Below are 144,179 nucleotides of genomic sequence, written 5' to 3'. Positions count from 1 at the left end.
TATCACACCTGCACGCACAACTCTGATTGTTTAAAATAAAAAATCCTACTGTAGGCTTTGGAGCAGCCTAGTTAAATTCAACTGAGAAGCAGTGCCTTAACTTTAAACAGGCGATCCATTTTCAAAATCCTTCCAGCTTGACTGTATTAAAACAAAGAAGACTGGGCCAAAATTTCTCCGTAACGATGCAAAAAACTCAGTGCCAGTCATCATAAATGCTTGCTGGCATTTGTTGTCATAAGAGTTGCACAACCAGTAAATTTAGATTCCATCTTAATTTAGACGACATTTTCTCATTAGTAACTGAAATTGTCATTGGAATGATAATAAAATGGATTTGATGATCTGATGGTGCAATGTGTATCTTTATAAGAAGACACCAAAATTTAGCTAAGCTGTAAACCTGTCACAATGAAAACACAGCTCACCACATAAGATTACTTAACAAAACAATTCACTGCAAGTTCGGTAATTTCTTAGCGCAAGTTGCAAACAGCGGCAGAAAAAACAAGCTGATAGCAGCTGGTTAACAAGTAGAGGCTTCTGAATGGATGGCTGGTCTGCAACGTCGGTCATAGCATGCCAAATGTCTTATCTTAATAAAAGTGTCGACAAGTGTTTCTGGCAGTTTTTCTTTTTAATATTCAGGGACTTTCACTGTTGTGAGTAAACGTTTTATTTCTGCTGAGGGAAACCAGGGTAGTCAAACAAAGACGTAGACAGACTCCATGAGAATGAACAAACTCCCATATTGTCTATCAGTTTTGATCCGTTTCCAGTGGTGACTGTTGTGTTTGGCAGCCATGTGTGAATATCAGTGTAATTCGGTGGAAATGCTCTTTTGCATGTGGCCACCTCCTGCATGTCAATGTGCATCAAAAGCTTTCCGAGTTCTGCTGTAAAATGGGAACCATTACGTGACGTAGCCTTCATCATTTGTCTCCCTTCTTTTGCGAGACATTCCTCTTCCTCTAGTTGTCTGTCTTCTGTCCGTCTCCCTGTCTTTCTGTCTCAGTGTGAGCATTCACAGACAGCTCTCAGAGGAAGTGATGTAGTCCATCTGGGGTGGTCGTTAGCATGCTCAGTGGAGAGAAAGCATTTGGCAGGGGACACATGAAAACATCAAGCATACTGAATCCTCAGCACAACCCAGGGGTGCATTATAACGGGGGGAATCATTTTGGGGGGAAAACGTCTGGAAAGACAACAAAGCAGTGGCAACTGTTACCGAGACAACCACAAGACCGCTCTATTTTCTTTTGGTTAGTTTTAGCACTCTTAGAGGGAAAATCAAATCATTCATGAAGTTGAATTTCTCAAATATCTTCCCATTGTCTGTGAAAATAAGTGGCTGAGATGCCTACATGCCTCTTTCTGTCCGTCACTCCCTTTGATCAACTCCAAGACAGATGCACTCAGCATGGCTCTTTGGCACCAGGCCACAATAAAATGCCCCACAAACTTTTAACACTGTACCACTGGAGTGTGGAAGATCAGATGGCATTCCATAGTGAACTTTTCTAAACTGACATTATAGAAGCACACATAATGGTATTCATCTGCTTTTCCTTTCTTGGAAAAGTGATCTATGCTGAGGTCATAAGAGTTTAAACTATCTTTAATTCACATGTACGTTTATCCATATCAGACAGCAGTACATCTCCATAGTGAGCTCAACACTGGTGAGGCTGTCTTTAATCGCAAATCCAGAATAGATCAAGAATGAAAAAAAGCATTTATGTGTTAGACTTTTCAGAGGTAATCTAATGGAAATTGTGCAGCTTTAGAGGGATGTTTGCTTTTTAGGTCACCCTTTGGGTGATTGTAGACCTACTCATGTCTGAACAGTGAATGAGTATTTCAGTCTGGAGGTCATTTTGCCAAAAACAATCACTAGGTTGTCGTATTAAGGCTCTGCTTCATACTCGACAGAGCAATAATTTTAATGACAAATCAGACAGATTGTCGATGGGCTCTGCAGAGATTAGTCTTTGAGGAACTTGTAGACGTTATTTTGATGATATACCAGAACAGCCTCATCTCAAACCAAATTGGGCCACCAAATCTTCATTTCTCTTCATGTCTCAAATCTTAAAGCTCCTTAACGCCTTTGCTACTGCAGCTGTGTTATGTGTTGTATCTGATCTCTACTCTGGCTTCAATTACAAGGGTCATGCTGTGCTGCTTAAAAGGAACAATCCATGATTTCTGTAAGTCTGAACCCAACCTTTTATTTAAAGAGTCCTTTTATCTTGCATCCTGGTGGAATAGGACGTTTAGCTGGCGAGGAGCGCTGACATCTCCAAACTGAGCATACTCTAGTTGACCAAAGGAAATTTAAAGGCAAAATGTACATCTCATGCTGTCAAGAAAAAAATCCAGGAATGGCATTTAACTATGGGAAAAGAGGAAGAAAGAAAAGAAAGAGACTGAGCAGTAGTTGAAAGTCTCATGATGCAGTTATACAGCTTAACCCTATAGAGTCCCTGTGTAATCAGCTCCCAACAATCAGTAAAAAACAGATTTTATATGCTGTGTGCAATATTCCTCCTAAGTACACTTGCCAGTTTAAATTAATAAGCTGTTGTGCCACTATAAGTCAGTAAAGCTGGAACTGGCAGGAAAAAAAACAAACTAATAATGGTCGGCTTTGTTTATCTGCACAACTGGGAAAGCTAACATGCAACGCGTCTCTAGGGTTACTTAATATTATAATATTGAGATTATGGATTTATTTTGCTCATTCCCTTGATCCCAATTTGGATTATTTCATGATAATGAGCTGCAAATGCAAATAACAAAGTAGCATTTGCAGTTAACTGGTAACCTTGGAGAGGCGAAAACAAACAGGACAAATGAATGAGAAGGTGAGGAGGCTGAATGAGGTAAAGATGAAGGAGAAGGGATGAGTGATAAGGATGAAGAGATGAACGGCTTAGGGTGAGAGAGGATGAGATTGAAAGAATGTGATGAAGAGTTATGAGCAGATCAGTAATTAGAGGTAAGGTCAGGTAAGATAGCACATTAACTCCTTTCTAAATGTCTCCCAACGTAGAAGAAGAAAAATATTCTATAAGAACACGAGGGGACTCTGATACAGGCCCTGTAGAAACCAGGATGTTTTACCTTCACAAGAAAAGGTTCTAAATATAATCCTAGTCAAGCTGGATCATCAATTTAAATTTAAATACCGCAGAGAAATGAAGGTCCTTATATCCCTTCACATCAGAGCTAGATTAAAACAGTAAATGACATTAATTTAGTGGTAAAACAAACTGATGGAGCTGCTAATAAGGTACAAAACAGCTCTGAAAATTAAGTGATTCATTAATAGATTTGTAGTGGGAAAACTTTTCCGGGAAAACAGAAGCAGCTGTGTGTGTATGGAAACATACACACAGGAGACACATTCGGAGGTGTGCAAAATTAACCTCAAACTGTCATTAATCACAAACAGCACATTAGTATGGACCTACAGAGAGCACTCGCTGATTAATTAGGTCCTTCTGCACAGTAAAATATACAGGTAAACACTAAAGAGCGAGGCTGTGGGCAGCAAACTGGTGGAATAAGAAGAATCATCCTACACACTGTTCTCCCCAAGGAACCTGGTCAAGGCTAATGTTAATGGGACAAATTATCAGTGTCTACTCACGGCAAACTGCAGCAAAGCCGAGGTTGTTAAGAGCTACACAATATAAATAAGTACATCAATCGATTTTTAGTTTGCAGATACCAAACTCTGGCAACACAAAGTGGAAGGTTAGTTTCCCGTTTTGTGAACATACTGAAGAAGCATGGCTGCTTGGAATCCCTGGATCAGGTGCAGCCATCAAAAGAGGCCTAAGGGCAAGAATGAGGAATGGGCTACTTTGGTATTCTCTTGCTAACCTCTTTGCCCCTCACTGACCCCAATAAAGCTCAAAGAATACTTTTGATTGTAGTGATTAAGCTGTACTGAAAGGGAAGGAATTTACTCATCCTTTTCATATTGTTTGCTGGGAAAGCTAAGATAGCCATACATGTCATTTAGTAATGTGACACAACGAAACCAGGAACAAGTCTGCACCCGGAACGTTTGGAGTTATTTACAGATTCTAAGTAATTGTGGATTCTAAGCTTGTATGTGTTTGTTAATAATATCATATGTATATATAATATAATATGTATATAACACATATAAATAAAAAAATGAAGAAGATGTGATCATTTGAATGTTGACACTTTGTAAACAAGATAAGGGAGAAAACAAAGTTTCAAAAGCATTGTCGTCAAAGCTGACCAGTTAACAAAGGCGGTTCATTTATCTTATTTTGCAATAACTCCAACCGCAGCACTGACTGTCAACAGGTATGACTGAGAAAATGTGCAGACAACAGGGAGATTTTGTCTGGCTTATCAAGCTTTCGGCTTTTGTTCCATTTTCCAGTACGGTTGTGAGCTTCTGTCTTGTGAGCCTTTGCCATGGAATCATCTGTAAACCCTGAACTTTAGCGGAATTAAACGATGCCTAAATACACAATGGAGGGACTATGTTTCTATGGTGACCTGAAAATGCCTTGGGATTCCCCATGAGGAGTGGTCCACGTGTCTGGGGAGAGGGAAGTCTGAGTCGCTCTGCTTAGGCTGCTGCCCTTACGATTTTCCCTCAGACAAGTGGAAGACAATAAATATAACATGTTCGACAATATTTCCTTTCAACCAAAAGAAAGCCTGATGTAAATAATTATTTTATTTTAGGTGTTGCGGCTGTTAGATGCATGTACGTAGACACCACTGCTCACCTGCTTGGTCACCATCATATCGCACTCGTTACAGTCGCAGCTGTGCAGCGTCAGGCTGAGCTAGCTCAGATCTGCATGCCGGTGGCATGCTTTGTTTCATAATAGCGTTCCAAAAACAATAGTTCTGAATCTCAATATGTAAGAAACTGATAATTATGACATTATTTTATTTTCAGTGGTATCTTTCTCCTGGATGTTGTCATCTCCAAAGCAAGGATGTGCTTGGCTTCAAGATGTATTCCAATGTCCTGCTCCTTTCTTTCTGTCTTTCTGTGTGTTGTACTTTGGAGAAAGTCTGTGACTGTGCGACGGTGTGGAAAATTCTCTTTTCTTCTCTTGTAACATTAATCCTTACATCACAAGTTATCTGCGTGGCTCTGGTGTTTTTTGCCTCTGATCTGTTCCTGGTATGGGTTAGGGCAGTGAAAAATGACAAAGGTGTGATATGGCAAACAGATGACATGACCAGCAGCCTTTCTGGATAGCATACTCAGGAAAAAGAAACCGTGATGGAGATTAATAGGATTGATTTGCAAGAAATATTGCAACTGGCTTACAATTAGCCTTTAACTGATTCCAACCTAAGAGGGTTTTGCTAAAACACTGCTTGAGATTTATGAAGCATTTCACTTTACATTTTCAATGTTTTTTGGTCTTACAACATGGCACTTTTAATGGATTGCTTGTCAAACCTAAACTAAGTTACTCTACAATCCTTACAGATTCTTTGTGAAACTTTTATTCTATGTACAAAAGAGGGAGTTCTTAGTTAGTTTTCCTCAAAATATTGCTAAAATTTTGTCTCATTCTCATAAACCCAATAATGACTATTGTTGATTCTCTTGAGTTATACTCTCATTAAGGTCATTGTCAAATTTTCCTGTTGTATCCAAACTTTTTTATGACGTTTTTAAATGTTGATACAAAAAACACCAACCAAAAAGTTTTGTAGAGCACTTTTAATACCCATGGATGAACAAACTGAAGGAGAAAATTTCCCTTCACCCTCGTTCTTTGGTCTGTCCTGTCCAGTTTTCTTTCTTATTTTTCTTCATCAGCATCAGGCTCAGCATTTCTGTGCTACACCGGATTTAAAGGTAGAAACTGAGACGAAAAAGCTTCAACCTTAATTTTCCACTTAGCCCATGTCACAACATATCCTCGGCCAAATCCTTGAGCCTCAACTTTCTTTCCCCTCCCCGCCAGCATCCACTTCCTCCGTCCTCCCAAAATGGCTGGTATCATTTCATAAATCCACACTGAAGCTAGAATTAGTTGGTCTCAGTTTCAAGCAGGGACATGACAATTTCAATTAAATCAATGCTACACCTCCTCCCCTTCTCTCAGTCTTTTCCAAGTTCCTGTGAGGCTTTCTTTTCCTCTCTGTGCTTATGAGTTTCTGTGCACGCACCCCAGCCCCCACCAGCTTTTCTGCGAGTTCCATAATCTGCTTAAAAACCTCTGGGCTGTGCCGTCTATGGGGTGCGACCAGGCATGGCCAAATGCGCCGAGACAAGGAAGAAGAGGGAGAGGAGAGCCTGACGGGGTTGTCTGAAATGAATCTGGATTTGTGCAGAAGTGGTGGTTGTGGGGCGGGAGGGGGTTAGATAGATTTCCATTTAAATACGTCTCACTCTCTGGATTTGGCAGGTTGTTCCCATGGCAACAGTGGCCCATCTTCACATTGTGAATGTCTTATTCCATGCGGGTGAGAGTCGTGACCTCTTAGCTTGACAACTTTAGCCAGTTAGTTTCGCTGCAGAGGCCGGGGCCAGCCAGTCACTGGCAATTCAGGGGAGATTTTGCTGTTGCCGTCTTCTTCCAGATCAAACGCTGCTTTTATTCTGCTGAGCTGTGAGGTTCACACTGGAATACTTTGCAGCCATAGCAAGTACTTATTGCTGCTATGACTGCACTGCTCTGGTTTCTGTTTAGGTCAAAACAGTAACATATCACGCCAGTTATAATAGGCTTTAATAAACTTGTTACACCCTTTGTCTAATTAGAACTAAATGTATTTGATTATACCTTTTGCTTTACACTTAGATGCTTTTCAGGCTATCATAAGGTTGTCTGTTTATTTTTTAACCTCAATGAACTTTAATAAATGTCCTATCTTAATTAACATCAAGATATTTCCCTCTTGAAAATGAGATCCAGATCTCAATGAGGTTTACCTGGTTAAATAAAGGAAAATAAAATATAAAGTATCTTATTAATTTGTGATGGTCATTGTTGCTCAATTCCATTCAACACAAGTATTAGCTCCTTGAGATAGATTCAAAAAATAATTTCTAGTTTACTGTTTAAAACAAAGACAGTTCTTTATGCTTAAAATACTAAGATGCATAAAAAATGTTTTAAGCTTCAACTAATTTTGAAAATACTTGTTTAACTAATTAAATTAAATTCTAGCCATTTTAAGGTCATTCTTTTCATGTTATAGAAAAGCAGCAATAAAAATTGGCTTGAGATTCAGGGATAAAACATTTCTTAAATAGCTTCTATTGTTTTTTCTAAACCTTTTTCCTGACAACCACAGCTGAACTCATCAAAAGCGACTGAGTCAGATTCAAAACGTTCAGCCTTCTAGCAATATTAACTTTAGCATTGGCATTAGTTTTAGATCGACTGTATGTAGTATTCATATGGCATGGTTTTGTTTTTATTTACATTTGTTTGTTTTTATTTTCTTTAATTGATTTTTTTTTTGTTTAGGACTGCATGCCCTGAAAAGTAGCCCTTTAAGATTATATTTTTAATAGTGATTACTTCCACAGCCCTACAGCTTCTCCCTTATGTTCTTTGAAGACACAATTTTCCTTGGTAAATTTAAATTAAAGCTAATTTAATGCAGCCACTTTTTTTCAAAGTGGCTGCATGGCCTACATGTATTCACAACCAGGAACAGCCACAACCGCAGCTTCACGTTTAATGGTTAAGTCATGTGCCTTTTGTCTGTAAAGTTATGTTTAAATGAGGGGGAAAGGCGCATATTGGTTTAACAATAACAGGTCCTCAGGATAGAGAGCCTGGGACAATGAGTCATGCAGATCAGAACAAAACAGAAGGAATCAGATCCTCCACTAAACTCTTCTACAAGAAGTTTTTTTTTAAACGTGTTGCTCTGTGCAGGAGTTAAATTCTGTAACTTTTATAGAAACACATTTGGGTCTATATGCTTCACTAAAGTCTTAATCAATTCAGAAAAACTGGATGCATTCAACCATAAATTTGAACATTTCCAAAAAGTTCATTTATTTCAGAAACTCAATTTACTAAGCTAAACACATTATAAAGATTAATGACACATATATTGACATTTTCAACACTTTATTTCTTTTAATTGGACTATTTTCTACTTACAGCTAATGAAAACATTTCTGATTGCAATATTACGTTAGTCTAACAAAAAAAAACTGGTTTTACACAGAAGTGTGGGATTAATGGAAAATATGTTTAACATCTGCTTAACAGCTGACATTTTCAAAACCTACCTTTATCTGACAAACAAGCCTCAACAGAATGCATATTCTAATTTATTGAATGTGACAAGCTGGTAATCTTTGGCTTTTAATCTAATGCGATAATTTTTATTTATCAATATTTTTGAGCTAAAGTTTATTTTTTTATTTTTAATTTACTGCTTTGGAGAAGTGAGAATAGTTCAAACTATTCATAGTTCATGATGCTACTGGGAGAAAGATTATTTACAAGTGGAAAACACTAGAGGCTTGCTAATCTTTCCAGGAGTGGACCTCCCACTAAGTCCCCTCCAAGACTGAGTGTGCACAGAGAAACAAAAAATAATCATAAAACATTGGAACTCCTTTTCACACTGAATAAGCCCAAGTTACAGGTTTAATGTAAATTTGAACAAACCAGAAAAATCCTGAAACTCTAACCTTTCACATAGATTACCAAAGTTAAGGCTGTAATGCTCCACAGAATCGCTACTGACACCAAGTTGTTATTTGGGTTTGTTTTACAGCCGGAGAACCAAACGTAAGCCTGTCTGTCAGAAAACTATCTGAGGAGAGCAGGCACTCCAAGCACAGCAAGATGTTGCATTTTCCTAGTCTAGTAAAGATTTTAAACTAACACAAAACCTATTATAAAACTGCATGAGCTAGCTAAAAACAAATCCTGCAAACCTCACTGAATTGAGGCAACGTTGTGAAGAGAGAATTTTCTAAAATTACTCCTGAACTATGTGAGTGACTTTTAACCTAACTTTAGGAGTTTGTAAAGGGATAGTGCAAAGAAAGTGTACTTTAATTTTATCACTCCAGTCAATCATTTTTGTGATTGTAATCAATCAAACATAGCAGCAGATTCTTAGCAAGCAATCCTACATGACCTGAATTGTTTGAAATATTCAGTCTTTTCTGTGATGATGCTGCAACTCTTTCTGGAGAACAAAAATCAGGGAGGAACACACCCTGAAGCAGATGGTGTAGTAGGTGATAAAAAATAACCAGCTGCATTCTGAAGTCTGAAAAAAAAAACCCAGCAAACTAATTGCACACCAATCAGTTCAGCCCTAACAGCTTTTAAACCCTGGGCTGAAACATCATGAGGGGGGGCTGGGCAGGTGAGGCGGTTTGGGGTGATAAAGGCATCAAGACTGGATGCTGTGTGCATACGCTAACTGGATTACTTCCAGTTAGATTGAGAGATCATTGCGTGTCAGGAAACCGAGACCCCCCGCTGGTTTTTCTTACCAGGGGGTGCATTGCGGCATTGAGGTGTCAGTGAGTGGTTCGATTCACTCATTTGCAGACATAGCAGTTAGACAGTCTGAGCCTGATCTGACAGGCTGCAGGAAGGTAGAGCTGGGAGCGAACTCTGAAAAAATGTCATACAGAGGAGGCGGAGGAGGGCGCTGATTGAAAAATTCACAACCCACGCCACCTCTCTCTCCCACACCCTCCTGCTGCGAGGGTGCAGCTGTGTCTGTGAATGCTAAAGGGCTGCCGATGAATTGGGGTGAGATGGGGTGAGTTTAGGTGGCACAGGGAATGTGAGACGAAATCGAGTGTAAATGAATATGTTTCTGCCTGCCTGAGCTCAAAGCTCCAAATCTTGATAGTATTTCTGTGAAGTATCATCAGTGCGTTCACCAGGCAAAAGACACATTGTTTGCATTCATTTCAGTATTTGGTTTAATTTAGATCTAAAGAATGAGTTTACACTTGTGAAAACTACTTTATTCTTTCACCAACTGCAGTGTCATTCCCAGTGCCTTGCAAACATATTAATAACATAGACTTTCCCCCATTTTGTCAAATCAGAACCTGAAATGTTTATGTATTTCTTTAAGATTTTCTGGGATTGACTAACACAAAATACAGCATGATTGTGAAATAGCTGTTTTAATTTATATAGGATAGCCCTATGTTAAGCACCGTCCATCAACCCAGCTTCCCTGCTCCACTTGAAGAAAAGTATACCCTACGCATGATGGTGCCACCACCATGTTCCATAGTGGGGATGGTATCAAGGTTATTGCAGTGGCAGCATCATGCTAGGGGACACTTATTTATTGTGAATAGTTGAGATCAATTTGGAATGGTGAGGAAATAATAAATCCAACTGAAACGCTTTCTAACTTAATTGAGCGTAACCTGCTTTGCCAAGAATGGATGGCAATTTTGTGCAGGTTATAAAAACTGTAAATCTTTTACCTTTTAATTTCACAGTTATGTGCAGTTTTGTCTCGGTGTAACAGATAAATGGCAACAAAATTCACTGAGGTCAAAGGTTATAGCATCCAAATATATAGCTATCAAAGGGTGTAATACCCATGCAAAGCACTGGATATGGCCCAACCTTCACTCGCTACTTACACAAGACACAAGCCGAATATTCCTTGTCTGCAGGAACTTGAATTATTGGAATCTGAATCTTTGGTTTCCATTTAGCACTTTAGTAAGTTATTGTTTCAATGATTAGTCTAAGTTTACAATTAGACTCCATACAAATCTTAGAAAATTGGTATATAAAAAAAAGAAACCTCAGAAAAACAATGTAGAAGTAAATTTGGTTACTCTATGTGCAAAGAGAGCGAGTGAAAAGAGTCTCAATATTAAGACAAATTTAAGATGAAGCTTTCATAAATGTTTTTGTATGTATAGAGTGAAAAACATGCAAGAAGAATAGCACATTTTTGACCACTTCCTTCCTCCCTATCTAACAAATCCTGACCTGACAGCAGATCTCTGCTCCTTAACCCACCTCCTCTCCTCCTCTCCTTCTCGTGTGATTACCTGGGGGCGGGTACGCTGGGACACAATGACGGTCCAGATAAACTGTGCATGTCCTCTGAGGTCTCGGGGTCACACAGAGAACCACCTGTGCAGTCCTGTTAAGACTTAGCACTGACACACCAACACACACGCTGCAGTGCTGAAATGACATGGTTCTCTTCCTCCATGGAATGGCAGCAGACAGCGGTAAATTAAAAAGCTCTTTTCCTAATAATTAGCCTCTCGGCGGAGGCAACCTTTGTGCCTCCCACAGCAGGAGCAGCACACAGGTAATTAATGCCCCACAGCCGCACCCTCTCCTCTTTATCACGACAAGCAGACTCAAACACACACATATCCTGCCTAGTGGGCTGACACGGGCCAGTGGGCCACCTCTGAAAATGATACCTTGTCTTCGGTGCCCCCTTAAGGGTATCTTGCCTGGGCATCCATGGGCAGTGGCAAGGAAACATGGTCTGTTTTCTGCCTTTTAAATACAAAAATCACTTGCATGAGGGGGTTACAGAGTGAATGAGTGTGGTTTTGAATAGAAAACAGTGTGTCTGCTGTTATATTGTGTGTTTGCCTCACACTGTATGTACACTTCCTTTAAACCTTTTCTCATTTTGTCAGAATCAGAATTTTCTTATTGTCATTTTACAAGAAAGCACAATGAAATGTAACATAAAAATTCCACTGGGATTTTGTTGTGTATAGACCAACACAAAGTAGCACATTGATATGTAGTGGAAAGAAAACAACACATGGTCTTATAGTTTTTACTTGAACAAGTCTGAAAAGTTGTAATTTATATGAATATGTTTCTGCCTGCCTGAGCAAGCAAATGTATGCCAACCTTAGGCTAAAAAGCTCATTTTTATTCTTAAAGGTCAGATTTATGAAGTGCATGACCGATGGGTTTCCTCCCCCCAGATTTCCTTACTTGAGCCACAGCTCTATAATCTGGGGGTGCAACTTTTCCAGTGTAAAACCTTATGCATGGCAGAAAACTAACACCCACATTGCTCCATCTTAATGGTGAAACATGGCAGAGGATCATTCTATGGGGATGCTTTTCTTCAGATGGGACACGAATACTGGTCAGAGTTAAAGTCTCCATAGGACTCAAAATTGGGGCAGGACAAAGCGACTGTGGAATGTTTTAGATGAAATCCTATTCCTGTATTAGAGTGGTCCAGTCAAAGTCCAGATTCCAAATGAAACATGGAAACGAATGTTTGAATACACTCTCCAGCCAATTTGACTGAACCTGAGCAATTTTGGAAAGAGATATGACCAAAAATGTAAATCTCTGGATCAAACTGATAGAGTTGTAACCTAAAAGTGTGACAGGTTGTTCCACAAAGTACCGACTCAGAAAGGTACTTGTAAGAAATGTTAAATCTGCATGCTATTCCTTTTCTTGTGCTCATCTTCTACATAAAAAAACCCTACAACATGTGAGGCCTGTGGTTAATACATTGTCCTTTATTTGCTAAATTACATGTGGATGCTTTGGTCTGCTATGGAACATAAATTGTGAGAGTTTTTACAGTAAAAGAAATCCTTTATAGTATCTGTCCATATGGTTTTTAAGTGAGTCTGGATGTCTTTGTGTGTGTGATGGCTGGTGTGGGGGCCGGTCAAAATAGCTGTGTAATGGTGCGTGGGCCCTTTTGATAAGTCTTACAGTTGAGACCTCGGCCCAGTCCTCTTATCTACAGAGGACAAAGTTGCACTCAGAGCAGCTGCCACAAGCACAACACACACGAGTTTGCACGCTCCTGCAGCTTCACGGCTTCCCATTCATCTCCACACGCTCAACTTCACACACACATATACACAAACAGATGCGGATTCCTAAAGCAAAGGCCACTGAGCGCATATTCAACACAGGAAATTGCTCTGCACATGTGCCCTGCACCACACTCTATCGTCAACAGTCTAAACAACTTACTGCTTATCGCTAAAACTCTTTCTGACTTCAAATTACTGCGTCATTATCCGCCACTCACCTCCTCAAAATGTAATAATTGATAAAATGAGATTGATTAAGCATGTTATTAGTGCAGGATAATTGGCTTGATAATGAGCAGATTGCCTGCTAATTGCTGAACAGATAATAAAGCTCACGTTTGCCTCAGGCAAGAGCAGAGCAAGGCTCCAGCAGTTCCACTGGCTGCAAAATGTCACGCTGCACAGACAACATGATCATGTATTTAATACAGATCTCCCTTATGTCTGATGATCACCAAATGCAGCATGGCTGCTGGTTTGACTCCTGTTAAACCTTGACCAGAGTTATAATTTAGTAAACCCAAGCTCTTCTTTAATATAGTTATGAGGAGGGTGGCCAACAAACCTTGCTTCTGTCAACAAAAACTAAAATTACCCAACACAAATCTTTATGTCAGAACAACTGAGTAACGGAACACATCCTTTTGGTTCCCTGATCTCAGCAGCATTCTCTGAAAGCACCACCCCTCGATTTTTTTTAATTATTTGAAAGAGAAAGTGGAGTTTATAGTGAAACTGTGATCTTAAGTCACTATTGGCCTGGTCTATGATGGCCTGTCCAGAGCTGGACAGGCCATCATAGACCAGGCTAAGAGTGCCCAAACATCCAATATCATCAATAGCCAATGGGAGGACTGGCTAAAGACAAAGCCTTTATTCAAGACAGGTTATCCACTGGTAATCACAAACAATACCTCTTGTCCAGCAGGATGCCTACTGTTAACATTCCTGATTGATTATTTTGTAACTTGGTAGCTTTATTTGTTACTACCTTGCTATTGACTTTACCAAAGGTAAGATGATTTACCAAAGGAAATTCACTAACCAACAATACCATCATTTATTAGATTATCACTGAAAACTTTTCACATGAAATGTTCATAGTGGAAGTTAAATATTTCAGTCTCTTGAAGGAGTAACCTTTCAGTGTGTCCACCCTTAAAAAACTTACCCAGACTATCTTGGTAGTTTAACTTTATGAGTCAGAAGTGACTCCTTAGTCAGTGCTGTAGCATCTCCTCAGACTACTTAAAGCGATCCACCCCCACCCAGCCAGTTAGTCCTCTGAGTTTTTAGTTTACACCTACACTCTTTAATTTACAGCAGCAGTTATTCCCAAGAATCGTATATTTAAAGATGTGGGAAGTCATTATATAGTTCATCCAGTCTACCAGCAATTCTCAGCAGATTGGTTTGGTACCATTTGCTGTTCTCAGTCTTTTTCTCTTGAATGACGCACTAATATCTTGAGGAGGATGACGACTTTGGAGGTTTAGTCTGGCTTTGCAAGGCTAAATTTAACCCTAATGTTCCTTCTAAACTGATTATTTCTTTGCTTCCAGAAACTTAATCTTTATGTAAATATGTTGGGAGGTTTTGGTGGGATGGAATTAATCACTGAAGCCCCTTTGCCTTAACTTGGGGTTTACCGATTTAGCACCTTTGCATCTCATCTTCTTCCCCACCAGTTTCCCTTTTGCTCCATTCTTTTTCATATTCGTCTATTGGAGGTGTCTTTCAGCATCCCCGTCAATACGATGGCCATCAATGGCCTTCTGTCCTCCTGCCTGGGCCCCTGTTTGGCTTAGGGCTTCCCTCTTGCTCCGGCCAGCCACCCTTTGTGTGGGAGAATCACAGGAAAGAAAAGCAAAGATGATGGAAAGGAGAGAACAGAGGGAGAGCTTTAGTAAACAGTAGCCTGTCACAGCTCAGCGGGAGGTGTTACAGCCACTGCCTCCACCATCACCGCTGGGATTTCTTTTTAATCACAGGGGCATTTAAAAGAGCCATTTGACAAAGGAGGGTTTTGTGTTCTCCCAGAGAGTGAGCCTGGACATTAACAAACAACTTTGGAAGAATTAAGACATGTCTTAGTGGTGGTGGTGTTATGGTCTTGTTATGGTCAAGAGCTGGCTGATTAATTCCTTCATGCATACAGTACTGACAAAAGGGGAGATTGGTTTTGACACCATACAGAAATATGGTTAGAAGTCCCTTTCAGAAAATGCATGGTTGTATACTTGGGAATCTAACAATTTTTGTTTTCATGAGTATACTCTAACAAACATGAAAAGTTTAGCAAGGAATGGTATTCATCCCATTATTTCTGCGTTTCTCAGTTCGGGTCCTCGGGGACCATTGTCCTGCATATTTTCGAAGTTGCATTTGTCTTAGTTGCAGACCAAACTATTGCATGACCTCTACAGCATGCCACCAAGTGCTGCAAAGGCAATGTGTGGTGGAAATATTAGCATTTCACATCAACTTGAAGGGATGGGATCATGATCTGGTGGAAACACCATCAGGCTGAGGCGCTTTTCTTCAGGAGTTATCAGAAAAGCTGGTGAAAGTTTATATGAAGATAGCCTGGCCACTGCCTTCCTGTGTGACTCTGCTTGAAAAAAGTCTCGCTTTAAAGGACAGTCTGAGCTTTCTGTCATTGACCTGAATTTCTCTGGTAGATTTTCTAAAAGGCTGATGATGTCAATTTTCTGCACTGTTTTAGAATTATTATCTGCCTGTAGTTTAAAAATGGCAGCAGAGGAAATGAACGAAGCTATTTGGTCCATGTTGGTCAAGCTTTCAAATATTTAATGAACATTAACAGCCTCCTGGTTTGGGTTGGTATTTCTCTCTTCACAGTGGAGGATGTTTATTTGCAGCGCAAGCAATTTCAATAAGCTGCATAGCACCATATTGGCACATTATATATGTCACAGGCAAACGTTAATGATTGGGTAAAATTTAAAATTGCAACATAGGCCACACCTCCAGGAAGCAATTGTTTATCAATTAACCAATTAGCATACAGCTATAAATGCAACTAAATAAGGTTAAAAACTCAGAATATATACCGTATATAAAAAACAGACTAAATTTCAGTTTTTTATTTGGGAAAAAACAATAACATTGACGCTTATGGTTGAAAATGTGTAAGAGATGTGAATAGCTTTCTAAAGTCACTGTATATCCAGTTTAAATCCAGATTATACAGGCCATTTGAAGCTCATCTGAAGATAGCACAGGAGAAATAGGATGTCAGATGTCCCAGTCTGGTATGCTCTTAGCCACCAAGCAACAGCGGCTCGTACAACTCTCTGCTGTCATTAACCTACATCACTCTAAATTACCTCCTATTCCCAGTGAGAGGAGCTGGAGAAATCTGCGGTGAAAAAAAAGGAAAAGGAAGACGAAAGCTGAGGACAAAGAAAGAGAAAAAGTAGTAGAAATTGTAACGCTGGTGAGAAAATTCAGGAGGTGCAGGCAGAAGAATAGAACAGATGAGGACAGTGATACGAGCTGACAAGAAAGAAAAAACTAGAATAAATGGGAGAAGCAAGGCCTGAACCATTAGGAAATGAAAAGCAAGCATAAAACTTTGTCATATTTTGTCGCCAGACCCTGCATAAAATGCGAAAAGTATGATTTATTGGTGGTAGGGTTTCAGCCTGAAAACATAATTCAGTGGCCTATAAATGTTAGCGCTGCCCGCGTGTGTCCGTTTAACATTTCAGGAGCTCCGGCTCTTAATTAAAATGCTACAACCAGAGACAGACTGCATCCTTGTGTGTTTCACCCCACAGTGTCTGCATGTGTATCCATTTATTAGTGCAGGGACTCTTGTGGATTTAGCTTTTTAAGTGTAAATAATGTGGTACCCTATTGGCTCCCAGTGCTCAAGCTGTGCACAGTTTCACCACTACGGTCGCAGAATGCTGTCACAAATTTGAACAATGCAAAAGACCAGCCAAAGACTGCGTGATAGAGCTGACCAGACTGAAAAGAAACACACATTCACACACTCCATTGCCTCAATTACCAAGCAGAAAGGAACAAAAATGATTATTGAATTCTACAATGATTTCAGCTCAGGCTGCAATAAGTAATGGGCATGTTGTGCGAATTGATTATGGGGGAGAACTGGCCATGAAATTGAAAAACAACAGTAATCATGTAACGAAAAGCTAAAACAAACGGAGGCTTGTTCAAAAGTAAAGAAAAGAGAAAAAGTGCAGGCAGCTGAGATGGAGCAGAGTGACTGACAGCTATAGGCAGGTTGCAGTGATAGGCAGGTGATGAATGGCTCCATACACCTGATGCCTCGGGGTGAGGAGGCCCGGCAGGAAAATCTCAAATGACGCCACAAAGTGGTGGAGGATTCCAACCATGACGCAGGTCGCTCAGATTCTGACCACACATGACGGGTCACAACTGCTCTCCTGTCTTCTCATGCATGCAACCTTACCAACCAGTTTGCCCCCCCAACCCCATCCCCCAGCTCCAATCTGCACACAATTTTCAGATTGCTGCAATTAAGCCTTTTACAGACTGAATTTTGCATTTAATTAGATCTATTTTAACTAGGAGCTCATTTTTCATTTAGTTCCAAACAATTCTGGCAATCCCTTAAAGAGGCAGTTTGGGATTTTTCAAGTCAGGTTCTGGTTAAAGGTTATAAGCACTTAATATCTTAACCCTCTTGACATTTAGTGTAAATCCAGATTAGTTGATCCCACAGGCTGAAGCTAAAGGTTAGTGGAAGACGGGCCAAGACCAAAGTAGACTTTTACCATCGTTAAAAATCTCCTAAGTGGAAAAACCCCCACAGTGCAGCGGTTCATGTAAATTCTTTTCTAAGATGTTGTCACTCTGTATTGGGCAGTTATATAAAGAGAAGCTTTATAGATCTTTTTTTTTCCTACCAATAATCTTCCTGTGTAAAATGTGCTGAAAATGGAACATGTAAAGCATTTCCAGTCAGAGTAGCTATCAATTTGAAAAGTAAAGGAGCTTAAAGAGCAATAAAATATTATTTACTTAAATTGGTATGATATTTTTGTTTTTCACACGGTTGAATTTTATATCCAACTGTTACTCTGACAAAACAAAAAAAACATTTTACATGCTCCCCTCTCAGTATGTGCTTTCTGTTTAAATAATACACATGTACATAGTCTTTAGCTTGTCTCTACATGTATGTCCAATGCAAATGTAACTGTAGTTTAATTAATAACATAGTATTTTTATAAACTGCGAGAATTAGATCTATTTTACGTCTTCACACTTCTCAGATTAGATATTGTGAAGATGCCAAGAGATATAAACTTAAAAAATTCTGAACTATCTCTTCAGTTACCATGGTGCCCGTTATACTGTTTGATTCTGGTCCACCTTATCTGTTATTGAAGGTGTAAATATTACTGTAAAGTACGGGATGTAACTTCATTTCAGGTCCTGATTGAGAAATTGGTGCAGTATTTGCTACCAAAAGTAAATAGAATATCTTAATCCAGAGCTGGCTAAAGGCATAAATAACCACTGTCGCAGCCTTCCGTTCCAAAAAAGCCAAAGATTCCAGTAAAGGCTGTGGGTGGTAACAGGTGGTTTTGGATTTGTATGCACTTCCAAATTGATTTATTTATTGTTAAAGTAGAAATAAAATAATTACCAAAAAAGGTCTTGTAACTTAGTCGAAATGAAAAATAATCTCAATTTAATGTTTGAATGGAATAAAACGGTGTAAACAAGTGGTCAAAAAATCATTTTACACAACCTCCCGTCCACACCAGACATTTACCAAACAATCCACCTCCACCAAGCACCCGGTGTGTTCTTAATTACTCAAATTAATGGGAGGGTCTAACAATTAACAACGTAATCTAAACAATTCCAAATGTAAAAATTAATTACAAATTGTGGTTCTAAATTAACTTAAATATATTTTAACTACCCAAAGAACAAAAAGAAATTGGTAGAAATTACAAACTACAAAAATTTAGCATAAATGGCCACAACAACCACACTAAGCTGCCACTTAGGATCTCCAAGCCACAAGGGTGTAAACATTTTTTAAAACATTTGATACTACTTTAGATAGTTTAAAATGGTAAATGGCCTGTCCTTGTTTTGCATTTGAAATGTTGTTGTTATTGTTTGTTGTCAATTTGCATTGACAGTCTAAGAACATTAAAATATTAGCACCTATTACAATCTAGGAAAGCATACAGTCTCATAATGTCTCAGTGAACATTTCAAAACAGAGGAAGCATTTATTAACAGAAGACATTGTGACATAATGCTTTTGGACATACAAATAGTCCACTTTTGGAACCTGATATTTACAAAATTACTAAACAATTTTCAGCAACCTATAAATTCTTATTTCAGTACATGCATTGCTACAAGAGAATAAATTATGAGCCCGTAAACAATTCAATAGCCAACAATGCTCTAAGGCAAGAGAATATTCTCTGGAGAATATTCTGACATCCCTTTCACTCCATTCAACATTTCTCCAAACACCACTTCATCTGCGTTTCCATCTCTCGTCTTCCGCCTCTTGTCTCACCTCGGACTTCATTCAAGGATTCAAATGAAACCCAGTCCCAGCATCAGGACTGCATGGTTCTAACATTACACTCAGGTCCTTTCAAGCCCCCCTGGTGGTGCCTCCTTCCAAGCAAGCGAGAAAAGCTCAGCAGGAAAACTTTTCTCAGTGGTGCTCAGTAGTTAGCTCATGCTGGGTGAAGTAAGTGCTGTTTGCCTTTTGCTTCAAGTAGAGAACAAAATAAACAAACCTACATAGCTCAAGTAGAAGACATAATGTACAGACAAATAAGAACAGCAAGACTAAATGCAGTACCACGCAGAAGCATTCACACACTTCAACTCTTTTTTCTTTTCTTTTTAGATTTTGAAGACATTGAAGTTTACGATTGGCAACTTCAATGTATTTTGGGGGGATTTTATGTGACAGACTAACAAAAAGTAGTGTGTAATTATGAGGTGGAAGAAAAAGAAAAGAAAAATACTTCTCAACGTGTTTTACATAAAACACAAAACTAAGATTTTTCTCAGATTGGATAATAACCAACTGTTAAAATCTATTTTTAAGTCTTGCTACAAGTCCCATCTGCATTAGGGTCTGGATTTTGACTGGGTTATTATGACAAATAATATATGAAACTAATATTTTGGTATTTCAGGGCCATTTCCTTGCTGGAAGGTGAAGCTCTTCCCTCAATCTACAGTAGATGATGGAGTCTGTTTCCTTGTATTCTTTACCAAACCTCTGAGGTGTTCACAAACTTTCAATGTGTAATCCATTGCAGTGGATTTAGGGGTATCAGAGTAACAAAAGCTCATTAGAAGTTTTCAGACTTTTTTCTTTTAAAGGACTCAATTTATCATTTCTGTTCACTTTACTGTTCACTTTGTTCGAGGACTTCTTAACGTTAATTGAATTCCATTTAAATGTATTGTAGTTTGTATGACATGAAAATGTGTTGATGCTTTGGCAGGGGAATGTTATTCTAACACACGAGACGCACAAAACATCAAAGTGTCCTGATTCAGTCGTGTAATAATCTACAAGACTTTGTGGCACATATGTGAAACTTCATCTGTACATGCCTTATGACTTAAAAGCAGGTCATTGGATGTGACAGATGGGGTCTGTAAAAACCCCATAAGGAAACGATGAATTTAGAGGTGGGATTTCTGCTTGATAGGTTAATACCAGGCAAACAGACCTGCTGTAAAAGTGCTCATAAATCATTCAGTTTGTCAGATAATGTACGGCGTGTACAGACACAGGGACTCTGGTGCTTAAGTACAGGATGATGAGCACAAGTGTCATGAAAGAGAAAAGAAGAGAAATTTGCAAGGAAAAGTTTAGATCTAAAGATAGAAGGAATCTGAAAACATGCGGGAACATGATAAGACACAGGTGTTAAGGGGCAAAATAGAAGTGGTTAGAGTGTGAATGAAATAAACCAGACAAAGGACAGCAAAAAGAAGAAGGAGAAAGATTTATTGATCTAAGCCCTCAGCTGAAGGCCATTTGAGGAGGGCAGGACATCTCACTTCATCACAGCCATAAATGTACCTGCTTGTCCTTGTCAAAGCCAAACTTCTGAAAGCATCCTAGGGACTGATAGCTCCCACCCACTCACCCCCCACAAAAACAGCACACTGGATGGCCAGGTACATTGATATTTGAACAACTCTGTTCACTGACTGACCCTATGAATCCTGGGAAAGTTGTCTGTCTTCCCCATTTGACTTAAGTTTACTTAATAAAGGACAGCAAAAACAATGTTACATGTTAAAACAATGCAACTGTTGTTTTCATAGGGGTTTTCTAGATAAAGATTCATTAGCAAATCTAGTCCTTGGTTGGATTTTAAAAATAAAACAGAAATGGAACTAAATAGCTCACACACACATATTAATGACATTAATATCATGAGATATTACATGGTTAAAATCTAATAACATCTTTAAAATGGTGTATTGTGAATCTATAGGTACGTAGACTGGTTTGTATTAGTGTTCATAAACTAGTTTTTGTTTCAGTCATGATTTTTTAGAGTTAAAAACTCTAAAATCAATTAACGTTTTTATTGCTGATGCCAAGCTGTTCCAAATCTGAGAAACTCTACTTCTATATTTCACAGTGGTGTCACTGCATTGGTTTTTGGTCTAAAACTTCCAATTACTGGAACTGACATAATTAATGTAATAGCACAGCAATATGGGTAAGATCGAAGTGTTGAAAATAAACCTTACAATAGTGACCTGTATACTGGTTAGACATGGACATTGTCATTGTGTATAGATCTGCGTCCTCATCGGATCCACATCAAACGCCATCCACAGACACATAATGTGTGTGACCTAAAAAGGAGAGAGAGAGCTTGAAGGAGAGAAAGCATCGGACATAAGCACTATGCTTTGATGTCGTTTGATGTCAGATGCATATTGGTCCATTCTCTTTATTAGAGAAGAGCCAGATGAAGGCAGCGAGATGAATCGGCAGGCGACATGAAAGCATCATTAGTGAGCAGTGGATTTAACCTCTCACAAAAGGCATCCCCACAAACACAAATCAATGGCGGCACATATGAATGACATGCGTTGTTATACATTTGGATTCCGCCTTTATGCGCTCAGGCTGTCTCCGTCCATCACCCTGAAACATGGCGCCCAATTAAGTTTTTCTACTTTACGTGTTGTTTCTTGATCCAGATATGAGTTACATGAATGCCTGTTAGGGTCAATCCGACTTTCTCCATATCGCACAGAATTCACACCCAAGAATTCATATTTTGCATACTGTGGAAAAATGTAAGTGATGTAAATCATTTCTGGATGCACTGCATAAAAATGCTAAGCATGGAAGTTGTGCGGAAGCTTTAGGCTTTGAACACTTTATGCTATGCTAAATTAAATTTGGTGACATAAATAATTCCTGTTGCTTGTAATAAGATGCGCCACCTGCTGGCATAAATGTATAAATTAATTTAGCACTAATACAGATCGGTTCTGATGTTTTCAAAGTGCATTATATGCGGTATTTGATGCTTATCAAATGACAAACTGCAACGCAACAATTCTCCAGACTTCAGCTAGTGAGATATAGTTTTGATGACTGCTATGAGGATTCCAGTTGGCTGGAAAAAAGACCAACCTGTGGCTTTCAAATGTTACAAGCTAAAAAACGGAGCACGTCAGTTCGCAAGGAAATTAGGAGCAAGCAGCATAACCCTAATCAGAAATTTGAGTCACATTCAAAAATACCCCCATAACAAACAAATGAAAACTGTCTGGACCAACTAAACAATCCTTCTGAGTAAAGAGTTGGTTCACTTTCAAGTGGAAACCCCGATGTTTCTCCTGATGAGACTCTTGTGTTAAGTGCATGGATTTCCTGCGGAGGATGAGGAATGGGAAACCAACTCAAGTGACTTTATTAAAAAATAAATTGCTTACCTTCCATTTTTTATGTGGTATTACTATGAGAGTTGTATTTATTACTTTGACTAAAAGTGTTTTATGATACAAAACTCTGAATCTCTTTGGATATCGTTTGGTTTCATATGGAGGCACATCATCTGAGGAACACCTCTACACTTCTCCACACACACGCCTCTTGACAGCCCCCTGAGGACTTCAACTTTTCCCCTCCTCCTTATCAGATTAACAGCACCTACTGTATTGTTGTGAATGGGCAACCCATTCCAGGCCTAATAGGCTGCCTAAGTGATTTTGTCTTTGTCCTTTTGTGTCCTTGCCTTTCAATCAGCCTTTGCTGATTGCAATCAAGCCAACCAGGTGGGTGGATTCGTCAGGAGAGAGACAATTGGCTGCCGAGATGGGCCAGATCCTTTATCTCAGTGGGACTTCCTGGATTAATTGAGACAGGTTAAGTGGAACAACAGAGCGAAACGTAACATGGAACTGAAGATTGCAGGGTTAGAGGATGGTGCTGACATGTCAATGTTTATTCTGTGTGAGGGAATCAGATGTCCTGCTTCAGCACTTCTCAATGACAGGGCTTGGAAAGCGATTTTACTGTAGAAGATAGGCTCATCATTTCTGACTCAAATAAAACTGACTGGAAAGATGTTTGGACTACCATGAAGATGGGGTAATTCTGAGTCAATATTAGCAAAAGGAGGAGTACAAATTGGGGTTTTTAAGGAATACTTTGAGGCACATCATTTTAGCAATGTCATTAGATGAGTCAGTATGTTGGATCTGACTCAAAAAGGATTACGGTGAACTGAATCTCAGTCAACCATAATCTAATGTAATTAGATTGAGCCCAGGACATGAACACTGGCAGCATAATGATGGTCTGGTGCCCTAGTTCCTTATGATCAATGTTGTGATGAAAGAGTAATGTCCTAAAAACAAATTTCTCTTCACTAAGTTCCAAAATAATTGCTTTCTTAACCAACAATTATGACACAATGTTTGCTCCAGGTGCTTGCACTACAAAGTTTTTCATAACCGTTTTGAAATTTTGGAACATTACCACCACAAACGTGTATGTATTTTACACCACAATGTATTTTATTGACAGACCAACACAAATGGCACAAAATCCAGACTGACATGGAATTTGTGCCATTTGTGCCATGGAATCTCAAAATTGAAAAAAAAAACATTTTTCAGTCCCCTTTACTCTGATAATCTTAAATAAAACGTGTACAACTGCATTCAGAAGTCCTCAAACAAGCGAACAGTATTTTAACTGCATATTTTAAGCCTAATAATTTTTTTTGTGAATGGAGGTTTGGTAAAGAGCATTAGGGAAAATGAGGGTTATTCTGGTCAGGTACAAAGAAAATTCTATTTTTTGCTTGTTTCACATTCACAGGTTACAAAACGGTATTTGTGGCAGACAACCTATTTTACACATCACCCGGAATTCACCCATGTTGTACCGAAGTGGTGGTTCATGCTTTGGGGATGGCTTTCATCAGTAGGGATCAGGAAAATAGCAGGGCAGCGACTTAAAGCAATTTTACAAAGGGTGACGGGAAAATAGTCTCTAGACGTGGAAAGCTGCTGGGCCGTTTCTGATTTTTATTTGTAATGTTTTTTGTAGGTTTCTGATTGTAATGTGACAAATTGCAAAAACCTAAAAGGGCCATGAATGAGCCACCAGAAAGTGTGGCATTTCGATTGAAGTGGTGAATAAAATAACACCTCCTCTGAATAGATTTGTGAAGACTGGTACTTTTTCCACTCTGATTTCTTACTTGCACAATATTAAACTATTAAAGTTAAATGTACTGCTTGTGGTTGTACTCTGAAGTGGGACATCTGAGCAGGTGGCTAAATGCTCATTTTAAGACAATTTCAGGTTCAGTTCTATCGAAAAGTGTTGCTTTCTTTTATTAAAAGGCAATAAATCTTGTTTATTATACTTACACAGATTGGTTTTGATGAACAATAAAATGCCTCAACCTTTATTTTCCAATTTTAAGTCTCAGAGTAGGTTAGTCTTGATACAAACAGTTCTGCTTATCCTTTGCCAAAGGTATAAAAGACACAAATATACACACTTTTAAGCATAAGCACACTTGCTACAATGTGCTGTACTTACTGAGGACAATACTGACCTGCCACATCATGCCTGGTTAAGCAGACCATGACAGGTTCATCTGGGGAGAATAAGCTCATGAGTAATCGACAGAGAGAAGTTAGCATACTTCCCTCACTAAAACAACTCACATTCTTTATGTTCCTGTCTCATCCTAAAAGAGAGAGTTTTTTCTCTCTTTCTTTCTTTCTCTCTCTCTTCATCCTTCTCTCTTTTCCAGAGGTCCTGGCCTGGCCTAAGCCCTGTAAAACCTGACATACATCAGCAGCTAGTCCCTCAATCCCAGCCAGCTCTAAATCAACTCCCCTCTGACACTGATCCAATGTTTCCCCAGTATTTCTGCAGCACTTGTTAAAACCAGTGGCTGTCTTTATGAGACCATTGGGCTTGGTCCCTCATGGCATCATGCACCCTTCTGTGATCAACCTTACTCGTTTAAAGTCAAGACATTAGACTCTGTGGAATAAGGCTGTACATGTAAAAGTTGCTGCTCTGGAATATCTTTCAAACCAGAAGGCAAGAAAGTGTGCATGTCCTGCATGTGTTTGAGCTATCTCCTACTGCATGCTGCATGCTTTTAAAAGTCACCTCTGACTCCCAGTCAATGGTGTGTGACAGTCAAGCTCTCATGTGTTTCACTTTTGAAACTTCAACCCCACTGTTGGCCTCTCGCTGCGCTCCCAGTCTCATCCGGGCTCAACAAGAGCCTGAATTGTGATGTTACAGCAGTTCAAGTCATCACCGAAACAGAGTCTGAGTCTCTGTTAAAAGGTTTTCCAACAGAAGGTCAAAGAAAAAAATTACTGAAGTGAAGAGTGAAGATTCACACATAAAATCTAGACTACTGTCTCAAAACACTCTTAAAATGTTCCATGTGGCAAATTAGCAGATTATGATCTGTAATGCCTTATGAAAGTGTCCATTCCCTTTGAACTTTTTAATATTTTGGAACATTTCCAGCCACACACTTTAAGGTATTTTACAGGGATTTTATGTGGTAGACCAACACATGTGATGCATATTTGTAAAAGTGTCTTATAACTACAATTACATCACTTAGTGTTTTGGGCATGTCTCACTCTCTTCCAGCTTTGCACGTGAAGACAGATTTCTTTTGCTCATTATTCTTTGCAAATGAACTTATTCTCAGTCAGACTAATGGAGAACATTTGTTCACATCAGTTTTCATGTATTGTCAAAGATTCTCAATTCGGTTTGGGTTTGTACTTTGACTGGGCCATTCTAAGACCCAAATATGTTTAATACAAACTACTCCATTTTATGTTGTTGCTGATTCTTAAGTCCTTTGCTTATAGCAGATTTGCTTCCAGGATTTACTGAGACTAAATTAGAAACAGGTTAATTTAGGGGTATTGGCATGAAGGACGCTGGAAACAAATTACATCACACCTTTTTATTTTTAGCTGAAAATACTATAAAATTCTTTTCTCTCGTACTTTACAACTAAATTTGACCAACTTTGTGTTTGTCAAATAAAATCTAGGTAAAACATTTTATAGCCTTGCTGTGGCAAAACATCTAAAAGGTAACTTTAATGTTTTTAAAAACCACTATATATGAAAATGTAATCCAATCCAATCTTTAAACAGAGAAACCTGATTTGGAAACCTCTCTACAAACAACAGCAGACATCGTTTTTGTCATTTTCAAACTGGCCATCATCAGTGTTTCCAAAAAACACCTTTCTGAAGAACATTATAAATGCTAAATTAAAATGAAAAAATGAATGTCAGCCTAATCAATGTAAATTATAACATATTAAGGGTTGATACTACTTTACCAATAATCTTCTCTAGATGTACAATGATCATTGCCTACCGCTCGTCAACAGCAAAACAGTAGCTAACAGAGAGGAGAATTCACCTTTTCTTTCTTCCTCGTTCTACTTCTGCTACAGTTTGCTGTCTTTGACACACAAAGCACCGCTAATTGCCAACAAAGCCTGCTCCAAATTATTTCAGAAACTGCAACAGCCGGGCAAAGCAGCTTAGCATAACACCTAATTCATGGCAAGAACAATAGAACAAAATGTGCTCACATCCTGCCAGAATAACAGAAGGAGAGATGAAGGTAGTGGAGCGGGCGGACCAGTCGGCGCCAGCTCCAGCACACCTGGTCCTCCCGACCTATCACCTCGGCTCTGCGTCTCGCTGCCAGTGCTTGGGAGTGAGGAAGCACTGAGGTAACCAGTGGCATGAGGGGGAGGATTAGCAGGAGCCGGTGGGGAGAGAACAGGAGTCTGCAAACACGTAGCAAGAGATGTTAACAGAGAAGTACATACTTTGTCAAGTGTGTTGAGCTGTACATGTGGTATATTTTGCTGTTTGTTTATCATTAAGATGGCTATTTATCTGCACATCTCAGGAGAGGTAATGTGGTAGAAAATAAGCACCGGCGGAAAAATGAGAACGCAATGACATATCGAGACAAAATGCAGTTTATTTAAGCTGCTGCCATACTGTTTCATAAATTTATATTGCAAATACTAAACATGCAGGAAGAAAGGTAAAAGACACATCATACGTATTATTAAAGTAATGTTTAAAACCCATTTGCTGAACTATTAATCAGTAATGTTTTTGGTTAATTGGTTCTTAATGTCGTATTAACTACCACCACTAACTAGTTAGTGGATTCTCCTTTGTCACTTCCACAATTAGTGGAGGTGAGGTCACTGTGACATTGCAATTCATGGGATTCATCTAAAAATGTTTTAAAGAATCTCTGTGGCAAGCATGAAACTTCTTCCTTTGCTAGAAAAGAAGTTTTGGTTTACATAAAGCAAATGACCATAATGTATAAATATCATGGTCATTTGAACTTTGTCTTTATTTTAAATGGAAAGTTGAATATTATTAGTACTGACCTCTTTTTTTATTGTTATTGTTTTCATAAAGATTACTGCAGTTCGGGTTTGATCAGTTAAAGCTCTCTATATATTTTGAACTACATGTGATGAGGAGCAGTCCGGAGTGCTTGAACAACTTTGTAATGACCATCAGCAGCTGAACCAACTTTGTCATGTGACATTTTCTTCCACACCTTGAAAAGTGTAAATCACACACAACCATGCAAAAGACAGGAAAAGAGTTACCCCCAACAAATTATCACTGAGCTATCTTATCTATATCAAAATAAAATAGTGTGATGGGGTGTATTGAAATGCATCAGGAATCCTCCATTTTCCTTATGTAAGCAACATCATGATAAAAGCAAGAATGTACTTCACACTCAGTGACAAACACATAAGGTTTAGTCTGTGAGTTATCACTGGGTAAGTCAATATACAAGAGAAATGGATGAGTGGAGCTGAGGGAAAGAATGGAAGGATAACAGGTGTAGAAACTGTTTCTGCAGCTACTTTAAACACACAGAAAGGTCCTAGGTAAATATTGGGACCAGGCCAAAGCGCGAACATAAGAGAACATGCACACACATTTCTGCTGAGGCTTCAGCCAGGACACACACTGTCATACACACACATTCCAGTGAAGCTGTCATATGCCTGGCTCTGCTGCAGCACTGAACCCTGCAGCCCGGTCTTCTTTAGGCCCATCTGTCACTCTGCCTTACCTCTCCTCTCTCTCTCCTTCTCTCCCTCGCTCTCTTCAACATTGCACTTTCTCCTTGTATTATAATTTAACCTTCCACTTATATATACTATCACTTATTTTCTCCCTCCCATCTTCACTGACTCAAACCTCAGATTAAAGCAATATGAAAGGAAAGACAGGGGATAGAGGGAGCAACAGAGTCCCAGACGTCATGTCAAACACTTGAAATGATAACTACTGTCTCAGAGGCCCGGAGCTGACACCTTGTGGCATCAGGAGCTCAACAAATCTCTTGTTTTCTCTCTGAGAATCCTGTTTTGTTTGTAGGACAATATCACGGTATGGCTTCCCTTTGATTTTCACTGCAGTGCTTGGAGCAACATGTCATACGTCATCATTAAAGTATGTCCAGCACAGCAGGACTTTTTTCTCAGATCTTTTGGAATGATGAAACTGTCTTTGTACAGTAGGGGTGTCTCTCAGCCTTTTTTTATTGTTCTACTCAGAACAATAAAGTACAACAGACAAAGTGCAATTTTAAAACACACAACTAGGCTTTAATATTCAAACTGTACGGAGCCCTCTAGGGGACATGGGGAATTTTTTTTCTTTTGCGTTACCTCGCAAAACTTTTGCGTTCCCTCGCAATACTTTTGCGTTCCCTCGCAAAACGTTTGCGTTCCCTCGCAAAACCTTTTGCGTTCCCTCGCAATACTGTACTGGTCAGTTATGCAGCATAATTGAATACTGCCAGCCTTTCCTACGGTGGGCGCCGTACTTTATGCTTTAATATAAGGTTATGTGAGGTATTTCCATGAATTTTATCTTTTTGTGAAATATCTGAAGTTTTATATCTTTCTTTAGGATAGAAAGGCACCACAAACCTACGATATAAACAGAAACCTTCCGTAAGTAGGAAAGAAATAAAAATACATTATAATTTGGACTATTTCTGAGTTATTATCGCGGGTAATAAATCATCTGACAGTTTTGATTGTGTCTCTGTTGTGTTCGTAACCTGAATGGTTTAAAGAGCTGCTTTCAGTGCCGCTCCATCTTCGCCTTAACAGACATAAACATGCAGTAAAAAATAAATCGATTTTCAATCAGTGTTTTGCACCAAACAGTTTTTACTGTTAACAAGTTTTTATTATTAAAAACACGACAAACTAATGATGGTAAAGGGCCGCACTGGGTTAACTCGGGGAATCTCATCTGTCCGTGTATCAATCAACTCCAAACCTTTTCTTTGTTCTGTCACAATTATCGATTTATTCCATTTTGATTATTATGCTCCAAACTTTGCAAGGACTGACCGCCCCGCTCACCGCTTCCTAATACACACAAAGCCAGTATCCTTCCCATTCATACCTGGTGACGTCACTCCCACGTCGACACACCTAAGTGTCAAAGCCGCTGCTCCTGTCATATCAATAATTACTTATTTCATTTATATGGCTCTTACAGAGCCTCAGTGAAAACTTGTTTATTATTATTAACTGTTTGGTGCAAAACATTGATTGAAAATCGATTTATTTTTTACTGCATGTTTATGTCTGTTAAGGCTAAGATGGAGCGGCACTGAAAGCAGCTCTTTAAACCATTCAGACTAGAACACAACAGAGACACAATCAAAACTGTCAGATGATTTATTACCCGCGATAATAACTCAGAAATAGTCCAAATTATAATGTGTTTTTATTTCTTTCCTACTTACGGAAGGTTTCTGTTTATATCGTAGGTTTGTGGTGCCTTTCTATCCTAAAGAAAGATAAAACTTCAGATATTTCACAAAAAGATACTAACATTCATGGAAAAACCTCACATAACCTTATATTAAAGCAAAAAGTACGGCGCCCACCGTAGGAAAGGCTTGCAGTATTCAATTATGCTGCATAACTGATCAGTACAGTATTGCGAGGGAACGCAAAAGGTTTTGCGAGGGAACGCAAAAGTTTTGCGAGGGAACGCAAAAGTATTGCGAGGTAACGCAAAACTTTTGCGAGGGAACGCAAAAGTTTTGCGAGGTAACGCAAAAGTATTGCGAGGTAACGCAAAAGAAAAAAAATTCCCCATGTCCCCTAGAGGGCTCCGTAAAACTGTACTTTGTTGCAGAAAGTTCTCCGACAGATTATATTTCCATGGAATTTTGTTTTCTTTTTATTTTCTATTCAAACCATTTTGTATTTTAAACCAAATAGTTACATCTTTTCTATAATGGTAACTTTAACATAGGCTAATTTAACAAGTAGCAACATAGTTTTATGTAAAATCTTCAACACAATACCGTTCTAATATATTCTTTAAATTTTCTACAGCTTGTCAAATTACAGTCTAAGTCTGTTTGCAACACTACATTACTTTTAGATCACTCAATAAAATCCAGTGCAAACAATCTCCTCTAGAAGTAAATCATAATTAGATCTTCTTTAGTGACAATGGGAAGAAGGAGGTTTTAAAGTTCAAGCAGATCCTTCTTGGCAGGTGTCACATCCAAGGAATCACGTCAAAATTTTAATTTGCAACTATGCTGCAGTTTTTTTGCTACTTTTTCTATGTTGCACAAAAACCTTATTTTAAAATCGTATTTAAAATGAAAGATAAAAATCAAACTCTAAGAGGAAAAATAATCTTACATTTCCTACTTACTCTCTAGGACAGTTTGCCCTTTAAAAGTGAAATATGAGAAAACTCACTCAGGTAAACAGACACAACACTTTGTTCCCTCTCTGCCCGGTACAGTATCACAGATAAGCCTTGACGTACATGAGAGGTTGGTGATTGTCCATCCAGATAAGCTCCTCCTCTTGATGACATAGGGAAGTCCAAGTGACAGGTTGACGACAGGTGGGTCAATAAGAGAAGGAAGTGCAGGAGGGAGGGGACGTGGAAGAAGGAGGAAAATGTCAATCACTAAGGCTACTGAAAAGGTCAAACACTCTCACATAGACACATACCATAAATGACATGGAAACACACACAGAATTAGTGCTTTATGGAGCTTGACAAATTAATGCATATTGATTATTAGTAGGAGGGGACAATGTGCTTAGACACAAAGTTACATCACAATGTGACCATACATATTATGTTTGTAATGCAATTTGTTGCAATTACAGTTAGAGATAGTAAAGCAAAATAGATTTTATTGCACAACTTGCTGTTTTTGAGTTTGTACATATGCTGTATGTATGTACAAAGAGTAAATTATGTTTTCAACTTTTGGTGGGAATAGTCTTCAAACTTTTTAAAGTACAGTTTGCAGACTATTGTAATAATTCTAGCAAAAATTGCTTTCAATTCTCCTCCTTCTAGCTATTAAAAATTTGTAGTGAGACCTACGCTGTGCAGAACTTAAAAAATAAGCCAGCAGATGGATGATAAACACTATCATGTGTCAGTGGGACCCTTAGGGTGATGAGTGGGAGGACTGTTTTTATACTCTCAGAGTTTAGCTTGACCCAAGAAGGAGGAACACAAAGTGAGCCACTGAGTATACATCAAGATAACAGTTTTTGTATTGTAGATTATGTTTAGATGTATAGCCTGTGATCTGAATGGAGCAGTAGCATGGCTTGGAGGGGAGTGGATGAATGATGAGTATTAGATTCTTGAATTACTTAAGAGTGTAGAGGTTACCAGTACTGGGGCAGGAGTGAAGATATGGAGATGGTTGAGGCTCAGAATGAACAGGCAGGCAATCTAGGACTCCAGAGGTTACGTTTGAAAGGTGAGTAGTGTGATGACAAACCAGGAAGAAGAACCAGCAGAATATTCTTTCGGAAGGACATAGTTTATCCAGGTAGTTACTTTGTAATGCTATGCTCTAATCTGAACTGTAATTCCTAAAATCTGGTTGGGTTTATGTCTCAAAATGTTCACAAACATTTATGGTCCAAAAATAAAAACAATAACATTTAAACCAAAAGTAACACCTCATGAATGTGAACTAGTCTAGGAAAGTTCACTTTTGCCACTTAGGATAGAGCACCTTGATAAATGGAAAATGTATATTATTTTAAGTTAAATGTGAAAGATGAAAATGTGCATGAGAATTTATAGTCAGTCTTTGAGGGGAAAAGTATCCTGCGTGGACATTGGAGAAGGACTATGGAGAGAAAGAAATGGGCACATAGCTTCAGTCTGGTGAAAAATGAAAAGACAGAGGAAAGAGCAGCATAAAAGGCAGAAAGATGTTGGAAGAAAGGAATGTAATTGTTTGTAATGGAGTGACAGGAAGAAAAGGGGGAAAGAAAAAAAATCTGGAAGTAATGTCCAAGAGCAGAGCATTAATTGTGACAGGTAAGAGAGGAAGTGTATGCCTGTGACTCACCTTCTGTGTGGGTGTGTTTGGAGGTAAAAATGTTCCTGAAAAAAAACAGTGTGTGTATGTGTATATAGTAGATTGGTGCTGACACGGTTAGCAGGTTGTGACATTAATTAGCAGGCCTCAGCGATGGCTGAAACCTAATATCCCAGAGAAAAGAGACACCGGGGTGAACACATCAAAACATACACACACACACAGTCTGCTGACCTCACCTCCTGTGACTGGGAACAAGGGGTTACTGTCTTAATGTGGACAAGATGTGTATGTTTGTATAACTGCACGTCTCTGTGGCTTTTAAAAGCCGATTAATTTAAAAAAAATTAGGCACAAGTAAATTGAAAAAATAATCAGTGCAAAACGAATTCCTGGTGTTCATGGGTTCCTGCATTTACCATCATCATTACTAGTAAATATTTTAGGCTAAAGATAGAAAATTATCAAACACCAGCAGCACCACGTGATACTGACAACAACAGTCCATGGTTGATGCAGTTACTGAGAGAAATCAGGTTGTAAAATGCTAGTTACAGGATGAGCAAGGTGATTAAAAATGAAGTGAGGGAGCACGGTATGGTAAGACATGTCTGAAGCTTTTCAGGGTGTGTGAGAGAGTGAGACTTCCTTAAGATAACATGAAGGCTGAGCAAGGTAAAGAAAAGGGACTCAGCTGAACCTAACCACACAAATACCTGATATAAAATGATAAAGGCCATAAAAATATCAACTCTACTAATTTTGTCTCTGTTTTAAAATACTTACAACCTGTTTTACAGCTACAAGACTTTCACACAGCAACTCTCCATAGTCCTTTTCCACTGTTCACGCAGCATACTTTCCCCCTCAATATTGTCTGCTGCTAATATACACAATGACGAAGCACAGGAAGAAGGCTTGATACTTTAAAACTATTCTTATATTTCTTATTTTACAAATATTGAAGAGGAAATCAGTGCACAAAATGTTTCTCTGTTGGTTATCAGCTTTGAAAGACTTGTGTGAAAATGAAATGTTACAGCCTTTCACCATTATGCAAAAACATCAGCAGTGATCCTAAAACGACTGTTCACTTTAAAATTGTTGGGTGACAAACAAATTATTTTCATGTGAAAGAAAGATTCTGGTTGTGTGCTTGGATGGGTGGTCTGTGGGACTTTCAGTGAAAGATGACGCAAACTCTTACTTATTGTTCATCTGACCAAATATGACCTATTATAGAATTATAGATATCAATCAGTGTCAGAAATGTTCTGAGAAATTTATGATGCATGACTACCACAGCATCCCACATCTGATTTTGCCCAACAAAGAGTTCTTCTAATGCTGTCTACATTCCCTCATCCTCCTCTACCTTTTTTACCCATAACTTCTTTATTTAATAATAGACAGAAATGTCTGTCAGATCTCTCTGATATGTCTCTGCTGCGGCAACAAGTTGTGCATTCTTGCATCTTCTATCTCAAAGTCTGACAGGAGTTACTATCATATCAAACTGGCACACCATGATTTTCAAGTTCTACGCAATTTTTGAAATCTCCATGTGTACGTACCTGGCTCTGGAGCTGTTATTGGGTCTATCATTTTACAGCTGTTTTATTTTATTGAAGATTTGATGTCCCTTTAAGTTAACCCTAGGATGCAAGAACATACTATTGTTCCTTTACAAATTGAATGGGTCTTTAGTTACTACTCTTTATGTTAAAGGAATTGACAGGACAAGTCTGTAATTACTGATCAACAATGGATTGTTTGGAAGTTTAAAAAGAACATGACAACATAGTATCTATTTGCACCTGACAATATCATAAAAACAATGTCATTTGCAGTGAGAAACCCGAAGTAAAAATTACGAGTCACAATACGAAGCAGCATAGTTGGTGAAAATCAAACACAACATATCAGCACAAATCATTCCTGCAAGCTGTCAAGAATGGTGCTGGCTACTGATCTGGACTTGTTCTGTACAGACTGACTGTTTGGACTCATTGATTATTTTCGCTATCAGTCGACCACAAAGCCTTCTTTTCCTCATCAAACTGGAACAGTGAACAACAATTCAAACTGTACAATAAAATGGCTGAGAATGTTGACGGCCAGTTTGTTAGAATGGCCCAGTCAAACTCCAAACAAGTAAAAGTAAAGTTAAATAAAAGCTACTCATTTGTGTTTAGTAAATACTAAAAAGTTTTAGACCTTTATAATATTTTAATACTTTTTAATGCGTTCAGGCACTTATAAAATTCTCAAAGCACCTCTTCATGAGCACCAGCAATCAAAACCAGTAATAAAAATAAAAAGGTTTAGTTTATCATTATTATATTTGTTCTTTTAGAAGTTTGCCCCCATTCTATATTTTCCAGAGTCTTGCACAATGAAATAACATAAATTACCGTTGGACTCTGCTTTAGCAGTAAAGGGAGCTTTTATTTTAAGTAGTCCATGTCCAAGCAGGATTCCTGCGGGTTTCCTGGGAAGAGCCAAACCTTAATGGGGACACAGAAACCCACTCATTCTTTACCCTTAACAAACTTCTCTAATGTCTAAAGTAGTGAACAGTGAATGTAAATAACCTTGGCCTACGGGGATCACATGTCTCACTCTTGCCTAAACATCCATGACAAGAGCACACGCTAGTGACAGGCCACACGGTAAAGCAGGTCAAAGGGCAACAGGGAGAGACAGAGCCATACAAACGGAGAGAGGGAGAACGAGGCTGACAGAGACAGAGGAGACAGAGATGGCCTTTCATTCAGAAGTCTGAGAACTTATAGGACCCAGACAAACACAACCAGTTTAGCTCTGTTAACAAAAGCCAGCAGCAGAACCAATGCAAACCATACGCAGGGCTGAGACACCAGGGCGACTGACTCATAGCATGTGTGTGTGCGTGTGTGTGCACTGTGCTGAAGTAGCAGTTTCTATTTCTTTTAAATGAGCGTAGCTCTGGAATTGGACGACAGAGTTCCTTCCTTGCTTCTCATGTGCGTATCTTGTTTAGGTTGTCATCTGTTCACCCTTCAAGTGGGTTAAAAAAAACACCTCAGAGGCTCGGTCCCTGCCGGGTCATACAGAAATCCTTTCCTCTGAATTTTACACGTGCAAAAAACCTGGACGGAACTAAACCAAAGAATGTGATGGTAAGGAGGCTTGATGACTTGGAGTTTGTAACCAAAGACTAACAGTCAAAATCCCAATAGAAACATGCAAAAAGCTGGTCAGCCACTATATCAAGGGTTTACTACTGTATTGCCAATAAAGTTTTTTTATTTTTTTATTATTATACATGTATTATTTTTCATAAAGTCAAACAAAGAAACATTATTGTTTTATCTTTTAAAAGAGGTCAGCCTATCAGAAACAGCTGTTGAGTCCAGTAGTTGTTTGAATGAAAATAAAAAAATCTAAATCTGCCAGAGGTGAGAATAAATTGGGTTTATTTGCAGGTATTTTCTTGCTATTTTTGTTTTTAATCACAGATTTCCTGTTGCAAACATTTTGTGAAATATAATCCTTTTCTATTAGATTTGTATTTCATCTTAAACCAGGTTTTTAAAATGAATATTAAAAATACTACTAAAAAATCAGTATTTTTGAGTAATACTGTCTCTGACATCCCCAGTGATCTAGGAACTGCACAGAGAGAAGCTGAAACATCAGTCGTTAAATGAAACCATGTTAAAGCGAAGCACTAATAATTTGAAGCTGAAAAACATTTTTTCTGCAGTCTTTGTCCACATATATTTAACTAGAACTGGAGTGAAATCTATTACAAGCTGAATTATCGACAAATTATGGCAAAACAGATTTTAAACATGTTACGGTTAGCCAAGCACTTTGGCAAAGTGGTCTGGAGCAATTCATAATGAACAGAAGCAAAATGTGGATTGACGGAAAACTGAATCTGTGTGCATCAACTCTTAATTTTTAAAAACATATAATAAAGCTATGCTTGTTTCAGTTTTAGTACATTGTCAGCTTTTACAATCAAGTAAATCATAGTCAAAGAAAAACAGACACTTAAGCACACAGAGGGTGAAAGGGTTAATTTCTTCTTCTCACTACAGATACATGGCATTGATATTACCAAAGACGGACTAGGATTCAGTTTTCTGAAATGCTGTTGTGTGGTTAAGCTGCACAGGAGCAAAAACGATCATTGAGAGTTTATATTAATTTTCATTTCAACAGTCATACACTCCTCATGTTTAATTGTATTTGCCCTTTGCCTGCATGGAAATAGTTCCGATATCATAGAGTCTGAACAGAAAAAAATATGTTATGTGCAAGATCTGATTTCATAATACTTGTATAAAAAAAACAAAAATTTTTTCTTAAATACCAGGCTCAAAAGTTGCAAACTAAAACCTATTACTGTTGCTTTCTAACAATACATTTTAATAAGTTTGACACACACTTCGTACATGACCCAAATAATGAAGTCATGCCAGAAGAGTCATATTTTACAATGGCAGGAAATCAGCTTTATTCAGACCAAAACTCTAAAACAGTGAAATTTCACTGCTTGGTTTTTCTTGAAAGGAGAGAGCAGAAACGGATCCATAAATTCATAGGAATGAACTACCTTGGGTGTAGCTGCTGATTCAAAGCAGAGCTGAATTTGTCTCAATTTCAACTCTGTGTGTACCCAAAACTTCATTTCTGAGAAACTTGGCATTTTTTGCAGCTGTGATGACTTTTTTTCTTCTTCAATTCCTCTTGGTCTGCCCCTATGCCTCTCAAATATTTACCCTCTTGGCTCTCAGCCCCTCCGTCTCAAATTCCTCCACCCTTTCATAAATTAAACTGTCTTGCAGTTCCTCTCCTTACATTTCCCCCTCCTCCTGCAGATTTTCAGCACATCTCAGCCCACATCTCTCTTTTAGACACTGTCACTTTCAGCCCTCACTTTCTTCCTGTCTTACCTCCCATCCCCTGCCACATCACGGTCCCAGTGGACTGGGCCAGAGGATAGCAAGAGCGTGGCGTGGAGGTGAATGTAAGGAAGCCTGAGAGAGAGGATGAGGGGGAAAGAAAAGAGGAAGGATGGAGCAGCAAAGAGAAACCCTCAAGGCAGGGAGGCGTGTGTGCATGTGTGTGCTGTCTCAGCAAAGTAAACCCCTACATCTGTTCCACACTGAATGAGCCAACACATGATGATAGATATAAGGAGGCTGCCAAACATTGTCATGCATCTGAATGTTTTCCATAAGCATATAATGAAAACAAGTCATAGATAGTGTCCTTTGTCCACTTTACTGTGCTGGCATCTGTACATGGAAGAAAAAGTGGCAGTCTGTGTTTTTCTCTGATCCTATATTGCTTTTTGACCCTGACTGCTTTTTGCAAGAGCGCCACAGTATTTCAGCTAAAGGCCACATATGGAGGGAGAGTAAGACATTATAGTCCCCTGTCTGTCATTTGAGCCTGCAGCAACGACAGAGGGATGCTGGAGCACACACATACACACACGCCCCCGCACACCTACACACTAACTGGGCCCAAGAGACGGGAAGGAGCGAGATGAAGTTACAGTGGGGCAAACTGGACTGGCTGTGAGTGAAAGGAGAAAATAGTGGCAAACATTTCAAATTTAAGCAAAGACAGATTTATGTTATGTTCTCGTGCTGACAATCGTTTCCATCAGGAAATCTGTTCTGAATAAAAGCGGTTGGAACTCCCATCAGGCCCTCACATTTCAGCATAGAGACCATTCAGACTAATAGAGTACCTCCAATTATTCATAACCTGCAAACCTTTTCAGATTGTGTCACTCTAAAACATAAAACGTGTTAGAATTTTATGTGGTAGATGAACACAAAGTAGGGACAAGGATATTCATCTAAACCCTTTTACTCTGGTGACCTGAAATAAAATTCTGAGCAACTGATTTATGAATTTTGATAAGAGATAGATAGAGATAAATCTTTATTGTCATTGTCACAAGGACAACGAAATGTAAAAGGTGCCATCAGTTAGTGCATATGACAAATAAGCTGCAGAATGCATATTTTCCCAACTAACGTGGTTAAATGCACATGTGAAATAGTCATTCACACAATGTCAGTGAAGTCATTCATTTTAAACAATTTTTCCTTACTCTCAGATGTCTCTCTTGTTCGAATCCCAGCTTTGCTGTGTGGAGTTTGTATGTTCTCCATGTGCGCACTTTCTCCAGGTACTCCGATTACGTGTCAGAGTCCAAACCCATGACTGATTGAGTGTGAGTGTGCATTATAGTTTGTCTTGTGTGTCCCCAGGTTGACCCTGTTGTGGACTGTTGACTTGTCCAGGTTGTTTCCTGCCGTGTTTCGCTTTTTCCTGCTTTGAAAGAAAGGAAACAGCCATTTTGATGAATCAAGTGATGATGACAGATCATCAGTCAGAGTAGTGCAGAGGCAGCTTTCCTGGAGGTCGGTGGAGGAAATGAATGAACAGACAATCTTTGCAACCAGCATGTAAGGATCTTGTTGGGTCCAAAAATATCATAACGTTCTAACAAATAGTCTGGACCACATTTGAGGATAAAGTCTTAAAACAAAGCTTTGCAATAAATCACCCTTTATTGCACCAAAAAGTTTAGAAAAACACAATCTTTACTTCAAACTTTCATGCAGAGAAGAAAAACCCCATGCTCAGAAAGAAATGTTCTTAACAGAATCACAGATGGGACAAGTATTGCTCCCCCTGCTGTCATTACGTTCTACGGCTCCATTGATGACCTGAAACATTGCAGCATGACAAACACCCGAAAGACAGAAGAAATCTGTGAGAAGGGGAAACCATTTTTCACAACACTGCATATTCTATTGTGTATCAGCTGCTAACCAAAGCTTGCTGCGTAATCTGTCATCAACTTACCCCATACCTATTGTTGAGCAATCTGTACTTTTCCTCTTCCCTCTATTTTTGCTTTCACCTTCAGTTATGTCTTCTGCTCGTCCCCATGCCCTGCTGCTCATCCAATCTGTCCAATCCTCTGGCCCTGTCTCACTCTGCCAGCTGGACATGGCCAGTGCCTTCCTACAGGGAGAACAGGTGTAACGACATACAGTCCACTGAGCACAAAGCTACCTGTGGCATTAAGAGGGCCTGAAACCAAGTATGAGCAAACATGTATGCCCTGTGAAATATACTTTCTTTGGTGCATTGTAGCAGGCTGAGAAGCTCAAACAAATAGATCGCTTTACTTCACATACTGATTAGTGCATGCAACATCAAACACCTTTAGAAATAACCAATAATTCTTCCTTCACTTGTACTCAGCCTACTGGGTAATTACATGTCACTGATAAAGCTTCATTTGCTGCTTCTCAGGGCATACATAATCCTCTCAGTTGTTTAAATGATTACAACAAAAACACCGATAACATGGGGATATTTGTGTCAGCTGCCTTCACTTATTAACAAGCAGCTCAGTTGCAAGCCATCACCGATGCCATTTACTCCTCCAGCTAGGAGCCTCTGCAGCATATTTGTACCTCTGGAAATTTTCAACAATTTGTCATGTTGCACCACTAATGGCAATGGCTTTCATTGGGGTTTTATGTGAATAACCATCACAAAGTAGTGCCTTAATGGCTGACGTAAGTGCATTTCCATTCAGAGTCACTGAGTCCATCTGTAGGAGAACTTTTTTGCAGCAGTTAAAGCTCCAGGTCCTTTGATTTCCGCAACGCAGAAAACGCAGACAGAATTACAGAAATTGACAAACAAAATGGAATCCACAATAAAGTGCAGAATGACGCATGACTATATTTCTTTCTAAATCATTTCACTGTAGCTCTGGCTGTATGTTTATGGTCATTGTCCTGTTGGAAGGTGAAGCTCTGCCCCGGTCTCAAGACTTTTTCAGCAGCAAGCTTGTCTTCTAGCATTGCCCTTTATTTAGCTTTGTCAGGTTCTCCATCAAATATGGTCATCCCTGCTGAAGAGAAGCAGGCCCACAGCATTATGGAACCTCTACCATGTTTAGGTGAACTGCTGCATCTTAATGTTTTTGCATCTGTACTATGTTAAGATGACGGACTATATTGTTTTCTGTGGAATATTCAATATTTGGGATATTGTTTAAACTTCTCCAAATATGTTTCTTGATAATGATACTACTTTTTGTACTTTCATAAAGGGGTAACAGAGTAAAAGGAATTGACTTTTAATAGTAAAAAACAGAAAAAAATCTTCACCTTACTTGCACTTTGATGTTAATGTTAAGGCACGGTACTGATGTCTTCTGCAGCCAGTCAGTTCAAATAGTTAAAAAAAAAAAGTTTTTCCTGTGTTTGTAGTGGGCTGATAAAGGTTTGGAACTCAGTTATTTCCAACATCAATATTTTCCATTGCAGACATAAACAAACAAGAAAAGGCTTTAAACACAGGCAAGGACATGCATAATACATCTCAAATCTATAGGGAAAAAAGTACTTTTGTCAGTTCGGAAACTATTGAACATTTTGTTTATCATTCCACTTCAGACACTGGGAACATACAAGCATCCAGATAATGGACCTCAACCTTTTGCTATAAGGAAACAGATTGATTTGCAGCGTTGTGAAGATGAGGTTTGATTTGCTTTGCTTGTCTTTTTGTTTCAGATGCAGAGAAAAAAGGGCTTGTTTTGTCTCATTTTTCTCTTCAACTCAAAGAAGTAGTGATCCCTGCCAAGACCTCTTAGCAACCTTTGACCCGAACGACCTGAGCCCCAATTGATCATTGTAGCACACAGATTAGCAATGAACCATGGGATTTGAAGTTCCTCCTGGTTTCAATCAAAGCTTCCTTGTCTTTTCAAGCTTAATATTTGGCTGCATGGATCAAGTGAGAGTGGACAGTTCATTTACAACAAATTAGTATTGCAAAGTGGCAGTCGCTGGTTTTGAAACTAACACTAATTACATTTACAGTTGGAAAATTAACAATTGGATTAAGCAAAACTGATATTTGGATATGAACTTTATCTTAATTGGGGGTTAGGATATCCCTTGGGTTTCATTTTGATATGGATCACTGAAATCTGTCAGTTCTGTGAATGTTTAATGAGATCTAGATGGAGCGGGGTTGTAATGTGATCAGAGCGTTACGGGTCCAAAGTTAGCTGCTGTCGTGAGGACGCAGGGAGGTGGCTGAGGGTAAGCAGAGGGCCATTGAAATGGATGTGATGTGAACCCACTTGAAGTCTCCGGTGGACTGAAGGGGGGAAGAATTAGATTAGTGGGAGAATGCAATCAGTGTGACTACATTACTGAGTCCGCTGAGTGGGGCAGAGAAAGAAGATGTGACTGACAAGATGTTGGACCGCAAAACTTTTCAAGACTGTGCTGAAAATGCCAGAAGCAGAAGAGACAATGTAGGGGCAAAATGATAAGGATATAGACTGGTTTTATATAGAGTTTAGATACACGTTTACTCAGAAAAGATCCTTTTTATGTTTTGTAGAAAATTAATCAACGAAAAATAGCTGAAAAGCAATACAGTTTGATGTCAGCTATGAATACCAATAACAAAACAAAAAAGAGTGAATAGGCATGGGGTGGGTGAGTGGGGGTTTGCAGAGCGTGCAGGCAGTCTCCTTTTACACTATTTACCCTGACTACAAACCTAATTAGCTCAAATCAGATTTGGTGTTTACACTAGCATCAGGAGATGATTAAGTGAAACCTAACATCCCTGTCTCACGTTCCCCGCTTGTAGTCTTCGGATTTGTTGGTCTTAGAAACTCAAAAACACATGCTAGTACACTCAGATATGTAATGACAACCAGTCACCTTTAGAACGTCAGTCCATGCAGTTCCGCCTGCCCTTCTTTGCACATTAACTTGATGGGCTTTATAAAGCACAATTACATATTTTTATTGGTTTCAGAACATTTCGGGATTCCATTGTAGTACATTCATTTTTGTTATAATTAGGTCTTTATTTTAAGACTGTAATGATATCAAATATTCTTCTGTCTACCACGTAACCATGCATGGCTTCTCAAGAAGCTTCAAAATGAATATCATTTCCGTAATGACTTACCATCATAATTTGCATCAGATGTCATTTTTAGAAGTAAAAGTGTAGTCACCCGATTTTTCAGAAAATCAATTGTTTTTGTTTAGAGAATATGTTGTTGTTTTTTTTATCCAAAACCAGATGTAAAGTATTAGGGGTTTTTTTCAAAACATGTAGCTCACAAATAGTAGTACAATGGTTTTATTCTTCCCTGGGTTAATGTTAGACAATATGTTTTTATATATTAGATAAAGAAATAAGTAACCCCCATCTAAATGTTGCTTGCCAACCACCTTAAAGAAGAAGAGGGAATAATCCCCAGTATTTTTTAATTTGTGTCTAATAGTTATAGTTATGCTGTTTTGAGTTTGCTAGTGGGAGACCGGAAGCGTAGACGAAGAAAGAGACCGTGGCGAGGCGCTAGCCTAGGGCTAGGCGAACTGGATTTTCTTTCATGGAGGAAACATACTTCTGGGAAACCTTGGTCACGTTACGTTTGTTTATAGCGACTGCGAAGTAGTTTGTAAACGAGGCGCATCACGAGGGAGCGAGTTAAACTGTGTTTCTAAGACTCAGTTGAGTATGTTAAGCTAAGCTAGCACAGAAGCTAACGCTTTTCACATGACGTCACACAACTTCCGTTTTGGCTCGAAGCTGTGTATCCTTAGTTCCGGTGTACATAGTAAGTAATGATAAAGTTGTCTATTTCATATATATATATATGTCATATATATATATATATATATATATAGAGAGAGAGAGAGAGAGAGAGAGAGAGAGAGAGAGAGAGAGAGAGAGAGAGAGAGAGAGAGAGAGAGAGATGTATAAATCTGACAGCATATGTTGATCAGACAGATCACCGGAGCATGGAGTTTACACAGTCTAAAACATTTGCCTAAAATAAGATTTGAAGATATATCACGATTTGCAAACCAGTTCTCTCTGACAAAAAAATCTAAATTAGACAAAGGCTACAAATTCTTCACCGAACAATACCTGTTTGACTATGAAGGTAGGTATTTTTGTTTTGCGTAACCGTTAGCTTAGCATTAGTGAATTTTGTTAGCTAGCTAACTACGTGACATAACTGTTCCTTAACCAGAACTTTTTACTGTTTTTGAACTATAACGTTTTAGGCTCTAATCTTGATCAGATTATTAAATTATAGACTGGAGTTGCCACTCATCCCATAAAATAGGGATTTGTTTGTTATAAGCAGAGATGTCCGGTGTCGCCGCTGCTTTGTAATGCCTTTAATCGGACCACTTTTTCGGTAACGAATAATCTAACGAGTTCGTATTTCAAATCCAGTAATCAGATTAAAGTTATTTATCCAAATCATAGCACATTAATATTTTCTTGTGTATTTATTTTTATTCCTTCTTTGCGTCTTTGGGAGAGACTCTGTGACAGTTAGCAGTGACAGAAACATGAACAGTGCATGGAGATGCGCATTTTGTTGCTGGAAAAACAGAAATATCGTCAAGCCCAACTGTTATTTGTGGCTTTTGTCTTGTTTTTTCTAAACTTATAAAAAATAATGATTCACCGGTTGCGTTTTTTGGGGGACTTGTGTTTGAACGTGAAGTTGCTCATTTGAGCTTGGAAATGAGCAGAGATACAGAGTTACATCACTGACAGGCGGCGGTGTATATGTTTCCTAACTGTGGCTAAAGCTGCTGCTAGCTGGTTTACTCATGATCAGAGGCTGGTTCCTTTGAATACAGTTGGAGAATGGTAAATTGACAATGACTTATAACGGTTATCTAGCACGTAAACACTGTTTTATAAAACACAGAAAGTGAACCTCTAAACGTTACAGCGCTGACAGAGAGTATATTTTTCCTAAATGTGGCTAAAGCTGCTGCTAGGTGGTTTACTCTCCGATCGGAGGCTGTTTATTTTATACACAGATAGAGAATGGGGAATTTACAATGATTAGTAACAGCTATCTAACACTTAAATGCTGTTATTATTAAACTTACCTTTTATTATATCCTTAAGATTATGAGAATGCGGGAAGTTTTCAGCTTGGTTCCCAAGGCAAAATCACACCGGAAGTAAAGATACCCAGTTTTGAGTTATGGCGGCCATTGTCTGACGTCACTGTGAAAAGGGTCTGATCAGCACTTACCTGCATTCTGGTAGGGAGGACGAGGAAGAGGGATTCTGCACACAACTGCTCTTTTGATCCTGAGTCAGAGGATTAGCTTCAGACTGGTAAGATTGCTTCTTTACATTGTGTTTAATGGGAATCGTGAGCTTCTACACGCCTGTGATTCTAACTGTAAACTTGCACTTTGCACCCTAAAACTGAGTATTGATTTAATGGGGAATAGTATAATTCTATATTTCTCAAGTAATTTTTGTGTTGTGTGTCCTTTTAATCATTTAATATAAGGAAAAGTTTTGAAGATTTATTGAATGTGTTCATTATTTCTTCTGTATGTTGTAAAAATACATCCCTGAGTTGGTAGGTAAACCACTGTGCTTTTTTTGATCTATTTAAATATTAATTATTCTTTTCTTTTTGGTAATATTTTTAATATTAGTGCAATAGAGAATCATACTTGCTTAGTTTCTATAAATTGGAATGTCATTTTCACCCAGTGTTTAATGAAGTGAAGTAGGGCTGTTGTAGAAGAATATTTTAGTAATCGAGTACTCTATAGATTATTTTTACGATTAATCGAGTATTCGGTTTTCTCTCACTCTCGCTCACTCTCAGTCTCTCACTCTTTGTTCTTCCTACCAAAAACCTCGTAAAACGCAGGAGTTAAACGTCATGCTGCTGGCATGCAGCAACAATTCATCGGCGGAAGTGACAGCGCTGCCCACCACAAATAATGACTCGGGTGCAACACGGTGCACTAAATAATAAAACACAATTTAGCGAAGTTTCGAGGCACATAAATTCTCCTCGAGGAATTTTAATAGTCAAGGCACTCAAATCATTCGAGGAATTGTTACAGCTCTATAGTGAAGAAAAAGAAGGGTGTATATCAAGTTATTATAATGAGCTGGGTATTGAGGGGGTTACACAGGCAATACATTTGGTGTGTTCTTCCAAATGTTTTAATGATATGCATGAATCTACTAAGCAAGAAAAAAGCTCTTAGTTATTGAATAATCCAATGCATTTAAACAAATGAAAAAATCACAGTCTTATGGTAACTAAAATAAGTTTGCCAACACAATCAACATGCATATAAATACACAAATAGCATTAGGGTGATAATATGATCTCTAAAGATTTTAAAATTTGTATTCCTGTGGCTTGAAATATTTTTTCAACCCATAGGTGGGCTGATATTTTTATACTCATAAAAATATCAGCCCACCTATGGGACTTGGGATTAGTGAACTAATAAAAGAACAACATGTTCATTCTCACCAGAGAACTTGTACCCTTTAAGGACAAGATGATCCTTTTCACAGAAAAAAAGTTCCTTTTGAAACACATGGCAGAGGTGCCTTTGGATTATTTTATAATTTGTTTTTAACCACATCTTATAAATGAGTTGTAATTTTGCCTCCTCCTTCAAATTTGCATGCCAATTTAAGTTATGTTTTTGATGAAATACAGAGCTAAATTATCATAAAAATGCTCAAATCTCACATATTATTCACCAAATAATAATATATTTGATATTGTATTACACCTTATTTCCATTTGTTAAATTTTATAAGCAACAAATATGTGGACAAGTTGGTTATTTTTGGAAAATGACAAAGAAAATGACTTATTTTTTATTTAGTGTAGGAACTTTAGAACTGGGGTGATGTGTTCTATCTTTCTGGTTTTAGTGAGAACACAAGTAGTAGCGTCCTGGATCTGATTGATGTTTTTTTAGGCAAACCTGTTAAGACATTGTTGCAGTAATCAAGGTGACTAAAGATAAACACATGGATGAGTTTTTCTAGATCTTGCTGAGACATTAGTCTCAGCAAGACATTTTCTTCAGGTGATAGAAGGCTGACTTTATAACTGACTTTATGTGGCTCTGAAGGTTGATATCAGAGTCCATCACTACACCCAGATTTCGGGTCTGATAGCTAGTTTCCAGCTGTAATAACTTAAGCTGTGCGTTGACTGTAGATCATTCCTCTGTAGATCCAAAGATAATAATTTCAGTTTTGATTCTGTTAAGTTGGAGAAAGTTGTTGCACATCCACACATGTATCTGATTTTAGCATCAGTGCTTGGGTGGATTCAGGGTCACCTGGTGACATCATAATGTGTCATCTGCATAGTTATGGTAGCTAAATAAATAATGGCAATACATTTCCGAATCTTGTCAATTTACACAGTGGTCAAACTGTGAAAGTTCCCTTTTTTCTTCTGTTAAATAACACAAACCTAACAGCGGCAGCATAGTATTATACCAGTGTGTTTCTAGGTGAAAAGAGCCTCTGTTATTTGTCTGAGGTGTAGTTCATCTCACCTCCCACAGATTCACTCCAATTTGGCAATGTGACAATTTTAGTTCCTGGCCCATAGAGTGGGTTGAGCAATTTGGACCACAGCACACTGTCTTTGTTCTTTCACACATTACACCAATGTACAACAAAGGTGTTTCTGGCAACTTTTAGAGAGATTATTTGTAATATTGCCTTAAGGAATTATCTTTGGATTATTCAGAAGAAAAGACGCCAAAACCGCATACTATTTCTGGATTTGAAATAAACACCTACAAAAGTTAAATGTTCAGTTAATGTAAATGCCCTTTCATTTAAAAAGTTCCAAATATTCCTGTTTATGTTGCCTCAAATGACTCATAGCTCATCCAAGGCAGCCATAACTTGGGATTTCACTTTTAAAATGGCTCTTTGGTCAAATATTTACAGACCCGGTGACCTAGCCTGGCCATTGCCATTCTATACAACTCAATTCTCGTCTTCAACAGTGTCTGGAATTTTTTCCATTGAACTTGATTCCCCTTGTTAACAATTCAACCTGGCCAATCAATGAACAGAAGGAGGAGTTCTGAATTATGACGTGGATTTTCAGCATTGTTTTAGTATTGTAGTCTGCCTTTTGTGTGTCAATGGCAGGAGAGGAAGTGAACAAAGCCATTCAGTCCATGTTGGCCACGCTTCTAAATGTTGAATTAACATAAACAGCCATCTTGTTCGGCGTCACAAACATTGATTCTACAGGTTTAGTACCAATATAATATTAAATCTCACAAATTAATCTTTATTTTAATACCCATTTTGTGGGGTTTATTTTTTATAATTCATTCGCTATTTGACAATCTGTTCGGAGGTTTTGATGCTTTTATGATTTACAAAAAAACAAAAAAAACAACCTTTGACAAACTGGGTATGCCTAGAAAGCATATAGTTTAAGGTTTAATATGACATCACTGTTGGCTCATTTGGTTATTTGTTCATGATGCCCGAATCGATTTTCTTGGACAATGTTTCAGTGCAGTGTCAGGAGTGGCATTAAAATTAGCATTTAATGCGTTCTAATCAGGCTTTTCAAAAATTTATGAAAACTATTGGGAAAATTCAAGTGTTTTATTTGCTTCAATATACATAAAGTGGGTATCATTGGAAAGGAAAATTAATACACTTTAACACAGTCATGTTACTTTTGGAAAAAACATATTTTAAAAAGGATTTTTGATAATGGGAAGTTAGGCTATTTTCCGTGATCAGCATGCCTTCTCTCTTATTCCTGAGTGGAAAGAGCATCGCTGCCGGTATCTAGTCACAGCCAAATGTTGTTGATTGGGTTAAATTGGAAACCTCACCAGAGTCCACACTGTAATGGAAAGTGTGCTGCTGTCAGTCACAGTGATTTACAAAACAAATAACTAGTAAGTAATCGTTTCTCTAAAGCCAGGGATTCAGATCTCCTGCATGAAGCCAAGCATAGAACAAGGGTCTGGTTTTTATAGCACAGATTCTTTTATTACAAACAAAAAAAACAAACACCTGAGTCAGATAGCTTGACGTTCTCCAAAATGCAGTGCTTCCAGTGTGCCATTTTCAGTGTAGTCAAGAGTTACTTTTGTTCTTGCTGGAATCCCCACTCAGAAGACCTTCAGGCCTGCAGAGTTGTAGACCACAGCATAGCGCCTCAGGACTGGGTCTGTACTAGCGTAGAAAGTCTAGTGATTAAAACAGAATAAGATCTAACCTGATGTACCAAAAATGCAATATTTGGATTAGGCTGGTGGCTAACTCTAATCTCCAATGGTCGAAGGGTGATTTACACCCAGGACCAGACCCTTGTTCATCACAGTGACATAGAACAAATAATCAATTGAGCAGTTTAGGGCAGTAGTGTCCAAAGTCGATCCTCGAGGGCCGGCGTCCTGCATGTTTTAGTTCTCTCCCAAGGTTTAACACACCTTGATCAGATGATGGCTCATTATAAGGTCTAAGAAGAACATTGACATGCTCAAAAGGTTGTTACTATCACCAGGGAGGGAACTAAAACATGCAGGATGTCGGCCCTCAAGGACCCTTTTTGTCCACCACTGGTTTAGAGTGACCAACTATCTATCCACCCACTGTCTATAACCTGTTATTAATGCAGGGTCATGGGAAAGCTAGTGTCCATCTCCGGTGACCTTTATGTGAGAGGTGGTGTACATCCTGGACAGGATTCCGCTGCATCACAGGGTGACAGATAGGTTTTAAAATGTAAAGAATGATGGAGCTTCTGCTATTCCCCAAACCAAAAAAATGGCTCACAATTTTAGACTCACTTTTTGTTTAGCAACACTTAACCTCTGCCTTAGCAGTGCGAAACCAGCATTTGGATTAAAGAAATTACTTATCGGGTGTGGATTACAGTACAAGGGAAGGACGACAGCTGTGTGGTAAAAATAGAGCCCTCCTCGCTCACCAACTAACTGGCCAACTCAAGTCATTTAATTCAATATTAATATTAAAATCAATGATTTGATGTGACTGAAAATAAAAGCTATGTTTTTAAAGATAATTATTTGAGTTGTATTTAATATTAAATACCGAAATCCAGAACTTGTAGAACCATGGGTATAACCAACCCCCCTTGTAGCCGTCCATCCCTCTTCAGTCTTTATGTACAGCTTAACAGCCCCAAATCCAACCCAACCGGTTAATCCCAACATCTGCCTCTTCGACCCCCAACCTCCTAGTCTTTTATGCCCACATACATCTCAGAGCCAAGTACAACCCCCACACTTATGCTACCCAGGCCTACAGAGAAAGCAAACAAAGTGGAAGTAAATGGGCAAACATGAATCTAAACACATATTGTTTGGTGTCTGGACCTCTTTCTTCCCTGCGTTGATTTTCGTATGTGTATCGGGTTTAGTATCCCACAGATACGAGAAATCATAACAAATCTCCTTCACATGCCTGAAACTACACACATACATTGGCAAAATATGTTAACAAATGAGTGTGGCTTTGGTTGGAGTGCCCACATTGTGGGTTAAACAAGAGCTATTCAAATGAAATTTTGCATGAAGAAGGCAGTGAAGGATATATTTCAGTTGCTGTTATACATCCTTTGAAGTTCAGCTGGAATTTAAAACACTCCCATAATGCCGCTTTCCTGATTATAACCACATAATGAATTCCCAGCTAATTTGTTCTATCTTTTTAAATTACACCGTATGAGCTCCTCGGGGTGTAAAATGACATCTTCCTCTTGACGGTTTACACAGGCTTCGTAGATCAGAGGATCAGTGTGTGAACTGATCTGCGTGTTTGTATATGGAACATGTGTGTTTGGGTGTGTGTGGGTGGATGTTGTGTGTAAGTCTGCAGGAGCTGTGAGAACTAACATTCCCTGTGATGACCACAAGGCATGCAGAGGGGAGACTGGTTGTATTAGCAACAAACCTGTTCCACATCAGCATCTTCTTCATGCTACACACGCCCTCACACCCACACACAAAATGCTAAGTCTTTTGCCAGGATCAAAGGCAGGAACTGGGAATGACTCAGAGTCCAAGTGTGACAATAGCTGCACACATTATTCGTCTTCGTCTGGGTCTGTTTTTGTGGCGCTGGCGGAGCTGCAGCGGTTCTTCCCATGACCAAATCCTTCACAAACTGGGTTACTCACTTTATGTTTTAGAACTGAGAGGAATCTTGGACAGCCCACCGGAACAAATACGGTTGCCAGCGCAGCTCGGTTTCTGTTTCAGTCTCAAGGGTCTTTTTGGAAAAGGTACAAAATCTCCCAACAGTAAAAAAATTTGCTTTGACTCTTCACTCAGTAAGACTCAGTAGCTTTATGCAGTGCATATAAAACTACATGTGAGAGACAGTGAAGAACACACACTAGGAGTCTGAATGTAAATTATTTTACAATTAATCAGTCCCCTTTCCTCTGATACCCTTAGATAACATTCAGCACAACTAATTGCCTTATTTATTAAGTTGCTTTGTGTGCAAAATAATCTTCTTTCTTTTTTGTATAATGTCTTGAGATTTTATTTATTGTGAAATTGCTGTATATAAATAAACTTGAATTGAATTGAACTTCAGGTGCTTTGAGGTTTATTAGAGGACATTAGGACAGGTATCGAAACAAGGCACCACTCCTACAATGATACATGGTGGTAAAAGCATAATTTTGTTTGAGATTTAAATTTAATTACATGTTTATAGGTTAATAGCAATAAGGACATCTAATCACCAAGGTAATCAAGACATAAAAGACTCCAAATATTACAGGTTTTAAAAAGCTCAGATAAATAGAAGTAGGAAAAGTAACCATTTAACAGCTATTTGTAAGTAAATTTATCTCTGCATAAAAAGCATTTGTTTCCTTTTCATCTACATTTGGTTTCTTGAATCAGTAGATTTTTTTTATTTCATGTTTTTCTAATAAAAGATGTTTTCAGAGTTGATATCCAAGAAGCTTCATTGAATAAGCTCAGAGCAACATTCACATGGACTGAAGTGCTGCTTCTTCAGTTCCTCTTAATATTAACGCTTACTGACATAATTTAAAAATGGGCTTCACGAATGTTCTTGAACTTGAACTACATTTTTCTCACATAACTGTCCTTGTATTCTAATAATCCCAGAATTGTTTGGTTTTTCCTGTCAGATTCCTCCCGTTGCACGAATGCCAAGAATTAAAAAGCTTTGATAAATCCACCCCTAACTAAATACCAGCTATCAAACAGACAGTAGCATTTAGGTAATTCATTATTTACTGTAGCTGATATTTGCCATGACACGCAAAAAAAGGGGGGTTTCGGTTTCTTGGCTCGGCATGCTCTTTGAACTACAATTGAGGTATTCCTGGTGCCTGAATTGGAACAAATGTAAGATGAAAGAAGCAAAATAGGGAAAATATACAAAAATTTGAAATTGCAAAAACAAATCCTAAAAGTGAATCTACAGCTCTGATGCAACCATTCTGCCTTAAGCAATCCCGTCCCACCCCTCCACAAACTGTATCCATTTAGGGATTTTTGTCTAATGTGTCCACGAGGGATCCACTGTTTCTTGTCACAACCTCACTGTAAGCAGCTCAGGTTAGTACTTGTAAAACTACTTCTCCTCTTTAATACTTGAGCTCCCTGGAGCCACTGTCCTCACAAATTTAATAATCTGGATACTGCAGTCTGCATGTAGATCAGATTCTCTGCGACTTAAACTAGAAATGATTACATTTCCAGCGAAAATGCAGTGTGAATGTTGTGAGCTGAATATTTTTAGTGAAAATTGCAAAGTATTTGAAGTTAGCTGCAAAAGACTTGCAGAAATGTAAGATATAGACAGAAACAGTAGAATAAAGCAAAAGCCTGCAAAATGCAAATAAAACTACATCAACATAGTCCATTCAGTGTGAAAAAACCCTTGTAAAAACTAAAATTTGCTGGAATTAGGGTTGGAAGGAGGGTTGGCATTTGCGTTGGAATTAGATATGGAATTAGGGTTTGAATTAGGGCTGGAAGGATTAGGTTGGGAACCCTCAGTTACTGGGTCAGCATTTTTTATGAAAACTGTAAAAGATATTAAAAAACTGAATAAACCAAAGTAGTTGAAGGATGTGACTACATTTTAAAGTTTGAATGGCATTTCTAGCTGAAAGTACATGGAAGTAGTTAACTGATAACTACTGAAAATTCTGCTACAAACTTCTAGCAGAATTTTTCAGAAATTATGGGGGATGTTCCATTCATTTCAATGGAACTTAAGGTTATCACAAAAACTTAAACATGTCATAAACCATACAAGATGTCAATACCAAAAGACACAGCTGCAATGTTCTGAATGAGCAGAATATGGTAAAAGTTTAGTGGTTGAAAGCACAACGTATGCAGATGTAGTTAAGTGACGAAAATTGTATGTGGGGAAAAAGTGGAGGAACTGCCCCCAGTTGGCAGGGCATGCAATCACTCTTCGTTTTTGTACTTGTTTTTGTTATCCGTCCTTTTGACTTGATGTCATTATTTTCTTGTTATATTTTTTCCTGATGTTTTAAATGTCTTCTTCTCCTTCATCTCTCTCCTCTCCCGACACACCACCCACAGGCCTCAGCCTTTCCATAATCTCTCTAAGTCTCACTCTTGACCTCATACTCAACAAGGGTCATCTGACCCTTGTTCTTCAAACTTCACCTCATGTATTCTTCTGCCCTGACACGAAAGCAGAACTGAAGACCTCATTTATCTTTTTTTCCCCCACTTCCTCTCTCTTGGCCTCTCTGTGATCTTTTCCTGTTCTCCTGGGTTCAAATGCATCTGAAAGCAGGAATGGAGAGTAAAGGTCTAATCACCCTTTTCCACTAGCACCGAGCTCAGTGGCTCGTTCCAGCTCAGTTCTATACGGTTTTCATTTAAATTGAGCAACATCTTCAGGGTGAAACTCAGGTTCATTCACACCAGCCCTTTTTAGTCCACTTTAATCAAACATTTGTTTGTATGCCTAGAAAGTCCAATTAGTTTGGGCAGGTCATGGGCAAATAAACTCTGATGCAGACCAGAAATGCGAACACTGATCTGCCTAAAAACCTAGGTCTAGATTAAATTAAAGTGAACTGATGATTCGAGTGCATATGTGAATGCCAACCGGACCTGTGACTGCACATGGCATTCTAGGTTGGTAGGATCAAAATAAATGAGAAATGGCTTGTGGTCTTTTCCCAAAAACAAAAGGAAAACCCTACTATCACTACTCTTTTTTTGGTTAACATTTTGTGAAGAAGGAAGTTGTGATCATGTCTTGTGCTCAGTACCAGTGGTGCCAGTGCATGGCAGCCTAATCTCTGTCAGGCTGCCCAGGGGCAACGATAGCTGCAATTCAGTAGCTTGCACCATCAGTGGTCCTATGGACTTGATATAACACCACTACCTTGTTGCTGAAATGTGCTATACAAGTAAACTTTAAAGTATTCAAGTTCTCCAGGTCTGTGCTGGGAAGCAAGCCAATTTAAATTAGTTCTATCAGTTATGATGTAAATGGTTGTTGATTACTATAAAAGTGTGTAGTTTTTATTTAACTTAAAAGGAAAAAAATAATTAAACATTATTTAGGGAGCATGTGTGTATTTGAGTCTGTATATTTTATATTTATTGAAGACCCCCAATTGACGGTACCCAATTCTTGATTCTGAAATTTATTGAAGCTGTTTATTGAAGAACCAGTACAAACAGTAAAAAGAACAATTCAAATGCAATATTGCAAAAACAATCAATTTCACATTGTGTGTAAATGCATGTTAATCTTTCATCAGCCATATACATGCTAATTTATTATTGCATCAGTCACTTTTTATTTTTCATTGTCTTTTGATATTTTTTTTTTCAGCAGCAGCGATATACATTTTTAAACTGGTCATAGTGAAAAAACCTTCAAGTAGAGTTCCAGTTGATTTCTTTGACATAGAACTCAAATAATCCAATTTCTAACTACAAACAAAATGCACTACAACTTTACATTCTATGCTTCAAAATTAAACAAGAACCCATCTGCTCCAGATTGAAAGTCATCATGAAAATTAAGTCAAAGTTGAATACCAACATGACATGAGATATTATGAAGCATAATCTGAGTTGATGGCAGAAACGATCCTCCACAGATGAGAGCAAATTGTGAACATGTCAGCAAATGTCTTTCACTTAATTATCATTCTCCTTGCTAGCTGGGACATGGGTCAGAGTAGCTGCTGAGTGATCTTACAGTTGAACACGCATTCACATACATGCACACACTCTCATACACATCAGAGGGAAGTGCAACACTCAGTGTATCAAGGGGGACTTTGATGTTCCTGCTTTTGCTGGACAGCTGCGTCTGATGAGAGGGGAACGCAGACTCAACGAGCTTTGGCAGCTTTGGCTAATTGAACTGTTCACTCGCTCATCATATGGGGAAAAAAAACCTTAGACATCCAAGCTATGTGTGTGTGAGAGAGACGGGGAAACTAAGGGAGACATACAGGGATAGAAATGAAGATCTCACTCCCGCTCAGGTGTTCCCATCTTCTTTGCACTCCATTCCCACTTCTGCTCCACCTCCTTATCACGCTCCTCTCCCTCTTTTCTTCTGACCTCCACCTTTTGTTGAAACGCCTCCCTGAGTTTTCCCACTCCGCCTCCTTCCGTCCCCATCTATCCATCTTCCTCTCATCTCTTCTTTGATGTGGTGATGCAGGGTTATCTGGGTTTCTTGTCTAAGGGGGAAAGGCAGGGGGTGAGAGTGGATCGAGAGGGTGGAATGAAGAAGGGCAAAATGAGAAGAGGAGAGGGAAAAAGCAGATGGGGGATGGGGGTGGGGCTGTGGAGAAGAGAATTTTTTTTTACTTCTCCCTGTAACATCATCTTTCAGCATGCCCTTCACCTTCACCTTTAAAAAAAGAGCAAAGGCAAAAGCAACCCTGTCTTTTTCGGTCTCGTTTTTTTTCTCTCCTTTGTTAATAAAATATCCCACAGTCCCGTCTAGGATGAAAGCTGGATTGTAATTCTGGCCCGAAAATCCTATTGCCACGGTTTCAGTGAGTGCCAAAGCATGGCAGAAAACCAGCATGACCTCAGAGAGCATGCTGCACTCAAGATGTCTCTTTTTATTTGTATTTATGCTATTTTAAAATTCCAAATGAATAACATGGTAGAAAATTCCCACTTGTTACAAAGTCTGGCAATGCTTTTCTGATATTTTCTTTCTTCTCTAAACTTAAACCAAACAGTACTGAAGACATGAGCTGCTTATTAAATAACACTCATCTTAAGTGACAGTGGAAATTATTTTTTTATTTGTTTTTTTAGGTATATTTATAAGAACATCTGCGAAGAAGGAGAGTGTTTTCCCTGCCAACTTCCGCTCCTTTGAGGCCACCGGGTCAAGAAATTGCCAACCAGCCCACCTTGTACGCTGCCAACTCCATTTGAAAGTAAACCGGAACACATTCACCTACAAGTGTGCAATGCTACTGCTGATGTATCTAAATGCATGGGCATACAATTATTCTCTCATGCAAACACACAAACACATGCACACACACAGACATTAGGAGGTACTGCATTTCCTGGAGAGGATTTGTTAATTAGGAATCACTTAGCGCTATGCAGAGTGGGAGGTCTATGCTGAGGCCTGAATGGGAAATTAATTGATTAGCATCTTGTGGTCAAACAGATCAATAGCAACCCATCTTTTCACATGCAATGTCCATAATGTAATTAATACGTACTTAGGTAAGTAAACTGACCCATGTGTTCATGTAGATTTGGGCTGAGAGTAGTACAAATTATCAGTGAGCAAAGGAAAAAAAAAATCATTAGTTTACTTTCAAACATGAATGCAGTGAGGCTTCATGGATTTACAGTCTATTAGACTGTCAGTTGGTCCAGTTTTCTGACTTGGAATATTAATATCTGAACGAAATCCAAACTTTTACAATTAAGAGATAAAATAGGAACAGAATAGTCCTGAGTCCCATGTTGCTCCCTGTTGCACAAATTAGTTTCAACATGTCGGAAAAATTCCTCAGATTATGGTCCATATCAACATGATTACATCATAAATTTGCAGCAGATTTGATGCACATCCATGATGCCAATCTACTCTTTCATCAAATTTCAAAAGTGCTCTAATGGATTGAAATCTTTTCACTATCAGGGCCACTGGAATTCAGTGCTATGATAAAGACACCTAAATTCCCCTTGTTTAGCACTTTGAAATTCAGCAAGTCACCTTTAGAATTTGCATACCTAATGCATTTTGTTGGTGCAATGTGATAACCTCAGCTGTACCTTATAAAATGCCTGGTAAGTGTGTTTAAATGTTTGTAATGTACTGGTAAATAGATGCATGGGATTTTATCTGAAAAGTCATTTCTGTCTTATAGACATGAAAATACCATTTGTTGAACAGGTGATACTTGAACCACCATGCTGAAAAAATCATTGATTAATAACATAGTCAATGTACCTCTCTAGATGAAATGTTTGTTCACAATTTTTTTTTGTACATATTTCTACCACCTTTTGATCTTGATGCTGTTGTTATACTGGCTATTCCTATACTATTCTATTCTATGCTATGTATTTTGATAAGCTTTTAAGTCCATATTCTTTATCTTAATTTGAAGCAACAAAAAAAAATTATGACATCCTGCTAATCTGTTAAAAACAAAGCTGTCCCCAGCCAAATAGCTTTTTTGATCAAACTACCCTCTGTTAACTTCAGCCACATACCTCCTATTAGGCCTGTTTCGTACGATAAATTAAAACTATCGACGTCATTTTCCCTTCCTCATTTCCTTAGTGTAAAGCCCAGCCACACGACACGATCTTAGAGCTGTCAGCTCATTTTCAAAACCTGACAGACCACACATTAGCCGACAGAAATCCTAGGTATAACTGTTCAATCGGGTTCGTTCCTGCCGTGTGGTGTCCAACAATGGGCACAAAATAATGGCTACAAGTCCAGTGAACTAATTTTAAAACCAGACATTAATCAATGCTTTACTACAATCTACCTGCAATGCATGTGGCTAGTTTCAGTCCTGACTGAATGAAAATCATTATAACCTATTTACCTCACATTAACGAAGAACAGCTGAAAAGTTACCGGGTTTACCAACTGCTGTAGCAATTTCGCTCCAACTCCTCCTCTTGTCATTTCTATATTCTTTGCATGTTGAATAAACATTAATGTTGTTTCCACATATCATCTCCAATGTCCGCTGGACTTTGGGTTGCGCCGTGTCAGCTGTTTGGGATTCCCCTCTGTAATTTCCCCTCAGAAAGACTGAGAGAATCCGTGCTTTCTGATTGGTTACCTGTCACATTCAACAGGCTGCGTTAAGATCCCAGTCGGGGAAAACCCCTGATTTGGATCGGAGGGGTCACGACGATCTACCGTAACACACAGTGTGAACTATTGCATCAGGTAGTCGATGTGCCCATCTTCTCTATTTAAATCTAATTATTACTGAAGGGCAATATAGTATACAGACTTCATAATCTGCACTCTTTTGGTTGAATGCAGTATTTATTTCCACTTTGGCTTTATGTTGTTTAGTTTTTGTTAATGGAGACTGAAAATCCATTTTATTTTTGTTTTTGGTTGTTTTGTTTATTTTGTTTACCAGTTCCAGTGTTTAGTGTTCTTTTGAAAATAAAGTGTATCTATCTTTGGCAGGAAATCGCATGCATTATTACTTCCATTAAATCAGTGTAAAAAGATGTTCAAACAATATTATCGTTTATCGCAATAATTTTTGAGACAATTAATCGTTCAGCAAAATTTGCTATTGTGACAGGCCTACCTTCTATCAATATAAAAAAAATTAGTGTTTGAAAATTGATGCAGTGATCTATGACTCTTTCACCTACTTTGTAAACAGGAGCATGGGCACATTTTGTGTGAGTGCACTTGTGCATATCTACCTGAACTCCCTGACAAATTTGATCGATTGTAAAGTTTGCTGAGGAGAGAGAAATGTTTCCATCTTAAGATATTTCTTAATTTTTTTTTCTCAAATGATGTACACAAAACTCCTCCCGTCACTTTAATGTGGCAAAGTCATTACCAGGGTTACTACTTACTACTTGGATGGCAAAACTGTGTGACAAATTAAGTAAACACAAAGACTTAAATTTTATATATGAGAGCATTTTGTCAGCTATCACTCTAAGACTTACCGACCCCAGATTTTTTTTTATCATGTGTAAATATAAATCTGAATGCACTTACAGTGGGATGTGATGTGGTTTGTTGTATTCACTTGGATGAGCTAAGGTGTGTAGCGTCTTCCCATGGACTGACAGCAGGTGGGTCCCATGTCCCCTGCAGGATGCGTTGATTAGATTGGCCCAAGCTGAGCCAGGAATCCAGCCGAGCGCTCTGAGGACTGTACCAACATGTCATGGGGATGCACTAATGTTTGCATGACACAGACCTGTGGGGAAACAATCACAAAATACAAAGAATTCAATACACTCGTGTAAATAGTGTTTCTACTTATCATACTCTCTTATATCTACCGGTGAATAGACAAATGAATTATCATAACTTATTTCTTTGTAAAGGGCAACTAAATGAAATTACTTTCACTTATCGCTTTTCTATCTGCAAATTCTTTTTAGCAGGTGTTATTGGACGTTATCTTAAAAAGAAATGTGTTAACTTTTATTTTTTTATAGTTGAAAGTTTCAAATTCCAGATTTTCCTTTGTTTCTAAATGCACCATCTTGCGCAATTGAAAAATTTTAAGGTGATATTAAATGGCAGTCCTGTGAGAACACTGTTGCAGTAATCAATGTGACTAAAGATAAACGCAGGGATGAGTTTCTCATCTATCAGTATTTCTCATCAGTTCAGACTATCACATTCCTGGTTTGATTTGTCTATTATTTCCATTATATAGTTCCAGAATGGTCCTAAACGCAATAAGCACAACAAATTGAAATAGTTCTAGTTAAAATCTGAAGCCATGTTTAGTTGTCTTAATGGATAAGATGGCTAGTTGTGATATTTTCAAATGTTTACAACACATTCTTATCTTCTATTTGACAACTTGTTTTTAATGCCAAGCATCAAAAACATTAGAATGCAAATGATTTATAAATCGGGCAGAATGACCCGAGTTGGTTGACTTTGTCAAGATAATGGTGCATCTCAAGAATTGTGAACAATTTAACATAAATTTATCAATTTCACATAAATGTCAAGGTGACGATCCTCATCAGAAAGTTTCATATTGACAGTAACTGGACAGACTTTGTTTAGATGAGAAATATTGTGACATTTTTATGTTGCACAACCTTGTGATATTTCCTGTTACATTTGTGCTTTGAATAGTGATACTACTTTTCACTTTAGGCTTGATCTCTGGTGATCTTGGAGTGTTTCTGAACATCTTTACCACTTTCCTTTCATCTGGTGGTGACAATCTGGGCTAGATGAGTAAAGCTTTGGCTCAACTGGGTTTTCCAATAAGCCATAATCCCAAGCACTTATCAAAAGCAGTTTTGGTATAGATAAAGCTGGCCAGGCATAAAGCCCCTCAATGTTCACCCCGACCTCAATCTTAAGAGAAATATACAAAAGTTGTGTTCTTTGCCATTGCCAAAATCAACTATATCAACCACCAACAATTGTTATATATTTTGCCACAATAACCCCATATACTTGTTGGCTATATAAACAATAGGCATGGATGCCTAAATATTAGTGGGGAAAATATTTGAACCTGGATGTAAACTTTTTACTCATTGTGGAAAAGTAAAAATAAATAAAATTCAAACTAGGGGACTTGGTTCTTGTAAAAAGTATTGTTATATTATCATTCTATCTAAAACTTACTAAAACCTCCACATTGATATATTAATGCTGTAATTTATAAAGAGTAAATTAGGCTTTTCTAAAAATATCAGACACTTTTTGGAGATGACAAAAGACAACTTATATTCTTGTTGCTCAGTTTCTAGTACATTTAGAAGAGAAAAAAAACACCCAATGGGACTAAAATTCCCTGGAGAGCCAGAAATCTCTGAGTAAAGGTACATACCGTACATAGACGGAGACATCACACAGGCTGAAAAAGAGTGACATGAAGACGTCTTATTGTGGACGGATTCAGACAAATAGATGGAGAGCGAGCTTGAAAGAATAAATGTAGGAATCAGAGTGAAGAACGGAGAAAGATGGCATTGGAAGAATGGAAGGATGAAGAAAGAGAGCCAGAAACAGAGGGATCTTGCAGTACCTGTGATGGATGAGCTTTAGCCCAGGTGTGACGGCGCGACCAAATTAAATCACTGAGCAGACAGCAATGAACGAGAGACAAGGTTATCACGTTCACCTCCTCCCTCTTTCTCACACTCCCCTCCTTTCCCTGTCTACCACCCTCAGTTGGAGACTCACTGGGCTGTTCTCACTTTACTATCATCAGCTCAGTGCTTTTCAGCGTGTAGTCCACAGGGAGAACAGGCCTTTGTTTCTAAGTTGTGTTAGACACATTTCAATCATTGGCCCTGGGAGCCTTTTTTCAGCTAACTCTTACTTCTACTCGGTGACGTGATAGATGTGGCTGTTCATTACAAATCATATTGTTACGTAATCTAATAAAATAGTACATCTCTAGCTGTAGCATTATATGGATACTTTTGTCTAGATTTGCTCTTTAGACTAGACTGATTGCCTCTGTTCCCGTCCCAAATTTAGCACATTTCCTTTTTCCGCCACACCATAGATGATCTATTTATTACATTGAGATCTGAGTGATGTGGGGTCCTAGAACAAGAGTGAGATGGGGCATTATCTTGCTGGAATAACCCATTAGATGGATGACAGGCTGTGGCTAATTATTAATTAGGAAGCAAAAATATTAAGGTAGAATGCTAAATATCTAGCCTCAAAATATATGGTTACTCATTGTTGCTCATTTCACCTCTTTGTCATTGTTTCTTCTAGACAAGTTCAACATTTCAGCTTAAAACGTATGATGAGTCGTTTTAATAGCAAAACAGATATTTTGTAGATCCATTGGGAGCTTACCAATGGATCTACAGCATCAGTGACTGCGCCAGCTCACCAACAGAAGTTAAATGGAGGTTCACAAGATCCAGCTTTTATTTAAATAGTCCACTTATCAGGTATCAGCAAGTTAATAAATATCATCAACTCAATAGATATTTAGCTTTGAGCTAAACACCTAGCTGAGCTCTAGCTGAAATTTAAAAAGCATAGAATGTCTTTATGTTGCAAATATTTTACTGTGTTTTTATACAGATGTAACACTGAAATATGTCTAGATGTGTACAGACAACCATGTCTTTTTGCTAAAAAAAGACCATGTCATGTTCAGAGCATTTTCAATTATTTCGTTTGTATAAAATGCTTTTTCAACAACTAAGTGCACCACAGAACTGGAGTTTATTAATGTATTGGCAATGAGTCAAACCAATAAAATTGGTGCTTACAGTATAACTGTTTCATTTCTGTCATCATCATTCCATTTCCATTAATTTCCCTCCAGATCATTATAATGTGTGCCATCAATCACAAGACCAGACCAAGTGATGTGTGTAGTGATGGGAACCGCTCTGCCCCTTCCTGCTATATACAAACGTGTTGATAGAAGAGGCTCCTTTAATGGTGAATGTTCCCTAACCTCTGACCTTCGACCATTGCCAGACATAATGACTGCTGCCATACTGTTAGCGCTGACATGAAGGTCCGTATGCTGCTGTGTTATTTGGACAATGACTTGACTTGTTTGGGAGAACAATGAATATTTCAAGGCGTTTTGTTTTCTAAAATGACAAAGATGGATGGAACAATGTTTTTTGAGGTAGAGAGACTACAAAGGGAAGAAAGACTTAGAATTCGAGGAGGTTTTGAATCACTAAAGTTGTTTATTTACTTCAGTTTTGCTAAAGCGAATTCATCAAATTCCCATTTGTCACTGAGACACTTTAAAGGTTTCCTCAGTTTGCTTTTGCATGAAAAATCATAGTTCATGTCACTCTTTCTGCAAAAAATATGACAAACTGTTATACAAGAATCCAGCAGTTAAATCCAGGCGTAGACTGCGGGGATCATGGTTTCCATCAAAAGCATGATTTCAATCCGCCGGATTTCTTAAGCAACCATTCCACATGGCTTCTATTTCAGCTGATAAACAAGTTCCGAATAAATTAAAGGCTTCGCTTCACTTTATTATATTTATTGTGCGGTTTCTCATGCAATCCTGCATTCTAGCTAGTGCTGTTGAGTCACGGGCTAATTCAAACTCTAATCTGAGCAAGTAAACTTCAAGCAGAGCATCCAGGGCTGATGTACACAGGCTCACATCCACATATGCACACAGGCTCACATCCGCATATGCACACAGGCTCATCATCTGCAGTCTCATTATGTTGTTGATTCTTCATCTCCCGACAGACAGAGCTATTTACCCAGTGTCTCTGAGTCGAGGGAGAAGGATAATGAGACTGATGTGTGCAGGGGTGCGTTCTGGGTAATTTGTTTGATACAGGAGCTGATGGGAGGTGAGAAAGATCAAAAGATTAAAACAGCTCTTTTCCCCACCTTAAGCCTCCCTTGATCTTTTCCCAGCCCTTCTATGGTAAAAATGTTGATAAGACATGGATGCTCCTATCTGATTGTGGTTTTTATTTAATTCTTACTCTTTAATCTTCTGTAATTTAGATATTACAACCTTACAGGTACCAGCACGTGCAAGCAGAAAAGTGGCTTCCTGAAGGGGTTTTGCCGTTTCCTGACCCTCGACCTTCTACCGTTTCATTAGTTCATTCTGACCTTTGAACCCATAACTAGAAGCCTGAAGGGGTGGATGTTTCAGGATTCAGGTAACAAAAGGGAGTGCCAACAGAACTTTATCCCATTCTTTTGTTCTTTATATACAGTGCCAGAGGAAAGTTTGAATGTTTTGATGCTTGATAGATACAATCCCAATAAATACATATAAATTAAGAGAAATATGGTTTAAATTAGGACTGTGACAAATTAATTTCTATTAATTACATAGATATTAATGCGCTAATAATTTTAATTGCAATTAATTGCATCTTTTTTACATGTGTGTTTCTTGTACACTTATAAATCTGATGCACAGGCCTCTTGACCTACAGGGGGTTAATTTTTATTTAAAAAAACTATGTGATGGGACACTAAAAGAGATGATCAATGTAAATATACAAATCTAAAATATTATCTCCATGCAAAACATGTTGCTGTAAGCAAAGATGGCCCCAATACTAAAGTCAGGATTCACCGTGCATATGCTTAAAGAAGCAAATAAGTTTCATGAAGAAGTAGACGTTTTATTTATCTAGCACTTTTTTTCAGCAACAAGGCAGTTTAAAGTGCCAGGAACACCTGTTCATGAATGAAGATGTGTTTCTGAAAAAGCTGAATGAGTACAGTAACACTTGGCACCAATAAAAATTGTTTCAAAGTTGATGATAGAGCTTCAGTTGTCTAGTAACAATAGCTGGAGAAGTAACTTGACTCTTGTCTGCAGTAAGTCAAGGTGAAGGTCAAAAAATACCACTCATAACAAATTGCTTGTATAATATCTTATCTTGTAAAGCTCCAGAACATACAGAGGTATAGAAAAGCATTAAGATCCACATTTCTTCCTGCTCCTATTGGAGACAATTCAGCAATACATTACATTGTCTTTCACCTTTGAAACTTTCCACAGGAAATTCTTTCCACTAAAGGAAGTCATACAATGCACCCATGCACAACAACCACAGTCTAGTCTAAGATCTCTTGGTTCAAACTTTGTGTTGGACTAAGTATGAAAGAATTTGAAACAATCACTAAAATTGTATCAAATGCCTTTAAGATTATTTACTGCATATTGTAACCACAACAATTAAATGCCTTATGATGGATGAAGTTTAAGCCAATGAATATTCAATTAACTGTCAGAGTAATGTTGAACATATGCAGTCTTCAAAAATGCTTTTAAGTGGTCTAGAAGGGGAATTTCCAAAACTTTAAAAATCTAACGGCTTGTCAAGAGTAGTTGCTGAGAAATAATTGATCAAATGCTGATTTTTGTATTCAGAGAATTTATATGTAGTTTATTGTTTAAGCATCTGCTCAACAGTCTGGTCTGTTTGGCAGAAGTATCTTTTATAAAATTGTTACTGCACACGGTTGCAAAGTTGAGCTAGTCTTTAGGTTGCCTCTGGTCATTCATAATTCACCATCGGAGTCGGCCATGTTCCATACAGATGGAAGCTCTTAAAAATGAAGCTGTTTTGTGGAACCACAGGAGGTAAGGGTGAAGCTCAGCGGGGTTGAAATTGAGAGCTATTCATCAAATGTGTGTCGGACTTCTTCTATTTTTAAAAAGGGTAAAACAAAGATTTCATAAAGCTCAGTTATTTGAAAAAGGTGCCTGTCCACTGACTGTAAGACCCCTTATGGTTTTGCTCTTTTTTTCAAGCATCACTAGAAGAAACTTCCCTTGGCTAATTTTTTTCCCCATTTCATTCCCTAGTGTTAAGGAAATATGTTTTAGTAAGCCAACAATGTGAGGGTGTTAAACTACCTTCTTTGGCAATCCAGAAGCAAGAGTCAAGTTCAGTCAGACCTCTCCTTTGTCCATTCTCACACAAGTCACACCAAGACAGCTAGACCATGATAGAGAGAAAATATAAGTTATATACTAAGTTGCTGAAATATTCTATATTGATATAATTTTAAAGATAATATCTCTTATCATTATCATTCACCAAAAGAGAAAAGGAAACATCTACGGAGATGGACAGAAGATCTCAGAAGTTGAGTATTAAATCCAAAATCATTAAAGGATTTGAATTTGCTGACATTGCAGTTTAGAAGGACTTCACATTTAATTTGCATCTTTATAGTTCTACTCTGTTGTTTACATCAGACTCCAGTATCTAAGGCTTATAACATCTCTGACCCTATATGAGCTTAGCACAACAGCCAAGCAATTTAGGCTGAACAAACCCAAATTTAATGCACGGTTGCTAAGATGTATTCACAGCAACGGCATAAAAGGTGACATTTGAAAGGTAGCACATTAGTGAAATGCACCAGATACATTAATTCAGTGTGGCTAAAAGCCTTGTTAGCATTCACAATTGGATTCAGAATGTACAATAATGAGGGAGAGGCGAAGGCTAGGGGAGAGGGAGCACGTGGAGTGAGACAGATGCAACAAAAGGACGCAACAGTGAGAGGAGGAGAAGAGAGGAAGAGCGAGTCTTTCATGTGTCTCTCCTGAGTTTAAAAAGGCCTCCCTTTCATGTGAGCATTGTCATATTTTATCTATTCTCAGTCCATTTGCCCCACCTCCCTCCCCATGATAAAACACCACTCTTTTACTGCGGACAATCGAACGAAAAGTGCTCTGTGTCAGAGAAGAGTGATGCATCCAGATGAAAGGGCAATATGTGTTCAGGCAGCCATATGTAAGAAAACAAAAGATGCATTTAAAATAATCCTAGGAATTTAACTCTGATACTGCAGAGTTATATGTATAAGATACAGCATAGTGCATTTGAAAAGCATTACATGTGAAATTAATGGAAGAATATTTATTTGCTTAAATCTTTTCTATCTGTATCAACAGGATATTATGGGTTAATTATTGGTCCAGAAGGACAATGGCCCCTCCACAGGTTAGATTTCCCCTCAGTGTGCCTTTTCCCAGTCTGAGACTGGGAAGAGGCACAGAACCTTCCACCACCACCAGTGGATGAGAGGGTCCCATCACTTCCCTCCCAGCCTGGAGTGCCTCTTACTGGCCACTATAGGCTAGAGTTCTCCCCTCGGTTTGGAGGTTTGGACTTTGAAATTTTTAGAGTATCATCATCCCTTTTGTAAGGCATAAACACAACAGCGGGTGGGAAAGTTGACTTCAACAGAACTTACTCAGCAAATGTGTTTCCATTTTCCTTTTTGATCATTAATTCTTTTTTTTGGGGGGGGGGTGATCCAAAAACCACCTCAAGATAGCCTTGTTGTTTCTGTGTAAATCAAAGCTTAGTGTTCTATGTGATCAACTAAACAAACATGACAGCAGTTTACAACTCTACAAAACACAATGCAGCTGACATGGAAGTTTGCATGACTCGCTTTTTTCAGATTGAGGCTGTCTTGGCATTGCTTCACCTACAGTATATGTTAGCATAAAAAGTTTGTCTTCCTTTCACATAGACATGGTAAAAGTGTTATCTAATGAAGCAGGCAAGATATTAAGAGTTATAACCTTTGAGAGCAGGACAGACAGCTCACCTCCATTTATGTCTCTTATATTCAAAATCCTTATTTACATTGCTTCCTGAAGATTCACAACAGATTGTTCTTTTCTTCATTTCAGTTATTGTTTGCTTTTCCTTGGCTCCCAAGACATTTACAGAGCCCCTCTTTCTGTTGTCCATGGTACTTTGGGGTGTGATTTGGTTCCAGGTTACAATAGGTTCCACCTACTGATTTTAATTAGACCTGATGTGTTGTTTTGCTCCCAGGGTGAATGTTGAGTCCGGTTCTGTTCAGTTTCCTTGTGAAGTAGGCCAAGAACTGTTGGCAGTCGCTGAGCTATAAAACACTGAGGGCGTAAGAGGTTTGGTAGAAGAAGCTGGCAAGCAAAGAAGGCCCTGAAAATAACTTTGTATTTTTGTTTTCGGATTTAGTTCATTCATACGTCAGTTTGTCATAGTCAAGTTGTACATATTGAATATTGTCCCACAGTATTCACTAGTTGCGATTTTGCCTATTGTGATGTCTATTAAAAATATTTTGTTTCTTTTTATATTTATGAAAGCTTGCAAAGGATTATGTGCTCGGAGTCTGTGGAAATGAGCTTGTCTGAAGTTTGTTTTGATATCTCTTATTTATTTACACACAGACACATTCTTATGCTGGAGAGGCAAGACGCCCCTCCCCTGCTGCGACAGTTTTTATTGGAATTTCCCACTTCGCTGTGGAATAGCTTTTTGAAGGATCTGGGAGTAGTGATGCAGTGCCTATAATTCAGAGGGAGGGACAGCCAGTTTTTCTTTGAAGATGTAGATGTTGAAGCTTGAGGATCCCTTTTTTTCTTGCCGGCTGTTTGTGCTTTTTGTTCTCAGACAAATTAGCCGCTAACTCTGCAGGAAAAAGCAGTAAATCACAAAAGTGAAGCCTGCTTTACAAGCCTAAAGAAAAACAGCTTTGGTCTCTTACTTAAGTGTTTATGCCATTGTAGGAACAAAAGAAGCAGCATAGGAAATACAATGTACTTTTTTTCTACTGGGTTTTCAAAGGCCAACATTCAGTTGCAAGACGGAAAAAAGTATAGTTAGGTCAAAGGCAAGGCAGGGATACTCCTGCACAGGATGCAACTCTCCATTAATTATTAAATCTAGAAATTCTAGACAGTTATGTAAAATGTGTGAAGGAATGCCATTAGTGCCTGGATTTATCTAAGCAAATAGTTAATCTCCCACTGGAACCCAAACAGGGATCCAAAAAATGTCAGGGAATGACAGCAAACTAAAATGTACACTGTCTAAAGCACAGCACAGCAAAGTTACAGTGATAAACAACAAAAAACAATAATCTAGCTCAGAAAGGAGTTTTTCTGAAGAACATGAGACCTGGTAGGAAGCAGAACCAAAAGCTGCTCACTCATTCTCTAAGACTATGCTGTCCTTTGCACACCGACCTGACTCTTTGCTTGAAGCTCATATTTACTGAATACTTCATTAGGTTCACCAATTTAACTGCTTGTTCACAGAAAAAAGTCAGCAAATCATATTGGAACCGCTCATTTAGGCATTTAGGGAATTAAATGACTTTAAGCATGGCGTCATTGAACATTTCGGAAACTGTGGATTTATTGGGATTTTCATACACAGCCACCTCTAACTTGCAGAGAATAGGTGCAGAAAGAGGAAATATCCGGTAAGCATCAGTTGCATGGGCTTCTTACAGAGGATCAATTTACAAACATACTAATTTTAGTCCAAACTCAGTTTGTTTCTGTTCATTCATGTTTGTTCGTGGTAAAAATGTGTCTGGAAGAAGACCTTCAAGTTCTATGTTCTACAAAAAAATAAACGCGGTTCACAATCTCATTTGAATGCATTTAGTTGAACACTGGTTGCACCATAGATTGAAAAAAAGCTAACTCTGTCACAAGTGTAATGCAGCTTCCTTTACAGTAATCATTACTACATAGGCAACAATTGGCTAGACCAGTGGTTCTCAAACTTTTTTCAGTGATGTACCCCCTTAAAAATATAATTTTAGTCAAGTACCCCATGACACGGGCAAAACATTTTTGGAATAAAAAAGAGGTACAGTGCTGTAAATACCCTGTAAATACTGAATATAAAATTCAGTGTATGAACACACATTTATATTTTATCGAACTTTTTACAAAATAATTTTTCCCAAGACTAATTATGAGGAGCCTACTGATTTTTTAAAGGTATTTTGAAAAGCTTCACGTACCCCCTGCAGTACCTCCAGGTACCCCCAGGGGTACGCGTACCCCCATTTGAGAACCACTGGGCTAGACCAACATTCATGTTCATAACATGGATACGTTGTCGAAAACTTTGCACCTCTCTTCCACATCCAAATATTTTTGGGTGTGAAAAACTGATGTTTAAAAAAATATAATACGCTTTCAAATAGATTTATTCTAATTTCAAAAAAACTTGTTCTAAACAGTGTATTTAGGAACCTTTAGACTAGGATATTCTCAAAGGAGCCTTGTGTTACTGTATTTACCAAGCACTCTGTCTGTCTCTGCTGGAAGAGACAGTAAGTACATGATGCCTTCTCGTTCATTTTTGCTCCAGTTTTTTCCTGTGGGACCTATGAGGAGCAGAAGAGGAAAAAAGGGGGGAAGTTGAGGTTGGGAGAGTCTGTCTCCCATTAACATTATCTCTATGGGAGCTCAAAAATGAGTTCTGTCAGCAGAACACGGACCTGCTGTCAAGGAAAGAACGTGAGAATGAGAGGGAGGTATGAGAAGAAAGAAAGTGAAGGGAGAGGTGTTACCACAGCATGCTGCTAGTCTGGGTTTTATGAGGAACACTATTTTTCACTTATTACAAGAAATCTAGTCAAAATATTTGAGTAAAATAAAAGCTTCAACACTTGAGATCTCTCTCTGTACTGACTGGAAGCGTTAACACTGTAATCACTACGATGTCTTTCAGGCAGCTTTGAACACCAGCCTAATTCCTAACAACAGAGAGCAATACTTGAAATTCACCCTGCTGTCCTGTGGCCAACAGCGAACAACTGATTCACAAATGCCTCGTTTTATGGACCTCTGTTAGGATGACGGCTTGGTTGGCAGCAACACTGTAAAAAGAAATCCACTAAAGCAGCCTCTTAGTGCCAGACACCTTGTTTTAGAGGAGTTAGACTGAGTTCTGCCACATCAGTTATGTACAGTTTCATAGTTTTTATGATTAAGAACGTCATAATACATTGCAAAACTATGCACATCCTCAAACCATTTTGGAATTTGTCACATTAAAAACCACTAACTTCAATGTGTTTTTGGTGAAATTTTTATATAGCAAACACCTGGTGGAACTGCGAGTCCGCCGAGCTAAACACACAAACTACATCAAAGTTCAACGCTCATAAAAAAGGTTGAAAATAGGGAGTGTCGGGAATGTCAAAGAGCAGGAGCTTCTTAAAGACACAGCCCCAATTTCAAAGCATCAAATTGGGAAGTAAATTACTTTTAAGTCATGTTTGATGTATACAGAATTTTTATAGCAACTAAAGGTAACATTGATATTTGACTGTGCTTTAAAATGCCACTGTGTTCCTTAAAAATACATAATGCTGCACCTTTAATATTATGACTTTCATCCATAAAGATACGTAAACATCCAGAGGGCATGAGAATTTCCACTACAATGTAAATCTAACACCTGAAACATTACACCTAAGACAACATACAGGTAAAACTGCCTCTAAAGGTTTGAGACAATGGTCTAAAATCATAAAGGAGACAAGTTCTTATCTTTAAATTCACCCTGTAGCCCATTTGCTGACAGATAATTAGCTAAGCAAATATTTCCCTTGTTAAAAATGTGGAGAGATCTCTCAGTGACTTTATGATGTCTAAGTGATACCTTTGCCAAACACAGCTGACAAGCAGAATGAGTACAGCTGAATATAATTATGAAGCTTCATCAGTTCTCTTAAAGAAGTAAACGATGTGACTTGAAAAACGTTGCATTTTATGGTAAAGCCTTATGCTGGCACCATGACAGGCTATGCTTTTAATCAATTTCGTTAAGTAAAAGCAAAAGTTCTTGTTTTTTATTTCTGTCAGACCAACTCCTTCAGTAGGTTTGTCAAGAGATCTTATGACACACAATTTTATGATACTAAAAAGACAAAATGTTTTATGTTAAAGTCAAATATTTTTCACAAAGCACTACCCAACTACAGTTATCATGTGACTTTGTCTGGTTAAGTAGTTCTCTGTTATGATGGTAGATGTTTTAAATTTGACATACTGTTTCAAAGTTTGAAATGCAGTGGAGATGTTGAAGTTAGAGTGGAAGTAGCATCTGCCCTTTGAGTTCACAGTGTCTGCAAACCATTTGGATGACAAACAGCTACAAAACCTATGCAGAGGTCTCAGCCCAGTTTAAATTGTCTGCCCAACTTTTTAATTCTTGGAGAGAAAGAAAAATATTAATTAAGAAAGGTGATGTATAATTTGTAAATGCTAAGAGTAATGTGACATGCTAATGGTAATGATGCTAAATTTGACATCTGCTTAAGTGTTTAGCTCTAGCATTGATTAGCCTGAACTGTATCATATTCATTAAAACAGTTTGTGAATTGTGAAACCATTATATACACAAACAACACAAAGAACTGGATGCTTTCCAAAAAATATTACTAAAATCTCATCTCGTCTCACAAACCTATATCATGAGCTGGTTGTATCCTGAGACATGTAGTTTACCAGTGACAAAACTTTCTTAATGGATGAGGGATTGTACTCTTCTTTTTTCCTAAAAGATTATTCACCTGGTAGATCAAAACCTATTAAAGTATTTATTTCGATTAGTAGTTGTGGTTGGTCGTGACTGATTTTCATGAGTGCTTATCTCCAGCGATCAGTGGCCGATAAGCAGTGTATACTCTGGATGGGTTGATAGTCCATCACAGAGGGCAACATGGAAACACACAGGACAGGCAACCACGCATGTGCAGACTCACATCTATGAGTAATTTAGAGAGACTAAACAACCTAACAGCAATGTTTATGGATTGTGGGGGGAAGGGAGTAACTGGAGAAAACCCTTGAATGTAGATGGAGACCAGACCAGGATCCAATCACAGAATCATTTTGGTTGTTCTTTTTGTCTGTTTTAGTGGTGTTTGTGTCCAATGTTTTATTCTATGGATCAAGTGACTCACTTGGGTCACTTGGGGTTTGTAAAGTGCTCTATAAATAGAAGTTGATTTGATTAATTTTAAGCAACAACGATAACCACTACACCCCACGCAGCCCTTTTGGTAAACCACAGCAACGTAACTTGAATTAGCACTTTGCTGTAACAGTTCATCTGTTACAGGAAAGTAACAGATATACTACAGGCCTGTAAAGCTGTTTTAAGCCAGTGACTGTGGAAGCAACTACTCATCAGATTTTTTTTCTAAAGACAAACAAATGTAAGAAGTGAGATAGGTTAAATAAAAATAACCATTCTTAGATATTTTAGTACATATTTTAGTAGTTCTCTTTGTGACAAGCACACACAAAGAGAAAAAAAGGACTAAAACAACATGCAAAGTTATATAAAACATGAGCTTCTATTGCAAAAATAGTGTGTATTTTTACTGTCATCACAGATCAAACATTGAATGTCCATTAAGGCATTCTTGCTCAGTTAAGACATATGAGTCATATTTACTAAATGTCACATTTATTCAAAAAGAAGAAGAAAAACAGCTTCCCTAAAAGATGGAGCGAAGTGCTCTGACAGAAGCAGAGGTGAAAGGGGATGGATGGTGTTGAAATGAAGTGCAGATAAAAGGACCAGACAGCGAAGTGGACACTTGGGCCATGTGCAGAGCTTCAAGTCTCAAATATGTTTGACATCACTGCTGAGCCACACAGATTTTTTTTCTCCCATGTGCCAAACCAAACATGAAGCACATGTCCACGTTATCATATTTGTGGAATAAGCAAGTGGAGAGACGGGTGAGATGAATGAGACCAAAAATAAAATAGTGAGATGTAGGTATGTGTTGCTTGTTATGACTAAAACATCCGAAACTGGAGAAAAGCAGTTTTGTTATACATATTTTTTTTGCTGTAAACATGGGAACCATGTCGACAGTTCAAACACGAGAGGAGGAAATCCCCGGTGACAATTATGACAGCCAATTCTTACACATCTCTCATTCACTGGTGTATCAGTGAATGAGTTTTCTTATTCGAGGGATGATCAGTCTCTCTCAAACGCTACTGAAGCTTTTTCTAAAGAGATACAAAATAAGCAGCCGCTGTCCTCTCACCATGTTAGTGGTCCAGTGGGAGTACATGTGGAGCATTTCAGGCTGGTGCACATCCATTAGTGCCCTGTGCTTTTGTAGTAAGGTCATCAGCTGGGAAGAAGCGCTGCTCCACGTTTCACATGATGCCTCACTGCATTTGCAGCCAATTTTTGTTGAAAATATGAAAGTTGGTTCTGAAAACTGACCTCCACCAATGAGAAGGGAAGTAAAAAGAAGTGAAGTAGAACATATGTACACAATGCCTTGCAAAAATATTAACACTCTTTCAATATATTCACATGGTTTTCAAGTTAAACTGAACCTAACCTACCGAATTGTAGTCTGGCAATCTCAACTTGGAACAGGTTTGTATTTCTTTTTCACAATTTCTCAGTTGGATTTATGATTCTTTTTTTCTTTTTGCTGTAATCCATATTTATCAAAATTAACATAAGTAAAACATCCGTGTGGAATGAATATATAAAATTATTGAATACTTGACACTTTACTCTTTTGAAATTGTTGGACTACTTTCTGCTCTTTTTGAGGATTTATTGGCTAAAATAAATCCAGTATCAAGGAGGTATGCATCTCGAGTTTTGACTTCCACTTAGTTTGGGGCTTCTGTGAGAAATGTAGACCGTCAGCCTTCCTGCTTAAATCTATGAACTGTGACCCCTTACCGAGACAGTCGTGATGATTAACACGTGAACTTGACCGCATAATATTGACAAACCTAATGAAGGCTGGGGCATTTCGTTCTGCGACAGGTTTAAATTGGCTGACCACAATATTCTTCAATAAGCTCCCAAAAGCTGCCACAGAGTCATTAAAATATACACAAGCATAGAGTGCTGAGGCAAGAATCTTAACTATATGTGTTCTCTCCAAACATGAAAGCTCCCCTTTCTTTATTTGGATAGCTTCACAGTGGGATCTTTGATTATTTTTGCCTATAAGTGCCCAGCTGTAATCAAATCCTAACTGAAATATTTTCTTTGCCGCCTGTACCTTTCTGCAGACCATTTTTACTTGCAATGAAGCATCCTATCCAGCCCTAACTTTCTTCCTATATAAGGATTTCTGGAAGATTAGGGAAAACTATGCAAATGATGCTTCTCCTGCAGAGTCAAGCGAAACGTTAGACCCCAAAACAGAGGGACCAGGAGTCCAGAATAAAGACAAGAAAGTGTGGAGGAGTTAAAAAAAAAGAAAAGAAAAGCACATCTTTGGGAATTTCCATCGGAAATCTGTGGATTATCCCAGTAGTTTTAATGAAAGTTGTCAGGATTAGGGAATGCCAAAGTCCACCAAAGCCGGTGCTGGGGTAGAGACAGGGACAGGACCCTGGGGGAAAGAGTGAGAGAGTTGAATGAAAATGTGGAAACTATTATACTCCCACGTTGTCTAATCAGAGGTAAAGTTTTCGTACAGGGGCTCGGAGACACGAGTTCTGATGAGGTTTGGGGATGAACTACAAGATAGATGATAGACTACATGCCAGTGAAAAAGAACAGATATAGTTAAAACTTCCTCCTAAAGAAACAGTTTACCACTTTAAATGTGACAAGTTTCCTGCAGTTCAACTGAAAATCAGACATATCCCATTTAACATATTTTTAAAAAGTTGCAACAAGTTGATGGTACAAGTATGCACACTTTTAAACTAACGTTATTATATTTTTACTTTGTTAAAACACGTTTTGATTCAGTTTTGTCATCCAGTCTTGAGCACCCCTGCCATAGAATATTGAGAATCAGATTAAACATTAATCCTCTCCAGTTGGATTTTCTTGACATTTACATCATTTAGCCAAAGTCATAGTTTACAGAGGAGTTGCACATGATTTATAAGATCTCATTGTGCAAAGGTATTGATCAGGACGAAACTAATAATTGACTAAAGAGACAAGATTGGAATTTCTGGTTAGTCCTATTTGTGTTCCTCATGTGGCAACTATCATCCAAATGTCTAAACCAAAGGTAAGGTGAAGTAAAAAGAAGTTATTGAGTCCTGGTAAAAATCTCACAAAACTTTGCATTATGATCTGCTTCATCTTGGAAATGTCATGAGGACACCGGTGTCCTCAAAGAACTTATGACTAGGGTTGACAGTTAAGGGGTTAAACCAAACTGGCACTGTGGAACTGGTACTAAAAAGACACCTTTGACACAAGAACAACACAGCACATCACCTAAAGAACACCACACCTGCAGTAAAATATGGCAGTGACATTATTATGATCCATATTTGCTAAAATGGAACTGTTTTTTTTTGTTTTGTTTTTGCATATTTTGGATCATGAACAGTTCTATATATCAGTCAGATTTATTTTAAAATGCTCAGGTGTCTGCAAAAAAGCTGCAGATGGCTGAACAAGAGGTGTTGATTTGAATGCTGAAATTTAATCAAAAGGTGTTTCCGTGTCCACACTTATGCAACCAGGTTGACACATTTTTTTTTACATATCACAGAAACCAAGTATTTTACTATAGAAGTGTGTATTTGTTATTTATTGTATAATGGCTCTAGGACAAAGGACTGGAGTTGTATCAGACATACTGATTAGTCACAACATCACCTATTCCTCCCAACGCTCCCACTGCTGCTCTCATTCCGCCTCTTCTTCTCTGTCCGTTATAAGATGGTCACCTCAGTGTCGCCTGTGATGGCTAAGTGGGAGCTTGAGCACTTCCTTAATCAATCTGGGTAATAGAGTGGGGCTTGCCAGCCGCACACACTACTCAACAACCTGTCAGCTCTCATTCTCAGTCATTCTCTCAGTTCATCGAGGCCTTGAGCTGTCTCTCATATGCAGCGGCAATGGAGGTAAACAAATTTAACACATCTCTGCTGATACACATGCACCGGCAGAAAAAAACACACATCAAGAATAGATTAGAACAGTGGTGCGTGAATTTGCAAACACACGAAAAATGATGAATTGCTCCAGGCACGCTCACGTGTTGCTCTCTCAGGGGGATATAAGCGAGCAGCTGGGAATGTCACACATGCAATCTCTACAAGCCAAACTAATAAAGAAGAGGATGCGGTGTGGGTGAATACCTCGATAAGCTCTGCGTAAACACTCCCCTCCTCTAAAACTCGGCATTTTAAACATGCCGGTCAAGGAAAAGTGACAATTAATGCAGTGGCGATGAAGCAGGAGGGGCTGGGTCGACTCCAGATGCTCATCAACGTAATGGCACATAGCACAGCTGTGCATAAAAACCTACACAGTGTATGTCCTGGTGAGTCAAATGAAGATGTTCCCCAGTCGAGGGCTATCACCACCGACCCCGCAGTCAATATCCGGCCACATGGGCCTGCTTTTTCCAATGTATGTCCCATATCCTGCTCTTTCTCATCCTTCGTCTATCAGCCTGCTTACACTCGCCAATCATCTGTTTTTTTCCTTCTCTCCACAAGCATCTTTCCTTTCTTTTTTATTTTTTTTCATCCCTCATCTTATCCACTGACCCTCTCCAAATGGCCTCAAGATGTGGCTGCCATTCATTTGCATTTAGTTATGTCTCAAGTAAACACATATACCAAGTAAACCTTAGTCTTAGTAATGCTGACCATATTTCTGTATAAGAGTCCAAAGGAGTTGGCTGACCGAAAGCTGACTTCTGTAATGTCCAACTAGGAACAGATTTTGGCATCAAAGAGTAAAAAGTGAGTTTAGAAATGTTTTAATAAGTTATATAGATCCACACTTCTTTTTTAAAAATTTTTTTGAGTATCCATGTTCCATGTTTATAAAACGTCTTCAAAAAGAGACAGCTGGTTTAGATATTTTATTATCAACAAAACTAATTTACAGGCGCATTCAGTTCTCTTTATAAAATACTTTAAGTAAGATCCTGTCTCTCTAAAAATCACCATCTAAATTCCCAGGCAAAGTCTTGCCCACCCACTTTGTTGTATTGTTTTTGAAATATATTTTGTAGTCAATTTTTTTTTACTTTGCTTACATGGATTAAATCATTCCAGAGAGGCCACCTCGTGAAGCACAATAAATTACAATTTGCAGTCAGTTATAAACGTCGCAGCTCTTAAACTTGAACATGCTTGTCACCTGAAACTGGAGGTAAATTCCTGCAGTTATTCAAATCCCTTTTTAAACTCCCCCAAAATTGAGATTTTAAAGAAGATTATGATGTTATGATTATGTCATATTTACTTTAGACCTTTGATGTTTTGCATGATTTGTGTTAGTGACTCAAGTTGCTCAAAACGTCTGAGCATTAAGCTAGAAATGATTTCACAACCAAGTTTCATACTTTCTGATTGCAAATCAGAAAACAGATTGTTTTGGTGCCAGTTAGCAATAGAAGGCAATAATATATCTCACTCCATTTTATGTATTAAAAAGCCTTAAGGGAGATGTTTACAACTAGATGTTCATGATGGATAGCTGAATGAGATAAAAATCATCACTAGTGCTAATAAATACCATATACTTTTATTATGTTCTATGTGCTGCAGCCAAGTTGGATGGAAAAATTCAGAGTTGGTCAGCAACATTTTTAATCAATATTCTGACTTCAGGGCAAGGTCACATTGGAAAATCTGACTTCAAACTTCAGAGAAAATGCACCATTAAATTAAAAAAAGTAGAAAGAACAAATGCAGAATGACTTAAAATTTTCTTTTTTTTACATTTAAGCATTTAAGTAGTATAAAGTTAACCTAGCTAGACCGTCACCTCCAACATCATGTGCTAAATCCACAGAGAGCAAATTGTGTACTTGACATTTTTCAAATAAAAATTTTTAATTGAGGGAAAGACTGGTACCTGATCTTCTCTCAGAAGGGATGTCAATACTTTTCAAAAGCTTGCTGGACAGTTGTAGCCAAAGCAGAAGATAGGATATAGATTTTCCATTGTGGGTGTTTTATTGACACAATAAAAGCTGCAAATATGCAGGTTTGTCAAATAAATCTCCAATTTAGATGCTGCATTTCTCTTGAACATGTTAGCATGAACCTGAGGTTTTCACTTAGTGTGGATGAAACTCCTGAAGAGACACGCTAAGCTTTCATTTATGTGCAGCAGTGAACAGCACTAAAAGTCATCATGTTTGGACACGTTTTATATTCACAAGGGCATGTCCATAAGTGTGTGATTATTGAAACTGTCAAACTGTAAAAAAATGTTTTAAAAAAATCCACTCACCACCTATGATTAGCCACTGAAACAAACTCAATTACTATAATGTTCATTATCTTACGAGAAGTTGCAAAGAAACTAAATTGACAGAAATGAGCACCAAGTGATTGTCCTACATAATGGCCTCAGGTTACTTGCCTAAATAGATTTGATGCAGGGAATACTCAGAATAAAAAGAAGGATGCATTTGGGCTATAGATGTGGTGGCTTTGTTTTTAATATCAGAATTCAAAGGTGAGCATTAAAGAGTAAAGTGAAGTAAAGTTCTGGTGCTGATTGGCTACGTGTGCCGCCCCTTCGTCTAATCATCCTCCCAGTCGGCACCCCCAGTGTATGCCAGCCTCTCCGCTCTCTTTCAAGGGAGGAATTCTCCCTGTAATCCTTCCCAGCTGTGGCAGATTGCACGGTCAATTAAAGAAAAACCGTTTGGCTCTCTCCCCAAACGAGCCGACCACATGTTGCAGCCCGATCTCCCCTCCACTTTACCTCCATTCCCTCTGGGACCTCACCTCTGCAGGGTTATGGGTCACAGCGCTTGTCAGTTGAGCTGATAGAAAAACATGGGGACTACAGACGAAATTAACAATTAGCCCTACCCTGGACTGAGCTTCTCTGCCAAGGCAGCCTCCCACAAGGTCAAGGAGGCTACGTCCCACATCCTCACCTACAGTACAGTAGAGAGCAGCTGTCAGTGAGGTGATTTACCTCTCTGTGCTTCCACCCTGTGACATGCTGATCATTTTATGTAATGTTTTACTGCTAGAAAGGGGGCGGAGGGTGAAGCCACAGTTGTTACATGGTGTTATTATCTCGAAAAGTTGTGGAAGCAAGGATGTCTTGGAATGTGCATAGCTTGGAGTTGAGTTAAGAAATAGAGGTCAGGGATTTAATGAGGTCATAAATTTATAATCATGTTGCTCAGAAAGAGGACTGTGAAGAAAAATTTGATTGGAAAAACAAACAGGGGTCAACACATTGGGTTGTTTCCGAGCAGTGGCCTTCCAGTGACTCCAGGATGCGTGCAGCCATGTTGCGACTTGCATCCGTATCGTCCGCAGTGTTTGTTTGTCTCTCTAATCCCCGATGGTGCAGCGTCCCCTGACATTGGGAACGCGAAATTGAAGCGGGGACCTTTCTTCCCATAACACAAGGCATAAACAGGAAATCTAATCACAGCACCACAAAAATGCAGATCTTGATACTGTAATAACACATAACCTACAGTATGTGTTCTGTGGGGGCACATGTGGGGATAAAGAGAACGCGGCCACTACAGACTTGCCTCCTGCATTTGTGCATTCCTGCTCACAGGCGTCTGGACAGGATCACTTGGGCTAGTAGAAACAGATGCTCTTAATGTATTCATATCCAAAAGAATTATTTAAGGGTTTTTTCTATTGGAAACATTGACCGGCTTTGACCATGCAGTTAGCTATGTATGGTGCATGACATAAAAGCATGTGATTAGGTCAATTAATTACAGAATGTATAATATACACAGACTGAGAAGAAGTGTACTGAGGTAAGACTTAGCACCATTCCAAATAACTTAACACTGGATACTTTACGGTGAGGCACATCAAACAAAGCAATCAAATGATGCAAACGCTGGGAAGCTGAATGCATTCCATATTCCAGCTGCAGCTAATGCTTAGTATAGATCGTATGACAGCACTGCTGTCTTCTCATCCCTTTTTCTGCATGAAAATAAAAACATTGGTAGGTTAGAAGCAAAAAGAACAAGAGAGACCAGTAGCAGAGTAACAGATGGGCAGAACCACCTAAAAGAAAACAGCAAGCATTGCTTTCCCCATCACTGTTTCAGACTTGATAGGAAGCAGAGCAGGAGTGTGGCGGCTCGTATATGAATCCCAGATCTCCCGTTCCTGTCTTCGCTTTTCCAGTCATCTGTGTAATAGCGAGATCAATGTGAATGAAGTCAACCGGCTGTCTCTATTATGATTGTCTTTCTGTTAAATCTCGAACATAAATGACGGAGGTTTGTCAGAAACTCCAGATGGGGGGGCTGTTTAAGTTGTAGGCCAGCTGCTTGATGGGTCTGATTCATTTAGCATGCTCTCCAATCAAGAAAGGTCTTCCTTTAATATCCCCAAGAAATGTCAGCACCTTCGTCTTTCATCTTTTTCCTGATTTTTCCCTCCTAAATTCTCCATTCCCCCCACTGTGAACCTGCTTTCAATTCTCTCTGTGTGTTGACAGACACTCTCATCTAGGCGGCCTTGTTTTCTTCCTGTGCTTCCACATTTTGCAGAGGTTGAAGGGGGGTTAAAGGTGAAAGGTTGGGTTCGTGCCCGGCGCTGTCTCGGCCTCTGTCAACACAACCTCTGCTCTGTGATAGCATTTTCTGTGGAAAAAGAGGAGGGGCGGTGTGCTGGGGAGTAGTCAAGGTAGTCAATTAGCGCCACTGTTGTTGGCTGACATGCCACAGAGTGAGCACTACCTGTCATATCATACGTACTGGAAGTATGCTGGAACATGAGGCATAGGGGAGGAATATTTCTACTCATGACTTTTGCCTCACAAATATGAGTATTTGGAATTTTCTGAAGATGGCCTCTGAAAATTCAGCAAATCAGGCATTCTGAACAAAAGTTTGACAAACAATGTGTCAGGTGTGATGATATGATTTAAGTAGCTGGCACTTTTCCAGGCCTCCTTTGTTAATGAGCTCTCTGATCTGTTCTTGGTTTTAAAAAAAGGTAAAAAAAAAAAAAAAAAGTTCTAACAAAAAGGGTTAGAATTAAAATTAATAAAAAAATAATAAAAGTAAGATTAGGTTTTTAATGTACTCTGTAAAACCTATTAAAGTCTATCACTGATTTGTTTACACTTAAAGTAAAGGTTTCATGGGCGTTAAACAATGTTTTGAAGAAAATTATCAGTGTAGAATAAAGCAGTCTAGATATGAAGAGTGCTTGTCTCAATCTTAAGATGGTCCAAATACCAAAAAATCTAATTGAAAATGGTTTTCATTTCATTTTAAGGTGTTTTACTAAGTGAGTTAAAGGTTTCATAATATTTATTAAACTTTTAACAAATCTCAACTCAGATCCCTCTGACCAATAGAGACTAGTAGATGGCTATGAATTTAATCTTTTTGACATCATTTCACTCAAAGTGAGTCACATTTTCTAATTGTTGTCTCATATGAGTTTTTGATATCAATATTATAGCATGTGAAAACCAGCATTCCAGTTATGTTTGGTTCCTCATAGCATTTTCACCTGACAACAAGGGGCTAAGGGAAGTCCTACAGCAAAAAAGAAAAGAAAAAACAAGAAAATAGGGGAAAAAATCCCAGACTCCTCTGTGTTTGTGTAATTCACTGGTGTTGAGTCACATCTGGCACAGGTCTGTGATGTTTTCCTTAAGAGGCTGTTTGGTTTTGCTTCCACACAACCACATACCACATTGAATGAATCTCAGAAACAGTAGGCTGCAATTTCATTTAAGGAAGACCTGCATTACATATGTATGCAGTTGGCACTTAAGAGGTTACCCACTGCAAAAATCAGACCTATATTATTGTCTATACAATTATATCCAAATGAGTTTTCATTTTCTTCAGAAAATGTGGCTTTTAGGGTAGAAACACTAGCAGGGTGACCTGTCCAGGGTGTACTCTGCCTCTAGAAAATGAGTAGATGGAAATTTCAAAATTGTTTTTATTTCTTAAATCCCAGAATAACAATAGAGATTTATGTTTTATTTTTTTTCAAAGTCAGAAGTGTACATACCTTTCCTTAACAATCTTTTTTATCAATGTCAAGTATACTGTATGGCTTTTGTCACACTGTGGATTTCTTTTCACAAGCTTTTTACAACAGTTTACTATTTTCAATGCAATCGTATTTGAGCCATGATCTTTGGCACATTTTCCACTAAAATAAATTATTTTCTGGGTTGCAGAAAGGACATAAACTCTACAATGAATGGAATGATGGATGTTCTCATGGCGGTTATATTTGCATATAATTGTTTGAACCGATAAACTTAAAACCTTCAGGCATCGGAACATTTACCCAAGCATGAACTACAGACCTGTGGAAGTTTTTTTTTTTTTTTTTCCTGATAACATTTTTATCTGTGCTTTCCAAAATTGTCTAAAGGGATAGTAATAATAGTGTTCATAAACTTATGTCTTAAAAAAATAAATAAAAGTTCTCTAAATAAATATTCTGTTCCTTAGTCATGCATTTCATAAATAAAAATATATATTTTTTTATACCTAGCTGACCTAATTGGTCATTTTGATTGATAGTCAGTAAATACAGGAGGCCCTGACTGACAGTTCCCAGCAACTCAAAGCAAGCTCCAAGAATGTTTGGATCTGTGTTTTTATGAAAATCCATTATTCGCATACATTAACGTCTGGATTTTTGCCGCATGAATCATGAAGCCTATTCAACCCAATCACTTACACAAAAGCAAAAAACAAGGTCTCAGCAATAAACGACATTTGGAGAAAATCTTTTCTTAACTTTGCCATGATATTTTGGAAGAATCTGGGGTTAATGACTCTGTCCATGAAATAAGACTCGAGTTAAACAATAATAATCATTCAGGTCGACCACACAGAAAGAAAAAGAACATGCAAATTGGACTGGGATAGTACGGAATCACATTGCGTCTTAATTCACAATTACGAGATCTGGGTCTCATAAACAAGATAAAATGTCATAATTATGAGATACGATGTCAAAACCAAAAGGTCCTGATCTCAAAATTGTGAGAAAAGGTATTGTAATTACGAGATAATTTCAAAGGTGCCATTAACTGGCCACTGCCAAAAAACCAAGAGACAGCAACATCAATTTACAACTGCCACTGCTTTGGAAAGGTAGCTGCCGGCAGGTGCCACATGGTGGCAGAGATGGCCTAGCTGCTGTTTTCAGGGAAGCCATTGCCAATTTTTGGCAAATGGATTTTCATAGTTTTTAGATCTTGTCTGTAAAACAATAATTACTTTAAAAAGATGATGTTGTTATAATAAAAAAAAAAAAAAAAGTAAGATCTGCAAAATAAGGTGATTGTATTTATTTGCGATAGAAATAATGTCCTCATTTGTATCATACTGAAAAAAAGTAACCATTACACAAACAGTTGGTTTATTTTAAAGCATTGATGGTTAATGCCAATTCTATTGACGTACATGATATACAAAAACAAAACCATGGAGTGGATTTTTGACCTTTTGTATTCATGTAAACATTTACAACTAATTTGGTTTAATTATGTAAATATTGTCAAAAGTCTGACAGAGAATGGAACTCTCCAATGAATGGAATGCATAAGCATTTCCATGTTATGTGTTGCGGAACATGCAACAGATAACAAATATAGCCTGTCATCTTTTGTTAGATGTGCTCCTACAGGGGATCCAGACATAACTCTTATACTACTATTAAAGTGATGTTGTGCTGAAATTAGTTGGTAGTCCTGCAGCACCAAATTGGCATTGCTGAAGAATATTTATCTCTTTTTTTGGTGTGTTTTATATTTTTTAGATATTCTAAAAATGTGACAAGCAATGTTTACTGTCATTGTATCCATGCCTCCTTCTCTTATGTTTTCTATTTTCATGTAAGCCAGTGGTCCCCACAGGGGATCCACATGGGTTTGATAGCAAGAGATGTCTATCTGTCTGTTTGTCTGCCTGTCCTTTCCTTCTGTCCTCTTTCATCACAGCTGTCCACTTTGCAGCCTCTCATTCTCCCTCCTGCTTGTCTCTGTCATTTTAACCTTCACTCTCTGTCTGTCTGTGCCTGTCATTCTTGCCCTCTGCTCCACTTTTTTTTTCTTTCATCATGAGTCGTTTTTTTTCTCGCTGAGGTGAGCGTTGATAGCTCCCATATTTTCACCCAACATTTTTGCCCTTCTATTGGCTGCTCTTCTCATCCTCCCAAGTACACATCTTTCCATGCCATATTTCCTTAGCTGTGCCTAATCAAACAACACGTCATGACCAAAATGTTTGGACACTGTCAACACACACAGTTATTTTCTTTCTTACAGGCCACCATCTTTCAGTCATTAAATTAGTCATTTCAGATCAGTCAGGTGATACCTATAACTCTCACTAGGTGCATGGTCGAAAGGTTCAATAATATGGTGAACCAACCTGAAATCATAGAGCTTACTATTAAACTGTGTGAATGTGATTGCAAGCAGTGATGTGCAAAATTACACAGGGAACTTCATTGCAGGTGCTTTGAATAAAAGATTAGCGGGAATCTTGTTCCCACCCAGCTCATACAGTGCAGAGAAATATTGGCCAGATAGAATCTCTGATCTGCAATTATGAGTTGTTGAGCTGCAACCTTAGTAAAACCGAGAACATTGTACAAGACCTGTACATTTATATAGTTCTAACCTCTTGGTAAAACAAGAAATTCACTTGTGCTCTCTGATGCTGTTTGATTCATGTTACACACAAACCAAAAATTATATGGAAGACTCTGTGCAGCTGTCTAGTGGGTGGACTTACGTTCTATTGTGCTTAATTTTTAGAACGATCCAAAAGGCCAATTTTTAGCTTATCCATCACAGAACGCACTACACAGAAAAAACGACATCCCAAGTGGGTTTTTCACAAGCTAACATATTTCCTCAATTTTTGTGAGATTTAACTGATAATGGTTTATTTGTTTTCTGGCATTGTCTGGCTTTTGGCTAAATGTATGTGAAGTCCTATAAACATGTCTAGAGTATAGTATTGTGTCATTTATTGAATTATTCTTTCAAATGAATGAATCACCTGAGAAAATGAACTGAAGCAAATAACTTCATTAAGTAATTTGTTCAATTCTCAGTTGAGATGAGGTCAGTGTTGTGAGCATGCCAGTCAGTGGAAATTTAAAATATGAACATTTTAAATTTGAGAAAAAATGGCGGGCAAAATCTCAGTAACACAGGTGTAATTTAAATCTAAATGTGAGCTTTTATAGAGTTTGACTGTGTCTAATGTTTGGTTTCAAAGCTTGCACTTTCTCCCCATCTCACTATTTGACCATGACCAAAAAGGAGTGACTGTGACAACCAATTTTCTCTTAAATGGTTTAAGTGCCTGAGAACCAGCAGAGTACATGTAGCAGCAAGTCACTTTGCAGTCAAATCATGAGATATTTTAACTTTCCATAAAAACGTACAAGCCTTCAGTTTGATTTATGGAGCATCTTTTGGCATTCAAATGTGAAAATCATTCGATATAAACTTTGTGGACACTTGTTGCCAAAAACACTAAAACAAAATGTAAAAATCAAACTGGTAATGCAGTTTTGTCCTTTTCAACTGTCTGTGTTAAACACTGAGCAGAGTGATCAATGGAGAACCTCAATGTTTTGTTCTGCACAATGCTTAGAGCCGTCATCACGCTTATTCCTGCTTGGACGGTCTTGTTCCCAGGGGTACCGACAACTAGAAGTCCGAGCCAGAGAGAACATTTATTCCTCATGTCTGTTTGCCACAGTCACAGCCTCAGTTTTTCTCCTCTCCTCAAAATGCAGCCAGGAAAAACAAATGACATCCTTCTTAAAGTTTGGAATCCTGAGTGCAGAAACATTTTTTTGCTCCTATTCTCTAGCTCGGACCATAATAGATCCATCAGTGTCAGCCTGATAGTTTGGGCCAACTGTTCTGCCTGGCAATGATTAGATGGCTTCCATGTGAGTAGGTATCATCTTGTGTTATAATGGGAACTGCAATCAGGATCAGTTTGTGAATGGTGGGTGACATCCTGCCATAAAGCAGACTGAAGCAGGCACAAAAAAACAAAAACCAAAACAGAATGCATGACTCCTTGAATATTTGGGGAAAACATTAATACAGAGAAGGCATTCCTTCTACTCTCGCTGTCAGTCTTTAGATCATATCATTGGGGCATCACAACATTTAGGCTAGAGATACCACTGACGGCAGAATTTATGTTGAGGTAGAATGACTTTGTCATTGCCAATCCCAACTCAAATTTATCCGGCTCCATTGCTTCCATTTCCAAAAGAAACTCAGCCGTTCTCTTGGCAAGCACCACAAATAACTTGGAAAAAGTCACAGGCTCCAAAAACCATCCAGGAATAGACTCCTTCACAGTGCAACACTGCAAAGGGAAACACATAAGTAGAGTGCTAGTGGAAGCAAGATGAAAAATAATACACTATGGGAATGGAAAGGTTGAATCCAAAAGGATTATTAACAGTTGCCAAGCAGACTACTTGGAAAGGTCAACTGCAAATTGTAATTTGAAGTGGGCCAGTATTAGATTCTCAAAGCGAGATACAGATGGAAAAATAAACACAATTTTGAAACCAAATGTTGTAATATGGTCTAATTGCTTCATAGTAAACAGTGGTAGTTAAAAAAAGTGATGGGTGGGACTTCTTTAGTTTCTACATCTGCACTGTCTGTATTTCCAAACAATTGAATTGGTCTTTTGAGCAAGAGAAAAAAGTAGTACCCTTCCTTCAGTTATATGACTGGAAGGAGAGGCAGTTCAACATTAATGTACGTTCCATTGAGCTGGACAGAAAGTTGGTCAAGCTAGAACCTCCTTTGGCATTTCATTAAAACAATCATTGGGGTGGAGGTAGGGAGGTAGGTTCGAATCATATTGATTAAAGATTTTCCCCCTGTTATAAATTTGATTGTTGCCAAACTGACCAGACTTGTCCCAGACAACAAAGTGGGTTGTTAACAACAAATATGTAGAAACAAAGATTACCAAAGGCAAAAGAAAGAAAAACGAACCAGGGAGCAGTCACAAAAACTAATTTGGAAAAAAAAGAAGAAAATTGGGTCAACTAAATTTGTCTAAGCCATCCATTAGACATTCTAAATGTTTTCGCTGTATGCTGACAGCATCTACTAGACTCTATCAAGTGTTGCAAAGACTGCAAAATATGACTCTTTCCATTTATCGCACACACACATGACTTAAGACAAGTTAGTGGAGCTCATTGCCATTCGTTGTCTATCATTCATGCGTTGCTTAAGTATGGAGTACTTTGATGGAAAAATATCTAATTTCATTGTATCATCCATCTGGTAAATAGCATTGGTAAAGCACCTCAACTTAATTCTTTCAAACCAAAACAGTAGGATAATCCATTTAACCAGGCTGTGACTTTAATTTAAAATAGATTAATAGAAGAACATGTAAAACCAGCGTTTCTACCTGTGAGGGTGAAAGTAAAGATTTCAAGAAGAGATAGAATTCCAAAACCGTCATCAGATTTGCAGCAGGAATATGTTTTCATCTGTTTATGGTGCCTCCAGGGATACAAAACGTAAAATGAGCAACAGACTTTCTGCAGAGCGAAAGCAATGTATAACAAACTGACAGGAGACTTCAACTTTGTGCCTTTAAAACTCATGTCATATTTTTTCCTGTGGTTGCTTCAAAACAATGTCACTAATCACCAAGCACTTCTTCTGCTTTTACTTGAAGAAAATGAAAGGTCAAAAGAAGGGGATGGGGTCTGTTGAAAGCTGTAGGAATGATGTAAACAAAGATCAATTCAGTGACAGAGGAAGTAAGTAGGGTGGCAAAAAGGAGACACAGATGTTTCTAATAGAGATCAGATCAAATGCGTACACACACCGACAAAATTGTTGTACCCCTGTTGAAGAACAAAAACCCCACAACGGTCACTGAAATAACTTCATAACTGACTAAAGTAATAAGAAAACTGAAAATTAACTAATGAAAATCAGACTTTGTTTGGCAACAGAATAATTTTAAGAAATTATTGAAAAAGGCCTGGGTAAAAATGATGGTACCAGTAATTTAATAATTTGGGGCACAACCTTTTCATTGCGATCAATCAATTTCTGCAACTGTCACCAACACTTTTTCCCATGTCCATGGGTATTTTGGTCCACTTCTTATGGGCAAAATGCTTGACTTGTCTCAGGTTTGAAGACTGCCTCTTTGACCTACATCCACAGTTATTCAGTTAGCATCAGGGCTCATAGAAGTCTAGTTCAGAATAGTTCAATGTTTTGCTCTTAGCCATTCTTGGATGTTTTGACTTGTGTGTTTTGGGTCAGCATGCCGTTGAAAACCCCAGCACAAGCAACTGAGGCCAAGCTTTACTCATGAATGCATTCATGATAAAGCATTGATAGCTTTAGATGATTTAATAGATTAGAGGGCACAGCTTAGTAAACATTTTTGTGCCATAACTTATAGATAGTTGTGTAGATTATTTCTGTACCCTGTTCCTGAGAGATGCCTTTGCACAGTTTGATTGTTAGTAGCCTCTGCATATTGTTCCTTTAGCTAAGCTAAAAGATAGAAACTAGCAAATGTTAGGAAATTTATTGAAGGACAACTGAAATTTATGAAAGACGTGCCTAAAATTCAATATACATTTCTGGTCCTGAAGTTATGAAGGGGATTGTACCCCTTGATAAATGTGCAGACAAATTTGGCCAAGTGGTTGAGGCATTTTACTGCAGCAAGCACAACTGTCAATTTGGCTTCATTACAACTGAAATTAGTAAGCAAATTTAATTAAAAACACATAGAGCTGCCAAGTGGATGATCTAAAGTACCGTCATTCCTTAAAAAGTGTATACACTCAGTCTCATCCATTATAGCTGAGTAATTGAGGGTTCACCAAAAAGCAGAAGAGGAATGAGCATTGTCTGAGAATGAGCAAAAAAGAAAGTAGAAGAAAATGAAACTAAAGAAGACTGGGGTCTTCCTCCTCCTCCTCTCATCCGTCTCAAACACATTAATTGAGTTTGGATGGATTGAAGATCAATAGTGGGGAGGTCCCGGCATCACTCAACGGTAAGAGGGATTAAAATTTGAAATCAATTACTTTTGTTTCTCCAAGCCCTTACCTCTGTGGGAATAAAAATCAATTAAGGAAATTAAAAGTTGAAGTAGCGACAAGAAAGTCATTTTCAACAAGCAGTACTGTTTTCATCTCCCCCGGAGCCCAGGCGCCGAGTGGCACAGAAAATCAGATGGTCCCTTTATCTGAGCACCTTAAAAGATGTTTGGCCCCGTGGAGGCATTCAAGGAAAGTATCTGACCTCTGAACGTTTGGCCTCTTAAGTGTGGAACCCATAGGGCCCACCTGGCTCTGCAGGCTGCCATAGAATACACACATAAACCAATATGTAATAAAGCCACAGTCACAGTTCAAAAGTTTTTGCACAAAGAAGGCAAAGATCCATAAGATAAGAGGTGTTTGCTTAGTTTTCTGCAACCAAAGCTGCCCTCGTCTCAGCCTCTGCATTGCAAAATGTTCCCTTATTTCATCCTGCAAAAAAGTATTTTAAAGTCTTACATTAAACTCACTCTTCAAGCTGAAGGCTTTAGAGCCTCAAGCCTTCATATGTGATAAAGAAATGTTGATGCTTTTCACTTTACAAAGAACTCATACGAAGGTTTATTTACTGACAAAAAAATCATGGCTTCAGCTCTTCCAAAGCTCCAGCCATGAAAGGTTTCATTAGTTAAGGTGAATGTACAGTTATTAAAGTACAAATAAATGGTGGAAAGGACATAAGGAGGTTAGAGGTAAGGAGACAGTCGGTCTCTTTGAAGATGACAGTCCACTTTGCCTGGAAACAGACCACACAGCTCAGTCAGTCGATAGCCATCTTTTCCCTCTCAGTAGGGCATCAGTATGCGGGGTAAAAGGTCAATCTACAACAAACAGGAAGATTGTGTGGCTGAGTTGAAAAACAGATTTGAGTTTTTTCTCAGTTTCATATATGCTTTACACAAATGCTATTATTTTAACTAGAGATGCATCACAAATGTGGCAATTTTTTTGCTTTGTCGTGCACAACATCTGTCTAAATGACTGAGACTTTCCAAAATAATGCAGGAAATGGCTGTTTTAATTAGGGAAAATCTGTAGATAAAAAAAAATGTAGATGGCCCAAGTTAGGAATATTCTCACCTTGTACACCAATACAAGTCAGGAAATAGTATTTACTGCTGAAAACAGTGAACCCACAGGTTTTGCAGGGGTTACGCAATAGTTAATATTTGAGATATTTATCACTGCCTATTTCAACAATTCAAAGACCAAATATACCTTAGCACATACAGTGGAATCCATCTCAGCACTACCCCAGAAGCTCCAGTCTTCCTCATCTCTGCTCTTAGGGGTCCAGCCAAGCAAAGTCTAAAAAAATAAATGCAACTCCTACTTTAGTTCCTTTGCAAACACCAACAGTGTGTCAAGAAGGATTGTGCCTTGGCCTTTCATCGACAAAAACTATTTTTTTTCTGTGAAAAAAACTGTTAATGGGCAAATTTTCTACTGATAATGTGGAGTTATGTTACACATAAAAATTGAAGTCCTGAATTTTCCACAAATGGCCAATGAAAAGGCAGGAGTCCACCGTAATTCAATCCCAGTACATGCAGCTGTTCAGCAAAGGACTGAGGGGGTTTTGATATAGAACATTACAGAAAAAACATCATCATGAAGACCAAGGAACAAAGCAAGCAGGTCAGGTACACAGTTGTGGAGAATCATAAAGCACACAAATCTCAAAAGCTTTTAGGAATTGTTTTGCAAAGCCAAAGCACTGGCAGTGTGTCAGAGTTCAACCTAACTTTTTCAGTAGTTCAGTGTATTGCATCCAATACAAATTCATAGGTTTCAGCCCTCTTTAGGCATAAATATCTGTCTGACTTGACATTGAGTCATGGCTAAATAAAGGTTAATGATGCTGAGATGTTGAACTCATAACTTTTTTGCTAGCCTCTTCACTTTCATAAGGTTATCTCAGTAGTTAGATGTCTGTCTTCTATTTATTTTTAGTTGCTTTTTACTGTTGCACTGATGGAACATGATCTGTTAACATGGTTTGAAATTTTGAACTGACTGTAAATACGGTTTCTGTTTCCTGCTTAAACCTTTACAGGATTTATTTTGCACCTTGTATTGTTAGAGTCTGGATTCACTTTAAAAGCAACTAAACACAAAAGTTTCTTGCACTAAGATGTTCTTAAATTTTATAGATTTATTTCCATCATCTGTGGTGTTTGTCTTTTTAGTTATGTCTGTATTTTTATACTGTCTTTGTGGAGCACTTTGTGATTTTTATCTGTGAAAATGCCAATGTTAGTTACTAAATGTGTTTTATGGATGAAAGGTTTGGTAAACTGGACCTTCACATGAATACTATATCTTTAAATGCAGTTAAAAGATATAACTGCTTTATATCTTGCAGAAAGAGGAAAAAAAGAAGGTAAAAAAATTCCCATCAGTCTTCTGCACACCAATAAGTAATCACTCTCTGTGTCTGTTAACATTTAAATGATTGATTGATCAAAATTTAACAGATCAAAACATATTTTTAATGTCATCCTTATTACATCAATCACTGATCTTAATAGCCATGCATTTACAACGTGCGTTCATTGTGCGAACCACTTCAAGAACCACTCAAACTTATAGAAGAACACATACATTTACATGCTGAGTTGATAATGGAGCTCTTATGTCAGCAAGACAGAAAGTGGGAGGAGAAAGCATCTCCTGGCAAAAGGAGCAAAAAGGCTTTGATAACGGTGAAGAGATTTTCCCTCCAAACTCAGTTGGAAGTAATCTATGCCAAACATATAGACACAGAGGCTTTTCTCTCATCATGCAGTGGAGAAAAGTGGGAGGTGGGTACAGAGAAATGAAACATGGTTTTGTAACCCTTTTGGAATGAAAAGAAGGGCACAGGGTGAGAACCTATAAGAACATGTGGAGAAGAGAAGAACTGGAAAAAAGGAGATATGAGGAGGTTGGGAAGGCAGTAGGGGGGTGAGGAACAAAATTAGAGAGGAGAGGTTGGGAAAAATGAAGATGGAAGAGAAAAAAAATCTAATCCCAAAGTATCTGCACCTGAGAGCAATTTGTCCCCTATTTTGGGTGCTTAATCATACAGTTGATGTGTGCACACACAAATACTGACACAGACAGGCTGAGCTGCAGTGTTTGTAGGATCTGGAGGAAGTTAGACACGCGGATGATGTCTTCTGGGAAAACTGCAGGGGTCTTTGAAGAGATACCCAGCTTTCCACCACTATGCATGGTAGATAGGGCCCTCTCATATCAAGCACACTAAGTTTGTCGGCGTGTAGGCGTGTGTGTGTATGTGTGCTAGTGGATTTCCCCTTAATACTTCACAGGCTTCCTTTTATGTTGTGGGCGTGAAGCATCGCTGCCTTTTCCTACTTTCCTTCATTTTGTGAAGGGGCCAGATTGAGCACTTTATATGGTCGAAGGCAGCATGGAAATACAACACACTGAAAGGGGAAGAAATAATTAGACTGTTTCTCTTTACATCGGCCTTAGAATGTGGCCAACACCAGTTATAAAACAAAGACTGCCACTAATTTAGATAAGATGATGGAATAAAGAAACGAGATGAAGAAGAAGGTGTAGAGGTTCTGGAGCAGGGTAAGGAGGGAGCTTTGTGGTTGGGAGAGTTTGCTTTAAGTGCCGTGCTGTTATTGCAATGGGTGGCTCAGGAATGCAACCGCCAACTGCTCAAACCAATGACAAAGACAGAGAATGGTAAAAACAGAGAAAGAGACTGGTAAGCCAGGAACAACCAGGAAAACCACATTATGTCACAAGAACTCTACGATCTGCTAAGTAACCACGTCATATTGAAAAAAATAATAATAAAAACTCTGGTTCCGCTCACAGCTAACACTAAATCAAAAGATGTCTGCACATGTCTCAACTAATATATTTGATTTTTATTGCTGCATTTTTTGGATTTTATCTTTTATATAATAGCTATATATACCCAATGACTAACATTAAGCAAAGTAATGCTTCAAAGCCTCACCAGCCCAGACAAGATGTCATTAAAAGACCTTTGTCTCCATCTGGACACTTGTATGTTGCTGAAAGGGCTGTTAGAACAAAACTGGAAGATTGTCCAATGGAATCCAAGATTTATGGGACAAGTAATAAAACATTTTTTATGTATATTCCTGGGGAAAATAATGACAAATACTGGCCAACCTAATAATAACCCTAAGGTCGTTTGTCTGCTGTTTGACAGTATCGTTCCTTACATGTTACATATTATAGAAGCTCTTCTTGATGTGATGAGCTCCTTAATAATTTATTTGGTATTTTTTTTATCAAGCACCTAGTCAAGTGGGAATTTAGACGTGCATATATTTTCCATTTGTTAGTTAATTTACAATCTAGCTTATACTGGTGCCTGTGAACAAAATAAAATGTGGTTCACCCAGGGATTTTTCAAACATTCCTCTGAATCTAACAAAGGCTTAGGTTTCACTCACAACCACACTAGACAGGTTTACTAACCAATGAGGAAAGGTGGGGGTGGGTCTTAGCGAAACTTTGATTCAGATCTAGATCTGTGTGCTGTTTTTGTCGGCATTTCTCACACTGGGAATAGCACTTAGCATGGTCCGCAGGCATAATAACGCCAGCAACCTGGTGGATGTTTTCACACATTGCTCACATGGAGGTTGTTGTATAGAACTAGCGGGAAAAAAGTTTAGTCATGGCCCGAGTCCTACCCCAGTCATAAAGCAACTATCTATGACCTCAAGTTTCCCATGGACAGCAGCCGACATTCCACCCTCAGTGATTCAGTGTATTAGAGATTTGAATTTGCATCTACTCCTTCATTGCTGAGCTAGATCTTCCATTTACCATCACCCATTAGTGTATACAAGAGTTAGCAGAGGCTAAAATCACCCTTACACACCTATCTGTTTCACAATAGCAGTCTTTCTATGTAAACGCACACATTATCTCAGAGTAAAGAAAAACTTTCCAAAAACTAGAATAGCATGTTTTGGCCCAACCTCAATTGTCCCACAATTGGCGGATTGCTGGTTCAATTCCCACTGTCATTGTGTCTTTGGGCAATGACAGCCTCACATAGACTGCCCAGGGGTGTGGCTACAATCCCACAGCTTGACATTATCAGTGTGTGAATGGAAAGCGTCGTAAACATTGCAAGCATCTTTGAGAACCCTATAAGTCTGCTGGCATTTCATGGAGTAGATCTTAGATATTTACTGTTTATAACTTTTTAACAGAACCTCCCCCACATTTCCAGTACCATCCTTTAACAAATTTTGTTATTTTTATAAAGCTAGCGGGAAGAATTGGAAAAGACACTGTGGGGCTTCTTCCGCCTATACATGTCAGTGTTGATCATTTGATTAGGTCCTTTTAATTAGTGGCAACCAGTAAGCATTCTGAGACAAATCACTCAGTGTGGTTCAAAACCAAAGCGGAAGGGAGAGAACTGGGCGGTGCTAATCTATCCATCACCCTGTCTCTGAAGGTCTGTAATTAGCTGGGGCCAATCAACAGAGGCAATCCATCAGCCCTCACAGTGGCTTGGACCAATCACAGAGTTTCATTAGTCACAGTCTATGGCTGCCTAAGCCTATGGCATAACTATTTGATGGAGAGATGTAAAGGCTGGGTGCCAGGCATGCAGGGATTTTAGAGGACGAGGGGTGGAATGGGCCATGACAGCTTTATTCATCTGACGCTTAAACGGCCTCTGCGGAGAGGCAGAGAAATGTCAACGTAGGGAGGATGATTACGAGAGGTATCGATCCCTTTCCCTTCCCTTAAAAGAAAACAGTCCTCCGCCTCCTCCTCCTTACCTCCTACAGACCCCGAGGCCTGCTCCTCTTTAAGCTGTGAGACAAGGAGAGACAAGAGCAAGTGAAGCAGGGAGGGTATAGAGAGAGCATGCTCTTTCCATCCATCTCATTCATTCTCTTCCTTCGTGCATGCTGGCTCTTGACTTTTTGCTGGCAGCGCATCTGCTTAACAGCAGAACAGATAATGCTTTGCCAAGCTTCTTCTCCCCCTTTGGACCATCAAAACAACCTTGGCTATGAGGCAAGGAAGGAAAAAAACAACTTTGAATTTTGGCATTATATAAAAAAATGACTTTGAATGAATAAGAACAATAAAACATTTTATGTCAAAGTTGTCTGCAAACTTTAATGATGCGAAAAGACATTAGGATTTTCTTTTGCTAATGGTAATTGCTCACTCATATTGCTTTTTAAGTATTTCTTTCCGTTCATTAAAAACACAGGCAGGCCTAGAGAAACAAAGTGGTAAGGAGAAAATGACAAATTCAGACATGTCAAGTCATTCATGGTACAGCTTCGATGTACACCGGTGTCAGAGTACATTGCCTGCAAACATTGTGCATAGTTCATGTGTTGTGACTTTACTATAACCTTAAAAGTATTCACATTTTGTAGCCCAAAAGCTAAAGCTTGAAACAATTTCCTTGGGGTTTTATGTGTTGTCCTGTGATAGACTGGCAATCAATCCGAGGTGTCAACTGTCTCTTGTCCAATGCCCCTGCTGTGACAGTGGCTATATAGTTCAGTTTCACAAAGCACTCCAAGGCCTGAATATTGTCTAGTCTGAAGAATGAATAACTCAAATATAACCTTTCTGACAACACAAAGTAGGCTAGGCATGGCACCAATGACATCCATCAGAACTGGAAAGGGTTACAAAACCATGTCTACTGCATTAGGACTCGGGCAAACCACAACAACCATTATCCACAAATGGAGGAAACATGGAGGTCACAAAAGTTTTAAAGTAACATCACTGTAGAAGAAATTGACCCTCAAATCATAAAACTGCCATTACCATGTTTCACTCTGGGCATGGTGCATTAAAGATGAGGTGCAGGCTCTCTCGTCCTGTTAGTCAAGGGCATATAAATACTTTTAGAAGGCCCTGTATGAATGTATCAACATGAAAGCAATGTAGATGAGTTTAATGTAAGGCAAAGATGATTTATAGTTACAGCAGAATAAACATTGTCTGAAAGCATTGCCAACATATTTATACTGTAAAACTGTCAAATCTTCTCCTGGTACCCAATTACACGAAAAATAAGCATGAGTAGAAAGTATGTGTTGACTTTAGCATGAGCATCACTGGTAGTCATAACACATGCAAATACACAGTTTCCTCTCTGTTTTCCACTCTTTTACTCTCTCGCTGTGGCGGCCCCTCACACATGTACATTAAAGATTGTGCTGTTAGTGAACTTGGGTGGTGTTTCCTGGCGTCATTAAGTGTGGCCTCTCAAGGGCCACATTGCCACATCTCATTTGACTACAGCTGCTTCTCTGGCCAAGTCTAGCAATCACTAGTCGCCAAAAACTCTGGGCTACAAGCAAGCCAACAGAGAGAGGCTTCAGTGCAGAGGGCCAGATATCTCAGTCTGCGTCATTCACTCGGCTCAGACATGAACCTGATACAGGAAGTTTCCCCTGAGCACAAATCGTCTTACAATGAAGAAGAATCTTTGGGTCTTTACATGGATTGGTGGCTGAAAAATATTGAAGATGACTGATGTCCACTCGGCACTTGTTTCTGTGATTTTGCAAGATAGATTTTTAAGCTGCTTTTTGTGAAAAGGTCGTTCTGCTAAATTGGTGGACACCTGAAATGACAAAGCTGAGTAAAAGCCTGTGGGGTTTCTGTATAAGCTTAGCGTTTCTTTTATTTGTTCCTAGTTGAGTTGTTATATTAACTGACGCTTAACCTCACTCATTCAGCTGGCTCAAAGCAGTTTATTACTACCTAATTAAATATCTGAGGCAACATGATGTGGCCAGGAAGACAGGTGTTAACATCATCATATGTGCTGTAGGATTTTAAAATGGAAAATGTACAGATACAGATTTCTTTTATTAACCATGCTTTTTTTTGGTGTCTTTTTTTTTACTTTCTTTTTTGTGTTGTATGACAAGCACTCATTCAAACCTGATTTTATAGATCAGTGAGAATATCTACATCAAAAGAAGAGTGAAACCAATTTAACATTTAGAAGTTGTGCTTTGCAAACTCAACTACACACATGCAATGGCAAGTTTTAAGAATCCTTTTATTCTATACCTGGGAAACAAAATCTGTTGTAGGCGACATCAAACAACAATAAAACTTTTAGAGCAGGCTCAGAGGTGCCAGTAGCTGAGACTGCTTTGAGGCAGGATAAAAAATGCAAAAAGGGAAAACAAATCATCTCCAGTTTACTGCTTTGGAGTGAGACTGAAATAGAAAAAGCAGCCAGAGTGAGTCTGATCATGTTCAAAGTTTAAATGCCTTCTATATGAGCAGTCTTATAGACATAAGAGACAGAGTGGAGACAAAGTAAATAGTCAGGGGAGTAATTTGAATTCGTCAGCAGTAAATGACAAATTGTTGGCAGAAGTCAGTGGTTCTCTTCTTCACTGCCTCCCAACTTCTTCGCCTCTCTGAAGCACATGCATGTTTTCCTCATGAGTAATGTGAAAGATGGAGATTTTGTCCCCCTCTCCTTATTTTCATTTATATCTTAATCCTTCAAAATCCTTCCCTACATCAGGCTTTACTCCAAGTGCACATACAGATCTCAGGAGGAGTACCATGGGGCTTCATTTTTTTAAAATCACGGCTAAGATTCTAGCGTAGGTGTTTGATGTAGTTTACTGGGCTATTGTCGAGGTTCCAGGAAGTGTAAAGGGATCAGTGAAGTGAAATGGCCGGCAGGGTCAACTATCAGATTCCCTTAAGACAAGCCCAGGCAATTAGAGTGAAACAAGACACACATTCTAACGCACTACCATGCACACACATGAATTATCAGCTGGGTATCTGTTACATTTAATCAGATTTTTAATTTTTTTTTTAAAAAGAAAGGGAAAAACGATTTATGCTCACTTTCTCTGCAACCTTTGGCAACACACGCTTGCATTCACCACCACACATGCACTTTATTCCAATTCAGCCACACACACACTTCTCACTTCATCACCCTCTGGGCTTGTTAAAAGGCAGTTTGCAATGTGCAGAATACGAGCTGCCGTGGCGAGTCAGGTAACAAATTGGCAGCACTGTTTTACTTTGCCGCTGATTGTGGGAGCGAGAGTTTTCACCACCGCCGCCGAGTCGCCTAGTGAAAGGCCCTGGTCTGTGCTGGAGTAAGACCGAGAGGGAAATGATGAAAACTCTATTCACGTCTGCTTTTCCTCGCTTCCCTTCCCTTCTCTTCTCTGCCGTTCCCTTTTGTCATTAGCTCACTCGCTGATTCTCCATTCGTCTGCTTCTCTTTACTCTCTCTCAGCCGGAGGGTCACGAAGCACATTATTAATCTATTACACTCCCCTTCGCCTTTCTGCTCATTTGCACTTTCATTCTGCCTCAACTGCAAGGGGATTTTTTTTGTGTTTAATTTGACTCTGACGAACATTGTTGCTTTTTAATTTTGAATTCCAGAGAGTTTTTTTTTTTTTTTTTTTTTTTTTTTGTGGGGTAGAGAAGTCAGGGAACATAAACAAATTTTGACACAAGTACTTTAAACTGACATGGGAATGTGATAGTATATACAAATATATATATACTCCTTGCTTTCATATTAAGAAATACTAGTCTTGTTTTTTAATTTTGAGGGACTGCATCATTTTAGACATTACAATCCACTTGCTATTTTAGAATGTCTTTTTTCATCTTCTTTGTTGACGACAAGCTAGATTTTGCATTTGTATCTTGAATATTAAGAATTAATTTTATTACTTTACAATTATTATTTCTATTTTGCATGACTGAACAGAATAGTTTTTCCTTTACTTATGATTATAGATGCTAAATAAAAAACTACTTTTCAGACATATGATAGCATATTTTTAAAAAAGAAGCTAAAACTACTTTTTATTCGAAGCACAAATGCTCTTAAAACCTTCATCCAAATGTTTCTGAATGATGCACAAGTTTCAATCAAAGTTAAAAGAACAGCTTTCAAAAGAACTTGAAAGAGTTATGACAGAAATATTAAACATTTACTGTATTGTTTGATCAATGGAATAACTTGAGGACAGCTATAAAGATTAAACAAATTCTATTCTGCCTGTTTGATACGACTGTAGGAGAGGGGTTCCACAACAAAAGCTTCACAATAACGCCGCCTAATTTTGCCATAAAACCTTAAATGGGGTGGTGGAAACCAGAGAAGAAAGAGCTCAATCTGAAATGTTAGGACTCCACCACAGGACTGTTTCCTGATGAGCAATCAGAGCCTTTACTCACTGCCTCACTTTTATGTGGGGGTGTAGCAGCATGTGTTTGCTGCTCCACACACACACACACTTAGAAATACGTAGTGCATATGGCTACTGCCTGCCTTTTTAGATGTTTTTTTTTAACACCTAGGGTAATGACTGGACATCCAGACGGGGTTGATAAGGAGCCATTTGGATGGGAACAAGACACGGCTGATTGGATTTGGTGCTGACAGATGGACGAACAGACAGACGTGCAGACAGGAGTCGTTCCTGAGTCCAACATTGCAGGCCTTGCTTTTAATTTCTGTTCGTTCCTTCCTCTTTCTGTTTGGATTCAGCTGGTCTTTCCCTAACGCCATCTCAAAAATCCATCGCTGTGTGAAGTTTTATCACACGGGCTAGTGATATTGCAGTCCAAATATACTGTATACAGTGCTTTGATAACATATTGGTGCTGTTAATTTTTTGTGCTTATTACAAAAAGTAAAATAAAACATAAAGAGAAAACACTTTTTGTTATTTTATGTGATAGACCAATACAAAGTAGCCCACAATTAAGAAGTGAAAGAGACCCCTCTGACCCTCTCCCAGTATTTAGGGGGTGGAGGGTCGGAGACCACAGCCGGCCACGAATAGTTGAAATTCTTGAATACTTGAGATTCCCTCTACAAACTTCTATTTTAACCATTCAAACACCAAATATATCTTAATATGCATTGATACGCAAAATGGGAACCATGTAGCTCTCGAGTAGCAACAACAATCTGTCGCTCAAGTGGCAGAATCTGTATATCTATATATATATATATATATATATATATATATATATATATATATATATACAGTACATAGCATATATATACTGTATATGCTATGTGTTATCTTGACTAACACATAGTTTAGTCTAAAATATATCCCACTGACGTTTTTTTGTTGTGACTGTAACAAAATGTTAAAAACTTCAAGACAACAGTTTATTTGTGAGGCAGTGTACATGAACACATTCAAATTCTGTCAGTTGTTCTGTCAGTTGTGCTATTGTTCTTGAAGGAATTATTGTTCCAAAGTCCTTAGAGAAACTCAGACACACACACAGTTACTTTTTAGTATCCGCATGTTGATTTACTTACTGCATGAGGGCAAGAATCCCTGCTTAGTGAAGCAGATGGTGATGGAATGAGAAACACAGGAGGAAAAGAAGAAGAATTTGGGAGTCTTGTATGGAAGAGTTTATACTTTATGTCCCTCCAAATTGGACCCTCGTAAGTTTCCGGGCGCATTCACACGTACATGGCATCTGATGAATCTCGGCTTCTTTCACCCACTCTCCACCGCTGTCATTAGGTATTGAAATCTGCAACTCGAGGACCTCCTGTTTGCATGTGTCACTGCACATGATCTTGTCACGAATGCACGTACATGTCAACTTCAGAGCGAGGAGAAAGAGAGCGTAAAAGGAAAGCGATGGCTGCTGCGCTAAAGGAGTCACTTTGCATCTCTCCAAACTGGCACACTTGACTCCAAAGCATTGGCTTATTCCTTATGCCACCCGACTGCCAATTCATGTTACTATGCCACTGGAGTTGGAAAGTGAGTACTTGTGGTTTCTCTCTGCCTGTCTGCTCTTACTGGGATGTGACTGAGTGCTTCAGGATGCCTGCTGCTGGTTGTGGTGACTTGCAGGGTGTCTGAGCCTGATTGTCCTTCCTCTTTTCAATCAAGCACACATGATTTCAAGAGAAGATATATTACCTGCACCAACCCTTAAAAACTGAACTCTTGTGACTAACTGTATTATTTTTGGTTTTACATCCTCCTTTGCTCCAGCCTAATTGTGCTGAGTTTTTGTTCTTTTCATTCCAGCTCATTATTTTGTTTATGTACATTATTAAAAACCCACTAAGCTTCCTGCAGCCCAATTGTCTGGCCTGATCTTGACATTTCCTACTTAGCTTTTCCAAGTCATTCTTGTCTTGCATTAATGCGGCCCAGTGTCCTGTAGGAAGGCACAAAGCAGCATGCAGTGTGGGGGCTGAGGCCTGTCCAAACAACTGGTGCAAAGATTAACTACCACTGAGATTTGTACTTAGGGACTGTAGGCGGAAATCTTGACATGAAGAATAAAGCAGACAGGATGGCTGTGTGTGCTAAGAACATCGGGAGTTTTTATAGTTTTACTTTGTGGCAGCTCTCAGTGGTATTTTAACATCACAGGAAAGTATATATTTTTGTTCAGCTATTGCAACCACTTTGTCTGGAACAAGTGAACAGCTGTATTATCTACATCTTGGAGCAATGGTACAGCTGTAGAGTGGAAACTTTTTGAGGTTCAATTGCCGAGCCAGAGATCCTTGCTGCATGTGTACCTCCCTTCTCTCTTTCATTTTTTCCTGTCAGATTACTGTCAATAGAGGCCACAAAAGATTGTTCAAAAAATTACAATAAAATTGCACAAAAAATGTTTCTCCATAGATATGACCCTGGTGGTTGAAATGGGTTGGGAAAGGGTTGATATTTAGACATTAATCAAACACCCTTGCCCATAAATTTTGTTATTAAAGATTTGATAACATTTTTCAAGTCTGGGATTTCAACAAATGTTCAATACCAGTGCAAAAAAGAACAGTAACTGGTTGATTGCTATTAATTTGAGAAACGTCTTAAGTCCCAGGTATTGGATGTGGAAGTGATTGACGTTATTTTTGTCTTTCTTTTTTCAGTGTTGCTTTTGGAAAAAAAAAAAAGTATAACATTGTTGAGTATGTCATCATGTGTGACGATGAATGTTACATAAAGATGCTAAGAGCCCTGCACTTAGCAATACCATTACAGTCAATCGTCATTGATATGCGGTTAATTGCAGAATCAAAACACAAGACCCTCTCTATGTACTGGTTATACGGAACTGTAAAGAGACATGGCTGTTTAGCTACAAATATTTTATTGTTATTCCATACAGTTCAAGCAAGTTCCCTTTAGTGTTTTATCAGTATAGGCTGTAACCATAACTTCTGGCTTAAAGGCGTTTCTGCACATCTGCTAAAAGCAGGAGGCAGGTTGTACAAACAGATCTTTGAAGATGCATTAGCTGCTATTTAATAGTTAGTATAATTTGAGCAAAGGAGACTCATTAATCATAACCTTAATCCAGTTAAACACCCTTCTTACAGGTGTCCAGACAGAACATTTTACCGTTGATAATAATCCATTAATTCATGTAATTACCTCTCTTCCAAAGTCTTCATTCCAGGTTTATTTGAGATGGGATTAGATAATTGAAACTCATTTTTGTGCATGACTACATAAACTGAACTGAACATGTACACAGTGGCTACAAAAGAAATGGATGTGATAAATGTTTGCTTTGGCGTCAGTGATTGTGGGCTGTAGTCACCATGGGTGCACATCACAGTAAAACACTTTATTGTTCAGGTCTCTTGAGATGAGTCAGAGAGCCCATCTTGTAAATCTAGGGTGTATATTGAAATATTTGAATATATGATGATAACAAGTACTTTTAAAAGAGTACAAAAAATATTTAGACCCAACCTAAGTATGAATGTTTAAATTTGACTAATAGCATTTTTCCCCCCAAATACATTTACAATGTTTACAAGAAATCAGTTTCAGAAACTGAATTGCCAGGTTATTGATTCCTGTTTTGAATTGACAGTAGGGGGCTCCAAAGGAAAACATAAAGTGGGCTTAAAAGAGAACTAGCTTCCAAAAGTTGGATTATGGTTTAAATAAGTTTAGCCTAAAGTCAATGTAAATTTATCTTAGGCTACAGTATTCTTCCTGTACAAGATCAAGATTGTTGTAGGTGGGTATACTCATACTTTCTATAGTAATGCATTTAAATGTTTCTGTATATGCATGTGTCAAAGTTGCTTCACAGCAGCAGAAAATAACCAAATATACCAGATGGTCGGTTACAAAGAGCCATCTGGCAATCTGGAAGATACTGGACCCTGTTTAAGGAAGGACAGGATCAGATGAACCATCTGTCCATCTCTGTCTATCACAACCAAATGTAAACCTTTCTGTATTGTCAACACATGTCTCAAAGCAGAACTTTCTGCTAAGTCTGTGCTGATTTACTTGTTAAAAATATCTTTGGCAAAAAAAGCCTGCAGAGGTATCCTTGGCTTTTTTTTTTTCTTCGTCTTTCAGATATTTTATGACTTGTGCTGTGATCTACTATAATTAATGAGATGCCATTCAGACTATTTTAAAGCTCTTGTTGAACTTTGCTATGTTTTCTGAGATGGAACTGAGATTTTGTACAGCGATAGTCGCAAATACCAGTGTTTTCTGGATCAGAACTTTTAGATGTCTGCTAAAATGAACATGAATGTAGTCTTTGTTTTTTCAAAATTACAGTAGGTTTAGGAGTTCATTCCCACCTGCCCTGTTTAGTCCGCTTTGATCACAGTCTGGTCCATTTGTTTAGAAAGTCCAGCTTGTTTTGTGGAGGTGCGTAATCAAACTTTGATGCGGATGTAAAAACCTAGCTCTCAGCTGAAGTGAAATCCGGTGCAATTCGAATGCTAATGTGAATGTCAAGTGAACCGGAGACTGCTTCAAAATTAGAAAGTGGACTATAGCACAGAGCACTCTGGGTAACTACAACCAAAACAGACAAATGAGTCTAACCCTAGTGGGAGAAATGGCTGGTGGTTTTTTGTCAAAGACTAAAGAGATATCTTACAACCACTATAATTTGACAAAACTCGATTTTGTTTACATTTTGTGAAAAGGAAATTGTTCTCAGTGTCTTGTTCAAAGGTTTTTGCATTGTATCCTTCAGTGGTTCTTGGTGCAGCACCACCACAGGCGAGAGTTAACAAGTTGTTCAAAGAGTTTTTTTCAAGGCAGATTTGTTACTGAAAATGTAACGGATGCTATTATTTTGGTCCTCATTCAATCTGAGTCTACCAGATGTAAAACCATCTTAAGTTTACATCCACAAAAACAAAAGAATTACTCCATGAGAGGAAAATAAGGTTTTAGAATGGCCGAGCAAAACTCCAAAAATAATTTCAAGAAACAATCTATAGAGTCACCTGAATAGGACAGAAAATATCCTCCCAATCTGGTAGTTTTGGTTAACTGTTACAGAGTGGACCATAAATATTTGCTCAAGTTTAGATGTGAGATCCTGATAGAGACTTTCACCAAAGAGGACTAGATGTCAATTTTAAGACAAAATGTTAATTAAGGGTCAGCAAACTATGAAGCTGGGTTATTGCACTCTATTTGTGGATAGAATATTTGAAAGGATTGAAAGTGGCCCCTTTTTGTCACTATAAGCCAATTTTTATATCAGTGTGTAACTGTAGAGTTTTGAAAAACACCGTTTAGTCATTCCACCTAGTTAATTGTGTAACTTTCTTCATTACCAGTCCATAGTTGAAATCCCGCATTCAGCTGTTTATTTTACCCCTGCTTATAAAGACATTTTTAAACTTTATGAATGGGGGGACATGATCTATCCAGAATGAGAAGATGCAGGATTTGTTTGTTTCCTCCGCTTTTCAGCTGAGATTGTGGGTACATTAATAATCTTAATCTGGCTTTAAAGTAATCTGTGTTTACTGTAGAATTATCCAGTTTAGATTGATTAGTCAAAGCATTTTAAGTTTTAATCCAAAGTTTTTTATTGAATGCCTATCATTCAATAAAAAAAATTGTAGCACTTATAGTAAGAGTATTGTCAGCCAGCCAGACAAGCGGTTTCTAAGAGACTTGAGGCAAAGGGACAAAACAGGAACTTTAAAAATACTGAAGTTTCTGACTTCAAATTAAGTTTCAAACAGATACAACGGGTTGTCAGATTTTAGCACTTACCTTCATGTTCAGGGTTTATAATAATGGCTTAGACTACTTCACTGCAAAGTCACAACCTGACAGTACCTAATTACCGACTCAATTTGACACTTCAAGCTTCCTTGCCACCCCTAATTCTAAAATCATAGAACCAATGTAATTTGAGTAAGATAAGTTTACTGAAACAAGAAGTGATCACTGCTTTACTTTGTACAATAATGCCAGCTGTCTGATTGGCTAAAATTAAATAAGACAGCCAGCCACACAAGAACGAAGAGGAATCAAAAACAAAGCTAGAAGGATATCACCAAAAGCCTTTGAAATATGATGTAGAAATTATTCTTGTTTCCTTCGTCTGCATTACAGGAATACCTGTGGATGACCTATAAAGTTGAAAAGTGGCCATGGCTCACTCCCAATGAAGTCACAGTTCTGCTGGTGGAAGTTCTAACAAAAACATTATTTACATAAAAGATTAGAAACATTATGCACCATTTTGTTTAAGTTAATTTATTTATCATAAAACCAGTTTATTCTGTGATATAGAAACAACTAAAAGACCTAGTATATAAGGTATCTTCAATATTGAAGGTTCATAATAAACCCTTAAAGTTACTTTCATCATATACAGTAATGTTCAGGAGCACAAGCCTCTAGGTAAACAGTGATACCATATACCCTCGTGTTATTTTAGGAAGGCTTGACCATATTAACAGAGATGGAGACTGACCAACCCTTGTGTGAAGTAGACTATTCAGCTCATGTTTTATGTTGGACCACCTACAGTGGCATATATGTGGACTGGATAGTACAAATAATGACCCTCAGACTCACAGGAAGCCTTCAGATAGAGCAAATCAAAGAAAAATTCTGATTTTAAGAATTTATCATTGCAGTTGCAAAACACTCATTATGATTGAGGGTTGACCTTAGATGGGAAGTCACAGTTGAAGTGACTGTATTACACATGTCGGCACTAGAAGACGTGTTACATAGCAAGTAAGGGCAATAAGTTTACTTTTCTTGCACATGAGGAACTTGCTCCTTTGCTCTTGCTGTGCTGTTGCTCTCTCTGGAGGTAACACAAGAGTAAGAAAGAGCCCTTCATTGTAAAATAACTCAACAAACCCAGTTTGTTTAACTGGGACCTTTGCTCTGTCTAAATGAACAACAACAACAAAAAAAGGATTCTGTTGCCTCACTACAGTTCATATTATTACTATAACCCTGTCTGATGATCCCCTGACCACACAATGACAGGAAAAGGCTGTGAACATAATTTAAAAACGCACAAGCCTGCATTTGCTCGAACACTGACTGATGGAGATGACAGCAGGGTCTGGGTTCTGTCAGCAACAAAATAGAGGGAGGTCAAAGTTCAGTCAGGAAGTTATGGAGTGATGCTGTCGCAGAGATGGAAGGACAAACAGACTGAGAGGGAAGCAGATGAAAGGAGACAAGAGAGATTGATGGGGCCTTTGACGTAGACAGAAACTATACTTTCTAAACATAAAAGGAAAGAAAGCATTTCAAGGAAGTTTAACTGCAGATACACAAAGAAAAGTACTATTTAAAGTGAGTGTTTACAATCGAAGGGAGCGTTCATGGTTCATGAGCATGTGTACAATGGTTTAGATAGTACAAATTATAGTACCTAAGTAATGAGAATGAATCACACATTTATTACCCGTAGTCAAACAGTTCACTACACTTCAAGTCGTTTTAATTTATTTACTCTCAAAACACATTTATTTGGATTCACCATACAAACTCCAAGTCAGAAAAAATGAAAACATGACAATGAAATATTATTTTAACTTAAAAAACATACTACAACTTTAAAACCCTGTTATGCAAAGTAATGGACTAAATACAAGAACAAAACATAAAATAAATATTCTTGAAGTTTATAATGCCATTACGATTTTAAAAATTGAATAAGAACACTTGATTGTTAACAGGGTACAGAAACTTTGAAGAAGTCCCTGCTTTAAATTGTTCATGTGGCAGAATTTTGGTTATTGACTGTAAACTATTCAAAGTCTTTAAAATGACTAATCTGATCATCTCTGGTGCAAATTATGAACTACTTAGGTTAAGCAACAACCTAAGTAGTTTTAAAACACTTTAGATGTGTTACAACTAGTGATAAAAAAAAAAAAGATGAAGAATTCTCAGTGCCTTATTTCGATAGGAACATGTTGGAATATGCAAAGTTTAAAACCTCCGATAACCAGTTTTTTAAAAAGAAAAGAAAAAAAGAGAAACTTTATTTGTCAAGAGATGTTGTTAAAATCTCACCTGAAAAGATGTGTGCATCATCACACCCCTTGCACTAACATTTATATTTCACTTATGTGCAGCAAATGCACATCTAGTTGATATGAAACCCAGGCCAGGGAGGCTAATAAGATATCAGCTGCTCTCAGCGCCAGTGAGGTGTGGTATTTCCTGCTCTGCTGACACATGACCACGACACACACGCATCCCCCTCCCACCCGACACCCTGACTTTGCTCAACAAATTGCCAGATCAATGTATACAGTATTACCAGAAACTGGGGCTTGTTATCAACAAAAGGGGACAGCTGGGTGTTCGCCTTCTGTAATGTACAGAAGTAGTTAAAGAGATTGAAAGTAGAAGAAGCTGCTTTTATTCTTGCAAGTTGTGACGCTACTGTTGGTTTTGATATAATGTACTTTCTGCACACCTGTTTTCATTTCTGTTCATCCTACTCCTTTCCCATTGAGGCCATTACTTATACTATCTCGCTGTATTCACATCCCCTTGTTTTCTTCCTCACTTGTCAAATTGTGGTTAAGCTGAATTTTGGCCTTGTTCTTGACATGCTGATTCATTTTCTTCAAACTTGATTTTGACCTGTTGGACTTCACAAAATGCTATGGTTACTTCTCAACTAATTCAAGATGATATCTACTTCGTGAGTCAATATTCAGTTTTATATCCACCTGTTAAAAATTGGCTTGGTTTTATTTCCATTGTCTTTTTTTTTCCATTAAAAGCCTTATCCAAAAAGGTCAGTTGAAAATCATTTCAAATCATCTTTGTGACAAAAGCATTCAACAGAAAAGTTAAAAAAGTGGAAGTACACTGTACTGGGGCAGACAACCCCAACGTACTGAAAGCAGTATGAGCTGTTCCCTAATTGCAGAGTCTTCTGACCATGAAAATGAGCAGATCATTAATATTTTCTTGGTAATGCAGTCTGTTTTATAAGATAGTAGGACATTAAAGATAAGCCTTTTAATTAATTTAAAATGCTACAGTTCTTAAAGAAGAACTGGAATGTTTTTAAGCTAACCTTCCACAACAACACCACTTAAAAGTCTGAAATATTCTACTAAACCAAAAAAACAGCAAATGCAATGGCACCTTGGGAAAACTACAGCAAACTTTTATGCACAACTATAAGTTTTATATAAAAGCAACATTAAAGCCATACTGGCCTATTTGAAGACCCCAAAATGCAGAATATATCATATATAATTAAGGCATTAAGTCTGATTATTCGCTTGCAGGAAGTAAAGGAAATTTTAGTAAAATGTTGTTTAGAACACTTGATGCACTTAATGCATGTTTAATGAGTAAAATTCAGCTTTTCAGTTGGTTTACTGATCTGAGGTGTTTAGCCATAAGAAAACACTCAAACCTGCAGCGAGGTGCACTTGTCATGAGGTTTTCCTTTTATTGTAAGCAGCTGCTTTTTAGGCAGCTCTTGCAACTTTTCCTGAGGATTTCCCACCACAGAATTGGGCTTTCTGCCATCCAAGGGGTCATTTACAGTTTGCACTTGCATTTTTCAACAGCCCTTGAAAACAATAAGCATAGAGGTTATTGTGCAATTTCTGCTTAATGATGCCAAACAAATTACTGCCAAACCCAAACTGACATTCCCTTTGATGTTAGCAGCGAAAAACATATTAAACATTTAATTCAAATTGACTAAACAAACTTACATGATAGATTTGAACAAAACACAAAGTCTTTATATGGCTTATTTGAAAATGATACCAAGATAAACAAGCTAAAACGAACTACTTCCATCAAAGCCAGATCATTTCTTTGATTTAGTGCTTCTCAGAGATATGAAGTTTTAATCAAGCATTTCAGACGACCTCTAAGAAGCTGCTTATCAAATGTCACGTCATGTCATACATAAGTAAATATAGTGTGAATCAGCAGGCATCATTAACAGTAACCTTATCTACTGAGGCTGGACATTCAGACTGTAAATCTCCTTCATGTGACACATGGAGACATGAACCAAAACACAAGCTCATCTCTTAGCAGCTGCCGGCTGATAACGATGGGGGATGCATCCGTGTAAAGATTGTTCACTGCCAGCTTCTTATTACTTCTATTAAATAGAACATGAAACCAGGTGATTACCTGCCATGCTGCAGCAATAAACTGAGCTCAAGTGTATCACAAAATTATGCGCCTTTAATGGAGGGCAACAGAAATGCAAATGGAGGGCATTTGCACTAATTGTGCCCGTCAGGGAAGAAGCTAGTACCGCTAAAATGTCCACCTTTTGACCTGAAAGACGTTGTTTTAATGGAATTTAAAGCTTTCGTGAGGTCATTAGGTTGAGGTTGAAAGTGTCAACCTTTTGCTAATTCTTTTAACAGAAATCATTTGTTCAGAGTAAAATGACATGTTCACTCTACAAGGCCCAACTGGATAAATAGCGGTGTGGAAAAGTATTTGGTTTTGTGTCCTATTTAAATATTTCAGATCAAACATATTTAACTATGTGACAGAAAATAACCTGTGTAGACACATGCAAGTTTGCAGACTATGATTTCATTTATTAATGGATATTGCAGATGTGATGATGACCCGGCGCACTGCTGCCACATTTTCTTGTAGAGCGCAGAAGTAATGGTTCCAATTATTTCAGCAAGTTGTCCAGGTCCTGAATCAACAAAGCAGTTCCAAACCTCCAAACCTCATCACGACATGAGGTAATTGTACATGTTCACAATTAATGTTATTCAATTTATCTACCTATTTTTATTTTCAGATGACATTGTGAGCAATGTCCCCGTGTGATTGCTTATGAAACGCCAAACGTGACAAAAGCTGGTCAGAAGCATGTGCTTCATACTTCGTGTCACTGACAGTGACACACACTGAGTTATATGCACTTACAGATAAACACATGCTCCTGTCAGCAGACAGAGAGAAACTCTGTAATCTATACTATGTGCTTTTCAGAAGTGGGGCCCAGTTCTCTTTTTAGATGTGGAAAAATCTTAATATTCAGTACTTGGGGCTCTGGAGCTGTGGGTTGCATACCTCTGAGCTGGACTAACAATATTTCTTTATCAGACAACTGCACAACAGGGCAGCTTAAGAACTACTTCCTTTTTAATTAAAAATAATAATTAAATTATCAATTATAACCAGAGAATTCTTTGCGAGACCGACTTCTCCTTATTAGAAATATGTGAAACTTGGCTATTGTGAGATCTCATGATGCCAGATTTCACCCCGTTTGGAAGCTGCTCTCATTTAATCAGTTGAGACTTCAGCTTTACAAATAAGATTGTAAATACTTTTCCTGCATGTGTATCCATGTATAGTAAAAGTGATATAAATACCCTGAATATACAGCTCTGCAAAAAAATAAGAGACCCTGAGCCCCATTGAAAACCTCACGGTTATTCCACCAAATATTGATTCCTAATCAAAACATTAGGCAGTTAAAACATTAGTTTTAACTGTTGTCGTTTCTAAGTGAATATGAACTTGTTTTCTTTGCATTATTTGACATCTGAAAGAACTGCATCTTTTTTGTTATTTTGACCATTTCTCATTACAACATATATCTATTATCAGAGAAACTGATCATTTTAAGCGGTCTCTATGTGCAATACAAACAGCAGACAGCACTACAAACATCTGCACTTGGACATTGGAAGCCCGGTTACTAAAACGTTACTAAATTTATAGGTTCAATAAAAATGACTAAACAAGTTTGGAAGGTGCAGGAATGTATTTTTTTCCATGACTATTGCTTTTTTGGGTGCAGGAATACACTAGTCTTAATTCATGATTTGTGATGCAGAGACAGTATCATCACTGCAGCTTGGCACCGTAGGCAGATACAAACACACTCGGCTCCAGTGATTTCCCCTCAGACTCGTTGTCCTCCACGGTCGAACATGTGTCATTTGTATGCCGCCGTCTCGCTGACAGAACGGCATTTGGAAACACTCATCTCCTGATCACATCCCTGCTCCGTTATTCCCAAACAGGTGTTCCTGCACATACACAAGCATGCACAAACACAGCCACAATTCAACTCTGTGTTTTCATTCTAAAACACTGATGCATATGCAAACTGTCTCAAATATACTTATACACTTTTACCACGTGCTCACAGTCACATCGTCTCTGTTTCTGTTGTAGCTGCCGACGCTATCATTGACCCTCAGAGGAGGAACTCTGGACAATGACTTGGCATTCATTCACAGACTTGAGTCTTTCCCTAGCCTTGGTGAGTTCTGAAATCGAGCTGTGTTGCAAAATAACCAATTTCTCTAACTTGTGAGTTTTCCTCTGTGTCTGTGCCTGTGGGAGCTGACATCTGCCGAGAGGAGAACTGGGGTAATGTGCGTGACTGCTCCCAACCCAGGTCACATGAGAGGGTTGCCGAGGTGATACGGCAATATGTGAGGGGTCATGCACAATCTCTGTTCCTGTATGGATGTTAACCCACACAAAACTGCAGGCAGCAGAAAAGACCAGGGTAATTAATAGCCACTCTGTTCGTCGCTGATACACCCAGGAGACCTTCGCATTTATTAGGGATGTCAGACACTTTATCATAGCAGGTGTTCTAGTGGTAAAAACACAATTGTTCTCTGTTTGCTTATTTTATAAGAAGACTTTTGTTTGTGTTGTGCAACACCTAGCTTTGGCTATAAATAATTATAAATAATTGCTTGCACATTAAAAATGTGCATGTGGCGGCGCCAATTGATTATCAGGAAAATAATTTAGTCTCAGTTATCGTTGTAAATACCTGCCTGATAAGGCTCAGGTTTTAAAATAATAGCTGAAGGCATAAGTGCACTGGTGTTCTTTGAACAGCTAGATGCTATGCATGTTTATTGAATAAAAAGAGACAATTTCTCTCCAATATACAACAATCTATTAGCAAAAAGAATTTAAGCCCACAGTTAAATATTTTAATCCACAAACTAATAACACTCAACTAAAGTGAGGCACAGCTAAAAGAATGTTGAAACTAAAACTAGTATATTCCTCACAGCAACACCAGAAATATGTAACCAATAAAACGAGATCATTTCGCCATGAAATGATCTCTTTTAAGTCCAAAGCAAAGTAAATAAGAGTCTTAATTGTTTGTTAGAGTCGACGGTTTGGTAAAGCTGATTGCCGAGTCAAGAGGAGGGAAAAGCTGTTTGGGAGTGTTTTAGTCCTGAGCTGCATTTAGATTAATTACTGTTAGCTTCTAGAAAACAAGACATTTTAGATTTTTTTTCATAATGCTAATATAGATTCTCTAATACCAATGAAACCTGGTGGTCAGTTTACTGCTTATTTATGCAATTGATTTTACTGAACTATCCTGCCAGAACCCAGTTTTGATTGCCTTTTCTTGAGGTATTTGCTTCTGTTTTTGGGATCAAATTAATCCAGATTGGGACATAAGTAATTTCCAGGTTTTGTATGTTTTTGCTAATTTATACAATTGCAACTGAAAAAAATATGAACAACTACAAAAGAATTTTGTTAATAAAAAACGGGACATTTTACAAAGCCTTAAATTTATGGACAGGTCAAATCAGAATATTGACAAATGAATCTTTGCAAAAGTCTGAAATGAGATGCTCTGTGATTATTAAAAGCAGAAAAAGAGTAAATTTCTTGTTTTTCTTTCTATAAACCATAAAATTTTCCTGGTTCTGTATTCCAGCTGTCCCTCCTCTCTCTCCTGCAGTTTGGTTTGGCAGCTGCTGAGCAGTTAGGTCAGGAAATGTGTGCGGGCGGAGAGGCGGGTGGGCGAGAGACAAAACTGAAAATGAGATTGGCCAGATTAAATCGGCTGATTGAGCAATTAGCTGTTGTCTCCGTCATTTGGCGGTGGCTGGGCAGCATCTGCCACTGAGGGACACACACCGACACGGCACACACACCCAACAAGGACGCGTGTAGTATAACACTGGGAGGGTGTGTGAAAGTGTGTCACCAAATCTGCTTTCCAAATCAAGGGTGAGCGGGCCTGCGTGGCGTGTTTTTGTGTGTGTCAGATGTCAGAAGGGGTAAAATATAACCTGTCAGCTGGACTCTTACTTTCACTTCCTCCAGGCTGTTAGATCTTGTCCTTTTCATACCATTGGCGAGCTGTCCTCTCTTTTATTGAAATCTTCTATCATCAGCACCAACTTGGACTTTTTTCATTTTCCAATTTGGTTCTTTTAAGTGTGCATAGTTAATAAAAGAAATAATTAGGCTTTTACAAGCACTTGTAGTTCACTTTATTTAATTCGCTCAGGAGCCTGATAAAATTTCAAACAATGCCACGTGGAGAGCCATCACTCAAGTTTAGTACTTTGGCTTTGGTCTTTATTTCCAATGTAAAAGAAAGGTTTCCCTTCTCTTATCCCACGGAGAGGCACTAAAACGTGTTTGATGAATTGGTCTCCATAGGCTCTCACTTATTCTCACATAAGGGGTGTTCGTGGTCCAGGAAAGAGGTGGAGGAAAAGAAGAGGCTGGGGTATTTCTGCACATTGTGAAACAAAACTCCATCAGGTGGTTGACTCAAAACACAAGAGAAGGATCGAACCTCAGGGGGGATAGACGAGTGCAACTGTCTGCTGATGTGTCTGGAAATGTGGGGTCGAGTGCGTTTGCGAGCAGTTTTACGTTCTTACATGCAGCGGCTTTGCGTGCGCCTGGTGTTTGCTGAACATTTCTCTTTGTGTGTGCGTGCGCGAGTGTGTGTGGTCAGAGCTAATTGTCAGGCAAGCAGTGAAGATGAATAATGGCGACCATCTCTGGCAGACAGTGGAGAGTTCACCTGTCAGCGTGGCCTACCTTAAGACAGATGGACATCTGGAAGCCATTGATGTGCAGCTGTGGGAGCTGGACACACACGCACACACCCCAACACACCCCTATACATATGGCTGCAGATATACATTTTAAGTGCACTCATAAATGTTGAGAGAGTTGACAAGAGCCCACATAGATCTGAGACCAGGAGACACTGAGCACAGGCGTAAATCACAGAGGTCTTGTTCTCTCTCTCTCTCTCTTTTCTCATGGAGACACATGATCACACCGCTAGCTACGAAGAGAAGCATGAGTCATTCTCTGCTTGGATTCCCCGCTCCTTAAGTGGCTCATTGAATAGCTGGCAGGTGCTTCCATTGCAGCAACATAAACTAAGCTGAAGGAAAAAGTTAAAGAGCACTGATGATGATGATGACGATAATGATGGAACGGTAAAGGAATTTAGATTATGTCCAAATAGGCACCGGACTGTCTAAACATTAGATTGACTATGACAAATGTTGCTAATGAGTCTAAACAAAGGCTGCATTGAGCAGCAGGAACATTAAAAAACCAGTTAATGTGCTCATTATTCATCAACGTGGAGCGGTATTTTCTCATAAAATTAGACATGCAGTCTGTCCAAAACATACAGAAAGGAAACCAATGGTTGTGTGCCTGTTTGCATGTGTATTTATCCACTTCTGACTGATGCACTCATCAGCTACATGAGAGAACCCTGCTGAATTTTCACACTGTCACTTTCTTTCCTCCCCTGCTAACAATGAAATCAAACACCTTTTAGCTCTGACCAATCCCACCAATGTTATTGCCCCCACACACAGACTGGGAAGCATGGCAGGGGCAGACGGCCGGAGATTTTATACCATATTCTGACATGTTAAATGTTCTATGTTTATACTATCACTAAAATATTTTTGAAATAAATCAATTTTTTAGGAAAATACCTTGAAAATAGTTGCTAGTTACTCTGGGTCAGTTCAAATTGTTCCCATTGTTTTGTATCCTTGATTTTCCATTACACCTAAGTTTTAGGTTGGACGAGGCGTAGTCATTCACACATGTCCATAAGCAAAGGTGTGAAACTGTAGAACAAAGTTGTTTTTGCTGCAGGAGAGTCTGGAGCACTTTGTAAGACAGATGTAATCATGAGGAAAGAGCATTACGTAGAAATATTAAATTAAATATTAAATCTAAAGACATCAGCCAGAAAGTAAAAGCAGAGGCACAGATTGGTCTTCCAAATGCACAATAACATCAAGCAGCCTAAGTGGTTGCAAAGTAGCTCAAGGACAATAAAGTCAATATTTTCACATGGCCATCACAAAGCCCAGATCTCTGTCCTATGGTGAAGTCGAGCTGAAAAGCCATAGGAGCGAGGCGGCTTACAAACCTAACTGAGTTACACCAGTTCTGTCTGGAAGAATGGGCCAAAGTTCCAGAGTACCAAAACATTTGACCTGATTCAAAATACAATTATCCCTGATTATGACAGATACAAATACAAATTTAAGTTTTCTGGCATTTAGCAAATACAAATAATTTTACAACACCAGGAGTTTGGTCTGATTTAACTTTGGACCTTGACAAAAAAAAAATTGTATGTGTTCTTTAATTTTGTATGTAAATGTCTGGTTTCAACTGTATGTAAACTTCTTACTTAGAAAATATTCTTAAATATGTCTCTGATATATTCTTCTCTCCTTATCATTGCATTCAGCAAATAGAAATAAGTTTGGATATTTTAAGAAAGCTAAAACAAGGAAAATGTTATTTGATTTAACTTCTCACAGTGCGGAAAAACGTTTACTTATTCGGTCCTTTTCAAATTTAAAATCAATTGGACATTGGATCATTGGATGATTTCAAATTGATGCCTTACCTTTAAGACATCTTAAATCTGTAAACTCAGAAGTCATTTTAACTCCATAAATAGAGCCGTAATAACGACTACTGAATTTATCTTCATTGTAATATTAGGAAAGGAGAGGAATTGAACGGGAATATTTCTATGACTGGAGTAATTTGATTATTCTCTGTGCAGTATAAGCTGGATTACTTTGTCTTAGAAGGTGCCTTGAGATAATATTTGCTGTGAATTTGAGCCATTTTAGAAACTGAATTGAACTGACAGCAGTGTTAAAATAGAACCCTAACCACAGATTCAACTTATAGCTTATTAAATATGAGAAACTAGACCTTAAAACACAACCTCTTAGTTCTAAGATCACTTATTCATGACATATACTCCTGAAAAGCCATTTCATAGCGCGCCTCATAAAACTGTTTTATGTTTTGAATGAGACAAGCCTAGATAAAATGGAGTCCCCTCCTCTGAGTTGTCTTTAACATGGTGAAAACCTTTATGACTTTGCTGGAGAGGAAGCCAGACTTTGACTGCATTTAAATATATGCCAGGGCAGAGAATATGCCATTTGGGGAACTGGGCAGAAAAAAAGCAAACAAATGCACACACAGACAAATGCAGACTATAATTTATTTTCTTGGTTTTGTAATTGTGCTGACAATAGAAAGAGCCCCCTGTTAGAATTTATCTGCCTCCTCCGCTGCCTCCAGTTCATCCCTCTCCCCCCGTTCACTGCCGCTCCATAACCTTCCAGAGAGCCGGCCGACAATGGGCCCAGACTCCCTTCTCACTTTTCTGCAAAGGCAGGATAAGAGAAACTTTAGCCACAAAGAGAACATATGGCCTCCAATGCACAACCAAACAAACCTTATACATCATGGTGGCTTGGCAGAGTGTGTGCTAGCTCAAAGGAAGGGGGTACGGTGGGAGTGGGGGTGTATTAAAGGGTAATGAGGTAGAGAAAAGGAGGGAAACCAGAAGCAGCAGCAGAAGAGGTGAAAGGGCTGTTTGTATGAAAAACATCCTTAGCCTGTCAGAGGCCAGTAATTTCCTTCGTAATAGACTGTAAAAAAGGAATCCTCATTTCAAAGTGTTCTAAAGAGAGAAAATGCAAGTGCCTAATCCTGATAGGTCACTCTGTATTAGCAGGACAGAAAACTCAACAAGGATTAATAGCACAAAAATCCGCTCCCCCTGCCTGTCAGGTAGAATAGACATCTAAATTAGTCCATATGAGCAGTATTCAATTCTTCACTGACCCCAATTAATATAAAGTGATTTGATAGGACAGAAGTCAAAGCTTATGCAGATAGACAGAGAGGTAATGAATATGACAGAAAGTCAAACAGGAGGAACCTGATAGCTGGCTCGAATTGTCGCCCCAGCAGGCTGTTGCTCTTTCCACCCCCCGAAGAGAAAACCATAACCCTTATTACAGCGAATGGATCATACTGTCCATTTCAAAGGCTCACAATGTTCTGGGAGCATTTAAAACTAACACACTATGGCCTTTTTCATTTCCTCCTTCCATCCATTTTTCTCTCCCTCCTTCTCTAGACAAATGTGATATCACAGTTTTCTCTACATGCGTGATGCTCTCAACTGTGGTCCTTAGAGCCTGACAAACTGCAGAAGATATGGGTTGTGAATGTGTGTCCTCTTGAGGTTTCACTCAGTTTTTAAAACTGTGACAAAGCCATTCTTTTCATTTATTTATAAAATAAAATCACAAATGAAACATCAGCAGTACAGGAGTAAAAGTTCAGTGTTTTCTTAGTCAGGAGGCAGCAAATTCTGTCCAGAATGCCTCGACAGTCTGGAGATTTCATCGTACCCTGAAGAGATTCAAGACACCCTGTGCCAGATGCAACAAAGCAGCCCCATAACATAACCGAGTCGCCTCCATTATTCACAGTAGGGGCAATGTTCTTTTCTTGGCATGCTTCATTTTTACGTTTGAACATAGAGTTGATGTGCCTTTGCCAAAAAGCTCCAGTTCTGTCTCATCTGCCTGAAGGATGTTCTCCCAGAACCTTTGTGGCTTATCACTATGTATTGTAGCTAATTGTTTTTCTCAAACCTTTCTAGAAGTACTATCATTTTTGTCCAGGCCTGTTTTATTATTCTAATTCTAATGATTTTGTTGAATCACATTTCAAAATTTTCAGTAAATTTGTATCCGCTATTACTTTTTTTCAATTTCAAGTTATTCCAGTGATCTTTGTGAGTTTTTTGATTTTGACCTTGGAAAGAGTACTTGCCAACATCCTAATCTTCCGCTGCTTTACAGATTCAAGCCAGAACCCTGGCTGGGTCACTCCAAAACCTTAATAAAAGTTTGTTCATTCAAAAAAAAAAATAATAATAAACTTAAGACTACTTTTAAACCTAAATGTACATTTGGCATTAACCAGGAATTTGCTAGCATATTGCCAATCCTAATGTGTTACACTTATCTATCTGCAACTCTATATTGCTGTAGAGATGCATACTAATTTGCTACAGGCATTTTGAACCAGACACAAAAACTAGAATACTTCCTGTATAGATTACTGAACTGATTTCTACTCTTACCATCAATGCTGTTGTTTTAATAGAGAAATAGACATCAAAATGATCTTATTCCTTTTTCTGTTAAATGGTTATTAATTCTGCACTTTGCAGTATAGATTGAATGTCTTACGATAATCTGTACTTTCCAAAGCCCCTCTTTGCTCAGTTATATTTTAGAACTTTGTTCCTACTTTAAACTAGATAAATCTTTCATAGAGATCATTTTCTATTTCAAGAATCAAAAGCTGGAAACATAATAAGAAAGCCCCCAGCCCCCTCCACCCGTCATTCTTTCCTTTCCCCAGCTCTCTATGCTTTCCACTCATCTCCACCCTCGTTCTTCCCATCTTTTTAATCAATCTGGCAACACTTGTAATTTTTTTAATATATCCAAACCCTCCTATAACGCTCCACTTGCACACACTTTCAAGGATCTGCTCCACTCATCGTACTCGCTTCGTCTTCTTCAGCGTCCACTCTTCTCTTTCACCTTTCCTTCCTTCTCATCCCTCTCATCTCTGGTTGGTAAGAGTGGCGCCATTCATTAGCACCGTTGACAAGCCACTTCAGACCAATGCCGCCACTCTCTCTGCTGAAGAGAGGCAAAAAGAGAGAGAAGGAGCATGGGAACTGTTTGGCACTAAACTTTTACAGGAGTGTAGGAGTAGGTCAACGTGCTATCCACAACATGCAGGTAAATCACGTTATAAAAGTTAAGTCAAAGCTGTTCTGCACACTGAAATATTTCCATTCTAGAGTTTTTTAAAACGGTTGCTGTCAACTGTTCATTTTTTATTTCCCTGTTTCCTAAACCTTCCTCCATATATCTTTGTTTCTTTCCAGCACAACCTCACTTTTTTCCTCCACCACAGTCGGACACACAGTCCCTTTATCCCTTTGGTCATATCTCATTGTCTCCCATGGGTGCAGTGTAATACTATCTACTTCGGCCACTCTCCAGTCTTAAGCAGACAGCCTGGTCCTCAGAGATTTATTCATGTCTCTCTCCCCTGCTGCCATTTTCCTCTCCATGGAGACCAGAAACTAAATATGACACCTACACCAGAGAGATGGAGAGAAATGTCAAACTCCTCCAGTCAAAATGTTGAAACCTTGTTCCATATTTTGAGTTACACTACATGGTTTGGTTTTCAAAAGTTGTGAAGCCATTCTGGCAATATAAACCCAATATTTTCAAGGAGTACACCAGTGAGTTTTTTTTTTTGTATTCTTCACTTTCTTAAAAAAGATGATATTCTCTACATCTATGGTGCGAAGCTGTGTGTATTCTGGATTCTGTCTCAAGAGCAATGGAGAGTTAAACAGTGATGTTGGTCTTTAAAGCCTATCTGGCATCCTAAATGTGTTTGGCCATGGTAAGTGTTGGCAGGATTGAGTAAACAATGGAGAAAAAGCCTCACAATGGTATGTGCATTGACACAGTATACAGCAGTATAGGTGGCAACCAGTCAACCGTCGGATGATGTACTTACCTTTAAACTAGCTTTCAATTATATGACTTCTTTCTACTGCAGGTTAGTGAATTGTTACCTGTAATAAGCTCACAAAATCTCACTTCATGAAATCCAAACAAACCCTACAAACAATGCACATGTGTATAAATACCATAAAATAGTGTGAAGTAGGAAGCAAACCCGGGCCTGCAGCAAATTTCCAAGTTGTAGGGTTCACGATGAGTTTAATTTCAATCACGCAACTGGAATAAATAAAACTAGAGCCCTGAGTAATAATACGGATATGCAACAAATGAATGTGACCATTGAAAACTGTGGTCTTACATACACTGAGAGCAAATAAACACCTAAAGCTGCAGGACATTTGACTGAAACTGAAACAGGAAGTAAACTCATCTGAAAGATCACTGTGAAAATAAAGTGAACAAGGTTTTCCTGAAAATTCAAGGAGAATGAACAAATCCAAAATGAATGAACAAAACAATGAGAAAACAACAGATGATGAAAATGAGGGAGCCGGTTGTTTGCTTTGCCCTTTTTCTCCTATTTTTGATTTTGACAAAAAGGGTTTAACCAGTGCATATAATTAAAATTTTAATGTTAGAAATAATTTTAAAAAGTAATTTTATTAACATGAGTATGACCTGGTTATTTAAGCTGTTTCTGCAGCTCTATTATATGTTCACAACTGTATTACGCTTGGAAATGCCATTGTAAATGTGAGTAGGATATAAGGGATAGCATGATTTCATTCCTTTTAATACCTTAAAATGTCAGAGCCTCTAATAATTCACTGTTACCCAACGGAACCAGTTTTAGTTTAAAGCAAGATGACAAGCTTCAGCCTATACTATCCATCCCCAGAATCTCTACGTTTCCATTTGGGAAATCCCTTTTATCCTTTCTCTTCCTCTTCTTTGTCTAACTCTTTCATTCTTCCTGTCTTTTGTTTACTGTCTGCCTTCCTCTCTTTCTCGCCCGTTGATAATTTATCTTTTAGTTTTCCTCTGTTGCAATTTCTCAACAAAGCAGTCCCATTCTTACAAGAGTTAAAAGTGATTTCCTTCATTGGAAAGAAGAAAACAAAAACTCAAAAGGGAAGAGAGGAGGATGATGGTGGTGGGAGTTCACAACAGATTATTGTGGGTACCTCAGTTCTTCCTTCTAATGTGTTTTGATGCTGTTCTAGTTCCAGTGATAGTGCCAGGCAGAAAATTCAACTGAGTGGAAAAATGAGAACAAGATGGAGAGGAATGAAAGACAACAGGTGGGTAAGGTGACCTTTCCCCTTCTGATGTACACGCATTACCATTCAAGCACACAATTATTCATATCTCTGGCATAATTATAAAAAAATAAAAAATTGATATCTAAAGATCATGAATCAATTTAAGAGTATGAATTTGGGTGAAAAAAATGTCTTATTTATACATATGAACCCCTTGCATGTTATTGTTTACATTATTATTACTATTTAAAAATTTTGCGCATGCGCACAACGCTGGAGGGCAAAAAGATTATACATTTACATGGCTTCCAGAGCTGCATTGTCACAGTACAACGATTTTGTCAACTAAATGAAACCTGGCGATGTAGGTATTATTAATTGAGTGCAGTGTGCCACAGAAAAGGGAAATTAATGCAGAAAAACCTTTGAAGAACAACTCAAACCCACTTTTTCTCACTCTGTCGGCTACTCTACACACAGACGGACAGACTCGTTGCCATAGCGACTTACAACAACGCCACTGTTTCAGGATTCAACACCAAAACGCACTTGAATATTTCCCACACAAAGAAGAGAACATTCAATCCATTACAGTATTATGCTTTTAGGCTTGATGTTTGTTTTGTGATTATTAATAAGTGATTCGTGTCTTAGATTAACTATCCCTGCCATTAGCCAACCTAACACAGCGGTGTTTGGTCTGCTCTGCTCATGATGTGGGTCGCCTTTTCTTATTTTATAGCTGAACCAAAACACACCAAACTCTACATCACATCTACATGTTAAGGTTGTCAAAGTCTACTGTCCTACTTAATTAAAACTACTTGTTGTAGTGTTGACAATTAGCAGCAAAGCACTGCTACTAATATAATAATAATAATAATAATAATATATTAGGCACATATTTAATTATTGTGCATTATATTGGTTCTCACAAGATTTATCATTTGGATATTATATATCGAAATTGTGTCCATGGAAGAATGAGATTAAACTTAAAATAATTGTATTTTTATCTTTTCTGAAACACTTAAATTATTTAGAAATTTTTTTTTTATAAAAGCATATTTAAGTAAAGGAAATTCAGCACTCCACACCCTGGTAATACATGCAGTCTCTGCACCCGGGTTTTTGGATTCTGAGTTGTTTTTCATGGAAGACTGGGTAGTCAGACGCAGAAAGTCTGCAGTGCATGACTGAGAAACTATGTGACATCATTTTAACGTGTGCAGTTTGTGTTCGAGAGGTGGATTAAATGTCGTGCTCTGCAGCGTGATGAACTGATATTATCCAGCAGTTTTAAACTGTTGCGACTGATCATTTGAAACTTGTCTTACTGTGTTTTTGTGCCTAAATAAACAGCAGTTTTTGATCACACACTGCTGACGTAAGGATGTCCTTCAGGTAACTAGTCCTGTCACGCAGAAGAAGGCAGCCATCAGGTGGCGACGGTTAAAGTTAGCGTGGAGGTCACTGGGATACAGGATGAGGAGCCAGGGCAGCAGATGGAGGAAAGGCAGCAGCACACTCCCGGCAAAAGACCAGTAACATGAAGGCACCACAGGGGTCACTCTGCAGCATGCTATTAATGTGTTGCACTCTAGCCCAGCCAGATTCAGCAGGTCTACTGAAGCTATTAGAGCAGTATCTGGTATCAATGTGATGCATTTCCTATGAGTGTCAAAGTTAAAAAAGAGGGAGCAGAATGAAGCACAGTGCAGCTGGGAGATGAGTGGGTGATGTATGTGACCGAGCTGAAAGAGACTCTGATGAATACTTGCTGAATGAGAGAGGAATGAAGAATGAGAAGCAGTGTGTCATTTCTGTCTCTATCAAATGTTCAGCTGATCTTCACTGGGTCACTATGAGGAAAGAACGGCTCCTTTTAATCCTCTGATTGAGCACTCAAGTCTTTCTCCCTCACAAGATCCTGATTACAAGAAACCTTTTGCTTCATGGAGGATTTCTCCTCATCCTTCACTGACATTAATCCGTTCCAAGGGATGGATATTAAGAGCTAAATCAGGTTATTTTGGGGGGGGGTGGATGAAAACATAAAATCCAATCGGGATTCAGCCTTGAACTCAACACTTTCCAATCGATAATGATACATGACAAGTTGAAAACTCCCCGTGGAAAATTAGGCCTGTTTTTGCTGGAACTTTGTGCCAAAGATGAGAACTGCACCATATTACCATAATGCAACAGGAATCTAACAAATGAAGCTGCAATGAATTCCAGGCAGCAAAAGCTAAGGATTGAGCATTCTTCCCGGCTGCACAAGTCCTGTCCACACTTACAGACTCCCACTCTCATCATCGTTTTTCCTTTTTCGAGAGCCAAGGGTGAGCAGAAAGCAGGCAGCTGATGGTAGAAGGGAGAAAAATGACAGCACTAGACAAAGGTTGATTAAATTGGTTTTCAATTCTGGGTGTCTTTGTCTGAAACCAGCACATTAATTTGCTCCATTACATATTTGAGAGCCAGTGAGTGTATTAAGAGCTGCTGTATATCATATCTGTGACTGTTCTGAGTGCTCACTGCCAAAATGAAGAGGCCAGTGTCCATATATCCCGGCATTAACCGAGGTGACTCAGCACACATAGTCTGAATTTCTCCCTTGGTTCATGTAAAAGTGTCTTTGGTCAGCACCGCTTGTTTTTTTTGTTTGTTTTTTTAAGCATGTCCTGTCTGGCAGCGTCTCACTCAGAATTGTTGTCTGAGTGCAAGGAGAAGCTCAACAGTTTTACTTTCAAAAGTGGCACATGATGGCTTTTGCTATATGATGCTCCACTTGGTAGAGATACAGATATATAACTCTATGTGAAATAGCTTTTGGTTTATTTTGTAATGAGCACGGATACAGAAAAGCAGAGAGAAATGTTGGGATAAAGGTTTAAAGGAGTTTGTAAAAGGAAAGGAGAGAAAGAATGATAGACAGAATACAAGATGGCACTCTAGAAGTCGTCTTCTATGTCTGCAGAAAGAGCAACAGCAGATTCAGTCAATAATTTGGAATATTATTGAAAAGTCTATTTATTTCAGGAACTTTAACACTAAGTGAAACACAGGTTCATTACACCCAGATGGATTTTTGGAAACCTTTGTTTAAGTTGACGATTTCCTTTTACAGTTGATGAAAGGATAACACTTTTATTAGAAGGCAGCAATGCACAGGCTATGCAATTTTAAATAACTATTAAATAAGTAAGTGATTTGTTACACTGTTTTTTCTCCTTATTGAAGCATTTTATCAAAATATTGTAATATAATTTCGAGATAAGGGATTATAAGAACAATAGAAAGCCAAAGTACAGTAAGCCAGGCCCTCCTGCACCAGGCAGACCTGAATCCTGTCATTCTTGTTTTTGAGGGACTCCAAAACCTCTTTAGTGAAATATGTCCAAGATGAGAGATTATTTCGCATCATACATCAAGAGTGATCCAGGTATTACCTGTCCTGCCCTAACAGGTGTGACTAAAGAAACAGCAGAACCATAGAGATGTCAGTCAAACCCAGTCGGCACACGTCTGCTGGATTGGAAGAGCTTTCAACCTGCTAAGAGAGAACACCTGTGTAGCTCTAATCATTTGATGTTTAAGGTTTTCTACGTGAAGTTAAAATGAAAATGGACTTTAACACATTCACACACTCATCAGTATTGCTCCAGGCATGTCATATTCATCTGATAATTTCTTGCTTGCATTGCCTGCAGAACACTGCTGTATTCAGGAAGACCCTATTCACTTTCTTTTTTCGACAAGCTCAAAAATTGTAAAGCCAAATAAATGTTTCTCAGTCTTCAGGTGGATTTCAACAGTAACAGGCTGATCCTCCAGAGTCTGAGATCCAAGAAGAAGCTTTATAGATTCTAAGGTTTCACTTTTTTTTCTAAAAACCACAAAAGAAGCAGCAACCGAATCCTGTCACTTTACCAATAGCAAGTTGTTTCCCATAAAACTGGCTCATCTATATGAAACAGCATAGAAATTAGAGACACTAGCCAGTCCCAACACCTGAATTAAAAAAATCTGCATTGCTAGACGATAGCAGGTGTGGATACCAGCTGGTTTTGCTAAGAAACCATATATATATAAAAACAAAACAGAAGCTGTCTAGTTGAAATAACTGTTGAATTCTATCTTTTGCATGAAATGCTTCAGTTTTATTTTATTTGGCCTTCATTGTAAAAACACCCCTAGCAATCGTGGGAAACGAGGGGTAATTTATTAAACCATAATTTTGTGATTACCACATGTGATCACGGAGAAGGCTGTTTAACAAATGTCTGTTTTTCCTTTCCTTACCTCACTTTTAAGTCAAACTGCTGCCATTCAAAGTCCACCTCAGTTTCTGCCTTCTCGCGTGACTCCGGCTCCGTGCAAAGGTGAGATACATGTGGAAAAAAGGTAAGAGCAACATATTTTACAGATATGTGCAGGAGGTTTGAGTTTTCCCATGTTGGTTTTCTTCTAAGACTGAATGTTCGTGCTGCCTGCAGGAGGGAAATCACATTTAAATCTTACTGTTTGCCTTGGAACCCAAAAACACAAATGAGTTGTACTTAATGAGCTGAAACGCATAAAACAAAGACACAGCCCTGTTGGGTTGTAGAAATGATGTTTATTAAAAGGCAATAATGAATCACCAACATTTTGCCTGATGATGTAGCACAAGTTATTCCATATTAAAACTTTTAAAAGTCACAGGCTAAATGGGAAAACCATGACATTAACAATGTACTTTTATTTTTGAACAACATTTGATTGATGACAAAAACTGAAATGTTGCCATGAAAATCTTAATGACTGGTAATGATGGAGACTGCTCTCCATCCCTGCTTCCTGTGCACACAAACACAGATACACGTATGCTAACAGATGCCTGACCCCCTGCACCTTCTCAGCATTTGTGCGTGTGAAATGGATCGCTTCGGAGCTGTCAGCATTCTTTCAGCAGAACTATTCATCCTGGGTTTTTTTTCCATTCGAAGCGAGTGCAGGTGTTTACTGTAAGGAGGAGAAGAAAGGACGAGAACGTCAGCGGCCTCCTCACAGCCTGGATGGCAGATGGAGAAGAGCAGGAATACAGAAACTCCAAGCAGAAAGGCAAAGTAAAATTAAACAGATAGCGAGAATGGGTTCGGTGGCGGCCAGAGTGCCAGCTAAATATTGTCTTTCTATCAACAGACAAGTGAATAGGAAAGAATCTGATCCATGTGGGAAGGAAGACCACCCGTAATGAGGGCAGAAGCTCAAAGTGCAGGTCAGCCTTTACGGCAAGAATGAGAACCATTTTGCTTTCTCCTCACAATTATGTTGTACTTTTTGTTGAAAGAGTTTTCATGAGATTATATTTTAAAAAGTCCTGCAACAGGTTTACATGTATATAGGAAGAACTCCATTTGATAAATCTGTCCAAAAGTGTCATAGGAAAATGCAATATTTAGAGGAGTTTAAAGCTGTTTCGTTATATAAAATGTCCCTACAGTACAATACAGTATTTATAGTAGCTCAACCACTGAGTCAAGGTTCATACCAACAGTCTTGTAGGCAGTGCTGTAAATCCTCCTCCTGTTTCTCTGGTGAAATGTGCAAACATCCTGATCAATACATCAGGTGGGTTATTTATGCAGTCCCCGCTGTGGGTGGACAGTTCGGATGTTCTGTCTTGTCAGTGAGGTTAACTCTAAAATGGACTACAAATTCCCACTCAAACCTATACGAGGTCTTCAGTATAGTGTACGTGTGTGTGAGTGAGTACGCCTCTTCCCTGTTGTAAATATTCCTCCATCCATCACATTAGCCTAATGAAAAGCAATAAGAGCGCTCCAAATGATATCCTCCCTGAGGTTGTCTCTGAGCTGTGTGAAATAAGATAACATTAACCTGAGTTATATGGCCTGCCAACGGGAAGTGCCATAACAAAACACACACACACACACACTCGCATGGGACCACACATCCATCTTACCCAGCATTTACTCTCCAACTGGGAGTCATGGTGTCGCCATAAACTAGCATTGGTATGAAACAATAGCAAACACAATCCATAAATGTGGTTTCTTCCAGTTGCAGGGATCTGCATGTGTGTGGCCAATACTCCTGCTTTACATGGTTGGGTTTGTCGTTCTTTGATATTCCGATGTGGATTTTAAATCAAAGAAAGGTGTCAGTACTTTAGCTGGTTTACAAAACGAGAAGAACCTGAAGGATCTGATCTTAAGGGTGCAGAAGAGGATGGAGAAAACTGAGGACTAACTAGCTAACAAAATAATTTTTCTTTCTCTCTATTCTTCACATTGAGTTCCACACGTCAGTCTTTCGCCATAGGTACAACATGATTTTGGAAGGAACTAAATCTTGTTGTACTGAGTTTACACAGAGTCTTTCTGGATATTTTTGGTTAATTTTCCAATAAGAGCAAGTCCTGAGAAGGAGCTGCTCGGGACAGAAGTAGTAAATGAAGTAATAAGTAATCTGCCCATCATAAATATTGTGGCTGTGACAAAATAATTCATTTTATAATGTTTATTTCACTATCAGTTTTACACCATCGTAGATTTCCACGAGGATCTATTGCAGTGTACAATCCACTTTTCTCAATCTCTCAGTTGAAGAGACTAAAGTTAAATTCGATGTATGCTTAAACCACTTTACTTTGTAACAGTACAAAAAATGCTGTATGAACTTTTAGATGCTACAGTAGACGAATACAGAGAGAATCCACAGAGGACTGTGCTGGAAGATGATGAAGAGATGAAGAAGAAGTGAACATCACCTGGTTAAGACCTCAGTGAGCTGATCATTCTCTTCCTGTCTCATGGAGTCCTGCTTTTTCACTCTGACAGATTTATTAAAAGGCACGGATCAAAGCAATTCCCCAGCTCGTTCTTCTAATCAATCCTTAGTTTTCCTCTCCTTCAGCTGACAACATCTTCTCCTTCATCCTCACTGCCCCTCTTCCTCTCCCTCCCATGGCCCAGGCCTGAGTTTCTGAGGTTAGAGCCAAAGTGGGAGAAGTAGGTGTTGGGGAAGGACTCGAGGAGGAGCGGAGAAATCAGACATTTCTTTGCTTTCCCGTGCCGGGGGTTTTATTTTCTCATCATTTTTACAGCGGCGTGTGTACTTTCAGTAAACTTCTGGAGAGCAATCTAAACCATATGTCACTGTTAGGGGTGAGTATGAGCTTACGCAGGCAACTATTATCTTTCCATTTGCGTCAATGATGCTCTGGGCTGAATGTAAAGCCTATGACTTGTCAGTGGAAACATCACACACTGACAGGTGGGGGTGTTTCACAGGAGTTAGTCTTCTGAAATGCTTTCGGCTGAACAAAGAGAAACAGAATCAAAACAGAGAAAGATTCCAAGTGGAGGAATAAGCAATTGCACAGTAAAGAAGGTTCCTAAATGTTGTAGTTTTCTGAAGCTTACATTTCTTTATTTTCCCTTGCTACTATTTTTAGGGTTTGCAATAGTGCACATATTTAGCAAATAATGTGACATTTTTCAAATATTTTGAAAGGGGAGATCATAGTTTAAATGTGAATAAAGGGGTGTAGGGTTTTCTTAGTAAGTAACCAGTTTGATCACTTGGTCAGCAATATCTCACCACCAGACAACATCAGTTTAGAGCGACCGTTCAGCATCCCAGCAGTAGCTCAATAAAACGTTTCAAAATGGAGCTCTTTGACCTTCAGACAAGATTCCATGCAACTCTTCACATCACCACAGGCACACCATCCTCACTGTGAAGCATGGTGGTTGCAGCAGCATGCTGTGGGGACAGGTACAAATTGAAAAAAATAGAAAAACAGCAAATTATAGAGAATCCTGGAGGAGAATTTGTTTCCACGAGCCAAACGTGCAGCTTCTAAATATTAACTTGAAAGGAGGGACATTTTTATGCAATCACTCATTTTGTGTTAAACATTTGCATTTATTGAAGTTTCTCGGTAATATTTTTGGCAAGAAAGTCAAATTTGTTTGTTCATAATTACACAAGGACGTGGATATTTTTCAGCGATCAAATTGTAAATGCTTTTAAAAGGCATAACACTGATAGTAAATATCAATGTTAGGTCTTGCTTTGAGATTATTTCAGGTAAACCTGCAGAAGTAAATTTCCTCAGTGGTAAAAAAGCAAACTTTTGTTATTGCTGTTTGAAGAATATCAAATTAAAAAAATACCTATCCTAGCGATACTGAGGATAAGGACACAGAGGTGAAATGGAAAATGGAGAAAAAGAGACAAAGTCAGTTAAAAACTAGCATTCAGGGTTCCTCCACTTCACCCTGGTCTCCCTGCCTGCCACGATGCTAGCAGCAGCATAGGACAGACTCAGACAGCCACCTATCAAAGGCTTTCTAATGAATAGCCCTCTAATCCCCTCATTGAGATACAGAGAACGGACTCGCTGCTAATGCTCCTAGACAGAGATGTGCTCATTCTTTTCCCTCTTCTCTCTCTCCCTCTCATATTCAGTATCACACACAGATATAGAAAAATATGCAAAAAATAAAACACGCACACCAGTACTTGTGCTTCATTCAGATGCAAACAGCATGTTTTTTTTTTTTTTGGGGTGAATCTATCACAGGTGGCTCTCTTCCCTCCCTCATTCACACAGACAACAGTACAATGCAGCAATATTCTGCCTTTGTACTCGACCATAAGCTGCATTAATTACTCCCAAAGCAGAGTGGGTTTCAAAGAGGAAAGACAAGTGATGCTCGTCGTCTTGGAGCCAGTTTGTTTATGAGCTGGCTCTGCGACCGAGAAACATGGAGTCATTATGTTCAGATTGATAGAGGAACTCACGTCTTGCCTTGTCTTTCACCTAGCTAATCAAACGTGCACTTGTGTTTTGACATTCACCTTTCCTCTTTAACACATATTGCATAATTCATCGGATATACACCCACAAACTTGTTGGTTTTTTTATACCGGTAGCCTGCATGCTTTCAATTCTCTCCCTGATTTAACACACCTGAATCAAAATGGTGGCTTGTTAGCAGGCCCCTTCAGATCATTGACATGCTGAGGAGGAAGTTACTACGAGGATGGTGAACCAGAACCACGACGTATATTGCACAATATTTTGTGTAGAAAGTAGCAGAAGAAGTTGGACTCTTCAGAAAGAGGTCAAAATCTTTTAAGTGGAGAACTTCTTGTTTAGTTCTGGAGTCCTGGTGGCATAAAGCAAGGGATGGATAGAAAAATGAAGCTTGCATTTACTTCAATGTGGGCAGTCTGTTGTGCTGAAGAAAGACCTGAACCAAATTCAAAGCTGATCTAAGGTTTTGAGAGGTGAATCCTGACCAAACGAACAAGAACCCGGATACAAGCAGCTAATATGAGATTCCTCTGTAGCTGGTTGTCCTAAGCCATGTGGCTCTCTTCCACTAGCACCTCCTCAGCTACAGTAGACCTGGCTGTACTCTGTAATTCAGGTTTTCCACTCATAACATTTACATGGTACCAGCCCCTTTGTCTGAAGCCTGCCTCACTGGGGCTTCAAGCATACCAAGTTGGACTGAAAAGATGAGTTCACAAGACTGTGGTCACTGTCGTATACAGCTCTGGAAAAAATGAAGAGCCCTATGCACTGAGCCCCATTGGAAACCTCAGAATTATTTCACCAAATACTGATTTCTGAACTCTTTCTGAGTTAAAACATTAGTACTGTTGTTTCTAATGTTTTAACTGGAAGGCCTGGAAGAGCAGCAATCTCCTCAGACAGTTTGCAAAATCTTATAATGAAACAGACAAATCAGTAGGAAGGTTAATTTTTCTGTTAATTTGTTCAGATGGTGCAATGTTGGTGGCAGATTTAAACTATACGGTCAACTCTATTTTCTCTAATTCTTAGTTTTGCTGTTTTATCCTTTCATTTTGCTATTGGACTTGAACACAGCTTCAACTAGAACAGTCAGAATGCTTGTTGATGGTGAGATTGAAGCTTTTTATTTTTTTCAGTTTTGAATGTCTGATCTGTTCTAGTCAGCTGTTTTCACTTTGGATATGAAATGAAATAATCTTGCAGGTCTTGTCCACCTGGAAACAGTTAGCTTGACTATGATGGAAAGTAGTGGTGCTGGAGAGGAAAACAAAAGGAGCACGATGATGATGACGATCGATGATAAAGATGAAGACAAGAGCTGAAGAGGAAATGTTTGTTGTGGAGTTTAGAAAGAAAAGAAAAATGAATGACAAATTTGAAAAGAGGGAAAACAGAACAACGTGCAGCGGTGACCCAGAGGGGATCCAAGGACCTGGATTTGTTCCGCTTCGAGGGTCCTATTTGCTTTGGCTTTGCGTCGACTGGACCATCTGGTTTTCCCCCCTCTCAGCTCCGAAAAACCAGACAGAGTCCAGAAACAAGGTATCACTCAAAAGAAAATCAGCAACAACAAAAAATAAAACAGGTCCAGGAATACACCGTAATCCATGCAGCTCACAGATGCCAGGCAGCGGAGAGAGAGCTGTAAAGCTGAACCGGGTTTAGCTACAGCTGGAGGCGGGTGATGTCAAAACAGGGCAAGGTTTCTGCTGCTGGAAACGTTTCCCTAAAAGAAGAACAGAGTTCCACCTTCTGCAGCACTGGGCCTGTGACTCACTGAGCTAATTCCAGATCTCTAAGAAAGATTTCTTCCTCTTGGATGGCCCTCGTGAGCTGGAAGGGTCTACTGCTCCCAGCAAGCAAGGAGAACTGGCACAAAAATCATTCACTTATGAACATCTCACTGCTCTTTTTTTTATAGTTTCTGGGACAATATCTTTCAGCAGTTTAAAAATTTATTATTTTAAACTGATCTGTAAAATGTTTTAACTGGAAACTGGACGTTTTATAATCGTTAAACTGTGGCTGTGTGTTAAGATCTGTGTCTTCTAGGCTCACCACCTTCAAAGAGCCGTTGGTTTAATTTAGCATATTTAACGCCTTCCATCTTCATCCCAGAGTTCATGATCAGGTTGATGATATGAACCGGTTCTGTCGGCTCCTTTATGTTGCTGCTTTTCTGTCACATTTTCTCCTTTATTTGCGATGGAAGTTCAGTGCTCAGGGTCAGGCCTGTTAACAAGGTGATTCATGTTAATTACAGAGCAATCAATAGAGATGACTGAAAGTGGCATTAATCAAAGCCTTTAGCTAAGTGGCAACATTTGAAATGGATTTGCGAGATCGGGTTTTTTATCACTAAATGGATAATGCCCAAGGTGATGTGTAGCAATCAGTCAAATGAAAAAAATGGCACTTTTTTTAAAGCTTAAAACTTTTATATACCCTTACATCAGGGTGTATTTTTCCATTTTAATGATTATTAAATCACGGGGATCCCTATAAAATTATTAAATTATATAAAATCATTGAAAAAACCTAAATCTCCTCCAAATACACATATTTGTACATTTTGGTGCTTCGAAACTAAGAACTCTTTTCATTTTCAGTCTATAAACACATCGACCAACAGCCTGTACAGTAATGTACGCTTTTTGAACTGAATTAAATTCCAGTAAAGGTGAGTGATGATATACTTTGACACATATGTGGGGATAATTGAAGGTAATTTCTTCATTTAGAAAATTAAAATCTGCAGGTCAGACATCAAAGACACATGGAAATAGTATTGGCCCTGAAAAGCCTGATCATCACTCTACTACTGTATTATTATTTTGACATTTAATCTGATATACCAAATATTCCAGAACCTATCCACACTGATTATTTTCTCAATTGAATAGGCAAAAAAAAAAATAATTAAAACTGTTTGGGCATGTGTAAAACACACAGACACGCACACACATGCCTACAGTCGCCCTCGTTGTTTGGAGAACTGCTCCATGACCGGGAGTTTTCTCTGCTCTGGATGTGGCAGACCTTTTCTGAAATTTGCCACATTTTAAATCCGTATGACGCCACCACTGACCTAATTCATGCTTCAGCCCTACGAGGATCCTGGTGCTGCCGTATCTGCATATTTAACAGGAGGACGGAGATTGAGAGGGAAACGCAGCATTCTTTGTCAAAGCTTTATCTTAAACAAATGAGCTTCTTCTGCTGCCATGAAGGACTGGTGTGGACATGTCCCCACCAACTCTGGCATGAAGGGGACAGTCCCCACCAATGTTCCTGTGTTGCAGGGTATAATACTCATTTGATCTTGTTAATATTAGATCTAATTGTTGTGGTTATCTGCATTAATTTAGTTTGGTTTGGGTGTGTAAGGAATGTAGTTGGGTCCTTTGTCTGGAAGAGGGGTGTGTTGGCGCCATAATCAAAAGAGTCCACTAGGGGGACTAGTTCGCTCTTCTCTACACTCAATACAAGAGTAAGTGAAAGCGCACTGATTTCATCTTGTGGTCATTTCTTCTCTTACATTTGTCCTTTTATAAGGTAAGAAATGGGATCTAACTCTCAACAGAATGACATGTGGATGAATGCTAGGCCTGTATGTGCGAATTTGTATGTATTTAGTTTATATTGCTTTAATGTGATGTGCGAAGAGTGTTTGGCTAACTAGCTTAGCTCTGTTGCTAACGGCGGTAGGCCTCATGTTCCGTTCGGCAAACGGCAGTTTGATTTGTTTAAATTGGAATAATAACTTGTGATTTTTGTGAAGTAGTACAAGCAATGTACTGTTTTTCATCATTTTGGTTGGAAATATTTCTATTTTTTTAATTATTAATTTAGTTCCGACTGTACCATAAAAACATTACTTAAATAATTCAGAGTGGAATGAAGTATATATAGAAAGTGGAGAGTAGGTTAGTCATGCTAGCTTAACTTTTATCACTTTAACATGTACTCAGGCGGTCACTTCCTAATGATCGCAAAATTAAAATTCAAAAACATAAATCTGCAACGGACAGAATGTTCTGTTTAGTGTTTTTACGTACATTTTTTTGTTTTTGGAAAAACTGCCCCAACCAGACCAAAAAAGGTTTTGCGTCTTCACTATTTGCTATATTAAAGACGCATTACATCTCATCTGCTATGTGTGAGTCAGCAGGACAAAGGTTTTGCCAACCAACTGAGAGAGACAACTTAGAATCAGAATCACATAATTGAAAACTAAAAATTTTGCACTGATGAGGATTAATTTGGTTTACACAGAAATGACTTATTCTGCTTTTGAAATGTTTAATAACATTTTGATTGTTATAGACATGAGATTTCATGTTCTTTATGTTTTTAGCACTTGATAAAATCAGACAATAAAAGACAACTATGTGATAATTCTTCACAAAAAAATATTACTGAATTATGAAAATGACATTTGTCAGCAGTTACATCACCATGTGAAATACATTATATAGATTAATTAGATTACTTCATTTTAACATTTATATTTCGTAGTATGTTTAATGCCTACTAAAAGGTTAATTTCGAAAGGTACTATTAATCTGACGAGCCTGATCAGAAAATACAGTATATCCTAATTTATTGAATAAGACTGTATGGCACTCACATTTAAGTTTTAGCTTTATTTTTAGCTCTAAAAAACAAAAGGCCTTCCAGTAACTGTGGGTGCATCAGCGCACCCCCCTCCCCCACCACTGCTCCTCCTCTTCCCCACCAGCATGCAACACAAAGTTACACCCTGGTCTGCTGCTATGATTCAGGGAAGTGAATGAGCCTGCTCTCCTCTGTGTAACTAAACCAGTGTGTGCCGTTATGGTGGGGGGAGGAATCCATGCAGCGATACCCTGTCAGGGAGATGTCACCAACATGCTGATGAATTAAAACAACATTGGAAGAATCAAACAGTGGCTGGGCTAGACTTGGTGTCACTGCGTGCATAAAGCAGAGTTTTATTGTTCTGCCTGTCTACGTGTTTACCCACTTGTATGAATGTTTGCACTGTGTCTACGTTGTATTTGATTTTGAGCTTTGTGCAAATGCTCATCGGCGCGTTCCGCTGTGTTTGCTTGTCTTTTTGATAAAACAGCCGAGTGACAGCAACCGGCAGGGGCGAAAGAAGAATGCGATTCTGTTTGACGTGCCGAAATCCAGTTTCATCCCCCGCTGTCTGCCTGAGAGCAGCCGAGATATGGATGGAGAGGGGAGATAAGTGGAGCGTAAATGTTTCTTTACCACATCTTATGTTCTTGGACAGTCACACTTCATCCCTCTCTATCTCCTACCATCTCTGTGCACCAACCTCCAGGCCTGGGAGGCGCTCCAAATGAAGCTCTCAGACATCCTGAACAAATTAAGCATCGTTAAAGATGAAATGTTGCTGCTGAAGATGCTATCGGGACGATAAACCAAAGCCAGCAACCACTTAGAAAACCGTGAGAAGCCTGTTCCTGGTTAGACAAAGATAACAAGCGACAAGATAAATTCATAAACCTTTTTCTGTTTTATAGGCCGACTTTGTGTTTATTTTTCTAAACCCATTTTTAGGGCTACCACAGTTCTCAATGTAGTACCTCAATTTTCAAGAGGCAGTGTTGTGTGAAATCAGCTTTCTTGAGCTATAACTTACGTTATGATGGCATTTCTTCATCAAAAACATACCTAGAGTAGTGTTGTCATTCTTTTATGGTTGTTTGAGAAATTGTTGACTCTCCACTGGTACCTGTTCTGGGAGCAGAAAAAGTTGTGTAACTTGAGTGCTGCGTTTTTGACGGAGCTGCAGACTCCAAGCAGCAACCCTCCCCAAGCCGAGCTTGCCCAAGGAATAAGCAAACTCAGCTGCTGCTTAGGGCCTCCACACTGTGAGGGGGGGGTCCCATAATTCATAACACAGATCATAAATCAAATTAGTTTTTTTATATGCATTGAGAATAAAAATACTATTAATTTTTATTTGACAATTTCACCTCAAATGAGAGCAAAGATTTAAATTTGCTGAAAATTGATTTAAGTTTCAAATGAATTGGCAAATTTATGAAAGTGAAAATGTCCCCAGTGCATTATTCTAGTCAAAGAAGGTTCATCAGTGATGTTAAGTTAATGGTTTTGTTCTTTGGAAATATCTGAGATTTAATGATATTCCTTTTGTAGATAAAAACCAGTTGGTCTTACTCATCTTAAAAGAATGAAAAGTCTGTAAAATCCTGAAGTGCATTTATGTGTTGCGCAAATTCCTTTTTGGGGACTAAAACCTCAGTGAAGAAACTTCTTCAGATCTTGCCAGGAAAGGGACACTAAATAAGCCCACCAAATTGTTTTTCTCTAAAACAAGAATTTTAAATATCAAGCAAAACCTTTGTTTTCTGTGTTCCAGCAAACCAAACTTTCAAAGGAACGTATAACATTGGGATGTTTCCACATGTTTCCAATACAGACAAGTGTGGTCTGTCTTAATGAAAGCCAGAGCAATAGCTAATTGACTTTGTTCACATTTTTTTTTCATCTTCAAAAATAATACAAAGTGAAAAAAACAACTTATTATTGTCAACTGGAGGTACATAAACTGTGAACGCAAGACAGATGGGAATTTAAATCCAAGTTTGTACATAAAACATAGGAAGCCTGTTTCTAAGCATGCAGTATAATAAAAACCGTTACTTCACGAAGCATAAATGATATCAGTCATCATTTTGCCATGACCTCCAGCTGTGCCTTATTTTAATTTGAAGCAGAGACGCCATTGCTCTTTCTGTGCGGAACCTGTGTCTTATTACGAGCAGCACAGGAAATCGTGCCGCATGAGGCAGTCGGCACGCCGCACTATGGCTCAGAACCAGCTCTACCATCCAAATGTGGGCTACGTTCGGACCGTAGTGGGTGTGAAAGACAATGTTAATAAGTGAAGTGACTTTTCTTCTTTGCGTGGAGTCGTCTGGGTGTACATCTGTAGATGTGTGTGGGAACTTGCATCGGTCTGTGCACTCGATGAGTGGAGCCGCAAGAGAAGATCAACAGCACATCAGGCTCTGATCGTCACCCTGAGTGATTCAGTCTGAAGGTTTACAGTGTGGTGAACCAGGACGTCCGCTTTAGTCATTCCTGTGGAGGAGACTGTGTGACTTTACCGTGGGCAGAGAGTCATGGAGGTGAATTCAAGAAGCAAAAATCCCAGGAAAAGCTCCAGCTTCCCAACGCTCCAGCGTCATTGTAGGCTTTCTGGACCAAGTGCTTGTGTTTCTCATTTGCGAGTGGTTTTCAGCAGAGGGTTGAGTCAGATGGGAAGCATTGGATCCTCCCTCCCTTTGCTTTGGCACTGCTCTCATAAATCTACTGTTCCTGTGTCTTTCTCTTGGTTTTTAGCTTTTCTCTTTGACAATATAATCTGTTTTTTGATACACATCCAATACACATAAAAATGTTTCCCTTCACTTTGATTCACTCCTCCCCTCTCAGAAGGAGCTTCTCTCACCATTAACACTCTCGTCTAATTCCCAGGCGCCTGAAAGAGTTGTTACTCTTCCTTCATGCTGGAGTTCCCCTCCATCAAGCTGTGAAGAAACCAAGAAAATAGAAAACACTGCAATACTTAAGCTATTTCAGGAAATAATTTACACCACATAAAACTTCAACTTCGTCTGAATTTTTTTTTCTTCTTGGGCTTAGAGCAACCAAATGTTTTGCCGGATGAGACATTTATCAGCTTTATACATAAATTAGGCTGATAGAAGATATGCTTAAATTGATTGTATTCAGTTTTTCAAGTGTGTTGAAGACCAAGTAAAAGGAATTTATATTTTCTGGCAATATTGTCTATTTGGTTTAAACTTGAATTTGGATTGAAATACATTCAAATGAGTATCAAGAGCGAGTCCCCTTTTCTACTCTGAGTTATTTTACATCGTAAGTATTTTGGCAAAATGCAGTTTTTCCATTTTTTTTGACTGGAATCCCACAGACAGAGTATATACAGATTTTTATTTCCATAAACGTGGTAAGGTAGAGATGGTCAGAATCATCGATATTTTTATCTTCTTTAAAATTATATATTGATATTGTTGTTTTTCATCACCAGTGTTGGAGGTTAGAACACATTTTTTGGAGGGGGTGAAAGGTAGGTAGTTGGATAGATATACTTTCCTGAAACATAAGCCGAAACAAGATAAAACAAATTATTGGTAATTATTTTCAGCCCATTTTTATTTTTAACACAAATGTGTTAAAAATGAGCGGTGTTAATGTAGATATGCTGCACATCCCTAAATTCATCTGCAGGCCTGGAATAGTAACGACAGTGTTTGGGATGAAGACATTTCCAGAAATAATAGTGCATTTATGGAGAACCTTTTAGAAACAACAACGCATGGAAAGGACATAAAGTCGTTTTTATGTGGAGGATGTCAGCAAGTTACTTTGTTGGAGCTCTACTATCCACACACACACGCACCCACACAAACATAAACCATATGCAAACACATATACACAGATACTATCTGGAAACAAGGTATGGGCACAATTCTGCTCTTATTCCTCAACACATACACACCCTGAAAGTCGGTCCGGTTGCATACACATTGACTCAGATGTAAACACAGATGAAACAGGAGACACTGGTGATTCAATCAACAGAAAGAAACACACATTTCCAGAGGCCCTCAGTCGCAGGCCTGTCCTTGTTTTGTCTCCAGTGTAGCTAAGTAGAATTTGCGCTAAAATAACTTCAAAGGATCCAAGGGAGGGGCCACAGCGAGGAGTATGGGTAATTAGGAAAACGAGAGAGATGGAAGAGAGCGGGAGAGGGTGAGTAAAAGGGAGAAGAATCTTCTCAGCCACAATGGATGAAGAGGACGACGGGTTGTAGAGGAACAACGAAGGGGGGAAAGACTGGGTGCACTTCATGCCAACACTTGAACACACACATCCAGATTAGGGGTGTGATAGCACGCTATGGGATGGGAAGTTTTTGGCAGTGGAATCTAGTCCCAGTTGTAAACATGAAGCCAGATCACAAGATGTAGCCACACACACTTAGATATAAAGAGAAAGTTGTAGAAAAAAACGTAGACAAACACTGCAGCAGACCAAGAAATACCAAATCCTCTCCTTCGCCTTAAACGCCCCTACCCTTACGCACACACGCACACACAGGAGGCATAAAGTGGTCCTAATGGCAGCAGTGCAACAGCGGTGTGTTTTTAGCCAACCCACCGAGCCATCACAGGAGCCCTTGCCACCAGCTAATGCACTGCTATTTATAGCCAGTAAACAACACCAGACGTGGAGATTGTCCCTTATCGCCACCTGTACAAACAGTGCCAGATTATGACAAACACATTAGACTAAGCGGCCTTCTAAAATATAAATTACATCCCCATAGAATCCCACCATGGAGAACAAAAAATAAACTGTTTGGCTGAAAAAACAAAAAATAATAATTCAGCTAGCGTCTCGATAAACAATGACATGAAACTGAAGAAAATGGAGAAGTGAAGCTGAAAAGGGAAATCTCGGAGAGATCAGAGTGTGTGACTGTGTGTGTGAGGAGGTAGAAAGTCTTTAAGGAAAGGGGTAAGAGTGCCCTCTGTTGACAAACTCCAGCATCGCACTTTGATAGTACTCAAAGGAGCTAAGAAGCAAAGTGTTTATTTTTTGTTTAGTCCGCAAGCTGCTGAGCAAAATGCAGCTATACTGGGACCTACATACAGACTTAGTAGGACGCTGTGTATGTGTGGGATCACACTCCTGCTCGGACTTGCATTTGTTGTGTTTCCGAGTTTTTCGTAAGCCTCTAAGGACTGCAGCACCATCAGTCATTCTGCTGATCTTTGAATCCCTGCTGAGCTGCAGCTGCCCTGCGTGACATGTGCTGGTTGAGCCCCAAAGCCTCTTCTCTTACACACACGAGATCTACGTTTGCAACCATGAATCCACTTTCCATCAGCAACTGTGTCGGTGTGTGTTGACTGTTGAGGCTGCATCCAGCAGTTTGCTCTTGGGATTTGAAGAGATTCTCGTGGCTGTTTGATTGATGACATCAGCTGCCGATGAGTCCAAAGCGCTTTGAAGCCCGTAATCACCCACCCAGACAAACGTGTGTTCTTTTGTTTCATCCTTTGACGTTTTATAGGAATTTTCTGGATAACTGTAATAATATGCCTGGGAAGAAAGCAACACAGCACCACATATTCCAAAACATGTTTGTGTTTCACATTTTAACGGTGAAACACAAACATTTCACTGGTCAGTGCTTTGCATAGGTACTAATATTCCGTGATCAGGGAGAATTCATGAAAATAGTTAAAGTTGCTGGATTGTTTCAAGAAATTCTTAATGAAATTTGTGAATCTTGCTGGTGAAGTTTTCTTGGTTTCTAGGATATTATGGAAATTATGGAAATGTAAGCATTTACATTTCCATAATGTACTGTAAGTGTTTCCATAAGGAATGTTTTACCGTCACACTGATGTTTGGTCATGCATGCAGCACTTGGGAGTGTTTGTAGAACAAGTTTTTAGCTCAAAAACAGCTGCAGGTCTTTAGATTAATGTCTCTTGCACAGCAAGAGACTAAACTTTATGGCCGTTCCTTCTTGCAAAAATATTTAAAGTTCAGTGAGACTGCATGAAAAGCAATTTTCCAGTCTACCAACACAATCTGAGTTGGTTGTAGGTGCTTACTTTGACTGGGCCATTCTGACAAATGAATATCCTTCAATCTGAACCATTCCAATGCTGCTCTGGCTGTATGTTTAGGGCTGTTATCTTTTTGAAAGAACCTCCAGCCCAGCCTCAAGTCTTTTGCAGCTTCTAACAAGTTTTCTTCCAGGATTTTTCTAAATTAAGCTCCATTCATCCTTCCCTCTACTCTGACCAGCTACCCTGTTTCTGCTGAGGAAGAGCATCCTCACACCATCATGCTGCAACCAGCACATTTCACCATGCACATGGTGTTGGTGAGCCTCCACACGGAGCCCTGGGCCAGAAAGTGCAATAATTTAACAATTCAATGTGTAAGTAACAAGTTTTTCCTTGTATTTAAAGGGAGAGTTCAAGATTTTTAAGTGAGGTTCTGGTGAAAGGTTGTAAACCTACAATATCTTACCTGGAGGAGTTCGTTCTTTTGGTGTCTTCATGTAGGAAGAATCCAGATTATCTGGTACTCGATGCTGAGACTTGCAGCTAGACTGAAAGGAGTTCAGACCAAAGCAGACTTCTACCAAATACTTTATACTGTTTTAATCAAACCACTTATTATTTATTCTTAAATCTTTATTGGGTTTATATTGTGTTGCACAGGAAATGGAAGAAGGGGGCGATGTGCCACCAATGTCAAACATACACTGAGAATGTAACATGTTAAAACGTTTCTGGTCAGAATAAAATATTATAAAATATCACATCAACAACTGCGACATTATTGAGTTATCTATTACAGGTGAGATAGTTGCTACAATGAAAATATCTTGTCTTGATGTTGAGGTCAGAGTCCATGCATATGTTTACTCTTTTCAGTTTTTTTCCCCCTTTTTTTTGTATAAACTCTGGCAAAATAAAGTTTATGAACAAGGAAACCGAAGCGGAACTGAGTCCACAGTTATGATTCACGCTAATTATGGATGATGGGAACAAGACTTAGAGTATCTAGTCAGGCTTTTCGCTGCGTCTGTTTTCTCTTTGCTAATTGATTCTTTTGCTGTGAAGGAGGAAAATGCTCTTTTGCAGGCATCACCTGCACAAACAAACAGACAGGTGGCGTCATCTGGGTGACAAGCTGACAGAGAGACGCTGAGTCTGGCTCCGAAGGGTTCGGGGGGCGTCTGCTGTCATATTTAGAGGCACACACATACACACACCTGTTACGCAAGCACTGCAGCCTTTCCTCCAATGTGACATTTTTTACTCTGCTAACTGAGGCGTCTTTGAAGACTGACTCTGATGTCTGACAGGACGAAAGTAACTGCAGTGATTCACACCTCGTGTTGGGATTCTCCTCTTGCTCTGAGCCACCTGGCTCTTCCTTTATTTCTGTAGACTTTGACAGGGAAACAGCGGTGCTGATAATCACTCAGAGTTTGTTGTGCATGTACACTGGACCGCAGCTTGTCTTCCCCAAACCATCCAAATGTCACTTTCCCACCTTCCACTCTACCTGAGTCCCTGTCCCTCAGCTTCCCTCATCCCAACTATCAAAGCTCGCACTGTTTACTTTCCTCAGTCTTCTTCTCCCTTCCATCTCTTTGTCAATTTCTCTTTTTCTCTCTCACTCTCTCTTCCTTTTTTCTATTCTCTCCCTCTTGCATCGTCTCTTTGATGTTAGCGCAGCACTGACAGACGCACAGCAGACTCAACTCCCCTTGAATGTAAATAAGCTTCCCGGATTCTGCTCATGCTTACCGGAGTTTCAGAAATGAGGTGCAGACGTGGGAATGCTTCTGCGTTGAGCGGACGTACATGTTTGTGTTTACAACAAACGCACTCAATGTCAAGCAACGCGTCGGTGTTTCTGCTTAATTGAGAAATGTCTGAATATTTAGGAATAGTAATGTGCAGAAATGTCTTATCGTCAAGTGAGAAAACTGAAGAAACGGAAAATAAAAAACCACTATTTTCATTACAAACAGTAGGAAAGCTAAATTATTGTCTTGTATAGGTTTAGCGCTGTGAAAATTATTCATTATAGACCTGCAAAAATTTACACAAATGTTGCAACATTGTCATTTTAACCATTGTGCATTATTCTGTCCCGTTTTTCTTCCAAAATATCACAGGGTGTGTTAATCCTCTGGCGTTGTTTTTATTCTGGTAGCATTTTCTTTGCCTTCAGAGTGTGGGCTATTTGTTGTTTTTCCATTGGTTTAATAAAAACATGAGCTGCATAGATTTTCTTGAAAAACATGACCAAAAGAGAAATATTTACAGCAATTCAGAATGTGCACCCTCTATCATTTTTATATATCAAAATATAAAGATGTGTGCTTGGTTAACAATTTATTGAGTGTAATTACTCTTCTTTGGAATACGTCCTGCTTGTTTCCTGTTGAATGGACCCAAACATGGATTTCTGGATTGGGCAGCAGAGCTGAGGATGCAGGTTGACTCCATGATGAGCTTCCCAGCTCCTCTCTGCCAACGCCAAAGAAGCTTTTGGTGGAGGCAGTGTGATGGTTTGAAAATGTCACCACCTGAGGTGATCTCAATGCAGCGAGTTTTCAAGAAGAGATTCTGCACCTCTGCAGTCCTACAGGCCCCCTCACAGCTGTCAGCTCTCTCTCCCCACAGAGCAGCTTTTATCAGAAACTAAATTCGAAATTTAGGGGTGGAGAGGAGGCAATGGTCATCCTACAGTAATACAATCACCATTATTCGATCCACATGTAGTCTCTGCTAATCGCTTATACCTTACTTTAGTCATATTCATTAAATTAGAACATGTATTCTGATAAAATTCATCTGTCAGATTACAAACACCTGAAGAACAACTTTAAGCAGATACTAAACATACTTTTCATTAAGACTACGCTTCAGTACATTCAATTTTTATTGTAATTGTGTTTTCATTAGCCATGAGCAGAAAATCATTAATAAAAACCCTTGAAAGCATCAGTCTGCATGTAATTAATTTATACTATGTGTTTCACTTAGTGAATTGAGTTTGTGGAATACATGAACTTTTCTCCAGTTCTGACAGAGCAATCATAATGTAAGCAGTTTTTCGGTCTGGAGCTGCAGAA

General features: G+C 38.6%; 4 long non-coding RNA genes across 5 annotated transcripts; all 4 read left to right on the top strand.

Annotated features, from left to right (window-relative positions):
• Positions 1–43,235: 43,235 nt before the first annotated feature.
• On the top strand, positions 43,236–44,378 carry LOC114161311 (uncharacterized). Its single transcript, XR_003598986.1, has 2 exons — positions 43,236–43,559; positions 43,627–44,378. It is a non-coding gene; the product is annotated as an uncharacterized LOC114161311 (long non-coding RNA).
• Positions 44,379–44,957: 579 nt separating this feature from the next.
• Positions 44,958–126,694, top strand: LOC114161309 (uncharacterized). Of its 2 annotated transcripts, XR_003598983.1 has the most exons (6): positions 44,958–45,056; positions 56,075–56,199; positions 111,828–111,915; positions 121,549–121,626; positions 125,908–125,975; positions 126,582–126,694. It is a non-coding gene; the product is annotated as an uncharacterized LOC114161309 (long non-coding RNA). The 2 variants fall into 2 exon arrangements; XR_003598984.1 differs by lacking the exon at positions 56,075–56,199.
• Positions 126,695–126,775: 81 nt separating this feature from the next.
• On the top strand, positions 126,776–128,463 carry LOC114161310 (uncharacterized). Its single transcript, XR_003598985.1, has 2 exons — positions 126,776–126,853; positions 128,285–128,463. It is a non-coding gene; the product is annotated as an uncharacterized LOC114161310 (long non-coding RNA).
• A 5,373-nt stretch (positions 128,464–133,836) lies between these two features.
• On the top strand, positions 133,837–137,125 carry LOC114161523 (uncharacterized). Its single transcript, XR_003599036.1, has 2 exons — positions 133,837–133,987; positions 135,543–137,125. It is a non-coding gene; the product is annotated as an uncharacterized LOC114161523 (long non-coding RNA).
• Positions 137,126–144,179: the final 7,054 nt, after the last annotated feature.

The sequence above is a fragment of the Xiphophorus couchianus genome, chromosome 18, assembly GCF_001444195.1.
Source record: "Xiphophorus couchianus chromosome 18, X_couchianus-1.0, whole genome shotgun sequence".
In the NCBI taxonomy this organism is placed as follows: domain Eukaryota; kingdom Metazoa; phylum Chordata; class Actinopteri; order Cyprinodontiformes; family Poeciliidae; genus Xiphophorus; species Xiphophorus couchianus.
Note: the sequence above shows the minus strand (reverse complement) of the source record. Positions and strands in the feature narration are given on the sequence as shown.